This window comes from Notechis scutatus, chromosome 7 (assembly GCF_049901735.1).
Source record: "Notechis scutatus isolate UNSWTSFEM ecotype Mainland chromosome 7, rNotScu1.2, whole genome shotgun sequence".
Taxonomy (NCBI): domain Eukaryota; kingdom Metazoa; phylum Chordata; class Lepidosauria; order Squamata; family Elapidae; genus Notechis; species Notechis scutatus.
In genome coordinates this window covers 6,891,110-7,029,731 of record NC_142015.1, presented here as the reverse complement: position 1 = coordinate 7,029,731, position 138,622 = coordinate 6,891,110, and the positions used below count along the sequence as shown (strand labels likewise).

Here is a 138,622-nt window from a genome sequence, read left to right as displayed (position 1 = left end):
GGGAGTTGAAACCCACAAGTCTTAAAGCTGTCAAGTTTGAAGACCCCTGAAACACAGCATCATGGAGAATTTCCCCTTCTCAGGGTGTCACCAATAACGCATTTGATGGGAACCATATTCCTAAAGTGAGGCTCTGCTAGCTATCCTCACACCACCTGGTTCTGTTTCAGTTCTTTCTTCCTTTTCGTTGCTGCCTCTCAGTTGTTCTCTCTGGGCAGGCGAAGAGTTATCTGAGAGACAGAAAGAGAGAGACAGAGACAGACAGAGACAGAGAATTTGTCATGCAAGAGATGTAGTCACAAAATATATTTTGACAGGTCATGCCATGGGCACCAGACTGGGTGTTTAGCCTCATAAAGAGGTGATTAAAGGAAGACAAGATAATGTTCTCCAAACATTTTAAGACTTGTAGAGAGTAGAATCATAGAGTCCTAGGGCTGCAAAGAACAGTCCAATTCCCTGCATGACAAATGGCTGTTCAACCTTGTCTTGAAAACTGCTAGCAATGAAGCACCTGCAAGAGGCCAGCTGTTCCATTGGTTAATGGTCACTGTCAAGGAAATTTTTCCTTAAATCTAGGCTGGATCTCTCTTCAATAATCTTTCACCTGTTATTTCTTGTCCCGACCTCTGGTGCTTTGGAGAATAAATTAACTCCCTCTGTGACAAATATCTTCAAATATTGGAAGATGCTATCACACCTCTCCTAAGACTTCTTTGCTGGCCTGTCAGAATCCTCAAATTGCAAATATAAAATGGTCCTTTATGACTTCAGAGAGCAGGATTGAAGGAACCAGTGGGTGGAAATTTCAGAAAGCAGACGTGAACCAAACCTGGGCAGGAAAATCTCTAATGCTCAGAACTGATTGGCCATATATTTCACAAGAAGAGTATTTCACTCCTCTGCTCGCAACAGAATACCCTATATCACCAGGCTTGAGATTTTGGGCTTGGACAACCTTGAACTATGCCATTTACGGTTGGACTTAAGTGTAGTACACAAAATTATCTGCTACAATGTCCTACCAGTCAATGACTACTTCAGCTTCAACCACAACACTACAAGAGCACACAACAGATACAAACTCAATGTAAATCACTTCAAACTTGATTGCAGAAAGTATGACTTCAGTAACAGAGTGGTCAATGCCTGGTATGCACTATCTGACTCTGTTGTTATATCCTCTAACCCCCACTCCTTTAACCTCAAACTATCCACTATTGACCTCACCCCATTCCTAAGAGATCTGTAAGGGGCGTACATAAGTGCACAATCATGCCTACTGCCCCTGTCCTTTTGTCCCCATTTATTCATACCTATTTCCTGTATTCTTACTCATGCTTATACTTATACCTATTATCTTGTAAGCGATTGACAAATCAAATAAATCAAATAAAATAAATAAAAATAAATAAAATAAACATAAATACAATTGAATGAGTCCAAAAGTGTTTCACGAGAAGAGTATTTCACTCCTCTGCTCGCAACAGAATACCCTATATCACCAGGCTTGAAATTTTGGGCTTGGACAACCTAGAACTATGCTGTCTATGGTTGGACTTAAGCGTAGTACACAAAATTATCTGCTACAATGTCCTACCAGTCAATGACTACTTCAGCTTCAACCACAATACTACAAGAGCACACAACAGATACAAACTCAATGTAAACTGGTCCAAACTTGATTGCAGAAAATACAACTTCACCTACAGAGTGGTCAATGCCTGGAATGCACTACCTGACTCTGTTGTTACATGCTCAAACCCCCACTCCTTTAACCTCAAACTATCCACTATTGACCTCACCCCATTCCTAAGAGATCTGTAAGGGGCGTGCATAAGTGCACAATCATGCCTACTGTCCCTGTCCTTTTGTCCCCATTTATTCATACCTATTTCCTGTATTCTTACTCATGTTTATACTTATACCTATTATCTTGTAAGCGATTGACAAATCAAATAAATCAAATAAATAAATAAATAAATAAATGTAACAGTACTGCTGTAGGAGGTGGCAATATTTAAGCAAAGGCTAAAGAGATAATCTGTCGGGATGTTGTAGATTCCTGAAGTGAGCTAGTGGTTGCATTAAACAATCCCTTCCATTTTTAATGCTGTGTTATATCTTGGCCACAAAACTGAAGATCAATCAATAAATGAATTCATTCATAAAGGGAAGCAGATAAGTGGGAAAACAGAAGGACTGGGGAAGATCACACGTGAAAGCAGAGAGAAACCTTCTAGGACCACAATGGCATGGCGAGTTCTATATCCAATTAGCTCCTATTTTAACATCCAGGTTATGAAACTTATATGATTCTGATTTCCTCATTTCTCGCTTTCTTCTCCAACCAATCAAAAGTACTACCCGCTTCAAGAAATGTTAAAACTTCTATTACAGGTTCAAGACATGGTTTGACTTTCCATTAGATGATAAAAAAAATTAGGTGATCCAGGACAATCCAGGTGATCCAGGACAAAAATGTCCGAAGGCATCTTCCACTTTCCTATCCATTGGGAAGGGATGCTAGTACCTATCCAAATGAATGCCCTCTCCATTTCTATGCTTTGCTTGTTCTTCAGCATCTTTTCTGTACAATGAGCTGGACCACATCACAACTCACATTTCGGCCTTGTCTACACAAGCACAGTTGTTAGTACAGGAGAGCTGCCCATACCACTGAACTAGGTAGGTCCACCTGGGTCTTTCTAGCTACAGCAGATTGGAAAAGATCAAAAGTCAACATGTGTGAGATTCACCTTAAGAAGAAATGGTAAGGCATTTCATGTTGCCAAATCAAGATGTTTGGGAGCTGGTTTATGCTCAAAGGAGAAGTTCTGAATATTCTCCTAAGCATATGCACTTAATTCTAACATGTTTGGCTCTCGTGTTTTTATTAAATTGTGAAGATCTGGCCAATAATATTAGTAATTTCATTTGGGGGGATGCCCATGAAATCAAGAATAGCACTAAGATCACAGATGCTTTAGACAGGGAAATTTTTGCTGCTCAGAGTTTGCCTCCTTTGGAGCAGTCCATAAGCATTACAAAAGATACAAATAAAGAATCAGTCACAGTGCCTGGTTTCTTCCTGACCAATACTGGAGTGAAAGTCTCACAGGTAGAGTAATTCAAGGACACAATAGAATAGAATATTCTTTATTGGCCAGGTGTGATTGAACAAACAAGATATTTGTATCTGGTGCATCAACTCTCAGTCTACATACAAGGAACAAAATGATAAATTATAAGATCAGATGCAATCATAACTCATAAGATACAACCAACAGACAGGTGATAATCATAAGATCATATGAGCAGGTAATAGGAATGAACAGAAAGATAATAATAACAACTACATTGTTAGAGATCCTTAGGCATATGACAGTGCTCAGGGAATTATGTATTTAGCAGAGTGATGGCATGGGGGCAGTGGTGGGATTAAAAAATTTTTTGCTACCAGTTCTGTTGGCGTGGCTTGGTGGGTGTGGCAGGGGAAGGATACTGTAAAATCCTCATTCCCTCCCTACTCCTGGGGGAAGGTTACTGCAAAATCCCCATTCTCTCCCCACCCCACTAACCTGCTTTCCAGCTCGGTTCTCCTGTGCAGGGCAACCAAAGAAGACCTAGCCAATCAGCTGGGACTCCATGGGAGGCAGAGAATAGATGGGGGCGGGGCCAGTCAGAGGTGGTATTTGCCGGTTCTCTGAACTACTCAACATTTCCGCTACCTGTTCTCCAGAACTGGTCAGAACCTGCTGAAAGCTGGAAAGCAGGTTAGTAGCTGGGGAGGGAATGGAGATTTTGCAGTATCCTTCCCCTTCCATGCCCACCAAGCCATGCCACACCCACAGAGCTGGTAGTAAAAAAATTTGAATCCCACTACTGACCCAAAGGTGCTTTTTCAAGAAGCAGCTGGACTTTCTGCTTTTTGTTTGAAGACATTTCACTTCTCATCCAAGAAGCTTCTTCAGCTCTGGAGAAGCTTTTTGGATGAGAAGCAAAATGTCTTCAAAGAAAAAAATAAGGAAGTCTAGTTGCCTCTTGAAAAAAGCACCTTTGGGACAACCATGACCTGGATGACCGAGAATCTCCAGAGACATTCATATTATGTCAATATACTCATCATCTTCTGCTTCCCTCCAGCGAAGGGAAGAATGAGATTTATATTGCAGGAATGCTGAAAATCGGCGAGAAGAAAGAAATTAAGTAAACGAACATCCCTGAAATTTCCAAAAAAACACCTTAACTTTTGGTCCACTGACCCCTCTCTGCATTTTTGGGTCTCCAGGCAGGCTGGGCTGTAACTCCCAATAGCTTCACCAGCCTGGTTGATAGGAGTTATAGTCCAAGAAATGCACAGCGTTTCTTAATTTTATTTTCCCCTCAGGAAGCCTTCCCACTTTTAAAAATTACGGCGGACCCCAAAGGCCCTGTTCTATGGGTGGTATTAATCGACATTTATCCTATTTAAAAATTAAAATTGCCACCACCGCTCCTCACAATTCTGTGATGGGATTTTAACCTTGTACGATGCTTTCAACACAGGCTGGCAAACAAGTTTTGATTTCATGGAGCCTGAAAGGATCTGGGAGGATGGAGCCCCAGGAATCTTCAGATCACACTTTGAGAAAAAAAAAACTGAATTTCAATAAAGGAGGGTTTTGTAGTAGTAGTAGTAGTAGTAGTAGTAGTAGTAGTAGTAGTAGTAGTATTTTATTTATTTATTTATTTGATTTGCCAATTGTTTACAAGATAATAAGTATAAGTGTATACATAGTTGTGAATACATGAAATGGGTACATATAAGAAAAATAAAAGAAGAATAAGAGAAACAATAGGACAGGGACGGTAGGCACGTTGGTGCGCTTTATGCACGCCCCTACAGACCTCTTAGGAAAGGGGTGAGGTCAATAGTAGACAGTCTAAGGTTAAAGTTTTTGGGGTTTGGGGAAGAAACTACAGAGTTGGGTAGAGTATTCCAGACATTGACCACTCTGTTGCTGAAGTCGTATTTCCTGCAATCAAGTTTGGTGCGGTTAACATTGAGTTTGTATCTATTGTGTGCTCTTGTGTTGTTATGGTTGAAGCTGAAGTATTCATTGACAGGTAGGACATTGCAATGTATGATTTTATATACCATGCTTAAGTCAGACCGAAGACGGCGTAATTCAAGGTTTTCTAGTTCTAGAATTTCAAGTCTGGTGGCATAAGGTATTCTACAACGAATAGAGGAGTACTACTACTACTACTACTAGTAGTAGTAGTAGTAGAAGTAGTAGTAGTAGTAGTAGTAGTTGTTGTTGTTGTTGTTGTTCGGGGTTGAAATGAAGGATCCTTGGTGTTCTCTGGGCTTGAGGATCTTACCTTGTTTGGGTAATGAAACGTCTGCAAGAAAACAACCAAGCTGAGGGGGCACCAAGGACCCCTCAAAAACTGATTTAGACGGATCCCAGCTGAGAAGGACTGAGCTGGCTTTCTCCTGCGCAGAAAACTGCAAATATTGCCCACCCAAGCAAGAAAAAAGAAGAAGAACTTCTGTTTTATAACTCAAGCTCCACGGAAAGTTGTTTGCGACCCCCAAGCTCCCTCTTGGCTGACTGCCTCCTCTCCATGCTTGCGAGAATCCTGGTATCCACAAAATAGTATCAGATTACAAAACGGGGGGGGGGGGAAAAAGGGTAATACCTCGCCCATTTCAGCTCCCGCGGGTGGGTGGGCCCTGGGAGGGGTTTGGGGAGGAGAAATCCTGTGAAATATGCTAAACCGGGCTCTCTTCCCAGACTCAGTCCAGGGGAAGCGCTCTCGGCCAGCGAATTGCTTTCCTCAAAGCTCAAAACCACGATAGGTAAGGCAGCAACGGTTGCAACTCAAAGAGACCGAACAATTCGGGCAAAAAGAAAAGAGAGTGGAGGAATATGTCTGTGTAGCGTTGGGTTGATGTTTACAGTTGATGCCATTCTTTTCGTTTCTTCCTTCTCCTGGTTCTTTCTTTCTTTCTTTCTTTCTTTCTTTCTTTCTTTCTTTCTTTCTTTCTTTCTTTCTTTCTTTCTTTCTTTCTTTCTTTCTTTCTTTCTTTCTGCACCCGTCTGAGTTGCCCCCAAACTGAGAGAGATGGGACGAGCAGGGTTGCTCTACAGCAGGGCTCTCCAACCTTGTCAACTCTAAGGAATTCTAGGAGTTGAAGTCCTCCAGGCTTAAAGTTGCCAAGGTTGGAGAGCCCTGCTCTACACGGGACTCATAGCTCAGCAGTGGGTTTGCCCAAACTTCTGGAGATCTCAAGTCCTGGGTTGAACTCCCGAGGCAATCTCATGTGGGGCTGGAAAGAAAAAGAAAAAAAGTTTTGCTTGAAACTTTGGACAGTTATTTCACAGGGACGATAGGCTTGGAGGATGACAGACAAAAAGTTCCCGTGTTGGGGAAGGGTGGGATGGATAATACTGAAAGAGAAGATTCTTGTCTGGTTTAATTTCAAGTGGTTTGTGGGGTTCTTGGTCACTTGGAAGTTTTTAAGGATTTAGACGAAGGAGGTTAGAAAGGATCGTCTTTGATCTTCCCTTCTCCTTCTCACTTCCATCATTAATCCATGTTCAGCTGTGAATCAACAGCCCTTCTGAATTTAACTACTTTAACTACTTTAAAATTTCCCGGAGTCATCATGTATTGTTCCATGTGCATCAATATATTTCAGAGGTTTTGGAAGAGGTGGAGAAAGTTATCCTTCCTTAAGAGCCATTAAATAATCTGTCCAATTTAATAGTACAGCTCCAGGAATAGATAGGTGTGGGATTTAAAGAAAGATAATACCACAATTCCATATATGCTTATGCTGGACCATTCTGATGGTGGAGTATTCCTAATTCTTGGACAAGATTAAATAAAATTAGATGGTAGGCTAGATGAAGTACTACTTTTGGGCACATGAGATTTATTTTCAATACCTAGCATATGATAACATTCTTTCATTTTCACCTTAACATACCTTCCAAGGTAGTTGTGATGCTACAGGAAAATCTATCTGTCTGTCTATCTATCTATATCTATCTATCTATCTATCTATCTATCTATCTATCTATTGGATTTTTTTGAGGGTAAATGAAATATTAATGGGAAAAGCAAATGTAATTCCATGGCCATAAGAAAAATGAAAAAAACAGGCAATATATTAATTTATCAAAGGGCCTGGGGCTAAAAGATTAGGGGTAAGGATGAAATGAAGAGCTTATCTCCTGGTGTTGTGGATGCTCCATTATTGGAGGTTTTCAAGAAAAGATTGGACAACCATTTGCCCTGGGTGGTATAAGGTTCCTGATGTGGGCAGGGGGTTGGACTAGAAGACCTCCAAGGTCCTTTTCAGCCCTATGATTCTATAAGCCCAATCTGTGTTTGCTACCAAAAAAAAAGGGTGGGGTCAGTATATTGTGTGCATTGAGAGAGAAGGAAACAGTTGCTCTTGCAGACAACTTGTGGCAGGATATAGTTGGCATCCGTCTCCCTTACCATCAGCTTCAATTCTGAAAGCCAAACTTCAGAATCTGTCTGGCACACTGGAGCCCAGATGTTCCAATCCACATTGCAGTAATGCTGTAATATTAGATGCCATGTAATCATTGCTTTGATCCTTGACATCAAACAACAGTAGTGGTACAGCAATGATCTATCTTGCAAGGTTCTAAGATCTAACGGAGAAAAGGCGTTTGGCAGGATGTAAATGCTAACTGTTTTAGCTGAAATCTGAGCTACATTTACCCAGGATTTAGTAACCCTCGATGAACTAGCTAAATAGACATGCATAAAAATTGCTTGGAATGGAGGAAACTCAATCTGTTGAATTTGTACAAAATTAGCCTAAAACTGGGATAGGTAGTTTGTGGTTTAGTGTATTGTGAGAGTCACAGGACATTGCATGAAGCAATATGATTTATAGTATGTTGCGTGAATTCTGGAGTTCTGCTTATTAAACAGGAGTTACGCTTGGTTTAGTTGCGAGAAGCTAGCCACTGTTTCGGGAGGCTTAGGGCTATTATTATTTTTTTGTCTGAAATTTTGCTATCCACGTTTCCAGATGGTGAACACGGGTTTTCAGTGAACTGCAATTTAGAAATATATATATAATGGAATGGACTAAAAACTTGATTTAAAATAAAAAGGATCGGCCGAGTATCTTCTTTTAATAATTTATTTTGGGGAATGGCACTCTGGTGGAGAATGTATACCGTCTTGGTGATTTCTGAGCTTTGCTATTCTATTTGCAGGTAGCTCATTGCCAGGTTAGATAACCTAATTGGTTCAATTCCCCCATACAGTTGCCAGAGCAATAATATCTGCAAAACCACTAACTTAACGATGAGTAAAAGGCAGCCGCTGTGCAACCTCTCACTGTAATTATAAGTAGTCCTCAACTTACTATTATTTGTTCCGTGACTGAAGTGCAACACCCCCCATTCCAAAAAATAGTGACGGGACCACTCCTTGCATTACGGCTGTCACAGCATCCTTGTGGTCACATGGTTGCAATTTGGGCGCTTGGCATATATGTAGGATGGGTTGCAGCACCTCCGGGTCACGGAATTGCCATTTGCAACTTTCCCAGCTGGTTTCCAACAAGCAAAATTGATGGGGCGGGGGGGGGGATGGGTTTGCTTAGCGGCTATGTGATCTGCTTAACAACCACCACGGGCAAAGGTTGTGAAATTGGACAAGCCTCAACAACTGCATTGCTTGGCAATGGAAGTTCCATCCCAATTGTGGTCATAAGTCAAGAGCTACCTATATATTGGAGCAGGCTGAGGTTGGAAATAGTAAATTGGATTAACAGAGTTGGAAGGGACCTTGTAGGTCATCAAATCCAACCCTCTTGGCCAAGCAGGAGACCCTACACCATTTCTGACAGATGGCAGTCCAGTCTCTTTTTGAAAGCTTCCAGTGATGAAGATCCTACAACAGGGGTGTCCAACCTTGGCAACTTTAAGACTTGTGGACTTCAACTCCCAGAATTCCTCAGCCAGAAAAGCTGGCTGAGGAATTCTGGGAATTGAAGTATACAAGTCTTAAAGTTGCCAAGGTTGGACACCCCTGTCCTACAACATCTGAAGGCAACTTCTGTTCCACTGGTTGATTGTTCTTAGTGTCAAAAAAGTAGATTTTACTGAAAGAGAGGAGGAACTTGGCACCTGTCAGTTTGATTGCTGGTTGGCTGGAATTCTGAGAGGTCGCCAAACCCTGCAAGATGCTAGTTTTCCATTCTGCCTTGAAATCTTGCAAGAATCCCAACAACTAACGAAACGAAGGAGAAGGAAACATCTTGTGGACATTTGCAATCTACAGTGTGACACTTTAACACATGTACTACTGTATTGGAATGGGAAAATGACATTGGGAGACAGGAAGGGGAGCTGTAGACTGAACAACTTAGAAGGAGGGAAGGTATGGAAAGCACTTCAGAAGGAATTCTCCTTAGTTTTTCAGAGAGTAAGAGAAGAGGATATACTTTCAATCTTGCAAGTTGCAATTGATATAAGCTTAAATAAAGTGAGAGCTAGGTTGTGCTTCTTAACTGGACTACTTTACAGAACCAACCTAGAACTAAGGCAAAAATTCCTGACAGTGAGAACAATTAATCAGTGGAACGGCTTGCCTCTGGAAGTTGTGGGTACTGCAACACTGGAGGTTTCCAAGAAGAGACTGACAAGCATTTGTCTGAAATGATATAGGGTTTCTTCCTTGAGCAGTGGGTTGGACTGGAAGACCTCCAAGATCCCTTCCAATCCTGTTATTCTATCTTATTCTAGTGCTTTCAACACACTAGATACTCAATACGCTCAGCCAGGAGGGCTCAGTAACCTGAATGGTACTACCGTGTTTCTCATATAATAAGGCCGGGTCTTACTTTTTTTTGAGCCCCGAAAAAATGGCTAGGCTGTCTTTTCAGGGGGTGACTTAATTCCCCCCCCCCATTGCATCTTCGGGCGGGCAGGCGGCGACGGCTTGGATATTGACCTCAGCATTGGTGGGGCACTTCATATCAGGGTCAACGCAGGCAGCACCATATCCGGGTGTGCAACAAAAGTACTTCCTAACGGCAAGCCCCCCCACCATTCCCCCCCATTTTGCATTTTTTAATATAGGCCTTAATTTGGGGGGAGGGGCTTAATTTCATTTCATGCCTATAAAACATGCTGGGACTTCCTATTGGGGGAGGCCATATTGTTGGAGAAACAGGGTAAAAGTTGGGCTTATTGTTAGATCCAGGGCCTTTCCTGTCATTCTGTAAACTGGTGGCGCCATTTTTTGCAATTAAAACCATGGTCTCCTTCAAATCGAGCCTTACCCTTGGCCAATTTTATGGACACGTCCATTGTTAGCCATTGATTTCTTTCTGACATTTTCTCTTCCCAGCATTGATGATCTCCCATCTATTCTCCTTTATTGGGAAGCATTTACCACTTTGACCCTGGTTACTTCTCTAAATCATTCAAGATTGCCCACAAGCTGCTATAGAAGCTAGCTATAGGATGATAATCAGCAATGCCATCCAGAGAGGAGACTTCACTCAACTGAAGAAACAGTCGAAGTTCTCGGCAGAGCTAGGCTAACTTAGCACTATTTGATGTAAGGGAAATAATACACATTGGCATCTAAAATGTTTTGGCATCTAAAAGATTGTTGTCTTCACTAGATTCCAAGAATAATCACTCTTCCCTGTGGGTATGTCAGACAGCTAACCATTTGTTGAGTTTGGACTCCAAGACATCTCCAAGAATAGCTTAGATTCCATTCCAACATATGCCAACAAACCAAGCCAAATGGTTTAAACCTCCTCTCCTGCTGTATATCATAAGGTAACAATAGTAACCAAGATGTCCATCTTAAGCTAAATAGAGCTCTTCCCCCAAATTCCATATGGGTTTTCCATATGGCAGCTATAAGAAGGATGTTCAAATAATTCCTTGCAAGCCGGTGGAGGAGTCACATCCAGTGGCTAGAAATAACCACCTTGCTCCTTACTCTTTGTTAGGCAATTTTCCCACCATGGCAAAGAGGTCATCTTCGCTTTCCCATTGAGATGAGAGGGAGGATTTGCTCCACCCCTCAATGGATTGGGCACCATCTGTATTAATGTTATATTCTGCCGATGTTTCAATCCAACTTCCTATGTTCCGGGTTTTTTAACCAGGCCTTTCAGGATCCTCATGTTTTATTTGCCTTAATATGTTTTTAAAGCATGTGTGTTTTCCTTGCGTTTGCATGACATGTTGCTATGATGTCTTTCCATCCCAAAGAAAGACATGATGAGGATTTTATTAAAAAAAGCTTTTTCAAATTATTTAAACAAAAAGAGAGGAGATGGCTGTTTATATGTGCAGATGGTACCTAGGTTTAAAATCGCCATGTTGGTCTATTGATTAGGAAAAGACATCTTGCAACACGATCCAATACTATTTATGAAAAGTCCTGGTTGCTGCAGCCAGGATTAAAATCTGGTGTCTGATGTTATGACATATTCTTTGCTTAAATTACATTTCCACACTCAGCTTTTGCATTACGGATAAAATGTTGGCTCAGAAGAGGGGACTGGATTTATTGGGTTGATTTTTCCCAGGACAATAAACATGAAGACCTAAACTTTTTTCCCTGCCACCTTGAAAAGATATTATGCCGGATTAATCCTCTCCAGAAGCAGAGAGAGAAGATCTACTCTAATGGATTCCCAGCATGTACTTCTGTTTCTATGATAACAAAAGAATAACAACAGTGAATTTGTTAAATGCAGTTATGGAAACATCTTTGCCCTGTGTCTATTATGGCAAATGTTCCTCTACTTTTCTGAGAAATGAGATACCCAGGGCTAAAATGCTTGCTCAGGTTTAGTTTTCTTTGGATGGACATTCCTAGTGGCTTTGTTTTGCCTTTTTTAAAATATAAGTATACATAATAGCAGAGTTGGAAGGGACCTGGGAGATCTTCTAGTCCAGTCCCCTGATGAAGCAGGATTAAACCAATTCCAGACAAATGGCTATCCAGTCTCTTCTTGAAATCCTTCAGACTGGCTCCAGTGATGGAGCATTTACAACTTCTGGTGGCAAGTTGTTCCACTGATTAATTGTTCTCACTGTCAGGAAATTTCTCCTTAGTTCTAGGTTGGATGTCTAATTAATAATCTTCCATCCATTACTTCTTGTCTTGGCCTCAGATGTCCAGGAGAATAGGCTGACCTCCAATATAGGTCTTCCAACCCATATCGGAAGACTGCTATCATGTCTCCCCTAGTCCTTCTCTTTGTTAGACTAGATATACCCAGTTCCTGCAACCATTCATTGTATCTTTTAGCCTCCAGCAGCCCCAATTAAATAATAATAATGTTGTGCCTTCAAGTCAGTCTTCACTCCAAGCAAGAGCCTGGACAAGTCCCTCAAGTTTTCTTGGAAACTCTTTTGGCAATATTTTGCTTTGTTGCCTTCTTTTTCTTCTTTCTTGAGCTGGGAGAGATGATGATCCCAAGTCACACAGGTGACTTAATGCCTAAGGCAGGACTAGAATTCACAGCCTCCCCGTTTCTAACCCACTGTCATTAACCACTACACAGATTTTGCTTATTCTATATTGTACCTTTATAAGTAGTGCTTAAATAACCAGTGTCTGCCAACTACTAATAATTTGTAGCTTTCTGTGTCGTCTTAAAATGAATTCACACATTCTGCTAAATGTATAGTTGGTTCAGTTTGTGTTTCAGTGTTAGGGTTATCCCCAAACTGTTATGGCATAATAGTGGCATAATGGCATAAGCTGTACTTAAGAAGCAATTAGTTTTCCTGTATATCTACTTAATTTCCTCCCTAATTAAACATGGATCAGGAAGAAAGAATGGAACGGGGATAAGGATAACCACTGAATTGTCCTTTACATCTGGCATCTAATATAGTTTCTTAACAAAAGAAGCACTAATGATTTAGCCCTACTTGCCTTTAACCAATACTCGTCATAATTTTGTCTCCATTCAATTTCATCTCTTCAAACCCTAATTGTTTGGGAGAAAAAATAAATATCTGTTTTATTGTTGTTGGCCCTGAAGAGTTTGACTAGTTCTGATTTGTTGACTAGCTTAGCTTCTTGAGCAGCCTCTTAATTTGAAGTTGGAAAGGAGCTGTTCTCTGCAACCTATGTGCTCTGAACATGCTGAGGTTCTAAAAAGAGTGCAGAGAAGACCTACAAAGATGATAAGGAATCTGGAGGCCAAAACATACAATGAATAGTTAAAGGAACCAGGTATGTTTAGCCTAACGAAGAGGAATGGCTTAGGAATGATCTGATAGCTATCTTCCAATACTTGAAGGCAATGGTGCTATTCTACCGGTTCGGCCCGGTTCTCCCAAGCCAGTAGCGCCGAAGATCAGCAGAGACCGAACCAGTTTGCTCCGACAATCTGCTGTTGGGCCCACCCGTCCGCCCGGGCTCCCATATTGACCTTGATTCCTTGCTTCCAAAGCACAGCAGATTGCCGCGCATCAGCTGTTGAAGTGACAGGGAGAGTGCAGGCTTGCAGGAGGTACGCAGGAAAGCCTCTGTGTGTGCGTGAAGTGTGTGCATGTGCGCGAAGTGTGCCCACCAACCGGTGGTAAACTACTTGGAAAGTCACCACTGCTTGAAGGGCTGTCACAGTAGGAAAAGAAGGTGACACTTTATTCTCCAAAGTACCTGAGGGTAGGACAAGAAACAATGGATGGAAGCTCATCAGAGGAAGAGACAACCTGGAACTAAGGAGACATTTCCCAACAGTGGGAACAGCCTGCCTCCCAGAGTTGCAGATGCTCCATCACTGGAGTTTTCAAGAAAAGATTGGGCAACCATTTGTCCAGGATGGTCTAAGGATTCCTGCCTTGGATAAGGGATTGGATTAGAAGACTTCCAAGGCACTTCCCAGCTCTGTGTTTCTATGGTTTTAATCTGGGTCCTATAAGCTTGTCTAATGTTGTTGTTTCATTTGTAGTTGGGGAAATACAACAAGAGAAGGCTATTGTTTAAGGTTGGCCATTCTCGATCTTACGGTTGTTGATTAATTTCAAAGAAATTTATCATGACTATAAAATCTAAATAAAGTCATGCTTAGCCAAAATATTTAGTCTTTCTTCCTTTCCCTGTGTGACCCTGTTTCCCCCCCACCAACCAACCTCCGTCCACGTCACAACTGATGTGCAGTTTGGGATACGTCTCTTTCCTGGAAGTGTGTTGTTGTTTTTTTTTAGCAGAACACATCCGTTGCTATGTTTTGCATGCTGACGAGGCCAGGAAAAATGACGCTGCTCTAGGAAATTAGAAGTGGTGGGCTTCCTGCGCTGCCTTTTGGCTTCCCTTCAGATGGAAGCCGTTCCACACATGTGGCTTTCCAGACTGTTGCATGTGCAACTTGCACGGAGAACTGACAACAAGGAGCAACCCTGTGGGGATTGGCATTTAGCTCACGTTTTTGATTCTCTCGCCTTAAATGCTTCCCCGCTGAATTGGGAATGGAGCAATGCGGTTTGACAGCCAGTCTCAAACATCCATCAACTTGTTGGCTGAGCTATAGAGGGTCGTCGACAACAACGACAATCTGGTCTGCTAAATTGCTTTCTGTGCAAGTGGAAGCAGAGAGCAGATTCTGCTGGGTTTTTTGTTTGCATTAAGTATGGTTAAAAAACCAGACATGCGGTAATGGAAATATGCATTGTGACATAATAGCGAAGGGGGCGATATTTGGGAAAGAGGAAATCTTTACCATAAACAGAGCCTGTGTTACTCTCTCAGCACAAGATCTGGCCTTTCGCTTTTCTTCTATAGAACAGGGGTCTCCAACCTTGGCACCTTTAAGCCTGGAGGACTTCAACTCCCAGAATTCCTCAGCTTTGCTGGCTTGAGGAACTCTGGGAGTTGAAGTCCTCCAGGCTGAACGGTGCCAAGGTTGGAGACTCCTGCTATAGAAAGCACGACTCACAGGAAAACAGACAAGAATGAACAAAGAGTTCCAGCCACCGGTTAAAGAAGTTTGCAGAGAGACCAGGGGTTAAAAAGGGCAGCATCCAGTTTGCCCTTCTCAAAGCTATCTCACCTATCAGCCAGGTGCAAAAACAGCTTTTGGCTTATTGTATGTTGAATGGGCCCAAAGGAAAACACGTTGCATCATTTTTTTGATTAGCAGGAATGGATAAATGACACGTCTCCAGAAGGTAATCCTTCATGTCCAGAATAGGAATACTCTTCCAATTTCTCAAAATAATTCTCTTACCAATCTGCCACATCTGGTACAGCCAAAGCTCATGCCAGATTTAGCATAAAAGTAAACATCGCAGAGGTTACGTTTTTTTGTGTTTCTTTCTTGGATGAGGTGGAAGAAATCATTCTTCCTTTCATTCAGCGGATGAAAAGGAAGTATTTCTTTCTAAGAGGAATTGCATTTGAGCTGTGGTGGTGCAGTGGTTAGAATGCAGTATTGCAGGCTAGTTCACTTCTCACTGCCAGCAGTTCAATCCTGACCGCCTCATGGTTGACTCAGCCTTCCGTCCTTCCGTGGCCAGTAAAACAAGGACCCAGATTGTTGGGGACAATATGCTGACTCTGTAAACTGCTTAGAGAGGGTTGTAAAGCACTGTGAAGTGGTATATAAGTCTAAGTGCTATTGCTATCAGCCTTCCCTCCCTTCCTCCCTCCCTTCCCAGTGATTAGAATGCAATATTGCAGGCAAACTCTGCCCACAGTCAGGGTTTGATCCTTCCGAAGGGGCAGGGGGTAAAATGAAGACCCAGATTGTTGGGGACAATATGCTGACTCTGTAAACTGCTTAGAGAGGGCTGTAAAAGCACTGTGAAGGGGTATATAAGTCTACGTGCGATTCCAGAAGGAAGGAAGGAAGGAAGGAAGGAAGGAATAGTAGTGGCACAGTGGTTATAATGCAGTATTGTAGGCTAACTCTGCCCACAGCCAGGAAGTTTGATCCTCACTGGCTCAAGGTTGACTCAGCCTTCCATCCTTCTGAGGTGGGTAAAATGAGGACCCTGATTGTTGGGGACAAGAGGTTGACTCTGTAAACTGCTTAGAGAGGGCTGTGAAGCACCGTGAAGCGGTATATAAGTGCTATTGCTATTTGTAAGAGAAATCTAGCAGTTCAGAGTGTTTCTTGAGCCATGAAACCAATGCTGTATAATACCCGCAGTTTCTGGGCCATACCTGTTGATTTGTCATTCCTTCAATGGTGGTATTCTACTGGTTTGGCCTGGTTCTGCCCTGGTTCTGACCGACCTGGTTCTCTCCACTGCTCTGCTGTTGGGCCCACCCGCCCGCCTGAGTTCCCAGACTCACCTTTATCCTCTGAATTGGAAGCGCAGCTGTTTTTGCGCGGCACAGAAGAGTGCCGTGCGGCAGCTGCTGAAGCGACCGGGATCATGCAGGCTTGCAGGAGGCGAGTTAGAACGCCTCTGCGCCTGCACAAAGTGCGCATTTGGTGCGTGCGTGCACAGAAAGTGTGCGCACATGCTCAAAGTGCGCCCACCAAGCCACACCCACCGAACCGGTGGTAAAAATATTTGAATCCCACCACTGCATTACTTGTTACAAAAGTTGGTAATGGCCAATGATCGTGATATGAGTCCTCCTCGGCTTACCACCACAATTGAGCCCAGAAGTTCTGTTGCTAAGTGAGACAGTTGCTAAGTGAGTTTTGCCCCTTTTATGACCTTTCATGCCACAATTGTTAAGTGAATCACTGCCGTTCTTAAGTTAGTACCCCAACTGTTAAGCAAATCTAGCTTCCCCCATTGGCTTTGCTTGTCAGAAGGTCACAAAAGGGGATCGTGTGATCCTGGGACACTGCAAACCGTCATAAATATGAGTCAGTTGCCAAGCGTCTGAATTTTGATCCCGTGAGCATGGGGTTACTACTATGGCCGTAAGTGTGAAAAACAGTCATAAGTCATTTTTTCCAGTGCTGTTGTAACTTCAAACCATCACTAAATATTGTAAGTCGAAGATAGTTGAGGTTTCCACCCCGTCCCTATTTGGATTCCTGATTCTATTTAGCAAATCCATCAGATTTGAAGGCGATTATTTATTTGTTCTTTTGTTCCTTTATTATATTATCTCAGGAGTTATGATTAAGAGCCTCGGTGGCGCAGTGGTTAGAATGCAGTACTGCAAACTACTTCTACTGCAATTTGGCAGTTCGAATCCCACCAGGCTCAAGCTTGACTCAGCCTTCCGTCCTTCCGAGATGGGTGTTTGGTGGCAAGATGCTGACTCTGTAAACCCGCTTAGCAAGGGCTGTAAAGCACTGTAAGTGCTGTTGCTGTTCCTTTTCTCCCTCCCTTCCTTCCCAGTGCTAAGAATACATTATTGCAGGCTAACTCTGCCCACTGCCAGCAGTTTGATTCCTCCAGCTCAAGCTTGACTCAGCCTTCCATCCTTCCGAGGTGGGTAAAATGAGGACCCAGATTGTGGGGATAAGAGGTTGACTCTGTAAACCGCTTTGAGAGGGCTGTAAAGCCCTATAAACCGATATATAAGTCTAAGTGCTATTGCTATATAGCTGCCTGACCCACATCTGGGTGACTCTGGGTAGCTTCCAGCATTTAAGGATTAAATTCTATGATTGAAAAGGAATCATGTTGCTACACTTCTCCAAATCAGTTTGGAAGCCTCCAATTGGATCTGGGCAATCAAATCCACCTCATCTGCCATTTGGTTTGGACTCCCTTTGGGTTTCTATCAAATCCGCTTTGAATTGGATCTCCAAAGTGAATGTTTCTATGCCCCCCCCCCCAGGGGTGGGCTGCTACGCCTTTGCATTGGTTCGGGTGATCTTCTAGCTAAGATTCTGTGCGGTTCGGTGTACCCACAAATCCCACCCTTGGCTGGCCGCACCCCGCTGACCCCTCTCCTCCCACCAGTCCCCACATGGCCCATTTTGGATGCCAGGTAAGTACAGGGCCGCGTGGAGGCTCGGGGAGGGCGAAAAATGGGCCTCCTGGCAGTGGTGGGATTCAAATTATTTTACTACCGGTTCTGTGGGCGTGGCTTGGTGGGCGTGGCAGGGGAAGGTTACTGCAAAATCTCCAGTCAGAGGTGGGATTTGCTGGTTTTCTGAACTACTCAAAATTTCCACTACTGGTTCTCCAGAACTGGTCAGAACCTGCTGAATACCCACCTCTGCCTCCCAGTTCTGGAACCATGATTCACTTAAGTGTTATGGCAAAAAAAAAGAGGGTTGTAAAATGGAGCAAAATCCAGTTAATGGTTGTTGCTTGACAGACATATTGGGCTGTTGTGGTTTTAAGTCAAGGACTATCTGTAAAAACTAGGAACCAACAAGTTCCCAACTCCAGAATCTCAGCCTTCACATCTCAGACACAGATCATTCTCTACTTGGGTTTGGAAAAGTTGAAAACTCAGAAAACTGCCAGGAGGCTAATTTTATAAACCCAGAAAGCAGTGGTGGCATTCAAATTTTTTTAGTACTGGTCCTGTGGGTGTGGCAGGGGAAGGTTACTGCAAAATCCCATTCCCTCCCCACCCCACTAACCTGCTTTCCAGCTCCGTTCTCCTGGGCAGGGCAACAAAAGGAGACCCAGCCAATCAGCTGGGACTCAATGGGAGGCAGAGAATAGATGGGGGTGGAGCCAGTCAGAGGTGGGATTTGCTGGTTCTCTGAACGACTCGAAATTTCCACTACCGATTCTCCAGAACTGGTCAGAACCTGCTGAATACCAGTTCTGGAACCATTCCTGGCCTCCAGAGGACCTCCAGAGCCCGGGGGAGGCTGTTTTCGCCCTACTGGAGGCTCGAGAAAAGCCTCTGGAGTCAGGGGAGTGCGAAAACGGCCCGCCATCATTGTGTAGGTGGCCGAGTAGGCCACGCCCACCCAGCAATCGAGCAGAGAACTGGTTGCTAAAATTTTTGAAGCCCACCCCTGTATACTCCTAAGCATCTACTCTTTTCTCAAATATCTCCTCCATTTATTTCTTCCCAGCAAAACGGCCAGCCTGCCTTCGGATCTTTGATTGAACTTAAAGACTCGTCTCCAAAGAGAACTTCACATCCTCAATGGCAAAGTTCCCAAACTGCCATTGGACCCTTTTCTTCTTCTTCTTCTTCTTCTTCGTGTGCCTGGACCACCTGATCCTTGCCCAGTATCAACAAGATTCCCAACCCCAACCCAGCACTGAGCATTCTATTCAGGTCCGGTTGTCAGGAGACAAGAGGAAGCACAACGAAGGGCGGGCAGAGGTCTACTACAACAACCAATGGGGCACCATTTGTGATGACGATTTCTCCATCCACTCGGCCAATGTGTTCTGCAGGCAATTGGGCTACGTGGAAGCTGTCTCCTGGTTCCCTGGCTCCAAATATGGCAAAGGAGAAGGTGAGACGCTGAAGAATGATTTTTGTTTGTTTGTTTGTTTTCTGATCCCTTCTAGCAAGCATCAGCCAGAGAAAAGGGGCTGTTACTATATAGTGGCATGTTTATTCCCTTATCCCAGGGAGTGTCAAACTCGATTTCATTGAGGGCCACATCAATGACCTTGGAGGGTCTGGGTGGGCGTGGCAAGGGTGAGTGTGGCCAACTTGATGTCATTTGTGTTGGGGGCACCTGTGGTGGCCAAGTGGTAAGGCAGGACTTCCCTGAGACCCTCCTTCCCTCATTATAATCTTCTTTCTTTCTTTCTTTCTTTCTTTCTTTCTTTCTTTCTTTCTTTCTTTCTTTCTTTCTTTCTTTCTTTCTTTCTTTCTTTCTTTCCTTCCTTCCTTCCTTCCTTCCTTCCTTCCTTCCTTCCTTCCTTCCTTCCTTCCTTTTCCCTTCCTTCCTTCCTTCCTTCCTTCCTTCCTACCTACCTACCTACCTACCTATTCTTCTTTTTCCTTCCCTCTTCATTATCCTCCTTCCTTCCTTCCTTCCTCTTCTTTTTCCTTCTTCCGTCTCCTTTCTTCTTCCCTTCCCTCTTTCCTTCTTTTTCCTCCCTTGCTCTCTTCCCATCTTTTTTGTTGTCTTCCTTCTTTCCCTTTTTCCTTTCCTGTCCCTTCTTGCATGCTCCAATGCAAAAGGGGAAACATCTCTCCTTTTGTTTTGCTTTTAGTTTGATTTACTAGCCAATGAAAAACTCGGGGGAGGGGTGTGTGTGGCCCTCCTGAGCTCCGTTTTCTCTAGCAAAGGCACTGTGGACTAGCCCTTTGCTGTTTCCAGGGTGGCCCTATGGGTCAGATCTAAGCACCCCATGGGGTGGATTTGGCCCTTGGGCCTTAGAGTTTGACCCCCCTGCCTTATCCTTTTTGCAAAGACTCACAATATTTTGGTAAGATATGGTAGATCAGGGTTGACCTCTGACTTCTAGGCTTAGAGTCCACATGATGTCCCATTCCTGACCTGTCTAGAACAGCCATGCTTTGCTTCCCTTTTCACATTTCATGTCATTTATTACAGTGATCCCCAACCTTTTTGACGCCGCAGCCCGGTACCGGCATCAGCTGGGCTCCGCGGCCCAGCATCAGCTGGTACAGCATCAGCTGGGCGCCGCCATCTTTTTGATGAAAAGTGCTTCCGGTGACCTCACGGAAGCACGTTTTCATCAAAAAGATGGCGGCGCCAGCGCTTCTGGTGAGCTTTTCTGGGTTTCTACCTGGAAAAGCTCACGAAACGCTGGCGCCGCCATTTTTTTGATGAAAGCGTGCTTCCGGTGAGCTTTCTACCCAGAAAAGCTCACCGGAAGCACTTTTTCATGAAAAAGATGGCGGCGCCCAGCAAGCCAGTGGCACGGTAGGAGTTGTTCCACGGACCAGTACCGGTCCACGGACCGGTGGTTGGGGACCCCTGATTTATTACATCCACTTGAAGATCTTGAAGCAGATTTCACTCTACTACATAGTGGAGCCAGCCCTAGAGGAATTATCAACTAGTTGCCCCTGGCTCCTTGCTCTAAAGCTCCATATTCTTCTCCAAAATCAGATAAGACAGTCCCCCAGACTAAGTCTATATTTATGGTGGTCTTTGACCAGCTTGAGAAAATTTCAAGAAAGAAATCAACTATATTACCTATCCAGTTACTGATTTAGTCCTTCTATCGACCTACCTTCCACATTACTCCAAGCCAACTGTTAAAATACACGTATTAAAAAAACAAATTGTCATTGATGTAATGGTATGGGGGAATGGCCTTGAGAGACAGGAGGAAGAGCTGCAGACGAGACAATTAGATAAGAAGCAGTCTGACTCCCAGAGAGAGTGCTAATGACCAGATGACTGCAAGGAATATAAATCCTTCCACCCTCCACCATTCAGTCAGAACCGAAGAAGCTTCTTGGATGAAAAGCGAAATGTCCAAGGAAAAGCAAAGTCCAGTTGCCTTTTGAAAGAGCACCTTTGCTTTTGGGGCAACCATGAATTGGATGATTGAGAAGCTCCACAGACATTTAGATGAGAGGTAGCTGTTTGCAGAAATAATGGAGGAATCAAAGGAGGGACCCTTCCCAGATTTTTGGACTGTAAAGGGGTGATGGGAAAATGTATGTTGAGACTTGCAAGTTTCTGTTAATGTATCCTTACAATAAAAACAGAGTTAGTACTCTTAGTACTCAAGTATTAATACGACTTTATAATGTCTTGGTAAGGCCACACTTGGAATACTGCATCCAGTTTCGGTCGCCACGATGTAAAAAAAAAAAAAATGTGGAGACTCTTGAAAGAGTGCAGAGTAGAGCAACAAACGTGATGAGGGGACTGGAGGCTAGAACATATAAAGAATGGTTGCAGGAATTGGGTATGTCTAGTCTAATGAAAAGGAGGACTAGGGGAGACATGCTTGCAGTGTTCCTATATCTCAGGGGCTGCCACAAAGAAGAGGCAGTCAAGTTATTCTCCAAAGCCCCTGAAGGCAGGACAAGAAGCAATGGATGGAAATTAACCAAGGAGAGAAGCAACCTAGAACTAAGGAGAATTTTCTCTGACAGTTAGAACAATTAATCAGTGGAACAATTTGTCTCCAGAAGTTGTAAATGCTCCAACTCTGGAAGTTTTAAAGAAGAGATTGGATAACCATTTGTCTGAAGTGGTGTAGAGTTTCCTGCCTAAGCAGGGGGTTGGACTAGAAGACCTCCAAGGTCCCTTCCAACTTCGTTATTCTGTTCTGTTCCTGGGTGCGCTTCTTGTCTGGCTGACATCAGGAAGAGGGGCATTTAAAAAGAAGACAAAAGACAGGAGTTCAACAATATTTTTCAAATGTTACATAAAGGTATAATCTCTAATGTGTCATGCCCCTGGTGGAGACTGACTCTGAGGGGGAGGAGGAACAGCCAACAAGGAGTGGAAGTGTGGCTCTGGAGGAGGAGGAGGAGGCTGGAAAAGGACAGAGGCCGGCTGAGCAGTTAGAGCAGGAGCAGGCCCATCCCTATCCACCCTAGGGCATGCTGGGAGGAGAGGATAAGGGAGAGACGTGGTCTACTCGGGAGGAGAGGGCTTTGATCCTCTTCATGGGCTGCAGCTGTGACAACTGCATAAGAGGATGAACATGCATACAGACGAATGCTGGAAACAAAGCATGGAAATATCTCTAGTTTATGGTTCCTGTCTGAGTTTGGCGTCCTTCCCAGTGTGCGTTCTGTTATCTGTGGACATCCTCCAGCCCTTATCTTGCCTGGTTTGTGCTGCTTTTTCCCTTCTTCTTGTAACTGTTTGTGTGGGAGTTTTTTGTCTTCTATCAGGGATATTCGGAGCTTGGAAGCAATGTGAAGGAATAAGAGGGGCTTCACCTGTTTTCTGTGACTGTGTTTGTTTTGTATCCCACCCTGGGTCATCACAAATGCTTAACTGTGTGGCCTCATGGTTCCTTTCCATTGGTTAGCCTTTTCTATTCCTCTTCCTAAAGGAGTCAGCTTCAAAGAGGTTGTACATTGCTATAGGGTGGAGAGCTCAATCTTATGAAATTCTTTCTGCTGTACAAAGTGGAGACTGGACCTCCTAAAAGAGAACTTTCGCCCCTCTTTCTCTGTAGGCCCCATCTGGTTGGACAACCTCTACTGCACTGGCAGAGAGTCGTCAATAGCTCAATGTACCTCCAACGGATGGGGTGTGTCAGACTGCAAGCACACCGAGGATGTGAGCGTGCTCTGCAGTGAAAAGAGGATCCCCGGCTTCAGGTTTGAGGACCCTCTGCTCAATCAAATAGAGGTAAGCAAAGTTGGGAGTTAAAAGAGTTTGCCATTGGATCGTTGGTACCTTTGCTGAAACTGGCAACTTCTCCATTCAGTGCAATTGGCCAGTTTCGGCAGCTGCGTTGTGGTAAAAAGCTTTTCAATGGGACTGCTTACCTTTTGCACACAAAAACTTGAATCTCACTCCAAGGAAGCTGGATCCCTGGAAAGTATCTAGATACATCCATGGAGTTTTGTTGGGTTAGAGAAGGGGTGTGATGACTCGGGGCGTGGCACAAAGGCAACACAGTCAGATAATCAGTAGGAGTCCCTTTATTAGCACCAACTTTGCCCCCAATGTCCTGGTTACCTTCTGGGCTGGAGAAAAACTCTCCCAGGAACAGCCTTTGGCTGCAGCGAATCAAATCCAAAACTTGGTCAACAAGAAGCACAAAGATGCATCAATTGTATGTTCTGCTTTTATTGTATTTTACTGTATTCCAAATTTGATCACCTGAAAGTCCGACCAAGAAAAATAGCAGGTAACAAAATAGAAGAGCTAAAGAGACAAAAAGAAGAAGAGCAGCCGACATAACAAAGACCTTCAATCTGAATTAACAATTAAGAGCTAAAGCCTAACTTTGGATGTCTTCCAAGTCTATCCACATAACTATAATTCATAAATGGCGTCCTGGTTAAATTAACTTCAGTATCGGACTTGTGTTTTAGAGAATTTGATTGTTAAAGAATTAATTTTTGATGCTTGCTCCCGTCATTTAATCCACATCTTTTGTGATCTGAGGTTTGATGGATGTAATGCAATGTCAAAGATATTGACTGGTGTGGAATCTCTGCCTTCCACTTTCCACAGAGGGATCCCTACCTTTCCAGTCTCTCCATACAGGAATTCTTGAAATCATTGCCATTTTCTAAAGCAGATAAGTAGGATTAGCTCTTTCGATCAGACAACAGAAAAAAATCCAGCTTCTTTTTATGGCAGCCCTGAAGTAATCATGGAAGAATGCAGAATATGTCGAGGTTGAATAGAGATTGCACTGTACCCCTTCTATGGAAGTTTGCCAAGTGTTCAAAAAGGACCTTACTTTTCTTGGAGATGCTAGCATTGCAATGTCGAACCTTATATGTGATATACAGGTGGTTCTCGATTTATAAACCCAATTGGGACAAATAAATTTCCACCCCTAAGCCAGGTGGTTGTTCACCTGAGTTGCATCTGAGTTTAGAACCTTTTTTGCAAGGGTTGTTACGCAGATCCAGCTTCCCCCATTTACTTGGTTTGCGTGAAGGTCCATAAATTGTGATCCCCTACACCCGGATGTTGCAACAGTCATACATACCAATTGCCAAGGGCCCAAATGTTGATCACATGGCCGTGGGGATGCTGCAAGGATTGTAGCAGTAGCAATAGCACTTAGACTTACATACCATTTTATAGTGCTTTACAGCCCTCACTAAGTGGTTTACAGAATCAGCCTATTGCCTCTAACAGTCTGGGTCTTCATTTTATTGACCTCGGAAGGATGGAAGGCTGAGTCAACCTTGAACCTGGTCAGATTCGAACTGCCAAATTGCAGTCAGCTGGCAGTCAGCAGAAGTAGCCTGCAGTACTGCACTCTCACCACTGCGCCACCGCAGCTAATAAGTAAGTGTGAGAATGGTCATAAGTCACTTTTTTCAGTGCTGTTGTAATTTCTAGCAATTGTTAGATGAATGGTTGTAAGTTGAGGGCTATCTGTAATTAATTATTTTAATTAATGCATTAATTAAGGCATTCATCACATTAATTAAGGCTTCCTTTGGGGAGAAGTAAACACATTTGGAACACTGTGTACCCTTGTACTATGCCTTCTTTTCTGGAAAGGTAGGGATGTTTTTAGGAAAACATGAGATTGGAGACATCCCTTTAATTTAATTAATTTCTAGAAATGCCTATTGGGTACAGAAACTTTCTTGTAAATATAAAGGATAGTAGGGGCTAGCACTCTGCAATAAACTCATTAGTTATTTTTTCAAATTAACTTTAAATAACAATAATAATCAAATCAGGTGGTGCCTAGAATCTAGTGAAAGCCAAAAATTATCTCGTTTCCCTTCCCATAATCAGAGGTGGTATTCAGCAGATTCTGACCGGTTGTGGAGAACCAGAAGTCGAAATTTTAAGTAGTTCAGAGAACCAGCAAATCCCACCTCTGACTGGCCCCGCCCCCATCTATTCTCTGCCTCCTGAGTCCCAGCTGATTGGCTGGGTCTTCTTTTGTTGCCCTGCACAGGAAAACGGAGCTGGAAAGCAGGTTAGTGGGGTGGGGAGGGAACGGGGATTTTGCAGTAAGCTTCCCTTGCCATGCCCACCAAGACACGCCTACGAAGACATGACCTTATTTCAAGGTCACTTTTATTTCAAGGTCACAAACTAACCTAACTAACTCTTCCTAACTTGACCTTATTTCAAGGTCACAAACTAACCTAACTAACTCTTCCAAGGAATTTGTCCCATCACCAAATCTGAGGGGTTGTTAAAAAAAAACCAAGACACGCCCACAGAACCGGTAGTAAAAAAAAATTGAATTCCACCACTGACTAGAAGACCTCCAAGATGCCTTCCAGCCCTGTCATTCAATTTGATTGAGTTCAATAACAGAATACCAAGAGTTGTAAGGGACCTTGGAGGTCATCTAGCCAACTCAAGCAATACATCTAGCCAACTCAAGATAAATGGTTGTCCGGTCCCTCCTTAAAAACCTCCAGTGATGGAGCATCCATAACTCCAGAAGGCAAGCTGTTGAACCGGTTAATTGTCCTCACCGTTAGGAAGTTCCTCCTTAATTCCAGATTCCTTTTCTCCTGGATAGGTTTCCATCTGTTCCACTTTGTGTAGCAGTTTTCTTTCTGCTTAAAAAAAGGACTATGCGTGGGTTCACAGAAAAATTACCACTCAAGATTTGTGCTAATGTCTCATGTTTCCAACATGCATCTTTTGAAATCCAGTATTTAAAAAAAACACACACCAGCAAGTAGAGATGGAATGCTGTGTAGCTTCTCTTGAATGAGTGTGAAGCCTTTTCTTTCTTTTTAATTCCAGTAGTTGTCTTAACAAGGATAGCTCAGCGCCTGGAGGAGGAGGTGACACGGAATATTTGGGATAGTTTTTGCAGTCATCAGTTTTTCCAGGGTCAGATTTTAATTCTCAGAGCAACATCTGAAAGAAACTTGGAACAGTCTAGACAGAGGGTAGCTCACACAAGGATGTTTCAGCCATGAATCACTCTCCGCCAGTCGTTCTGCCTCTGCTATCCCTTTATAAAAGGTTCAGAGTTATTTCAAGGTCACCCTTTCCCTGACGGATGTTTAAATTAGTTGAAACTAACCTAACTAACTCTTCCAAGGAATTTGTCCCATCCATCAAATCGGGGGTGTTTGTTAAAAATTTGCAGTCCACCATTGGCAAGAAGTACAGTGCTTTGTGTAGGAAAAACATGTAAAAGCAAAGAAGTTGGCTAAATTATCAAGGATGGCTCACACTGTTGCACCCATGTTTAGTTACTTTTGTACCTCATATGGAAGTAGCTTAGAAACCAGCAAAAATATATATCAGATATATATGATTTTATTAGGTGCTTCACTGACTTTGGCTAGCTTAACAAACATATCTTCTAAACTCTGCTTTCAGAGTAAGAATAATATAATATTGACATTTACAAAGAGGACTTTGTGGCTCAAAGGAGAATGTCTTAATTTTTTCTTGCCTCCTGTTTATTTCTCCCATTGGGCTTATTTCTGGCTTTAGCATTCTGCCGATACAAGAGGATAAAAATGTATGGAAGGAATAGGATGCATTTCTTTAAGAGTTTCCCCAACATATTCTAGATTCTCCAGAACACTTTCAAATGGTGTGCAATTATTTACAAAACAAAATGAAACATACTCCACCCAAAACCTGCTGCACACGAACACACAAAACCAGAAACCTAGTTTGAAAATGTTAATTCTTTAGATGAGCTTAAAACAGACTGTCAAAATACCATCAAATAATTGAACACCTTTGAGAGTGAGTTTGGTCTTGTAGCTAAGGTGCCAGGATAGAAACTAGGAGGCTGTGAGTTCTAGTTCCCCGCTTAGCCAGGAAAGCAGTTGGGTGAGTTTGGTCCAGTCATTCTCTTTAAGTTTACCACATTAAGCTCTGGACTTGTAACTCCGAACAAATGCAAATTTGTATTTGTTCAGAGCACTATTCCATGTTTAAAATTGTGATTCTCAGCCCAATAATTAGTCAATACAAAATAAAATCTCCTTTGAGTTCAGCGTGACTCCATGCTATTTTCCTGGCAATACTACAAAAATCTTCCAAGATTATACTTTTGTGTACACAGTGTGTGTGTGTGTGTGTGTGTGTGTGTGTGTGTGTGTGTGTGTAACTGTTGGAAGTGTCGAATTCCCTGTCCAACCTGATGTCCTGAACTTTGTTGGTGGCCTCTCATCCGAATCCTAAAGAGATCAACCCAGCTTAGACTTTTTGAGATCAGCCAAAGTCAACTAAGCAACCTGGACATTTCCAATATCTCTTTTCTATGGAGGCAACTATTTTGTGTTAGAATATTGAATCAGGATAGAGCTGGAAGGGACCATGGAGGTCTTCTAGTCCATCCCCCTGCTCGATCCTATACCATTTCAGACAAGTGTCTGTCCAGGCTCTTCTTAAAAGCCTCCAGTGATGAAGCATCCACAATTTCTGAAGCCAAGTTGTTCTACTGGTTAATTGTCCTCACAGTTAGGAAGTTTCTCCTTAATTCCAGATTGCTTCTCTCCTTGATTAGTTTTCCATCCATTGTTTCTTCTCTTACTTTCTGGTGATTTGAAAAATAAGTTGACCCCCTCCTCTTTGTGGCAGCCTCTCAAATGCTAGAATCCTGCTATCATGTCCCCTCAGTCCTTCCTTTCTCTAGACTAGCCAAACCCAAATCCTCCAACCATTCTTCATGTTTTAATCTCCAGGCCTTTAATCATTTTAGTTGCTTTTTTTTTTTTTTTTTTTTTTTGGTACTTCTTCCAAAATCTCAAGTTTTCAAATTTCAGGAATGATGCTGAATTTTCATGGAAAAGGAAGCAAAAATAATAATTATTTTTTTTTTTTGCAACTGTGCAGCTGCAAAACAAATCCCCCCCCCCCCCCGGTCTGGCCAGTCACAGTGGTTCTTCTCCCTTGTTTTTGTCCTTTTCTAAAATGGCCTCATTTCTTCCACACTTTGGGAGTGATTCCCTAAAAGGAGTTTTTTTTTTCCTCACCAGATAGTGTTAAACTGTCCAATATCCTGCAGATGCTTCATGTTTATCAGCATGTGGATTAAAAACAACTCTTCCCTGGATGCTGCAGTGATTCTTCCCTGTAATGGAAAAAACTGACCCTCTGCAGTTAAAACCTGAAGACTCTGCAGTTGTGTTAGCTGTTGCTCTTCATTATTTTGTGACTATAATATCAGTTCACAGGGGTGGGATTCAAATTGTTTTACAATCGGTTCTGTGGGCGTGGCTTAGGTGGTGGGTGTGGCCAATTCAATATCACTCACACCGAGGCACGCATCTCCTCTCCTGGCCTCTCATGACTGTGGGGATGCTGCAACAGTCATAAGTGGGGAAAATGGTCATAAGTCATTTTTTTTCAGTGCCATTGTAATTTTGAGTGGTCACTCCACACAAGCAAAGCACCAGCAAAGGAAGGGGGGAAAAAACTCTAGAGATTTCCTGAGACAGGAAGTCTAGTCCTGCCAAGAATGTAATAAGGGTTAACGGAGAGGCAGTTTCTGTAAGCAACACCAGAATGTTTCCTTCCTGCCTTCCTTACAGGATCAGGCCAATAATTTCTTCTAACAACCAGTTCTCCAAAGTGCTTAGAATGTTAACAACCGGTGCAAACTGGTAGAATCCCACCCCTGTCAGTTCATCACAGTCATACTTCAGTGGAAGTTTATTTGGCTTTTTTATTTCTGGAAGAAAGAGATGTAAATTCAGTTCTTTTGGAATACTGTTGGCCAGTGGTGGGATTCAAAAAATGTTAATACTGGTTCTGTGGGTGTGGCTTGGTGGGTGTGTTGTGGCTTGGTGGGCGTGGTAGGGGAAGGATACTGCAAAATCCCCATTCCCTCCCCAACCCACTAACCTGCTTTCCAGCTCCATTCTCCTGTGCAGGGCAACAAAAGAAGACCAGCCAATCAGCTGGGACTCAGGAGGCGGAGAATAGATGGGGGAAGGCAGTCAGAGGTGGTATTTGCTGGTTCTCCGAACTACTCAAGATTTCCGCTACCGGTTCTCCAGAACTGGTCAGAACTAGCTGTATACCACCTCTGCCATTGGCTTCACTTACAAATGGATTTTTAAATAGAACCACATAATTTCCCAAGAAATCTAATTTGTAGATATTTACTAAGGGAAGCAAAAGTGTTTTTATTTCAGTTACACAATTGTGGCACCCCCAATCTACAGACTAACAGAGTTGGAAGGGACCTTGTAGGTCATCGAGTCCAACTCCTTGCCCAAAAGTCATGTGATCAAAATTCAGATGCTTGGCAACTGGTTCATACTTATGACCGTTGCTGTTTCCCAAGGTCATGTGATCCCCTTTTGCGACCTTCTGACAAGCAAAGTCAATGGGGAAGCCAGATTCATTTAACAACAGTGTTACTGACTTAAGAACTGCAGCGATTCACTTCACAACTGTGGCACACAAAATCTGTGGCAAAATTCAGTGAACAAATGTTTCACTTAGCAACAAAAATTTGGGGCTCAATTGTGGTCGTAAGTCAAGGACTACTGATAATGTAAACCCAACACAAAATAAAGTATGTGATTCCAAAGAAGTGCCATTTGAGAATTGGACGTTGTGCTTCTTCCTGTGAGCTAAAGGAGGCTACAAGGGGGAAGATCTTTTTTATAAGTTTAAACAAATTTTGAACCAAGCAAAGATCAACTGGCAGCTGAAATGCTTAATTCCTTAATGTTGGCACCTTCTGGATATGTTAGACTACAACCTCTGCAATTCCAGTTAATCAACTCAACCACTGATAGTACTGGTTAAGAATAATGAAGCTTCCAGCACAACACATTTGAATAGAATAGAGTAGAGTAGAGTAGAGTAGAGTAGAGTAGAGTAGAGTAGAATACAATATAGAATAGTAGAGTAGAGTAGAGTAGGGGAGGGGAGGGCGAGGAGAAGAGAAGAGAAGAGAAGAGAAGAGAAGAGAAGAGAAGAGAAGAGAGAGAAAGAGAGAAGAGAGAGAAGAGAGAGAGAGGAAGAGAAGAGAAGGGAGTGGAGTGGTAGGGGAGGGAGGGGAGAGGACAGGACTGGAGTGGAGTGGAGTGGTAGGGAAGGGAAGGGAAGGGAAGTGGAGTGGGTGGACTGGAGTGGTAGGGAAGGGAAGTGGAGTGGAGGGGAGTGGACTAGACTGGAGTCGTAGGGAAGGGAAGAGGAAGAGGAAGAGGAAGAAGAAGAGAAGAGAAGAGAAGAGAAGAGAAGAGAAGAGAAGAGAAGAGAAGAGAAGAGAAGAGAAGAGAAGAGAAGAGAAGGGAGTGGAGTGGTAGGGGAGGGGACAGGACAGGACAGGACTGGAGTGGACTGGAGTGGTAGGGAAAGGAAGAGAAGAGGAAGAGAAGAGAAGAGAAGAGAAGAGAGTGGAGTGGTAGGGGAGGGGAGGGGAGAGGACAGGACTGGAGTGGAGTGGAGTGGTAGGGAAGGGAAGGGAAGTGGAGTGGAGTGGACTGGAGTGGTAGAGAAGGGAAGTGGAGTGGAGTGGAGTGGAGTGGACTAGACTGGAATCGTAGGGAAGGGAAGAGGAAGAGGAAGAGAAGAGAAGAGAAGGGAGTGGAGTGGTAGGGGAGGGGACAGGACAGGACTGGAGTGGACTGGTGTGGTAGGGAAGGAAAGTGGAGTGGAGTGGACTAGACTGGAGTGGTAGGGAAGAGAAGAGGAGAGGAGAGAGAAGAGAAGAGAAGAGAAGAGAGAGAGAAGAGAAGAGAAGAGAAGAGAAGAGAAGAGAAGAGATGGAAGGGACCTTGGAGGTCTTCAAATCTTCTAATCTCAGCCCCCTGCTCAGCTGAAGCAGGAGACCCTGTACCATTTCAGACAAATGACTTTCCAGTTTCTTCTTAAAAACCTCCAGTGATGAAGCACCCATAACTTCAGGAGGCAAGCCGTTCCACTGCTTAATTGTTCTAACTGTCAGCAAATTGCTCCTTAGTTCCAGGTTGCTTCTCTCCTTATTAGCTTCCATCCATGGCTTCTTGTCCTGCCTTCAGGCGCTTTGGAGAATGGCTCGACTCCCTCTTCTTTGTGGCAGCCCCTGAAATACTGGAACACTAGTCCTTCTTTTCATTAAACTAGTCCTTCTTTTCATTAAACTAGTCCTTCTTTTCATTAAACTAGACCTATCCAATTCCAGCATCTGTTCCTAATGTCTTAGCCTCCTGTCCAGGGGTGGGATTCAAATTTTTAACAACCGGTTCTGTGGGCGTGGCTTAGGTGGTGGGCATGGCTTGGTGGTCATGTTATTGGCTGGGCGTGGCCAACTCAATATCACTCACATCGAGGCACGCATCTCCTCGCCTGACCTCTCATGACTGTGGGGATGCTGCAACAGTCATAAGTGTGAAAAATGGTCATAAGTCACTTTTTTCAGTGCCATTGTCACTTTGAATGGTCACTCCACACAAGCAAAGCACCAGCAAAGGAGGAGAAAAAAACTCCAGAGACATTCCTGAGACAGGAAGTCTAGTCCTGCCAAGAATGTAATAAGGGTTAACGGAGAGGCAGTTTCTGTAAGCAACACCAGAATGTTTCCTTCCTGCCTTCCTTACAGGATTAGGCCAGTAATTTCTTCTAACAACCAGTTCTCCGAACTGCTTAGAATGTTAACAACGGGTTCTAGCGAATAGGTGCGAACTGGTAGAATCCCACCCCTTCTCCTGTCCCCTAAACATCTTTGTTTCTCTTCTCTGCCCTCTTAAATGAGCTATCAGAGTTTGCATCCGAGACAAAATTTGAATGCAAGCTCTTTCATAGTACTTAGCTCACCACTCAACATGGTCCAGCAAGTTTAGTTTCATATAGTATATAACTATAATTTTGCCATGATATCCAGCAATGTAATGGCAGTAGGAAATAGGAGCCTGTGGTTTTTTTTTTTTTTCTCAAAAAGACATACAGCTGCTCACAGAAGATTTATTGAAAAGGATCACCTCAAACATTCCTTTAAAAATATGTCATGTTGACTTTAGCCCTATTTGAAATAGCTCATGGTACTAGCTGTAGCAAGCCACTGTGCAAACAGAAAGTTTTTGTGGCTTTGAATTTTAGTGCCGCTTCAGCTATGAGTGGAGAAATTGTGTGTGGGCAGGTGGCATGCGTTGAAGGTCTTCTCATATGCTAAAGCCAGGTTGATATAAATACTTCCATTGTCTACATTTTGCCATAGAGAATGTGCCATCCAAACAACAAGAGCCACAAATTTAATTATGCCCCATGTTTCTGATCTAGCTTCAATTTAATTAACTCCAGAGGTGGTATTCAGCAGGTTCTGACCAGTTCTGGAGAACTGGTAGCGGAAATTTTGAGTAGTTCAGAGAACCAGCAAATACCACCTCTGACTGGACTCGCCCCCATCTATTCTCCGCCTCCCAGCTGATCAGCTGGGTCTTCTTTGGTTGCCCTGCCCAGGAGAACAGAGCTGGAAAGCAGGTTAGTGGGGTGAGGAGGGGATTTTGCAGTATCCTTCCCTTGCCACGCCCACCAAGCCATGCCATGCCCACCAAGCCACGCCCACAGAACCGGTAGTAAAAAAAAAATTGAATCCTACCACTGCTACACGGATATTACTGTTTGAGTTTTTCATTCTTACCTCCTAATTAAGCTGAAGATGCTGAAACAGAGCCACAATGCTTCTGTGCACAAAACCACAACAGTGTGATCGATCTGATCTTAGTCCACTGAGTCCACCCATGAAACATCATTTGCGGGGTTGCAGAACTATCTGAATGGACTTATTAAAGCCCAGCAGATGGTCTAAAGAGGAGAATCTTAATGATCCGATTAATTATGTACAACTACTTAATTACATCAGTGGAAAAACATCCAGGCCTGGCAAGATATTTTCACTGCAGATAAACATTTGTTCCAAGAATCACATGAAATCCAGCTAGAAAAACTCTATACATCCTATTACACACAGGTTTTTCCCTAATCCCAACAGAGTCAACAATGCCTGGGGTTGCAGAGAAGGGAGACAGAGAAGAGATGGGGTTGGCAGGGCCAGTCAGAGGCGGTATTTGCTGATTCTATGAACTATTCAAAATGTCCGCTACCAGTTCTCCAGAACTGGCCAGAACCTGCTGAATACCACCTTTTCTGAGGAGGTTCTCAGTCATCCAGGTCATGGTTGACCCAAAAGTGCTTTTTCAAGAGGACACTGGCTTTCTGGTTTTTCTTTGAAGACATTTCGCTTCTCATCCAAGGAGCTTCTTCCGCTCTTCCCCACCATCCAGTCAGAGCGGAAGAAGCTCCTTGGATGAGAAGTGAAACGCCTTCAAAGGTAAACCAGAAAGTCCAGTGGGCTCTTGAAAAATTACCTTTGGGCCGAGCAGTGATAGTGTGTGACCAATTAGGATACAGAGTTTAAACATGTTAAATGGCCATCCTACAGGAGTGGGATTAGATCACAGTGTGCAATAGGAGAGATTGTTGCCTTCTTCCTTAAAATGGTCTCCTTAATTTCCTTGCATTGCAAAATTGTCCTGGCTTCCGAGAAAACGGGTCCCACAGGGAAAAGACCACAGGTGGGATTCAAAAATCCCAGCAACCGGTTCGCTGCCCAGTTGCTGAGTGGGTGTGGGCGTGGTGGGCGTGGCCTACCAGAACTGTAGGGCTGTTTTTCGCCTTCCCAAGGGTCCGGAGGCTTCCCTCGGGCCTCCGGCAGGGCGAAAATGGCATCCTCCGGGTTCTGGAGACCCTCCGGAAGCTGGAAACAGGCCTGTTCCTGGACTCCCGGAAGGCCCATTTCCCCCCCTCCCAGAGCCTCTGCGCGGACCCTGCACTTACCTGCATCTAAAATGGACCTTGTGGAGACTCCTGGGAGGGGAGGGGTAGTCGGGGCCAGCCGGTCAGTTCAAATATCGGTTCGGCGAGCCAGATGCAAATTTAACATCCGGTTCGCCCAAACCAGTCCAAATCGGTAGAATCCCACCCTTTGAGGAGATGGTGGTCGTAGACTATTTTTGTGCAGAGGGAAGATGTAGCCTGGTGCTAGTGAACTCACTTTGCACACCGAGGCCTCCAAACCCAATTCCTGTCCAATCTTCTAAGGCCTTTTGCTTTGGATCCATCTCAGTCCCTGTCAATCTGAACTGGCCACTTCTTTGATTCTGTAGAAGACAAATCTGTATGTTGATCTGGCAAGATTTAAACCACCCCATAAGTCAGGGGTGTCAAACTCAATTTCACTGAGGTCCGCATTAGGGTTGGGGTTGACCTCAGGGACCTGGTGGGTGTGGCCAACTGGGCAGACGTGCGGCTGACTGGGTGGGCATGGCCAACTGGGTGGGTGTGGCCAGCTTGACACCATTCCCCAAACTGTTGGCATGTTTTGTCTTTGCACTGGGTAGACTGGGCCAAAGCCATGCTCGCGTCATGTTTCTTCTTCCCATTGGGTAGACCAGGCCAAAGCAACACGGGCTGACTCCTTACATTTTCCAGGATGGCCCCGCAAGCCACATCCAACCACATCATGAGCCAGATCCAGCCCGTGGGCCTTGAGTTTGACACCCCTGCCATAGGTGCTGTCTTATCTTAATGAACGTGTCCATGATGAATCCTGTAGGCCCGGCAACCTTTTGGAATTTGAAGGAGGAACTCCAAACAATCCAAATTGCAGATTGTTTTTAATGATTTGTTGGGTAATATAAGCAGAACGGAATGTTTCCCCAATGGGGACCAGACTTTCCCTAATCTATATACCGTGTCTATATACGTCTCTCTGTCGTGCACAGATACCTTATTCATAATCTTTCGTTTTAACAGCTGACTGCTACTGGCATTTCCCTTCTTTTCTCAGCTTAGCTTCCTGCCCTGTTTGCATTTGTCTGGGGCCTCACATGCCAAGAATGTTTCATTTTACACTACTGGGCTGTTGGAATGTGCATGAGACATTCCATAACTCCTCACCAGCTGAACTGAGGAGCTATGGACCTTGGATTGCCTCCAGAAGGTGTGGATGCTCCATCACTGGAGGTTTTTAAGAAGAGATTGGAGAGTCATTTGTCTGGAATGGTGTAGTGTCTCGTGACTGAGCAGGGGATGGACTAGAACAGTGGTCGCCAACCAGTGGGCCGGGGACCACTTGTGGTCCATGATAAAATTTTGGCAGTCCGCAGAGAAATGTCACCCCCAAAGCGATTAATCCTGGCTGTGTGGGGACACAAGGCTTGTGTCACGTGGCCCACAGGAACACAAGGCTTGTGTCGCTTGCATTGCAAATAACACGAGGTAGGGAGGGGAGGAGGGGAAAGGGCAAAGGGAGGAAACTTGCCCCACTTGCCCCACATGGCTGGCCTGGCCACCAGGCTGCTTCTTTCAAATTTCTTCTGCTCTTGATTGCACACAAGGAAAGCAGCAAAAGTCTTCCTTTATCTCCCCCAAACTCAGCCAGAAATGAGTCTTTGGGGCCTGCAAGGCATCCTGCTCCAAGAGGCTGCATCGGCGCGGCATGTCTGTGAAACTCATTTCTGGCGGAGTTTGGAGAGAGAAAGAAAAACTGCTAGTGCTTTCCTTGCATGAAGCCAAAAGTCTCTCTCTTTCTCTCTTCCCCTCTCTCTCCCCCCCTGGGAACGGAGCTGGAGACAGTATCCTGCAATCCCAAATAAAGAATGATTGATCGGTAGGAAAAGTGGGGTGGGGAATTTTCCTGCAGACTTTTTTGGGGATTTTCCCAGGGTCTCTGGTCCATGGGATTTAAAATTATGAGTTTGGTGGTCCCTGAGGTCCAAAAGGTTGGCGACTCCTGGACTAGAAGTTCTCCAAGGTCTTTTCCATCTCTCTTATTCTGCATTGCAATTAACTAAGACTAGACTTTAAAGACATAACCAATGTCCTGATGGATCAGACCCTGATTGGTCAATCTAATCCATGATCTCTTTTCACGGTAGCCAACAAATTGCACAAGGCAGCCCATTACAACTAGCGTTGTTTAGCAATCACAATTGGGACGGGCAACTCAATCATTAAGCAAAGTAGTCACTAAGCGAAACCACAACGGTGCTTAAGATCTTCTTTCACCTTGCCTTTTCTTTACAGACCTTCAAAAGTTGTAAATGTGAGGACTGGTCCAAAGTTACTTTGTTATCACTGTTGTAACTGTGAACAGTCACTCAATAAGTCAGTCACTAAACAAGGACTACCTGTAGTCTCCTAGCAGGTGGGCCACAAAGGTAACCATATAGCCATCAAACCTAGATCCCATGATCATTGGTCAGTATTTATTTATTTATTTAATTTATTTATTTATTTATTTATTTATTTGATTTGCCAATTGTTTACAAGATAATAAGTATAAGTGTATACATGGTTGTGAATACATGAAATGGGTACATATAAGAAAAAAATAAAAGAATAAGAGAAACAATAGGACAGGGACGGTAGGCACGTTGGTGCGCTTATGCACGCCCCTACAGACCTCTTAGGAAAGGGGTGAGGTCAATACTAGACAGTCTAAGGTTAAAGTTTTTGGGGTTTGTGATAGCAAATGCCAACATTTAATTACGTCTCATGTAAAAAATATTTTCTTTTGTTTGTCCTGATTCCTCCAGCATTGTATGACATTGTGTGACCTCAGGTTCTAGCATTTTGAGAAGGACAGAATACTTTCCCCTTATCCATGTTATCCACAGTTTGCATCATTTTCCTTTCATCTGCAATCAAGGACTGAGTTTATCAGGAAGCCCAGTTTTTCTAGCCATGGTTTGTTGAGTGAATTACCAAAAGGCTGGGCTGACACATTGAGTTAGACTGTGAACCAGGGTTTAGAAACCTGCAGTGGCTGCTTACACATAATCTGCTAATGAACAAATCATGTTATATCTATGCTCACATAACCCTTGACTAATGAACTAATTGCCATTATTCTTATGATTACACATTATTATTATTATAATTATCACATTTATATAGCTACTCATCTCACATACATGACTGGGTAGTGTACAATAAAAACAGATCATAAAAAAATAAATATTAAAATGTACACCTTAATTAAAACATTAATATTATTAAAAAGATTACAGTAGAAGAGAGCATCTTTAACTGAGGAGCCACCTCGCCAGTTCTCTCTCCCTACCATGCAGAGTTTGGACTGAAATTGGCGGTTTATTGTGCATGTGGCCTCAGAGCATCCAATATTTTGGATATCTAGCTTCAGTGGGGCAAAATACTTGGTCTTCTGATGAGGAAGCCCTGTTGTCAGGATTCCGGCAGTTACCCCAATGAAATCATGAGTCTCGAGCCAATTTTCCAAAACTAAACAGGATTTATTGGGAGTTAACATGTCGGCACTACCTGGGTGTAGCCAATTCTGAGACACATAATTCACTGTCACCCTTGACCCTGGTTTCCCCCGCACCCTTCTTGGTATATCATAATTCATATTCTCCAATGGGACACATCCATAGCCAAGAGTCATCAATCATATTCTCCAGTTAAATTTTTGCACTGCAGAAACTTCAGTCACCTAGTTACAATCTCTGAAAAACTATGTATGGAATGCACTTTCGATTCCAAGCAGCCACACTGTTCTTTCAAACCCCTTTCCCCCCTACCTTTCTGTTGGCAACCATAAAACGGCCATAGAAATGTTTTATGAGTTGACACCTGCTCTTTCATAGTCCTTGTGCTTGGGTCAGTTCTGAAGATTGGAAGTTGGGTTGGCTATACAAGCTGGACCACAAGAGAGTGCAGCCTCACAGCAGAGCTTTTTTACAACAATAGTTATGAATTAAAAGTCTGTAGTGATTCTCAGTCCTCCAGGTCATAGTTGTCCCAAAGGTGCTTTTTCAAGAGGCAACTGGACTGTCTTGTTACCCTTTGAAGACGTTTTACTTCTCATCCAAGAAGCTTCTTGGTGGGAATTCCCCACCATCCAGTCAGAGCTGAAGAAACTTCTTGGATGAGAAGCGAAACGTCTTCAAAGAAAAAAAAGAAAAGAAATTCCAGTTGGAACAGCTTGCCCTTGGAAGCTGTGGGATTTCCATCACTGGAGGCTTTCAAGAAGAGACTGGACTGCCACTTGTCAGAAATGGTGTAGGGTCTCCCGCTTGAACGGAGAGTTGGACTACATGACCTATATAAGGTCCCTTCCAACTCTGATTATCTGTTAATCTGCCTCCTGGAAAAGCACCTTTGAGACAATAGTTATGAGTTGGATTAGCAAATGTAGTGTCAGTGTAAACCGCTTGAGGAATTCTCAGGATCTCCCTGCCTTCCTGCCGAAATCAAAAGTTTAGCATTCCTGGTGCCAAAGGTGCTGCCAAAAAAAAAAAAAAAAAAAAGCCATGCGTTCAGGGAATGCATCAAAAGGAAGAAAGGAACTCTGTGTCCAAAGATGATGATGTCTCCTCAGACCAATGTGGGAGCTTTCAAGCAGATGCGCTTCTAAGGGGACATGTCTGTCTCGTCTGAGACTGCACATATTGAGAGTCCATGCTAATGCATTCTCTGGATTCTTCAGCTTCTTGAAGGAAAACTAGAGTGTGGCTTATGGGAGACCTTGAACAGAAGGATGGGCTATCCATCCCAGAGAGAAAAACCAGAAGTGTGAGGAAATTGGCACCAAGCAGAGTCAAAAAGGATGCTGAAGGAGAGAGAGAGAGAGAGAGAGAGTATTTATTTATTTGATTTGTTTGTCAAACATGTACAAGAGAACAAGTATAGATATGAACATAAACACCAACAAAGGAAGTAAATATGTTTTAGTTCAGTGCTGAGAATATGTTTTATTTCGAAGGACGTCTGATCTCAGCATCTCTATATACCACTTCCTGACCATGAATGAGTTCTTCTTGATGAACAGTTGGCTAAGAACTACAATTTGAGGAAAAGGGCCAAGCAAAGTTTAAGCAGTTATTCTGTTGGATCAAAGTCTGTGCTTACTACATCCTTAACCTTTTGAAGAGGGCCAGTCACTCAAGAGTGTTATTTCTGCTACAAGTCTGAAAGTTTGGACATGGGTATCAGTGGTGGGATTCAATTTTTTTTACTATTGGTTCTGTGGGCGTGGCTTCGTGGGCGTGGCAGGGGAAGGATACTGTAAAATCCCCATTCCCTCCCCACCCCGCTAACCTGCTTTCCAGCTCTGTTCTCCTGTGCAGGGCAACAAAAGAAGACCCAGCCAATCAGCTGGGACTTGGGAGGCATGGGATTGGCGGGGCCAGACAGAGGTGGGATTTGCCAATTCTCTGAACTACTCAAAATTTCCGCTACCGGTTCTTTAGAACCAGTCAGAACCTGCTGAATACCACCTCTGATTGGTATGTGTTTAATAGTAAAATAATGGTACAATACAGATAGCCCTCAACTTACAACAGTTCATTTAGTGACCGTTCGAAGTTATAACGGCATTGAAAAAGTAACTTATGACCGGTTTTCACACTTACGACCGTTGCAGCATCCCTCCAGTCATGTGATCAAAATCCAGTTGCTTGGCAATGGACTCATATTGATGACATCCTGGGGTCAAAGGTTACCTTTTGCCAAAAGCTATAGTCTGATTTTAACTAACTCTGGTTCAAATCCATACAATTTAACTAATAATAAGCTTTTTTTTAGCTGCCTGTGATCTTTTCCAGACCTAAACCATTTCTGAAAGTTAAAATAATGAGTATTGACTTTATGTCATTTTAGTGATGGGCAGTTCTGAAAGTCATCAATGAAGAAATAGTCGTAGCATGTTTTGTATTATATTCTACTTGTCAAATGAATTTTAAAGGAGGCTCTTAATTTTTGACAGATTACAGCAAGCGACAGACCCTTGCCAAGTGTTTCTGATCACTGAAATCTAAACAGGTTGATTAGTAACTGGCTAGAAGACCATGAAATCCTAAAACTGAAAGTTATACTGGGGGATGTAAAACAAAACTTAGAAGAAGGCAGTAGATTGTTGCCAAGAAAACTCCAAAGATGTGACCATGTGGAACTAAATTGAGAGAAGTGGGGTTTTTTCCCCTTATATTTGAGATCATTGGGTTGTTTTTTTAAAAAGTTGGGGAATTGACCACAACATTCTCTGATTGCCATGAGCTCATAACATGTCTAAAACAGTGTCTGATTATCTTTTATTTCCTTTGGCTTTGTACCCAACTCACTTTTCTACTTGCCCACTGTCGGGGGGAGGGGGGGGGCTACTTTTTCTTTATATATTGTGAGTTTTTCCATTCAAATCCCCATTAATGATGCTTTTTTATTATCATTATTACTCAAATTTCCTAAAGACTTGGCAGTGCCCCAAAATGCAATGATTGGTTTAACTCGCAGCTGGTAGGAAATCCAAAAAGCCCCCTCCTGAAACATTCCTTCTAGTTCTATTAAAAGGAATGGGGAGATCCCAGGATTTCAGAAGAAGAAAATCTACTGGGAAAAATAGACAAGCAAACAGTGAATGTTTGTGGCCAGGCTTGGGAGGAGACCCAAGTATCTATCAAACTTTTCTATTTTAAGTCCCACCGATTATTCCATCAAAAATTTGGATCCAACCACCATTTTCTGAGAGGGATATTTATATGTTCAGAGGCGTCTTTCTGATCAGTTGAATTTTGCAGACATAAATATCATGTAATTCTGTTAATAATAATTGTCACTTCTGTAAGCATAAAACAGGGGTCCCCAAACTTGCAACTTAAGACTTGTGGACTTCAACACCCAGAACTCTGCCAAGTTTGGAGACCTCTGGCATAAAATAACTGACAGCTAACTGGGGTTAAAGTACTGTTGACTGTGGTAGGAACAAAGAAACAAACTTTCCATAATCAATAATAAATCAAGAGGTAAATGAGTCTTCTCCCATTTTAATGTAAATAATGCAGACTAGTGCAAAACAATATTTAGCCACCACAGGCCAAAGAGATTGTTCCAATCTTGGACAGAAGAAAATGCTTTGTTGACATGATCTGTTTATTTGTCTTAGCATACTTGACCAAAGAATGACTTAATCTTTGTTCTCCTCTCATGTATGGGGAAGGTTTCTCAGTTTAGGGAGGATTTCTCCACACAACTGGCTGAGAAACTCTGCATTAAGGATGAAGTTAGATATCTGTGTGTGTGTGTGTGTGTGTGTGTGTCTGTGTCTGTGTCTGTGTGTCTGTGTCTGTGTGTGTGTGTGTGTGTGTGTGTTTGTCTCTCTCTATCTCTCTCTCCCTATCTCTCTCTCTCTCTCTGTGTCTGTCTATCTATCTATCTATCTATCTATCTATCTATCTATCTATCTATCTATCTATCTATCTATCTATCTTCAGCTTTGTTCGGGCTTTGTTCGGGTATTTTCCCACCCGAACAAAGCTGAATACCATACATGTAAGTACCTGCGAAAACTTAAGAAAACAAATATATAAATCCCTGTCTCTCTCTCTCTGTTTCTCTCTCTCCCTCTCCGTCTCTGTATCTCTCTGTCTGTCTGTCTCTGTCTGTCTTTCTCTCTCTCTGCCTCTGTATATATATATATCTCTCTCCCTGTCTCTCTCTCTCTCTCTCTCTCAAACAGAAAGACACTGGTAAAATGAACACAGAAGGAAAAAGGGTTAGATAAGAAAAAGAAAAAAACTACTGTACTCAATTCCTGATTATCCAGATTTGCCCAAAGAAAATCTTATACTTCCAAGGGAAAAAGTATATTTGCTTTGCTTTTAATTTTTGCATGTTCTGTGCATTGTAATCAATATCTGAATAGGTCACCCATGTTTCTTTGTCACAGTTGGAAAGGAAAGTCCTTTCCAATGAGAACTGTTGACCCACAATTTTAATGGAATCTTGCACTGAAAGAGGAACAGTTCACTGCTAACTGAGTCAGTCATCGCTTTTTATTCAATCCAAGAGTTTTTATTCAGTCATCCCAGGTCAGTAGCTAGCAGGAGTCACATCTTGCAGTAAACAGCATTTGGTTTAATTATGGTTTGTGGAATAAACCAGCTTTGGCTTCTTTTGCAAAATATGCTAAGCCATAAACCTTGTTTGACCAATGGCTGGTTCATTCTATATTGTAAACTGGAACTAACAAACCAAAGATTATTACTTAATGCAAGCTGTAAATTCAGAATAATTCATGAAAATTATTGTTAATAAATGTTACACTTCCAACTGTAAAACTCAATTCCTGGTGACATCAGAGGGGGAAATGGTTTTTCCATTGCTTTCTTTCAAGTTCTTTCATGTTGTGCCCCAGAATTTGGCTACATGTTGTTTGACTGTTCTTTTGATGTTTTTGTTCACGCTTTAATCTATGTAACACTACACAAAGAGATATAGGCTATTATTCCAAGGGGTACAAATTTCAGGTTATGAGGCAGCAAAAGAGAAAATGGGATGTAGTGTTAAATGGGCTTTTCTGCTAAAATGCATGGCTCTGATAAAATTCATTAGAAGATTGAAGTAACTTCCTTTTAAAATGTTTTTATTGAAAACTGTAATTACAATAGTAAAAGCAAATACAAAATAAACTCAGAGAAAACTGAGCAGTAGAAAGAAGAATAAAAGGTGCAAAGAAAAGAAAAGAAATATTTTAAAAAGTGACTTTCTCTCCTTATCACAAGTATTAATAAACTTAATAACTCTTCATTCCCTATAAGATTACAGCAAATATCTTTTTCCTATAACCCATGCCTTAGTCATTTAGAAATCTATAAATCATCAACTTTTCAGGCATGGTGTCAGTAAAAATACCATAAAGAGTTATCAGTTGCCAAATGCGTTAGTGAACATGTAAGCAACTCGTATCCCAAGTCAATGGGATAAGCTTGCTATCGTGAGAAGTTATCTTTTCCTCCTAAATTTCATTTTTGTTCTCTTCAATTCCCCCATTCCTCAATTTCATGTGCAATTATTAGCAAATCTATCTGTCAATTATACAATATGATGGAAACCTTAAACAATGGGGTTATTGCATGGCCGCTGGAAATACCCCATGAGAAAAAAAATATATGAGTCACTTAAAAAAAATCTTGAGACTTGGAAAAAAGCAGAAAGGATGTTATGTGAAATCTCATGTTCCACACTGCAGTTAACATAGTAATTGTCCAAATATCTGTACATTATAGCTTCAAGCAGAGAATCAGGGAAGTATTGTGGCTGAGCTGTTGAACCATGAATTATGAGATCTGGAGTCAACTATAAAAGCTCAGTAGATATAAGTCCGGTGGGGGCTTATGCTCAGTGGTTAAAGACGCTGAGCTTGTCTGTTGACAGCCTGGATTCAAGGATGGTAACAGGATGGGCTCAGGTCCTTGCCCAGCTCCTGCCAACCTAAAGCATGCAAATGCGAGTAGATAAACAGGTACCACTTAGATGGGAAGGTAACAGGGTTCCGTGTGCTTTGGCATATAGTCATGCTGGTCACATGACTACAGAAGGATCTTCAGACAATGCTGGCTCCCTCAGCTAGAAAATGGAGATGACACTGCCCTTTAGAGTTGGACATGACTGGACAGTGGAAACCTTTACCTTTAGATATATAACTCCAGCAGAGTTTGCAGCCGCTTACCTTCTTCTGCCCTGGTAGAAGGGTTGTCTGCCAGTGGTGGGATTCAAAAGTTCTCACCACCAGTTCTGTGGGCATGGCTTGGTGGGTGTGGCTGCAGGGGTGGGATCGCGTGCGCGCATGCCAAATGTGCACTTTGCACCTGTGTTAAAACAGTAAAAAACTAAGTTACTGTGCCTCTCAGCTGTTTAGCACACTAATCTGCTCTGCCGCGCCAAACAGCTAAGAGGATAAAAAGGACCTAGGAGCAGGGGTGGGCGAATGGGCCCAACTGCAGAGCATCGGAGCTGATCTTTGGCACTACTGGTACACCAGAACCAGGCCGAACCGGTAGAATACCGCCACTGTTGTCTGCTCAGTTTTCTTCCACCCTCTTCAATCAGGGATTCCATACTACAGTGTTTCCCCGAAAATAAGACCCAACCGGAAAATAAGACCTAGCATGATTTTTCAGGATGCTTGCAATATAAGCCCTACCCTGAAAATAAGTCCCAGTTAAGATAAATAGCCAGACTGACACATTTAGTACCGTATTTTCCCCAAAGTAAAACCTAAATGGAAAATAAGCACTAATGCGTCTTTTGGAGCAAAAAGGAATATAAGACCTGGTCTTATTTTCGGGGAAACACGGTAATGGTTGATTCTCTCCATCCTCTCCAGGGTCTTGGTTGGAGCTTGTCCATCTGGGTCTTCCCTTCTACTATGGAAGCCTCCCCTGGACTGTTCTCCTCTCCTCAAGCAGGAACAGACACTTACAATGCACAATTCACTCTCCTACTTTCCAACTTCTCTCCAGCTTGTCCGTTCACTCCAGCCACAAGAATGTACGCTAGTCTCCTTCTTCTGCTCCTTCTTGCTTTCTCTCTCTCCAATTTTTGGAGCATGTCCCCACCTGGCCCTGCTCCCCAATACATAATACCTCACTGCAGTAATGGGACTACTGACTCAAAATCTCCCCACACTGGTTAGCAGCCAAGTCACCTCTTCAAGCCTCATGATACAAAGAGCAGCTGCTCTTCAACACCCAAATTGAGTTGTGTTTTTGCTTGGCTTTTTCTCACTCCATATGTTGGCTTGTCCAAGCAGAACAGCAGCCCTTCCAGGCCACAAAATCCATATGCTACCCAGAGAGGAAGATTATAATGGATGGCTGAAGTTGCAGATCTTTTTGAGCTTTGCGCACTAATTTCTTTTCTAGCATCTGTTCTGGTAAGCCACACATGAAGCGTGAGTGCCAGCAATATGGTGCAGCTGCCAACAGAGCCAAGGCATTTTTGGATGGCACCGATATTGTAATGCTAAAATTACAGGAAGTAACAGCTCTGCTTTATGCTTTATGCTACGTTGATCCTTGTTTGTCCAGTTTTGGCCAAACACCAGAAAGATGCTGGTGAATTGGAAGGATAGCAGAGAAGAGCAAATAACAGGGAGGGTGGGTAAAGTATGTGAAGGACTAAGTCTGTTAAGCCCAGTACTTGCCAAACCTGGGTAAATTATCCCAAATTAAGTAAAAGTATTTCTTCTTTGGGTAATGATACGCAAACCCATTATCCAATCACAAAAGGGACATTTAAATTGTCTTAAAGTATTTTACCTACATTGGATAAAAAGAAATAAGCAGTTTTGAGTAATGAAAGAAAAAGTTTGGGAAGCACAGGGAATAGAGTATATTAACCTGGTAAGATTTATAGATTGTTGATTGATTGATTGATTTTAACTTTTATGCCACCCGTCACAGAGTGATTCTGGATGCTAAGTTGTTTGACAATTAAAAACAACAGCATTATTTGAATGCAAATCATAGTGGTGATGACCAAGATTAGCATTCATTTTCACTTATGGGTGGACCAAGATTAGCATTCATTTTCAGTTCTGGGTGGGACAAACAGAGGCCCCAAAATGGGCAACCTGAGAAGATAGGTCATGCAACAGTCATAAATGTGAAAAACCATCATAAGTCACTTTGTTCAGTGCCATTGTAACTTTGAATGGTCACTAAATGAGTTGTTGTAAGTCAAGGAGGACCTGTACATGAGCCATCCAAACTATATTGATCCCAAACCGAAAGGAACGGGCTATTTCTTATTTTATTCATTCATTCCTCTCCACATTCTTAATATCTTTTTAATGTCAGCTTTATGACTATAGTCATGGCAAGCCAGTGTCACTCTGAAATGGCAGATGTGTTGTATTTCATCTACACCCGTGATGGCGAACCTATGGTATGCATGCCACACAGAGCCATTTGTGCCGGCACACGAACTGCAGGAAAACTTACCTCACTGCGCATGCCCCACAACCGATTTTTCAGCTGGTTTGAGGCCTTTTTCGGCCTCCCAGAGGTTTGAAAAAAGCCTCTGCAGGCTTTTCAGGATGAATAGACCAGTTTCGTCACTTCCTGTAATACTGGAAATGACGAAACAGGCCTATTATTCATCCTGCAAAGCCTGCAGAGGGTTTTTCAAGCCTCTGGGAGGCTGAAAAAGGCCTCAAACCAACCAAAAAATTAGCTGTGAGGCACAGCACAGGTAAAGGGGTGGCGGGGGGGGGTGTTGCATGTACAAGCAATGTGCATGGGGGGGTGTGCATTGTCTTCTGGGTGCTGGCACACGAGCACGCGAGTGCAATCATGCGCACAATTTTTGGCGCAGGAGCCCAAAAAGATTAGCCACCACTGATCTACACAATGGCTGTTGTCTTGTTTAAATGATTATCTTTGGCTCCCAAAATCAGCACTCTGACAGCTTAGCACAAGCTTCATCTTTTCTGTTGATTGCACGCGGGCACGGAGAAATGGTGGATTGGGTGAAATTCAGCTTCCGTTGAAAATTTTGATTTCCAGTTGTCTACAATAAGCATTTTAAACCCTTTTGCCTTTGGAAGTATTGCATTTATAAATGGGAAGAGAAGGATTCCACAGTCCTGAGGTCATAAAATAGAAATGCAGCCTTGCTGGGTGGTAGAGACATAGAAGAAAAAAAATGTACATAAACCTTCTCTGGAATTAGTTCTTTTTTTAGCTACTTATTGGTACAGCAAAGAGCATTTTTTCCTGAGTCTGCTAAGTCCTCCCTGAAAGAAAACCCTGTGGGATTGGCTCTGCTGGAAGTCTCACGTAGGCAGGAATATGGCAATACCTCACTTCTGTGACTCATCCCTCCTAGTTTCAGCTCTCCACACTGTTTTCCCAAGCAAGACACATGATGAGCACAGAAGGCTTGGAAAATCATGGATTAATTTTCTCTGCTGATGGCTTTTAGCAAGAGGAAGCAACAAGTATAGAGGGTGAGGAGCTGGGGCCCTCAAAAATTGCTAAACAACATCTCCCAAATAGTTATGGCAACTGAAATCATGATTCAACAAGTGTGATGGTTGAATGACACTGAATCCAGCGATCTGAGTTTTCATCCCTGAAAGCTGTCAGCCTTCAAGATTTTTCTCCCTTTGCTTTGCTTCTTTAGGCTGTCATAAGTAATGCGGGGAGGAGGGGGGAATGATTATGGGAAGTGAGCTGGAGGTGTTACAAACCAGAACTGTATAAGCTGTGGGGGGGTTACATTCTTGCTTAGGTTTCTATCCTGTGCTATGCGCAGCTGCCACCCTTTATCAAACTATGTCAGGGTCAACGGACAGAAGCCTCATCACCACCTGGAGATGCCCACATGATGATATACACAACTTTTAATTGGATGAGCCAATTGAACTATTGGGGGTGGGAACATTGCCATTACTTTGTATATGTGATTTACGCGCCCATTTTCTCAGATTCAGAATTCTTTTGTTGCTACCACTTGATTTCCAGTAAAAGATATCTTTTCTCTGATTAAAAGAGTCTAAGTATTTCTTTCTTGGATTTTGAATGGAACACCAGCTGACAAAAGCTTTCAAGAAGAGGCTGGACTGTCAGAAATGGTGTAGGGTCTCCTGCTTGGGCAGGGGGTTGGACTAGATAACTCACAAGGTCCCTTCCAACTCTGTTAATCTGTTAAACCTTTGGAGGTTTTCTGTCCAGCATTACCAGAAAGAAATTGACTGATTTTGATGAATCCATTTCTGATATTTGGTCCTTCTAGCCTGATTTATTTATGTCACCTGAATCTCAATGACTCACAATCAGCAAAGGCATTGCAATAAATTATAAAGGAAAAAAATGGCGAAGTGAAAGTTGGGTTGAGAGGAAGTGATTTGTTCAAAGTCATCTAGTGACTTCTATGAAGCACTATGCCACAATACTGTGCTGCTTTTCACAATTCTATTTTAAAAGGGTTGGTGGCTTGGTGGGTGGGTTGGCTGCTAGCTGGCTGGTTGGTTGGTTGGTTGGCTGATTGGCTGATTGGTTGGTTGGCTGGTTGGTTGGTTGGTTGGCTGGGTGGTTGGTTGGCTGATTGGTTGGCTGGCTGGCTGGCTGGCTGGTTGATTGGTTGCCTGATTGACTGATTGGTTGGCTGGCTGGTTGGCTGGCTGGCTGACTGGCTGGCTGGCTGGCTAGCTGATTGGTTGGTTGGTTGGTTTAAAGGATTTTCCCCCTCTGGCCTTTATATATTCCAGTGGTCTGTGCCTAAAAAAATAAAATCTTATCTTCCTTACATTCCTTAGAACACAAACATCAAAGTAGAAGATGTCCGAATACGGGCCGTTTTTTCAGCCTCTCGCAAACGCATCCCTGTAACGGAGGGTTACGTGGAGATCAAAGAAGGGGGCACTTGGAAGCAGATATGCGACAAAAACTGGACCACCAAAAATTCCCGTGTTGTCTGTGGCATGTTCGGGTTTCCAGCAGAGAAGAAATACAATGTCAGAGCCTACAAGTAAGAGGAACTTTTCTAAGGGATGGTTACATTTTTGAACTTCAAGAATACAATGCATATGCAGATCTCTTTGGAACCAGCCCTTTGCAAATGGGAGTTGGAAAAATTCTGGTAGTTTCTGAGTGATTTGTTGTCAGTGTCTGAAGAGCTTCAGTTCTTAATTTCCTCCATCGTTTTTGACAAAAAGAGGCCTTCAGACAGCTGTGAAGCATATTCTCTTGAGCAATATAATTTGAACAGTTTGTCCCGTCCAAAGATGGAGGGAGGTCTGAAGGTACCAAGTCTCTGCCTTTCCATGCTTGCTCTTCAAGTTTCCACGAAGGCTTTTTTTTTCCTAGTGTCCCCTCTTTGCAGGATTTCATCGGCCAAGTTTCAAATACTTCATTAGTGAAAAATGATGAAATTAAAATGAAGTGGGGGAAAGAAAGAAGGAGATTTATGGAATGGAATTCTTCAAAACCGCATCACAGTGGATTTGTTAAGGCCATCCTGGGTTTTTATGTATAATATATTTACAAATCATTGGCGTGGAAGTGATTCCAGATGGCCTGGTGTGTTTTGTTTTACATGTGGGATAGAAACAGTCACATGTCTACGCCAATGTTCTGGCTTTCTTGGGATCTCTAGTTTCCACCCTGCTTATATCTCTGCCTTTGTGGGAAATGGTTGCTGCTTTTTGTGGGGGTGGAATGGCCTGCTTAACTGCTCACTCAGAATAAATCTGGTTATCTGCTCTGTAAGTTGAATCTCAGCTGCCTGTCTTGAGGGAAAGGGCTTCAGGCTTGATGACTAAGTCTTTCCTCTCTTCAGTGGGGTCATAGCAGTCAGTTGAAAGTAGGAAAATGACTACATCCTGTCAGCGTGATTCATTGATCTCCTTTTCTTCAACCCAACAAATTCCCAGAGAAGCTTACAAGGAAAAGCAATTGCTTAAATGTAGATGGTCATCGCCAATAATACAGTTAGTGCTTCCTCCTCCTCCTCCTCCTCCTCCTCCTCCTCCTCCTCCTCCTCCTCCTCCTCCTCCTCCTCCTCCTCCTCCTCCTCCTCCTCCTCCCTCTTCTTCTTCTTCTTCTTCTTCTTCTTCTTCTTCTTCTTCTTCTTCTTCTTCTTCTTCTTCTTCTTCTTCTTCTTCTTCTTCTCTCTTCTTCTCTTGCCTTTTTTGTGTATGAATTCCAGCAGCTTTAATGCTGGACCAGCCTTCCATCTCATAAAATGTAAGCAATGTTCATTTAATGATAAGTTTGCATTTTCTCCTAAATAAGACCTTGATCTTCTTCTTCTTCCAAGTTCCAACCATCCCCACATTCCCATGGTCACCTAATTGCAATCCAAGTCCTTGCACTTCTGATAGTTGCAGCATCTCGTAGAGGCTTGACCGCCATTTGCAAACACCTCTCTTGGCTTCACAAAAGCAAAGTCAATGGGGAAGCTGTCAGGGAAGGTTGAGACTCACTCCAGTAATCACTTAGACTTGTTCTCCAGAGGAGCTTGGCCACAGAGGATCAGATCCTAGAAATTTCACACTCAATACCAAGTGTGCACACATGCCTGCAGCACTGGTCCCACCCATGGTACCCACCCCTGCGTCCTCCTCCATCTGGCAGCAGCCATCTCTGGCCCCTCTGGGTTTGTGTGGGGCTATGGCGGCTATGTGCACATCCTCCTTCACCTAACAGCAGCCAGCCCACCATACTTACACATTGCCAGGGTGCACACACTCCCCCATGGGTCATGCCAAGAAAGTCCAATTTAGACAAATGATATTTTCATCTGGCCACCCGAAACAAGAAATCTCTTAGATATTTCCAAAATGGGGCATTGCGTCTCAGCAACTGTTGCTAAGGGCAGAGTACACAACATTGTTTGTGGTAAAAGCCAAACTTGTCCTTCGAGGAATGGTTCCAAAGAGATGATGGGGCCAGGATAATACTTAATCTGAAATAATTTAAATTTCATTCAACCCTTATTCTGTACATTAGCCAGTTTTGGCTGCATTTAGTCATTTCCCTCTTTTGTCACATTTACAGTTCTAATCTAGTACCGATAAGATCAAGCAGTTTTAAAATATGCTTCATCCAAACTAGTAAAAATATTGTTTTACAAACTGTTTGGAAAGAGGAAGATCTTCAATAAACGTTGAACTGCAGTTGTTAAGTTAGTAACACAGTTGTTAAGTGAATGTGGAATCCCCACTGACTTTGCTTGTCAGAAGGTCGCCAAAGGGTTTGGGTGTCAGCAATTCGGCAGTTTGATTCTGACTGGCTCAAGGTTGACTTAGCCTTCCATCCTTCTGAAGTGGGTAGATTGAGCAATGTCAACTCCAAAATATTTCTCTGGTCTTTTAGAGTTGCCAGCAGAAAGGGAGTGAGGGAAGTAGTGCATTCCTTAAATGCTTCATAGATAATTGCTAGGCAGCCGAAGCTTCTGGCACACAAGATTATTACTGGAGAGCATGATTGATGACTCTTGGCTATGGATGTGTCCCATTGGAGAATATACATCCGGGGGTGGGGGGGAAAGACTAGGGTCAAAGGTGAAATGAGTGATGTGTCTCAGAGTCGGCTGCACCCAGATAACGCTGGCTTGTTCACTCCTAATAAATCTTTTTTTTTTTTAATTCAGAGATGCGGCTAGAGACTCATTATTTGAATGGGTGTAGATGCTGGAGCCCTGACACCCAAATTGTTGAGGGAAATAGGCTGACTATAAACCGCTTAAAGAGGTTTGCACTGTGAAGCGGTGTATAAGTCTAAGTGCTATTGCTATTGTATAATCCCAGGGGTATGCACCAAACTTTTCATTCACTCCCAGGAAAAAGGCCAAAATTTCCATAAAATAAGTTGACTTCGGGTGACTTCATGAACATGCTGTGAAGTTTTCTTCCCTGCATGATGACGTGGTTTGCCATATCCATTTCCCAACCTATTTTATTTTGCAAGGCTATTCTACAGCTGTCAGATTTCCAGTCCTGACAATGTTTAGACTTTTGAGATTAGCCAAGTTTGCTTAGTTATTTACAGCTCCTGTAAACATACATGCCTTGTTTTTTCTATTTTATGTATCACTTGCAGAGTAATGTGGACTAAATCTTCTGTGGTTTTCCAGTTGCTTGCTGCAGAAGGTAGAGAAAAGGGGCTCCTTGAAAGCAAAAAAAAGGACAACCAACCCTTTCCCCCTGACCTTCCCTAGCAGCTGTCCCAAAGGCACTCAGTTTCAAAACCCAGCAAAAAAAATTATAAGCTTCTTTCTGTTGCAAGTCAAACAGTAACATCTCCTTTTTTTTCTTTAAAAAATGTGCTGTTCTAGATTCACATACAGGTAGTCCTCGACTTCGTTCATTTAGTGCCTGTTGAAAGTTACAACGCCACTGAAAAAAAGTGACGGTATGGTCGTTTTTCACACTTAACAACCATTGCAGCATCACCATGGCCAAATGTTCAAAATTCGGATGATTGGCAACTGGCTCGTATTTATGATGGTTGCAGTGCCCTGGGACCCTGGGATCCCCTTTGGCAGCCTTCTGACAAGCGAAGACGATCGGGAGGCCAGATTCTCTTAACAACCGGGTTACTAACTTAGCTATTCTGAGATCCACTTAACAACTCTGGCAAGAAAGGTTATGAAAAGGGGCAAAACTCAAAATAACAGAGTTGGAAGGGACCTTGGAGGTCTTCTAGTCCAACCCCCTGCTCAAGCAGGAAACCCTATCCCATTTCAGACAAATGGTTGTCCAATCTCTTCTTAAAAACTTAATTAAGCCAATTAAGCTGATTAAGTACTTAATTCTACTTTCCTTAATGTTGGCACCTTCTGGATAAGTTGGACTACAACCTCTGTAATTCCAGGTAATCAACTCAACTACTGATAGTACCAGCTAAGAATAATAAAGCTACCAGCACAACACATTTGTGGAGTGGAGTGGAGTGGAGTGGAGTAGAGTACAGTACAGTACAGTACAGTACAGTACAGTACAGTACAGTACAGTACAGTACAGTACAGTACAGTACAATAGAGCAGAGTAACAGAACAGAACAGAACAGAACAGTTGGAAGGGACCTTGGAGGTCTTCTAGTACAACCCACTGCTTAGTCAGGAAACCCTATAACATTTCAGACAAATGGTTGCCCAATCTCTTCTTAAAAACTTAATTAAGCCAATTAAGCTAATTAAGTACTTAATTCTACTTTTCTTAATGTTGGCACCTTCTGGATAAGTTGGATTACAAAGCAACTGGTTCGCTGCCCAGTTGCTAGGTGGGTGTGACCATGGTGGGCATAGCCTCTCGGAACTTCCGGGAGGGCCGTTTTTCACCTTCCCAAGGGTCCAGATGCTTCCCTCGCGCCTCTAGGAGGGCGAAAATGGCCTCCCCCGGGGTCTGGAGGCTCTCTGGAAGCTGGAAACAGGGCCGGTTCTGGACTTCCGGAAGGCCTGTTTTCCCCCCTCCCAGAGCCTCGCGCAGATGTTGCACTTACCTGCATTGAAAATGGGCCACGTGGAGACTCCTGGAAGGGGAAGGGGGGGGCATCTGGTTGGTTCAAATACCGCTTCGGCAAACCAGATGCAAATTTAACATCCGGTTTGCTCGAACCGGTCCAAACCGGTAGAATCCCACCTTTGGTCTTCTTCTACACCAGAGGTCTCCAAACTTGGCAACTGAAAGACATGTGGACTTCAACTCCCAGAAACCTGGGAGTTTGAAGTCCACACGTCTTAAAGTTGCCATGTTTGGGGGCCCGTGTTCTACTCCGTACCGTCATAAATTGCTCTACCCACAAATGGGATCTTCCACTCACATTGTGGTTGTGCATCTGGGAAGTCCGTCTGCAGCTAAGGCTCTCTTCCAATAAGCTAGCTTCATGCTTCTGTAGGCAGTCTATTAAAAAAAAAAAGGCAGATTCATCTGCCAAGCTGAAAAATGGTTTTCATTTTTTTTAACCTAACCACAGCATTTAGGTGCTGAGGTAACCCATGAGAAGTTGTAGAGCCCCTTGTTGGGAGGGGAGGCAGAAATGATTCACTGATGCGATGTTTTACTGAAGCAAACAGCTTCGTTCATCCCAATCCTGGCTGCCAAACTTGCTTTTTAGGATGCCATTTAATTTCTGCTTGAAGCACAATTTATATTAAAGAAGAGGTTAAAAAAAATCAAGATGGAAAATCTGGTTGTTTGCTTTTCTGCTGTTTTCTTGAGCTCAGTCAACGATGCTGTTCTAGCAGCAGAAAAGGGCAAGAAAGCTCCATTAAATACCACCAGCTCTGAATGGCTGGTAGTCAAGTACAGCTAATCCTTGACTTACAAGTTTGTTTAGTGACTGTCTGGAGTTATAAAAGCATTGGAAAATGTGACTTATGGGCATTTTTCACACTTATGACCGTTGCAGCATTCCCCGTGGTCACGTGATCAAAATCTAACCGCTTGGCAACTGCCATGTATTTATGACAGTTGTAGTATCCCGTGGTCATGTGATCAACTTTTGCAACCTTTTGGGGGAACCAGATTTACTTAAAAGCCATGTTATTTTTTTTAATAACATTTGTTATTGAACAAACATTAAAAACAATTGAACACAGTGCGACTTTCTTGGCCATCATTTTGGCCATACAAACTATAGTGTAGATACACATAACAGTTAATTTCCTTTTTCCCTTATGTTATCAGTATAGTGCTAGCTGCATATTATTTCTATTTACATTTATATACATTTATATACATATTTACAAGTGTCTTTTATACTCATGCATTTGTATCATCTCGTATTTGTCCATTATATTCCATTCTCTTTGGTTTACCAAACTTTAACTTTCATTCCTATAAAGCATCAACCCTTTCTTTCTTTTTCCTTGACTTTAGCCATTGATACATTTTACTCCAGACTTCATAATACTCTGTCCCACCCTTATCTTTGATTTCTAAAATTAGTCTGTCCATCTCTGCACAGACTAATATTTTCCTTATTATTTCACTTTCTGTAGGGGTATCTTCATTCTTCCAGTTTTGGGCATACACCAATCTCACAGCTGTTATTATATGTACAGTATCATTAAATATATTGTTCCTTTACTGTATTTCTCATTAATAATTCCTAGTAAGAACGTTTCTGGTCTGAACTCTACTTTCTGGTTAAACATCTCTTCTATCCAAAGCTTTATTTTCTACAAGTATTTTTTTGCTTTATACATGTCCACCACATATGATAATAAGTCCCTATCTTTATGTTACATTTCCCATGTTACTAATTTAACTGCTGCAGTGATTCACTTAACATTGGGGGTAAGAAAGATTGTAAAATGGAGGCAAAACTCCCTTAACAACTGTCTCTCTTAGCAACAGAAATTTGGGGCTCAGTTGTGGTGGTAAGTCAAGGACTACCAACTGATAAAAGAGAAATTCAACCTAGAAATAAAGAGAAATATTCTTACAGTGAGAGCAATCAACCCATGGAACAGAAGTTGCCTTTGGAAGTTGTGGGAGCTTCATCACTGGAAGCTTTGAAGAAGAAACTGGACTGCCATCTGTCAGAAATGGTGTAGGGTCTCCTGCTTGGGTGGGTGGGTGGACTAGAAGATGACCTACAACTGTTAATCTGTTAAAAATGTGTAAGACCATGGCTTCTGTCATCCCAGGAAGTAAAAAAGGGATCTGGTTGATTGAGAATGTAGTATTTTGTTGAGCATTTTTCCTCTTTTAGCTTTCTGATATCTGGGGATTGCGTTTCTTCAAATTTCCAGTTGGAATGGCCATTTTGGGAGAAAATACCCCCATGTTGACTGACTCCATACATTATGCTTAATCAGAGCTTGGTTTAAAACACAGTCATGTTTGCACAGCATGCTAAGTGAAAGCCAAGCAAATCATGCAATTTCTTAGCCCATTAGGAGAAAGCATTTTTCTCTCTCTCTGATATTCAGAAGCATTCTATTTCTGATTTAAAATTTTTGGATCTGTTATAGCTACTTGACTACCCCTGAGCCAAGGTTAAATATTTAAAGTAGAAGGGGTGTGTGTATGTTTCACTCATAGCTATAGTTGAATGCCAGCATTACTTATAAGCTTGGACCAGAGAAAAGGAGATTGACTCACTGACTACTTACAACTTGAAATTAGATAGGGATTTTTTTTAGCAGGACACAACTGGACTAATTTAGAAGTTTCCCTTAACTTTCATAGCCTTTCAATTGCATCCTGTATTGCTTTTCTATCATTTTTTAAAAAATAAATCATTTCTAAATTTTATAAATGGTTTAATATGGGCAAAGATTGTATAGAAGTTTTAGAGTTCAGCATGCTCTTGAAAAAAAGCCAAAAATTATTTCTTCTCCTTTTCTTATTTGCTGACTCTCATCCCTACAAGTCAAAAATGGTCTACTTGTTGATGGTCTGTGAGAATGACCTTGGGAGAATGGAGGAGGAAAGGGACTAGAAATCTAGGCAATGGACAGATAAGAGGGGTCTAGCAAATGTCTCAGAAGGACCCTCCCAAGCTTCTTGGACTATAAAGTTGAGGGAAGAGAGAAGTATTTTTTTTAGATTTGCAAGAGTCTGTTAACGTAACCTTACAATAAAGGTAGCCTTAGTAATCATTGTTGATGCTTGCACTACCTCTAAGTCTGCCGACATATAATATTGATGCCATATTTAATTCTTGGGGTGATTTCAAAGTCATCAAAGTGGATTTGATGTACCGGTTCTAAATTAAGACCATCTTATTTCCTCCCATAACAAAATAATTGTTGATTTTGACAAATAGTAATCCATCGTGATTTATTCCCCTCTCTCGTGTCCAGGGATTGTACGAAAGATTGCCAGAGATATTACGGGCAGAGCGAATGTGCTCCTTTCGAATGGTTCCTATTATTTCCGTTGAGCCTCCCAAAGTTGTTGTCGGTCTTTTACGGAATGTCTTTTCCAGATGTACTTGGAGATCTGGCTTGTGTTCCCAGACTGGTGAAAGGGCAAAGTTAACTTCTCTTTTTTCTTCCAATCTTATCTGAAGGACTTGGAAGCTGTGGAAGGAAAGGATTGTCTAAATTATCCATAACGTGGCACAAAGGATTTCCTTTACCTCTTGAGCGTAATCCTTCAGGGTTTTAGCAGTGAGGCCATAAAAGGTTCTGCTCTGAACTAGTAGATAAACCAAAGGGATTGTTCCTCAGTTGATTATTCCTCTCCCCCCATTGAAACAAACAGTGTGATTCATTGGTTAATCTTAGAGGAGGAGTAAGAGAGGCCCAGTACAGGGAAGCCTCAACTTACATCAGTCCATTGAAAAAAGTGAATTAGGACTGTTTTTCATACTTACAACTGTTGCAACATCCCCATGATCACCTGATCAAAATTTAGACACTTTGTGATGACTCATGTGGCAGTATTCTGGCAGTTACCCCCATTTAAGTCTCAAGCCAAACTTCCAAAACTCAAAAAGGATTTATTGGGAGTTAACATGTCCGGCACTGCCTGGGTGTAGCCGACTCTGAGACACATCATTCATTGTCACCCTTGACCCTGGTTCGTAATTCATATTCACCAATGGGACACATCCATAGCCCAGAGTCATCAATCATGTTCTCCAGTTAGAATTTTGCATGGCAGAAAGTTCAGTCACCTAGTTACTATCTTTGAAAACATTTATGGAATGCAGTTTCGGTTTTGCAAGCTATTACATTGCTCCCCACCCTTTCTGTTGGCAACTCTAAAAAGACCATAGAAATATTTTATGAGTTGACATCATGTTTATGACGGTTGCAGCGTCCCAGGATCACATGATCCCCTTTTTGTGACCTTCTGACAAGCAAAGTCGAAGGGGAAGCCAGATTCACTTAACAACCGTGTTTCTAACTTAAGCACTGCATTGATTCCCTTAATAATAAATAAATTTTAACATAAATGTTGGGCTCAATTGTGGTTGTAAGTCAAGGACTACCTGTATCTCAAAACTGATGGGAGTTCAAGGTAACCATTTCTGCCCCTAAAATGCACCCCCCAAACCAGATTCTGGGTCTCTCGTATCTGCTGGTGGGGGGGGGGGGGGAGAGCTAGTAATATTACAGCTATTATTCTGAAATGGATGCAAATTACATAATTTGTGCCATTGACAACATTGTGTGCACGATGCCATCCTGCCAGGTGCTTTTCCCAACCTTTTGTAGCTCTTGACCTGTTACTCACAATCAAATTACTTTCAAATTGATATAAATCACATATTCCTTCCTTAAGATTATACAATTCTTCCCTTAAGGAGTACTGGAAAGTAGAATTTGACTCTCTTAATTTTTTTATTTCGTTTATTTATTTCCTTCCTTTATTGTTTTATATATAACCCCAGTCACGACCATACTTAATGCCACTTCCTCCTCAACAACGACTCTGTGGAGTGAGTTGGGCTGAGACGGAGGGACTGGCCCAAAGTCTCCCAGCTGGCTTTCATGTGTAAGGTGGGATTAGAACTCACCATCCCCTGGTTTCTAGTCTGGTACTTTAACTAGACCAAACTGGCTTTCTTTGGCACCAAACTCTGACTCAATGCAGAGAAGGTGGGATTTTGATTAAATGGTAGAGTAGATCATTACTCTTTGCTTTTCCAGCCTAAGGGTAGAAAGTAAATATATTGATTTATATTTATATTGAGTGGGACTGGTTGCTTTCTTGGTGTGGAGACAATAACTTGGTCCTCAATACCAATAAGACCAAGGAGCTTAAAGTGGACTATAGAAGGAACAGATCAGACATCCAGCCCTTGCTAATCAAGGGACACCGAGTGGAACAAGTGGCCAGTTTTAAGTTTCTGGGTGTTACCCTAAAAGAGGACCTGACCTGGGATGCTCACATTGCAGCCCTGGTCAAAAGGGCCCAGCAGAGATTATACTACCTGAGACTTCTCATTAAACAGCAACTGAATGAAAAACTGCTGGTGACCTTCTACCACTGCACCACAGAGAGTATCTTAACTTATTGCACCTATGTACGGTTTGCCAACTGCACAGTGGCAGATAGGACAGCACTCCAGAGGGTTAATGTCATTGCCCAGAAGATCACTAGTTGCCCTCTCCCCTCTTTGGAAGAGCTTTATAGCTCCCACTGCCTTAAGAAAGTTCTCATTTGGGGCACCCTCTTTTTTTTTTTAACTATTACCATCTGGCAGACAGGACAATAAAAACAAGGACAAATAGGCTGAAAAACAGCATCTATCCCAGAGCAGTAGCTCTGTTGAATTTTACTGTAAAGTGCAGTGTTAGTGCAGTGTCAGGAATTTTCAATTCAATGTGTGGAGTGTGAAGGATGTGTGTTTGTGTTTATTTTCATGGTCATGATGTGCACTGGAGATGGTATTTAGCTTCGTTGTACGAGGTGCAATGACAATAAAGTAAAATAAAGTAAACTATTGATTAGTTTGCTGACTTCATTTGTACTGTTTAGTGTTTCCTTTATTTCATGAACTTTTGTAAACCAATTGGATATGAATATACCATCCAAATAGCATGATCGGCCCTGATAACAAACACATGCCATTCAAGGTCATTCAAGAAGTCATCCCTTCTCTTCTTTTGACATACACTGCAATCTAAGAAAAGGCTACCCATGTTTTCAGATTATTATGCTCAGAATGGGACAACTCACCAGAGCCAACCTGCCATGAGACAACTCATTGTGGGGCAATTCAACCATTCAATTTAATTATTTAAAATAATTTTAAAATTATTTTAATTTTTGTCATTTGTTATCATTTTGTCCCTCCTTGGGCATCCTTTCTTTAATTATTCCATTCCATTATTTCTTCAATATTAGTGTTAACTCTTGCCCCCATGGTGAGCTGGCCATGGCGAGTTGTCGTAGAGCCTATTATGCTTGCCTGCTTGGTTGTGTGAACTTGTCTGGCCTGGATGTGAGGATGTCCTGGGCTCCAGGCAAATGAACAACTGCTTCTGGGCAGGGGTGGATCTTCTCCGTTGTTTCCTTGGTGGTGGAATCTTAACAATTGTGGCATTCTTCCCTTTCTTCCAGAACCTCAGCAAGCAGAAGAAAGCATAAATACTGGGCTTATTCTGTGATTTGCAAAGGTACCGAATCACATCTCTTTAGCTGCAAAATGGGCGATCGGATCATGACACTTGGTGGGAACATTACCTGTGAGAATGGGATGCCTGCAGTGGTCAGCTGCAGCCCTGGACTAGCATTTTCCCCGGGCAGTCATAGTGGCTTCGGCAAAGCTTTCCGTGCTCAGGTAAGTGGAAGAAATTCTCCTTGGTCTGATAGGGAACTTGAATTTGCTATGGAGCAAACAAACTTTAGGATCACCTCCAAGGTTGAGCATCTTGATATTAAGGAAACTGTAGCCTTGAATCCCTTCCACCATTTTATTGCATCAACCTGGGTCCAATGCTTGACAATGTGTGAAGTATTCCTTATTTATCATATTCATTTCCCATCTTTTCTCCAAGAAGAGCAGCTATGTTCATGGTTCTTCCTAGTTTAGCTTCTTAAAGACCTGCGAAATAAAGTTGATTGGAAGATATAAAATTGCACCCAGTGAGCTTCATGGCTTAACAGGGATTTGAATATAAAGTTTTGTTGGAATACATATTAGAATGTATTTTGTATTGCAACAACTACAGAATTATTTTACCCACTAGATGGCAGTGTTTAGTGTGCATCTATGGTTATAACCTATGGTTTCTTTATGTTCTGAGGACAGTTTCCTGTTTCCTGTTACAGTAATATAATTGAGCAGTAAAGCACATGGTAACTGTACTGTTTGCTCTGTGGTGCTTTATATAAAACAAAATTTCTAATATGTTTGATCCTAGCAAACCTACTTTTCCACAACTTAAATACCCTCCATTTGCAAGGATTTCATTTCACAAAATTTTCAGCCATGGATATGATCATTTTAATTAGGGAAAACTGTTATCATTGAATTAACTATGGTGCTTTATTTGTCTTTAGAAGATTGCTTTCAGTATTATTCTATTTGTGATCAAGAGTTGAGGTAGAGTGAAGGTCTCTCTTTGGTCAATCTGTTGAGATAGAGCAATGCAAGATGATATAACAACCAGGATTGCTCAAGCTTCCAAGTTGCTTCCAACAAATTCTTGTGTTGATGGCTTGCCATAGTGCCTTCCTTCAATGCAAATATTGGCAGGATAGCAAATTTTAAAATTAAAATATTGGTAAACATTTACCAATGCAAAAAGGTTAATATTTCTTGAGATTTCATATGTCTCACATGAGATCTCAAAAGATTTTAGACTAGGACACAAAAGTATTCTGTAGTTTGCTGATCTTATTCAATTTTAGCCACCTGAATTTTGAAAAATAGTGGCATCATCATAAAAGTAACTTTTATCATCATAAAAGTAACTGATTCCTCTGGTTAGTCTAGAATTAGTTCTCATTTGCTAACTTTGAGAATTGTAAGTAGCTAGAGGTCTATGTGGCTGTGGCTGCCTTAGTATTGAAATCACAAACCTTTGCATTTCAAGTACTCTAAGGAAAAGATGTCAAATATGTTGGACACTGTATAGTGTCATTATAGCCTGAGTAAGTTTACTAAGCTACTCCTTAGCACCAAAAGGGAGCAAAAATCTACTCAGCCAGAGGCCAAATTCTAAAATCTCCTAGCTAATCATGAATTCTTTGTCCATATATGGTCATTATTTACAGAACTGTGAACATAACTGGCTGGAATCCAGTGGTAGGATAAGGCACACATTAAGTTTGCACAAGATAGTATTCTTAACAATACTTTGTTATATATCATATATCAATAGTAGGAACCCTGCTTCTTAACTTGCCTTTTTTGTGTATGAATTCCAGCAGCTTTAATGCTGGACCAGCCTTCCATCTCATAAAATGTAAGCAATGTTCATTTAACGATAAGTTTGCATTTTTTCCTAAATAAGATGATCTTCTTCTTCTTCTTCTTCTTCTTCTTCTTCTTCTTCTTCTTCTTCTTCTTCTTCTTCTTCTTCTTCTTCTTCTTCTTCTTCTTCTTCTTCTTCTTCTTCTTCTTCTTCTTCTTCTTCTTCTTCTTCTTCTTCTTCTTCTTCTTCTTCTTCTTCTTCTTCTTCTTCTTCTTCTTCTTCTTCTTCTTCTTCTTCTTCTTCTTCTTCTTCCTCCTCCTCCTTCCTCCTTCCTCCTTCCTCCTTCCTCCTCCTTCTCTTGGCAGCTCAACCATTCTCAACATGTCTTTAATGTTGTGTCTCCATTTTCTTCTGACTCTGCCCCATGTTCTCTTCTTTTTGCCTATCCCACATCCAGTATGGAATTCCGAAATAAGATGACAACATTAAAAAAAACCATTGTGAAAATGTTTTGGGACTTAAAAAGATAGGAGACATTTAAGAGCCAGTCATAAACAGCTTTTCTCCCAATTCCAAAGAATTCATAGTTCCCAAAACATTCTCTCCACTGCAGATTCTAATTTTCCAAAATTTAGCATTCCAAGGGGTTTATTTATATTTCCTGCTCCTCCTCAAGGAACACTAACAATATTTTGGAGGCACTGCCATCACTCTTAAAATGTTGCATTTATTTTTCAAGCACAGTTGCTTGGTTGCTCATATTTACCTGGAAAATGCTAAAAATTATATTCTGCAGAGCCTCATTTATAACGTTCCCCTGCTTTAACTCAGGATATTTGGGAGTTCCTGAACTGCACAAGCTTCATTTATCTCTGGAAGGGGTGAAGCTCTTGGCAAAACGTTGCCTAATTCTCATTCCAAATTCTTTTGTTCACGCCAACTGACTGTTGCTTTGTGTTCTTCCAAACAAGCAACTTTCCTATTATGTAAATGATAATGTGGACAGTTGTGCCTTAGAATTCCTGGGTTTTATGTAAGGGTGGATTTGCAGCTTATTAGCACGCCATGACAGCAACAGAAAGACGAATTTGTTTTTAATGTAGACAGAGAGTTGATGCTGCCAACTATTTCTGAATTAGCACCATTTTTGGATGCTGTGGACCTACACACTTATTTTAAAAGCTGAAAATTGCCACATATGACTTCTTAAGTTGGTAACAAAAATAGTGACCACAACATAGACATCGGGGTACCATTTAGGTTGGCTGGATCTAGAATTGTGAACCAACTGAAAGACTCCAGATTGAGACACAATATTAGATCCTGATTCTTATTATATAATAACTCCGTTATGCAATACAATTCTTTATCTGGAGACTCTTAACTCTTCCTATGAATAAGAATATTGATATTAATTAATTATTAAAAGATTATTAATAAAAGATAAAGGTTCCCCTTGCACATATGTGCTACTTGTTTCCGGCTCTAGGGGGCAGTGCTCATCTCCATTACAAAGCCGAAGAGCCAGCGCTGTCTAAAGACGTCTCCGTGGTCATGTGGCTGGCATGACTAAATGCCGAAGGTGCACAAAACACTGTTACCTTCCCACCAAAGGGGTCCCTGTTTTTCTACTTGCATTTTTTATGTGCTTTTGAACTGCTAGGTTGGCAGAAGCTGGGACAAGTAACGGAAGCTCACTCTGTTATGTGGCGCTAGGGATTCGAACCACCGAACCGCCGACCTTTCTGATCGACAAGCTCAGCGTCTTAGCCACTGAGCCACCACGTTCCTATTAATAAGATTAAGATTATTAATAAGATCTTGAGAGTCCAGCTGTGATGTTGGTGGCTCTAACAAGGTATTCAGGTTTGTCAATAGATAGCACAGGTACAACTTACGACCACAACTGAGCCTAATTTTTTTTGTTGTCAACTGAAACAAACATTTGTTAAGTGAATTTTGCCCCACGTTACAACCTTTCGTGCCACATTGTTAAGTGAATCACTGCAGTTGTTGTTAGTAACACGGTTGTTAAATGAATCTGGCTTCCCCATTGACGGCTTCTCAGAAGGTTGCAAAAAGTGTTCACATGATCCTGGGACACTGTAACCATCGTAAATATGAGTCAGTTGCTAAACATTTGATTTTTCACCATGTGACTATGTGGATACCGCAATGGTCGTAAGTGTGAAAAATGGTCACAAGTCACTTTTCTCAGTCCTGTTGCAACTTTGAATGATCACTAAATAAACTTCTGTGAGAACTACCTGTAATGGGTCTTTTACAGGAGGTTGTACAATAAATTGTTCCATGTTGGTTATGCATGTTTCATAATTATGTAGTTCATCATCCAAGTAGGTTTGTGTTAAGGAGCAAGGAAAAGTGGAACTTGACTCACTTAAATTCTTTGTTTCATTTATTTATATCTCCTTTATTGTTTTATAAACAACTCTAGTGATGACCATTCTTTATGCTACTTCCTCCTCTTATTTCCCAACAACAACAACCCTGTGGAGTGAATTGGGCTGAGAGGGAGGGACTAGCCCAAAGTCACTGAGCTGGCTTTCATGCATAAGGTGGGACTAGAACTCACCAACCCCTGGTTTCGAATCTGGTGCCTTAAACTAGACCAAACTGGCTTTCTTTGGCACTAGACCAAACTTTGACTCGTTGCAGAGAAGGTGAGATTTTTGATTAAATTATTCAAGACCTTTTTAATAAGGCTTTGTGATTCCAACTGTGATGCTTGTGTTGGTGGATCTGAAAAGGTATTCAAGACTGGGAGTAGATTGTAACGGGTTTTTCACAGGTGGTTGTACAATAAATTGTTCCGTGTTGGTTATGCTTGTTTACGGAACAGCTCATAATCCAGAAAAGTTATGTGATAGCAAGGAAGCAATATGAATTTTGCCTTAGATTATCTGTTGACGTTAGCAGAGCAATCGGTTATGAATGAAGGCGAATATTTATTTTATTTATTTATTTGATTTGCCAATTGTTTACAAGATAATAAGTATAAGTGTATACATAGTTGTGAATACATGAAATGGGTACATATAAGAAAAATAAAAGAAGAATAAGAGAAACAATAGGACAGGGACGGTAGGCACGTTGGTGCGCTTATGCACGCATATATGTGTCCTAGGATAATGTTGTAGGATCCAATCTGGTCAGTCACCGGGGAGCAGGGGTTTAGTCTTCTGAACTTTTGGTTTCATTCTGGAGCTCATCTTTAGGGAACTTCTCTGCAGCAGAAGACACATTCCACTAAACAGACATTCCCTGAAGATGGGCTCCAGAATGAATCCAAAAGCTCAGAAAACTAAACCTCTGGTCCAGTGGTGGGATTCAACATTTTTTACTACTGGTTCTGTGGGCATGGCTTGGAGGACGTGGCAGGGGAAGGTTACTGCAAAATCTCCATTCCCTCCTCACCCTACTAACCTGCTTTCCAGCTCTGTTCTCCTGTGCAGGGCAACAAAAGAAGACCAAGACAATCCGCTGGGACTTGGGAGGCAGAGAATAGATGGGGTTGGCGGGGCCAGTCAAAGGTGGGATTGGCTGGTTCTCCGAACTACTCAAAATTTCTACGACCGGTTCTCCAGAATTGGTCAGAACCTACTGAATACCACCTCTGCTCTGGTCCCAGTGACTGACCCAGATTGGATCCTGCAATCAGTTATCAACCGGTAGCCTATAAAAAGGCACAACATTTATCCTTTCCTTATTAGGGAAAAAACTTATCTTCATGATAGGGATTGAGTTTTTAATGCACATTTGATAGGAGGATTTCTATGTGTTTTAAATGTCCCATATATCCTATATCGCCTGAAGCCTTGGCTTACCTGGTTAGTTTTTTGTTGTTGACAATGATAGGAAATTATGCAGCTGGGTTTTTTTCCTTCCAGAAACATGTTGATAAATTCCAAAGATACGATCTTGGAGGCCACCAGGAACTAGAATAAAAGAGGTTTACAAGCCATCAGTAGCTTTTGGACGATGAATTGACTCAGCAAGTAGGACCATATCAGGATGCACTTCTGTAGTGCAACCGATAGCACTGGAGCTACCAATGGGACACTGTTGGGTGGGCTTGAATCTGTCTCCATCCATGGAAGGACCGAGTGAGAATAGAATGCAGGGGGAATTTTATGGCCCAGATCTGAATTCCAGTTCATGCTGACCATCTGTGAAATTCAGCAAATAAAAATATAAAACAACAGGGGACTTTCACCATTCATGTGCATACGTGATCACAGCAGAATTGACCTAGTTTTCCACAAAACTCCTGAATTGTAAGAACAATCTTTTCTGAATTAAACTGCAGACTAAGTTATCTGGGATAGAGTTGTTAGGATAGCCTGTTTATCATGCAAAATCATCAAGAGATTGCTTTTAATCCAGGGCCAAGAGTTGATAGGTTTGTAATATTTTTCTTAGAACACTTTCCTCCCTTTTAGCTCTACAGAAGGTATCCCTCTAAAGTTCTTGGATGATGAAGCATTTTCCCTTTATTGAAAATATTTCCTATGGACTGTTGATATTCTTGTTGGGGCTCAGAGGCCTCTAAAACCACCAGGATGAGTGTTTTGTAATCTCCCCATTTTAAAACTGCAATCTCCAGATTGTGTGTGTGTGTGTGTGTGTGTGTGTGTGTGTGTGTGTGTGTGTGTGTGTGTGTGTGTGTAGAAGAAACAGACATCTTGCGATCTCCGGAACTTAAAATTACATTTATTGTACTTACTAAGCTTTCGTCAGCCTCTGCTGACATCATCAGAATATTAAGCTGCCATTAGAGATCTTTGCCTTTATATATCATTAATCAATTTAGCCCTTGAACGCATAATAGGCCCTCTCAACTGCCTCCCATCCATAATTAGCTCTGTTGTTTTTGCTTCCGTCATGTTGGTTATATATACAGGATAGGTGAGACATGAATATAGAAAACAAAATTCTATATGAACTTGAATTTGTTGTCAATTGAGACTAAATGATGCAGTGCTTCCCTCTAGCTCTCCCAGTTTTAGAAAATTTGCATAAATGTGCTTATATCAAGTAATCTAGCCTACTTTTTTCCCAATCTGTCACCTTGAGAACTACATTTCCCATAATTCCAAATGCCTTGACTTAGCCATCCTGACTGAGAATCTGTATATCAATAGCTGCAAGAAATTTGAAAGGAACCAAGATGGGAAAGAAGATCTAATATGCTTTCTATCAGACACAAAAGATCAGATCCACATTTGATGGTTGAATTAAACAGATTTATTTATTTACTCATGCCAATGCTTAGGAATATTATCAATTAATAGTTGATAACACCTGCTAAGAGTTAGATAAGGGACAATAGAATTCAAGGGGGAGGCCCTCAACATTGTCAAACTATTTACTAAGTCTGCATTACTATTACTATTATTACTATTAATCCTCCCATCCTTTCTTTCACCCATCTCCTCCCACTTATGACTTTATGACTGTAACCTTGTTGCTTGTATCCTAACAATTTTTATTGACTGTTTCCTAGTGTTGCAGGAAATTATGAGGCTCAGACCTTGGAATCCAAAAATAAGTTGGTTTTATTTGCACAAACAGGTTCAGAATATTTTAGTGAGAGTCACTTCTGAACAAATTTCGTACAGAACAGCACATGCCTATATACTTCTTCAGAAGGGGCAAAACACAGAAATATAACTTGTCAGTCATTCATTGGTTACTTGAAACACAGCTCCCCTGTTGCTAGGCTAGGATGGCTGGATGTCACAAACCCATCTTACTAAACTCCCTAGCTTGTGGTTTTGTTACAAGCGAGACAAGGTATCTTGGCAAATGTGACTTTGTGACCGATAGATGATCATTGTGGTTTGGCTTTTCACACTTCCTTGTTCTTTCTCTTGCCAATACCACATATTTCACTATCTATAAAACTTGTATCATTATTTCTCTAAAATTAATATATTTTTATATCCTGCCTTACTAGTGTGATTTGATCACTTATTGTACCCTATGACTATTATTAAGTATTGTTGCCTTATGATTCTTGACAAATCTATCTTTTCTTTTTATGTACACAGAGCATTTGCACCAAGACAAATTCCTTGTGTGTCGAATCACACTTGGCCAATAAAAAATTCTATCTATTCTGCCTGCCTGCCTGCCTGCCTGCCTGCCTGCCTGCCTGCCTGCCTGCCTGCCTGCCTGCCTACCTACCTACCTACCTACCTACCTATCTATCTATCTATCTATCTATCTATCTATCTATCTATCTATCTATCTATCTATCTATCTATCTATCTATCTATCTATCTATCTATCTCTACACTTTCACTAAACATAATGAGTAGCACCAAAGCTCAATTTAGACTGTGGAAAAACATTCAAAGTTACAATGGCACAGAAAAATGTGACTTATGACCATTGTAGCATTACTGCAGCCATGTTATCGAATTCACAACCAGCATGTATTTGCGATGTTGACAGTCTCCTAGGTTCACATGTGTCTTTCCCAGGGGGTTTCCAAAAGCAATGTCGAGGGGGAAACTGGGTTTGCTTAATGACTCCGTGATTCACTTACTAATTCATGGCAAAAAAAAAAGTGAAAAGTCAGATATGAAATCACTTAACGTCTGCTTGCTTAGTGAGGGAAGTTCTGGGCTCATTTCTGGTCTTAACTCGAGTTTTATTTTTATGCTATCTGTGATTTGTGCCAGAAGGTGCATTTATGTGGATGAGTTTACTTCAAAAAACAAACAACAAAAATTGCTTCTGACAATTACATCCCTAAGTAATAAAAGATTTTCCCCATTCCTTTTTAGCACCTCCTGGTGAGGCTAAAGGGTGGAGCCCAGGTTGGAGAAGGCCGGCTTGAAGTGTTGATGAATGGGGAATGGGGGACCATTTGTGATGACAGGTGGGGCCTACATTCAGCCAGTGTGGCCTGCCGAGAATTGGGCTTTGGAACCGCGAAGGAGGCCATCTTGGGTGCAAGACTTGGACAAGGTAAGCATATTTAAAATTAGGGAGTTATTAGAAAGGATGAAGGAATAACAGACATGGAAAGACCAAGAGCTGAGCTCATGTTTTATATGCAGAAAATCCCATAATCTGGTCATTAACATCTTCAGGCTTAAGAAGGGATTGCTTGATAGGTAAAATGATCTGTCGAACTCAGGCATGTCAAACTCAAGGTCTGTGGGCCGGATCTGGTCCATGGGGTGCTTAGATCTTGCCCTGGAAACAGATAATAATAACATATAATCAGAGTTGGAAGGGACCTTGTAGATCATCTATTCCAACCACCTGCTCAAGCAGGACACCCTACACCATTTCTCACAGATGGCAGTCCAGTCTCTTCTTGAAACCCTCCAGTGATGAAGCTCCCACAACTTCCAAAGGCAACTTCTGATCCATTGGTTGATTGTTCTCACTGTCAGAAAGTTTCTCCTTATTTCCAGGTTGAATCTCTCCTTGATCAGTTTCCATCCATTATTCCTTGTCTGGCCTTCAGGTGCCTTGGAAAACAGGTTGACCCCTTTCTCCTCTCTGGGGCAGCCCCTCAAATATTGGAAGACTGCTATCATGTCGCCCCTGGTCCTTCTCTTCACTAGACTAGCCTTGCCCAGTTCCTGTAACACAGTGGCCCCCAACCTTTTTTGTGCCACGGCCTGGTACTGGCATCACAAAATGATCCGCGGCCCAGTACCGGCATCAGCATGCATGGCAAGGCGAGCCGAGCGACCGGACAGCCAGCCGTCCCCTGCTTCTCCCCGCCACCTTCAACTCCTCCTTTGTACCTTTGTCGATGGGCTTCGGGACGGCTTTGAGACGGCCACTCGGCTCGCCTTGCCTTGGGTGCTGAAAGAATCCTCGCGCCTTAGTTTTGTTCAAAGTCGCCCCCCCTTCGATGAAACTAAGGCGCGAGGATTCCTTCAGGACCCAAACGCTGCTTTCCAACCGGAAAAGGTCACCGGAAGCACTTTCTCATCAAAACAAGATGGCGGCGCCCAGCAAACCGGCGGCCCGGTAGAAAATGTTCCACAGACCGGTACCGGTCCAGGGCCCGGTGGTTGGGGACCCCTGCTGTAACAGTTCTTCATGTTTTAGTCTCCAGTCCCCTAGGACTGGCCCGTGGTGCCTCTGCCAGTGAACATGGAGCTTGGGAAGGCCATGCACGGCCCTCCCAGCCTCCATTTTCGGCCACCACAGCCTCCTGCAGTCCTCGGTGTGTAGAAAATCTGTAAAGAAAAAGCTGTTTTTCTAGTCTTCCAATGGTTAAATGATTTGATGTAGGAGGAGAGGCAGAACCTGGGGTGGAGTCAAGAGAGGAATCTGCCAGGAATCATTCCGTTGCCACAAGCAATCCAATTCCAGCTCCTCTTGAATTCCATCAATTTAGTGTTGACCATTAGTTGACCAGATTCTTGTGTATAGGCATGAGCAATAAATCAAATGAACTGGAAATTAACATGCAGTCCTGATTCTTCATGCCTTTTATAACCTACTGAATTAGTTTTTAATCTACTATTTTAGTTTTTAGACTTTGTACTTTATTTTGCTTTGCTTTGGTTTCTTCTGCCTTGAATATACGCTGGCATAGAAAAGTAAGGTACTGTCTGTTGGCTAGCACCCTAAGAGTCCAGTTCTATTTGCATCTTTTGAATTTAGTGGGAGTATTTAATAAACATGCATAATATCAGACACTAATAGATTTACTAGAGAATATTCATGAATATTTATCTGTGTATTTATTTAGGTAGTTGTAAGCTGTCTAGTTTCATCCCAACTTTGGACAGTGTTCAACATGAAACAACTTAAAAGAATATAATGCAAACCGATGCAAAACAGATGTGTGGAAAACCAATACCAGCTCTTAAGTCTATGGAGATTCTCGGTCATCCAGGTCATAGTTGTCCCAAAGGTGCTTTTTCAAGAGGCAACTGGACTTTCTGGGTTTTGTTCGTTTTTTTGAAGATTTTGCTTCTCATCCAAGAAGCTTCTTCAGCTTTTGCTTCTCATCCAAGAACTGAAGAAGCTTCTTGGATGAGAAGCGAAATGTCTTCAAAGAAAAAGCAGAAAGTCCAGTTACCTCTTGAAAGAACACCTTTGGCAACACCAGCTCTACTAGACTGACACGTCATCAATGGTCCATTATTTACTTTAACCCAAGACTTGGGAGCAGAGCTAGATTTTAAGATCTTGTTTCACTGAGGCTGCATTACAAAAGGGAACCATAAGCCATTCTACAGGACTATTTTTCCTAATTTTGTAGTGCCATGATGTCCATATAAGTTCAAAGATTTTATAACCCTCTGTTTTCTTGCAAAAGTAAAAAAATAATGTTAGAAATCTTCCAATAATCCATGTTTATTTGCCATCTTTCTGTAATCCTACAAAAGAATGATCCTTATCCCTGTTGAAATGTCAGGCTTGTGGGCAAAAATAGCCAAAAATGCCTGTTGCATATTTTGCTTCCATTTCTCCAAATGAAATTTTTTAAAAAAATGATGGAGAAATGGAAAATTGGCCTTTGTTCTGTTTCTAACAATTGAAAGAAAGAAAGAAAAATATTGGAAACAGCACCTCAAGAATAAAAACAAAATTAACTGCAGAAAAATGTCATTAAAGCCCTGGATATTTTTAACGCAAAAGTTTCCTGGGCCTCTATTTGGATTTGAGGGCATCTGGACAATAGAGATGTCCTGTCTATGAATTGTGCTTTTTTTTTCAAAAGGCAAATGCACTTTCTTGGTTTTTTTTCCTTTGAAAACATTTAGCTTTTCATCTAAGCTTCTTTGGTTGAACTGAGCATCTCTGTAGACAGTCTATGAATTCTTAACACACTTTCCTTATATCTGATTTTCTCCAGATGCAGTGATGTTCTTAGGACAGGTCTCTAGGGGAAAAGGTTCTGTTAAGCAGAATAAAAAGGCAAAAGGAAACACAACAACATTGGCTCACCAAATTAATGAAGTCATGTTTTACTCTCTGAAAGGGGGATTGTCTGATCTGCACATTTCCTAATTGAAGAACTATGCAGATACGTTAACTTTAACTGCTACGGTCACCAAATTGGGGTACTTTCCATCAGAACATATAAAATATATATCTTCTGGTTTATTGTGGGAAAATGAGCTTATGAGTGTTCCTCTTTTTTTAAAGGCATTGGCCCTATCCATCTCAATGAAATGGACTGCACAGGGTTTGAAAAGTCTATTACGGACTGTAAATTCAGCAAGGAGATCAGGAGCTGCACCCATGAAGAAGATGCTGGTGTGAGATGCAACATCCCAGCGATGGGCTTCCAAACCCAGGTGAGATAATTGGCACCTTGAATAACGGGAGAATCTTAACTATCTTCTTAGAGAATCTTCTTCTTCTTCTTCTTCTTCTTCTTCTTCTTCTTCTTCTTCTTCTTCTTCTTCTTCTTCTTCTTCATCTTCATCTTCATCTTCATCTTCATCTTCTTCCTTCTTCTTCTTCCCCCCCTCTTCCCCCTCCTTCTTCTCCTTCTCCTCCCCCACCCCTCCTATAGAATGCATTGTGCACTTCATCATAAGAGCTGGAACATGGAAATATCATTCTTACATTTCCCCCCTTGACCTCCAGATCAAGAGGCCATCCACAGAGATACAATCTGTTCTATTTTGGAGATTATTGGTTTACTTTGGGCCAGCCACAATCTGTAAGACCAATTTACCCCACCTTGTTGTTACTGCAAAAACATAATGAGGAGAGTCAACCCAAAGGTGCTTTTTTTCCTAAAGGCAACTGAACTTTCTTGATTTTTCCTTTGAAAATATTTTGCTTCACATCCAAAAAGCTCTTCAGATCTGAAGAAGAACTTCTTCAGTTCAGAACTGAAGAAGCTTCTTGGATGAGAAGCAGAATGTTTTCAAAGAAAAAAAACTAAGAAAATCCGGTTGCCATTTGGAAAAATCATCTTTGGGACAACCATGACCTAGATGATTGAGTATGAGGAGAGTTAATCGCTATGGTAGCAGTGAAAGCAGAAGTTGCGGTCTTCTTCGGGACCAGTCTTACCATTAGACAGAGCAAAGGAGCTTGGGTCTTTTGAGGGCACTTGTTCTTATGCTTCGGTAGCATGATCACTGCTTGTGATGTCAGCTACTAACCCATGGGGTCAAATTCAACTTTGAGCACATTGTAATATTTTTAAACCCATGTGCAAATAGAGCTAAAACTATATAAAGTGCAGCACACAAACAGATGTAAGAAGACCAAAAACACAAGCAAGCTCCTCAAATAGCTGCGGTGACCTGAAAAGGGTCATATGAATCAGACTTTTGGATACTTCTTAAAATGTTTACTAGATTTGGGTTTTAAATAGGAGGAGCTTTTCCTCAACCCTCTGTATTGAGGTCATCTTCAGACTGCTGGCTGAGAGTCCATGCTGGCAGGCAGTTCAGTGAATTTGTAAGATTTACATCCCAGGATTTGGCCAAATTCCACATGTTCCATTCAATTTAACATCTGTGTCCTCTTAAAATCCATGAGCGCAACATAATTTGACAAAACATCCTAGCCTTTCTCCAAATAATTTGCTTCATAGTTTTTACCAAGCTTCTTCCTAATACTTTCATTAAAACACTCCGTCTTAAATATCAGTTTGGGTTTATGCTCAAACATTACTTAATGTCACGGTTATGAGGCCATGTAACTTCAGTTTTGAGACCCTCAACCCCAAAAGAGGCTTTTGCCAACCTGATGTCTTCTTGAGGGACTACAGTTCACATCATATCCTGGTAGCTTAGAGCAGCGGTCACCAACTGGTGGGCCGCGAGAAAATTTTGGTGGGCCACAGAGAAATGTCATCCTCAGAGCACCCCACAAAGCAATTAATTCATGCTGCCCGGAAACACAAGGCTCCCCTGCCCACTCACTCCTTACCTGGCAAACTTGCCTGCTAAATTGCTATTTTTCCTTTTTCAGCTGTTCTGCTGTGCTGGGAGATTTAGATTAGCTAGAAAGCAGGAAATTGTTGCATTTTTTGCTTTCTAGCTCATCTTTAGACCTTAGGCTCTGCTTTTAAGCAGAGCCGAACCTTCCTTAGGACTGAAGCTTCGATTATTCAGTGCAGACTCAGGTAGCCGATGGCAGATAGATAGATCTCTAAATGATTCTGTGAGTAATTCAATCTGCCTGCCTTCTTTGCCTGATTTTGGGTAAGAGTTGCTCTTTTTTATAAAAAAAAAATCAATATTTACATACATGGTGTGTTGTGAGTTAATTTTGTGAGTTTGCTTGCAAGCAAATTTTATGTGACAGGTTCAGAAAGCCGATCTCACAGATCTCTGAACGCATCTGTGATTCTGTGAACAACTCAATCTGCCTGCCTGCTTTGCCTGATTTTGGGTAAAAGTTGCTCTTTTTTATTAAAAAAAATCAATATTTACATCAATATTTATAATATTTACATACAAGCCATGCCCAGCCAGTCACATGACCACCAAGCCACACCCACAAATTAGGCCATGCCCACAGAACCGGTTGTTAAGAAATTTGAATCCCACCCCTGCCTCTGTGTGTGTGTGTGTGTGTGTGTGTGTGTGTGTGTGTGACCCACGTCAGCAAGCCACCGTCAGTCAAAATTCATATTAGTGGTTCCCGGGATTTAAAATTATGAGTTTGGTGGTCCCTGAGGTCCAAAAGGTTGGTGACCCCTGGCTTCGAGACACTGTGAATTATAATTCAGTATATCTGAAAAGTATTAGGTTAGAGTAGAACCAGGGGTGGGCTGCTGAGGGTTCGCAGGGATTCAGGAGAGCCCCTAGCTAAGATTCTCTGCAGTTCAGAGAACCCCCGAATCCCACTCCTGGCTGGCCCCGCCCATCTCGCCCCTCCCAGGAGTCCCCACGTGGCCCGTTTTGGATGCAGGTAAGTGCAGGGCATGTGCGGAGACTCAGGGAGGGTGAAAACGGGCTTCCCAGAAGTTCAGGAAGGCCAGAAACCGGCCCGTGTCTGGCTTCCAGAGAGCCTCCGGAGCCCAGGGAGGCCATTTTCATCCTTTCAGAGGTTTGAGGAAAGCCTCCAGAGCCCGGGAGGGGGGAAACGCCCCTCCCCCACCATGGGTGGGTGATTTCGAGTCTCTCTCTCTCTCTCTCCCCCTCTCCCCTCGCCAAAACTGATCTCACAGGGTGGTATTGTGAAGAAAATAGAAGGCAGGAATGTTCTGTATGTTTGCTGCCTTGAGTTACTTATAAAGTAATAAAAGTGGAATAAAAACAAAAACATAAATTATGCATAATTTTTTGTCTTGGACATGAAACATAGTTCGTGATATCATCTTGATCATGCTGATGGGATGATATTATTGGACAGCAACTCAAAATGTGGAGGTAGCCTGAGCTATGCCAATATGATTCTTTATTCTGCAATTCAGTTCTTAAAATGAGTAGAGTTTTCCCAACTCATCCGGAGGCAATCCACATAAAAAAGCCAGCCAGATAATTCTTGTAAACCAATTTGCCAAGCATGTTGTCAAGCCCGAAATTGACATATGAGTCAATTTTAGTTAGGGTTAGTATATATTCTTTTTCTTACTTTCTCTGTAGCAGTCATGGGGGAAAGGTTTTCAGGTTTGCCACATTCCTAAGGGGGGGAGGAGTGGAGATAGGGAGAGTTGTTAAGGCTAGGTGATTCTTCTTCCCGTGGGAAAATGAGCTGTCCGTGCTCAGGCCCCTGAAGATTTGAGGTGAAGATTTATGACATCAAGTAACGTTGAATTACTTCTACTGGAGAATGTGACTTTTGGGGGTTGTTTCTAACTTTTAATTATTGTGGGGTAATTCCGGGTTGTGTCAGATCCAGAATTACCACAGATTTTGCCAATTTGATGCTTTCCTAAATAAAGGAAATTGTGTTGGAAGATGGACTTTGTTCTTTTCTTTTTAAATGGATTTCATCACTTGGAAACCTGACATTGTTCCAGACAACTCATTTCCCTACCCTATGTCCTCTCTGAGCAGAAAATGCAACTTTCTGTCTCTTTTATGGAATGAAATTGGAGTGGGGCAATCACCATAACTTTCATCGCTGTCAATTATTCTCTACAGATACGCTTGAATGGTGGCCGCACACCCTATGAAGGCCAAGTGCAAATTCTCCACGAACACAATGGCACATTGATATGGGGGTCCATCTGCGGTGAAGGATGGGATATAATGGATGCCATGGTGGTTTGTCGCCAGCTGAATCTCGGCTACGCTAGCCATGCATTCCAGGTACAAGATAGTTTTAATTCCACGGGTGCAAACAAATTCCCGTTGTTATTCATTGCTCTTAGAATTCAGTAGTTCTTATCTAAAGACAAATTCTTTGAGTTTTCAGGCCAAGACTTACTGAATCCCAATTTGCAACATACACATTCCTTGTGTTCTTGGCATCATACACAACTTTCTTCTGTGTCTGTCCTTCCGCTTCCCTCTGCTTTCGCCTTCCTTCTCCATCTCCCCATATTTCTGTGTAATCTACTTCCTTTCTTCCCTTCCTGTCTCCTTTGAAAAGATATGAAGCTGAAACAGACATTGGTGTCCCTCTTCTGAGTCCCATGAAATTGGACTATAATTTGGGCCGATCAAAGAAATATGTTTTTACAGCCCAGAATAACCAGGAGCTACACTTACCTGTTATGTCCCTGTCGGAGTCTGAATCCAAGGAGGAAGATGAACAGCTGACAGGGAGTGGGAGTGTGGCTCCATTGGTTGTAGAGGAAACTGGGGAAGGGCAAAGTCCAGCTGGGCAGAGCAGGGGAGAGGGAGTTCAGAGGAAGACCCAGGCCTACCCCCTCTTCAAGCGGGGAGGAACGGAGAAGAGAGCAACGTGGGTTGCGTGGCTTATGGGGGAGGAAAGGGCCCTGATTCTCTTCATTAGCCACAGCGGGGAAAAGAGTTTAAAAGAAATGCATGCTGAGAGGCAGCTGCTGGGAGCAAATGTGAGTTTATCTTGTGTTGACTTTGCTTATCTGTGTTCCTGGCGTCTTCCCAACCTGTTGAGTTATTGCCGTGCCTTCACATCTGGAATTCCTTCTCCTGCCCTACCAGACTAATTATCTCATTTTGCCTTGATTGGACTTATAATTACAGTTTTTGTTGACCATGTTTTGGACTTGATTCTCTGCAGCCAAAGGCTGTTCCTGGGAGAGTTCTTCTCCAGCCAGAAGGTAACCAGGACATTGGGGGCAAAGTTGGAGCTACTAAAGGAATTCCTACTGATTATCTGACTGTGTTGCCTTTGGGGCATGCCCCGGGACATCACACTTACCAGTCAAAGATCAGTAACTTGAAGAAGAATTATAATAGAATTGTGATAAATCAGATACTAGTTGACACTATTTCTTTTGTAGAAGCTGAGTATAATTTGAGGCTTCCATTTAATGTTCCACGGAGCATCAATATTTATTTTTGGAGCATTGTGGCACATAAGCACAAGGGTTGCTTCGAGATACCAGATCAAAAATCCACCAGGTCTCATGTTTTTATTAGTGGTCACTGACTTATTTCAAACAAAGAATGACAATGACTATCTACTTTGATCGTTAGTCCCCTGGTATATGAAGGCTCCAATTCACCATCTTTTTATAGATACATTTTTAAAAATTATACTGCGTCAGGTCAAAGGGTTCCTTCCTGACATTTCTCATCTCTTGGGCTAATGGTAGCTCAAAAACTCCTCCTTTCAGCTATAGAAACTTACTGAGTGGGGTGAATACCCAAGTAAGCCACACTGAGTTCCTGAGGAAAAGGTGGAATATAACTCTAATAATAAAATGGCATATTTATGTCTTGTCTTTTCTCTGGAATGCTCAAGCTAGGAATGGAACACCTCCCTTAATTTTAAGTTAGCCTTGAATTGTACTCTTCGATTGACAGAAAGGAGAAACATTAAGGTGAACACTTTTCAACTACACTACTGAATTCCATTTGATTTGAATTACTTTTCCATTCAATTGATTTAGTCTTAGTTCTGGACACTCAACATTTTGGAGGCCCATTTTCAGCCACAAATGCCTGTTGAGCCAAAAATAACACATTCATCGCTCTTGTTAATCCAAGCAGTTGTGGCTGAAACCACGCAGCACAATAGCTAGGCAGCAAGAAGGAAAGTGACAAATTGAAGGCCCTGGAAAAGATAATTAAGATGACATCATTTGCAACCATTGAGAATTGGCCCACTCATATTTCAGAAAGGTACAGCTGGAGAGGCTATCTTCTCTACACAGTATCTTCTACCGCAGTAACCCTGCTGAACTAGCAATTATATCTGGTCTTATTCCTGCTGGCTTACTGTGATCAATTTTGATGCATTACATCAATGGTTCTCATTCTTTCCTTCACAAAAGATTCCTTTAAATATATTTTGTGGCCACGGGCCATGGGCACAGACTCCCAAGATTTAATTCAAGGTTTAAATCGTAACATGTTTTCAAGCTTTCATGGACCCCCTGTGACTACAGGCTGGCAATTATATGGATCCTGCAGCTACATCACAGTCCCAGTCCCCTCTTTTTCCAAAGCTAAATTTTTATAAGTTAAAGATTAAAGAAAGGAAAGAGACACCTGGAAAAATCTTAAGAGGACAAGCCATGTGAGAGGGAGTAAGCTAGGAGGAGAGAAGTAGGAAAGGAAAGAGGTGGGGGTTAATTTCACAAAAATGCAGGGGAACCTCCACACCCCAAAAACTTTACCCAAAGTTTCTGTGTCTCTGTGAAATAACTCCTTGGAGAATCCCATCCGCAAAGGCAAACAGCAAGCCACAGTAGCTATTTAGTAGTAAGTAGATCTCATTATAATAAAACTCCATTTACAGCCCTTTTTGTGTATTTACCTCCTCACTTGTAAATTCGCCATCCAATCACTTCATTCATAAGTAGGTAGATAGGTGGGTAGATTGGTAGGTTGATAGGTAGTTGGGTAGGTAGGGTGAGTGAGTGTGAGTGATGAACATAGATAGGTAGGTAAATTGGTAGGTAGCTAGCTGAGATAGTACCTACCTACCAACTTAGATATATGGATGGATGGGTGCAGCGGTGGTATTCAGCAGGTTCTGACCAGTTCTGGAGAACCGGTAGCTGAGTTTCTCCAGCCATTTCTCTGCTCGTGCCAGTGTTATGGATGGCTTTATAATGGGCAAACAGGTCATAGAACCAACTCTGTGTATACAGATAGCATCTCTTGTTACTGCTCCCTGCTCACTTGGTAAGTGTCTCAAAAGTTTGAGCCTTGAATGTATTTCAAAAGCAGGCATCATACCTAGAAGTGAATACTTGAGGAGAAACGTACTTTCACTGAGTTTTATATCCCGTGATGAGGCATGCACCAAAATTGTCAATTTTTGGAAGCTGACTTGCCTGTTTTGTGCAAAAGACAAACAATAATACATCCCAGAGATGGTATTCAGCAGGTTCTGATCAGTTCTGGAGAACCAATAGCGGAAATTTTGAGTCGTTCAGAGAACCGGCAAATACCCCCTCTGACTGGCCACGCCCCCATCTATTCTCCGCCTCCCAAGTCCCAGCTGATAGGCTGGGTCTCCTTTGGTTGCCCTGCACAGGAGAACGGAGCTGGAAAGCAGGTTAGTGGGGTGGGGGGTGAGGAATGGGGATTTTGCAGTAACCTTCCCCTGCCACGCCCATGCTGCCATGCCACACTGGGACAGATGGATGGATAAATAGATGGATAGAGAGATAGATAAATAGATAGGTAAGTAGGTAGTTAGGTAGGAGATGGGTGGATGTTAGGTAGGTAGATAGGGTGAGTGAGTGAGTGATAAATAAATTGGTGGCAGGAAAGAGAGAGTGCATCAGTTTCATAGAAGAATGGCTCTCTCCAGAAAATGGTTGGGAAATGTATTTTTTTAATGAGGATCTCAGTGTTTTGACCTGTGACTTGTTGCAACTCTCTTCATCTCCTCCTTCAGCCTTTCCCCAGGAAATAGGTTGGGCCAGCACACAAGTCAAAAGGGACGAGCAGTGAAGGAAACTCTTGCCTCTTGCAAGTTCAGCTCCATTGAAAAGTGCCCCCCCCCCCCAAGAGGTCTGGTTTATTTTTTCGTACAGCAGCCAATTTTTGGTTCAGGAGGTGAGGAGGACTACTATGTCCACCGAATGCCCCCGTTTCCAATCTCTCTGTGATGTTGACATTAGCGGCCCTTATGCCTGATGGAAGAAGGCATTTCCTTGCGCTGGATCTGCTTATTTTGGAAACAGAGGTCCTTGTGTTTGCTCCAGCCTTCCCCCCTCCTCAAGGAGCATTCAGCCCCTCTGTATATGTGGAACAGACTTACTCTGTGGAGGTTTGCATGCCAAGAAGCCATTTTAACGAGGTGCTGCCTGATGCAAGGAACGTCCTGTTTATTAGTAGGATCTTGGCGGCCTGTTTCTTAGGTGGAATATAAAGAAGAGATTCTGAACGTTGGACAGTCATTACTAATCTGCTGTTTTTTCTTGCCTGGTTTTTATACATCTGATTATAGTGAAGTGTTAACATATTCAGGATGTTAGGAGATGCAGTGGCTCGGTGGCTTCATGACGCTGGAGATGGCCTTTGCTCCAGTAGTTCAAGACCTAGCACAGCGTGGCAGGGTGAGCTCCCATCACTGGCCTCAGCTTCTTTCCACCTAGCAGTTTGAAAGCACACTACATGCAAGTAGTTGCCAATAGGTACCATTTTGATGGGGGAATGAGCCGGCACTTCATGCAGACAGTTAGAATCTTGCTGGCCCTGGAACTTTCCAGATGCCACACCAATTTGCTAGGTGGCTTTAGTAGAGGGAGAGGACCCGACATGCTGCTGCAGGAAAGCTGCTCATCTTTCACCAAGCCACGCCCACATGACCAAGTCACGCCCACAGCAAAAAAAAAAATTTAAAAAAATTGAATCCCACCACTGGCCACAATCATATGCAAAATAAATAAATTAATTAATAATAACATTCAGGATTCCATCACCACCACTGAACTGTTTCCAAGATGACCTGTGTTAGTAGGTTCTTGATCTTCACCCCATCTTCCAAAGCGGGTATATTCATTCTCTATTCAGGGTCCCACCGTCTCGCAGCGAACAACCCTTACCGGCCGCTGGTTGCTGGGGCCGCCATCTGTTACGAAAAGCTCACCAGGCGCCAGCCTGTGACGCACCGAAGCGCTTTCGTCATAAAGATGGCGGCGCCCAGTGACGCGGTCCGGCCGCGCCCAGCTGATGTCGGAACCGGGCGCGCCAAAGGTTGGGATTCTGTTTCAAGATGTAAACTTACTAACTATGGTGTTAAAAGTGCAGCGTTTGTTATGGAGCTGGGGTTCGAACATTCTTCCAGATGCAGAAATCTAGCAAGGGATCTTTTTTAGTGGGTAACAACACAATCTCGCAAGAATTCTGCCTCAAAACAGATTAAGCAGACAGATTAATCATGGAGCTCTGTTGCACTGAGAATTGGAGCTTGGACATGCTACACGCCAGCCAATCTCAAATTAGTGCACTTTGCAATAAATTAATTTGCCAAGAGACTGGCGAGAGAAATGAAGATGCTAAGAGTGATTCTCTGCACTGACTTTCAAGAATTGTATGATTTTCCAGTTTCCAGAGTTTGTGATGGAGCCAATCAAGTCCCCAATAGGTCCTTGCCCATAGCTAGTCCAGAGTAATGATGCTTCTCCAAATTTAAGGTGAACTTGACAGATTTGATGCTGGAATAATTCTCTAGCATGAAAGATCCTATCGCGGAGATGCCAAACTGGTCAGTCCTATTTATTTATTTGCTTGTTTGTTTATTTATTTATTTATTTATTTTAGTTTGTCAAGCATGTATGAGAAAACAAGTATAAGTATGAACATAACATATAAACATATGGGTATAAAGATGTATATATAATACATAAGTACGAATAAATGGGAACAGTAGGACAGGGACGGTAGGCACACTAATGCGCTTTTGCACACCCCTTTACAGACCCCTTAGGAATGGAGTGAGGTCCACGATAGACAGTTTAAGGTTGAAGTTTTGGGGGTTTGTGGATGTAACAACAGTCAGGTAGTGAGTTCCAGGCATTGGCCGCTCTGTCGCTGAAGTCGTATTTTCCGCAATTGAGTTTGGAACGGTTTACTTTGAGTTTGTATCTATTGGAGGCTCGTGTGTTATTGCAGTTGAAGCTGAGGTAGTCATTGACAGGTAGGGCATTGCAGCAGATAATTTTGTGCACTAAGGTTAGTTCAGACCACTGGTGGAGTAGTCCTGAGTTGTCTAGGTCCAAAATTTCAAGCCTGGTGGCATAAGGCATTCTATTGCGGGCTGAGGAGTGGCGTACTCTTCTCATGAAGTCTTATGGTCAGGACAGGGCAACTGCTGACGGAAAAGGCATTCATTCACTCACAGTAGACAAGATCCTTGGCTCCTTCATGACTCAGGAGGAAGGGGTGTTGTGGGGAAACTGCCAAGCAGTTTGATTTGCTAATTATTGAGCAGTTATGTATTTTCCAGGGAAAAGGCCAGGCCTCAGTTGCTCTGTGAGCTCAGGAAAATGCCATTCTAATTGGCTCATAATCCAGGTAATTCATTCTCATTACAGGCCAGTGTGGATGGATTTGAGCAGCAGTGGGGGTTGGGGAGAGGTTGGCAGGAAAACAGCTGATCCAAGTTCTAAAGAGTTGCTTCCAGTTAGGTCAAAAGTATGCAACCTATAGGATTGTGTGTATTGCTTGAAGGTGTCTCCAAAGGTGCCTTTGAATTTTGACTATATATATTTCGTGGGCCACCAACACCAAGCAAGAAGTAAAGGTGGACCAGACCTGCAAATAGTATCTGTCTCTCTCTCCCCCCAGATGCAAAGCCAGGATCATGTAGAAGTAGGATATAGATTGCATCTGTCTCAGGGGTGGGTTTCAAAAAGTTCTCCTACTGGTTTGGTGGGAGTGCACGCTTTGTGCGCGTGCCCCAAACCACACTTTGCACCCCTGATGCGTTTGCAACTCACCTTCTGCTGCAAGCCCTGGGTGTAAAACAGCTGATGCGTGGCAATCGGCTGTGCCGCGCGAAGCAGCTGAGGTTGAAAAGCAGGAAATAAAGATCAGTATAGAGCCAAAAGCAGGTGGAAGAGCTCAGCAGCTGATCGTTGGAGCAAACCAGTTACTCGCAGATGATCGTCATAGCTACCACTTTGGCCGAACTGGGCCAAACTGGTAGAATACCATCACTGATCTGTCTCCCCCTGATTCAAAGCCAGGATCATGTAGAAGTAGGATGAGGACTGCAGTATATCTCATCTCATTTTCCCATGCATCACCATCTGGAATCCCTAGTAATTTCTACTAGCAAAGCTGGTTTAGAGTAAGCAATCACTCCCAATCATTAACTGTTCTTTTTTTTTAAAAAAACACATTTTATTGATTTTGAAGACAAACAAACCATCGTTAACCTTTAAATACATAAAACCTCCATTATTAACTTTACAAGTCAAATGAAATATTATTTTATACAACATGATTCTGTTTTTCACCATTTCAATATCATCTTCATTCCTCTCTATCTTGTTTAACATTATTCTCATCCAACATTCCTCCGAGGTTTTATTAATTCTCAAAGAAAACATAGACACACAAAACACAAAAACATAAAAACTTCTTTTAAGAAAGTAGTTTGGCCCCAGATTACCTCTCTTTGTATGGACTTCAATTAAATTCGTGCTCATCTTATATACCATTACCTATCTTATTTACCATTCTATATCTTCTATATAACTTCTCCCCGCTTTTCACTCTCCTTATTTCTATTTTATTTAATTCATTTTAATTTAAATCATTATATTTATATTTTTTGTCCATTCTCCAAATTATCCATTTATCTCATTCCCTAGAGCAAATTTAAAAAAAAAAGAATTTCTCCTGAAATCACTGATCAAGGTATGATGCCTTTCTATCCTCCCCCTAAAAATATTTAAAATTCCCAATCTGATTCTGCTTAGTACATTCAACCTACTAACCTCTAAAGAGAGAAAATAATAAATCCATAATAATTAATATAATTAAATAATAAATCTAAATTTTAAATCTTATAACATTCCAATTGTCTATTTCAAGAAGCAAGTGCTACAATAATGAGTTTATAATAATATCAAAACAACAGTAAATTAAACTTTTTAATTAAACTCAATATTTTAAACATTCCTTTTAATCTTTTATTAAATTTTAAAATCTATCATTACTAAACATTGCAATATTTTAATCTTTTGTTAATTCTTATAACATTCTAGTTTTCTATTTCTAATACGAATACTACAATACCATCTTATGTACCTTGCAGAATCTTCTTTTTTAAAGAAATTATACATTACCCTTTATCCCTAAACAAAATTCCTTTTTTCCCATCTTGTTTTATACCTTTGTGGCTTTTCCCTCCCTTTTCCCTTCCTTTCTTATCCCACCTAACCTTTTCCCCTCCCCCTTTAACTTCCCCTCTCTGTTGTATTCCTTTCTCCTTTTGCTCAATAACATTAAAATTGAATTGGTTTTGCATCTTATTTTTTCCTTTCTTAAGTATTTTTTTAAGTCTTAAATCCTTCATTTTCCTTCCTTTCTTTCTCCTTTCTCTCTTAACTAAATTTTTAGATTCATTGAAGATGGCGTCTTCTTCTTCTTCTTCTCCTTCCATTTCCTTCATCTGTTGTTGTATTTGATAATTAACAAAGCGCCATTTCTAAAAAGAGAAAGGCTTCTTTCACAGCGTCCTTTCTTTCTTCATATTCTCTAAGTTCATCAACAGATAAAGCCATTCTTTATTCTTCTTCTTAAAGCAACCAAAATGTTTCAAACATTAGAGCAATTCCCCAAAGTTCCAGAGAGAGTCAATCAGTCCAAACAATACACAAAGTTCTCACTTTCTCTTCCTGGGGAGGTATCAAAGGGAGAGGAAAAAACCTCCAATTTATACTTTAAAGCCTTATTGCAATTAATTTCTGGTCTCAAAATCTTCAAGGCATCCCTCCAACAAAATCTTAATATTATATATATATATATATATATTTGTCCTCTTCCTTCCCACTTAAAACAAGAAGCCAAGTTTTACCTTTTATAAAAAAACAACAGGTTTCTCAATGGCCATTTGTTGATTCCATAAGGAAGGAGAGTGAACTTTCCCTTTCAGCACTCAATTTTGCCGCTTGTAATCCTCCTCTGGAAACGAAGTGTTGTTCAAAAAACCATAGTTCTCAGGATTAAACGCCTCTTAAAATCCTGGGTCAGCCAAAAAAAACTTTCTCTTGACAACTTTCTCCTCTCTTCCTCCTGCTCAATCTTGCCCAGCTGCTGGCTTCTTTGAGGCGGCCATTACAGACCGCCGCTCGACCATCTTGGGAAAAGGGAGTTTTGCCGGCTGGGAAGGGGGTCTGCAACACCCCCAAACCCCTTACCAGCTCCCCCTTATCTTTGGCTGCCTCTTCATGGCAGCCCCAGCCTCCAGATCCGCGGATCGGAGACACCAAAGCGGCTAGCGCGGCAGGGATCGCGCAGGATCGCAAATCCCTGCCGCTAGCGAAGCCGACAAACCGGAAGTTCCAGTCCATTAACTGTTCTATTGGTTAGATCTAAAGGTGGGGAGCTTGATCACTTATTAAGTTATCTGGGGTGGGACCACCAGTTGAAAGGGAGAGAGCTCCATCAGGGGGAGCAAAGAGATGCTCCAGCTGAGTTCATTCAGAGGAGGAAACACCTGAGATCAAACCCTCTAGGTCTGTGATGGTGAACCTATGGTATGTGTGGCACGCAGAGCCATTTGTGCGGGCACATGAGTCCCAGCCAAACTTTCCTGCACTGCACATGCGTGCTCCTCCCAGGTGATTTTCGGCCAGTTTGAGGCAGTTTTTCAGCCTCCTGAGACTGCAGAGGCTTCCCTCGAGTCTCCAGGAGGGCAAAAAAAGGTCTCAAAAGGGCCGAAAATCACTTGGGAAGCACGCGCATGCGCAGTTCAGGCAAGGGGGGTGTTCTGCGTGCATGTGCAGGGGGTCTGGGTGCATTGCATTGTGGGTGCCGGCACATGCATTTTCAACACACCACAAACAAAATGGTTCGCCATCACTGCTCTAGGTCTACACCTGCCATTTCCCAAGGGAAGGCAGAATGTCCGACAAGATTCTTGTAATATAGGCGATCATCAATAAAATATCTGTTTGGGCGCATTCACAAATGATTCTGGATGTCTGTGTCTGGACTATTGGACTGGCAACAGGTTCCCCCTTTTTTCTTGGCCACGTGAAGTCTAACATGTATGTGTTACGTGGCCCATCCTTAAGCTGGGTTCAAATCAAATCAAACATTGATTGTCAATGCACAACATGTCTACAATGAAATTGAAAAGTTCCCACAATAGATGCAAACAGCAGAGTGTGACGGGTGTCTGCCATTGCCTTGCCTTGAAGTGAGATAGCAAGAGTCAAGCTTGGGTCTTTTTGTTAGATTGATTGACTGATCGATTGAATGAACGAGGAATTTATTTCATTTAAGATGGCCAATCTAAAACACCCCATGTTTTTCAGTAGCTTCCATTTCTGGAAAAGCCGATTGGTCCTTCTTTTAGGTCCTGGAAGTCTTTTAAATTGGGTTGAATCTTGCATAAAGTGTGTGTTGTAAATACATCAGCAAGACAGGGAAGGAATTTATAAGCTATTCTAGGAACAATTTTCAGTTCTGTTGAACCCAATTTTATGGTTCTTTAGCCGATCAGAAAAACTTCCTGGCTGCCAAATGTTATTGCAATGATGAATCAAGTCATCTTGGCTTCCTATCCTATCCAGCTGATGATATGATTGATAATTTGAAGTAAAACAATAGTCTAGAACCTGGCTAAGTAGTCATTTTCAATAGATCAAATTATTGGCATAAGAATCATATTACTTATGCCAAGCCTCAAAAACCAAGCGCATCCCTCCATCAAATTTTTCGTACCCTGATTCAAATATTGCACTAACCAGCTGGAATCTTGGGGAGCATAGTATAACTTTCTAAACAGCTAAACCATGGTTTGGATTCTGAGCATCACTTTTCTCATAAGATATTCCCAAAGAACCAGAGTCTACCTTGGTCAAAAGACATTCTGCTTTGCTTCTCCGTTGTTGTTCAGCCAATCCTTTTAGGTCGTATATTCACCGAGACTTCTTTAACAAGATTTATTGAGATGAAAGGGACAAAGTTGCAAGAATGTCAGCAGCCGCACTATTCCCAATTTAGAACCAATTTATTCCCCAATGCATCAGGGTTGTGTTTGACCTTGGAGGGGTGGTGGGCATGGCCATGGTGGGCGTGGCCATGGTGGCCAGCTCGATGTCACTCATGTTGAGGGCACCTGTGGTGGTTAAGTGCTAAGGCAGGACTTCCCTGACACCCTCACTCACTCATTATAATCTCTTTCCTTCCTACCTACTTACCTCTTCTTTTCCTTCTCTCCTTCTCCTTTCTTCTTCCTTCCCCTCGTTCCTTCCTTTTCCTTCCTTGCTCTCTTCCCTTCTTTTTCTTTGCCTTTCCTCTTTCCCTTTCTTGCATGCTCAAATGCAAAAGGGGAAACATTTCTGCTTTTGTTTTGTTTTTAGTTTGTTTTGCTAGCCCTCTGCCAGCGAAAAGGGAGCCTTTTGAGCTCCATCTTCTCCAGCAGAGGCACCGCAGGCCGGGCCTTTGCTGTTTCCAGAGCGGCTCTACTGGCCAGATCTAAGCACCCCGTGGGCCAAATCCACAGGCCTTGAGTTTGACACTCCTGCATTAGGGCACTTTCTGTGTTTCCATCTAAGATACTTCTTTCCAACTGACAAGGAAACATTTCTTTCCTTTGATAATAGCAATAGCACTTAGACTTATGTACCACTTTATAGTGTTTTATGGCCCTCTCTAAGCGGTTTACACAGAGTTGGCCCTTTGTCCCCAACAATCTGGGTCCTCATTTTACCCACCTCAGAAGGCTGGAAGGCTGAGTCAACCTTGAGCCTGGTGGGATTTGACCTGCCAAATTATAGGCATCTGGCTGCAGAAGCAGCTTGCATTCTAACCACTGCGCCACAGAGACTCATGTAATGGAGCAGCTTGCAGGTGACTGTTCACAGAATTATCTCCTGAACTTTTTATCAGTATGTCAGGGGACCATTACAATTGCTGGGATAACTTACTGATAAAAAGAAACCCTGCCAGCTGGAGGGAAGGTTTTGACAATATTCCACGTTGTGAGTTCTGTTACCCTTGTCCAGAATGTGCTACCGAGTCAGTTGCTCACATTTTTACTCTGCTGCCTCTTTATGATTCTTGGCTTGCAGCCTTCATATATCCACTTCTTACTGGCTGTGTTGTTTGGCCAGAACCTAGAAATTGCTCACGTTATACATTCAGACCTTTTATTGAAGATTTCCAGGAACACTGCCAAGTTCTGCTCCATCATTATGGCTAAGCATTACAAGGTTTGAGGTTTAGGTTTTACTTTAGAGGTTTGCATGGCAAACTGAACTGTGCTGGAACATTTGCTTCAATTTCCTTTGTTTTATTACGTCTTGTACGGTGCTTTACATTGCTTGCATTTGTTTTACTGATGATTACTTCACGTTTTTTGGTCTTACACATCAGTAAAGACTATACATCAGTAAAGGAAGGAAGGGATTGCCTGCTACAAAGTAGACAGCAAACCTGAATTTGAATTAAATTTGAATTTGAATTTGAATCCCGGCCTTTAAATCAAGAATTCCCCTAAGCGATCTGATAGCTTATCTAAAATTCAGAGGTTACTGAAGTGGGAAAGGAGGTTTAAAACATACTACAAAACATCTATACTTAATCACCTGCCCTTTTTTGTGTGTGTGTATTTCTTTCTAGGAGACCTGGTATTGGTATAGAGACACTGATGCAGACAACGTGGTCATGAGTGGGATGAAATGCTCTGGGACAGAAATGGCTTTGTCTCACTGCCCTCATGATGCCAAGGTCTCTTGTCCCAAGGGAGGCGGACGCTATGCAGCTGGTGTTTCCTGCACAGAAAGTAAGCTGGTCAAATCTAGACCACAGTAGCGAGCAAAGAAAATTGGTTTTGAAACCAATCAATAATGTTTGATTAATCAACTAATGAATCTTCAATTAACTGGTCAATAATGAACAATCAATGGAATAGCTTGCCTTTCGGCGTTGTGGGTTGTCCATCACAGGAGTTTTTCAAAATTAGACTGGGCATCTATTTGACCAGGATGATTTAAGGCTCTGTGTCCGTGTGGTTTATTTAATGGAAAAGATCTACCGTTGCCTTCTTTAGAGATTCAATTTTCCAGATGAGATCACACCTTTGGGAGTTCTTGAGACCTCCCATTCAAGTTCTAACAAGATCTAACCTCTCAAGCTTTCTCTGATCAGCCAAAGAGAGCCGAGTGCTGCAATTTGCTCAGGCAAAAGTTTTTTTTTACCCACCTGGGGAGGATGGAAGGTTGAGTCAACCTTGAGCCTGGTGAGATTTGAACTGTCAAATTGCAGTCAGCCGGCTGTCAGCAGAAGTAACGTGCAGTACTGCAGTCTTACCACTGCGCCACCATGGCTCAATCCAGATAGATTTCTTGACAATAGTGTGGAACCTCTGGTCACAACTATAATCCGTTCCAGGATTTTGCTTTCAACCTGATTTGGTCATGACCGGAAGCAAGATTGACTGCACATGCGTGTAGGGGGGGGAAATGGCGCAGAAGGGGAAATCGCCACAGCAGGGAAAATCGCTGCATCTGTGTTTGATTACCACCCGAGGATTTGTTTGCAACCAGAGTGAAACATTTAGCAGATTTTTACGGCCGGCACCCGATTTGGTCGCAGTCAGAATCGTTCGTGAGCCGTGAGGTTCTACTGTAGTATAAAAACACTTTGCTGGTATCTTTCTCAGATAATAATGTGCCCATATCATATGTCTCTGCTATAGCACTAAACATCAACTTTCATAAATGAAAGTAACTCTGATAGGAGTCCTAACCCTAACTTAGGATGCATACCAGTCTTGAAAAGCATCTTGGGAAACCTTCCATTTTTCAAGGTGGCCTACAAATCCTTCAGCGGAAATAATCTATATATATAAAAGCGAAATACCACTCGCACATCGCAAAATCTCCAGAATCGTAAAGCCTACAAACTTGAAATTTGGCACATATGTTCCTCTTGGCTTCTAGGTGCTCACTAAGAAAGGACTTTTCAAAATGACCATCAGAGCATTATTATTATTATTATTATTATTATTATTATTATTATTATTATTATTATTATTATTATTATTATTATTATTATTAACAGGCTCTGATGCTAAGGAGTTCTACTTCCCTTCCCCACCTGAAAAGAAATCTCTTCCAAATGCAAAAACACAAGCAGAGGAGAGGAGTTTCAGTTTCAGTTTTAGTTTCACAGCAGCAAGCAGATTTAGTACAGAACAGTTGAGCTAAGCCACACCCAGGCTCCTTGCTGTCTCCTTGCTCACACAGCAAATACTGTTTCAGTTTCCATGTTTCAGTTTCCAAAAGGCCCTCAACTCTCTCACACACTGACAGATGAATACAGATGGATGCGGCTAGGCAGAGGCGCAATTCCCCCCTTATTTTCCTCCCCAAAACTAAGCGCGACCACAGAGTTTTGTAGCGAAGCAAAGGTATCGAGCTAGTCAGAGGATAAAAGCAAAGTCCTAACTTTCCGTTCATGTCTGCAGCTGCGGCTGATCTCGTCCTCAACGCCAAAGAAGTAGAAGAGACATCCTACCTGGAGGATCGGCCCATGCATGTGCTGCAGTGCGCCATGGAAGAGAATTGCCTGGCCTCCTCCGCGGTCAATACCTCGGTGTCAGAGGGTGTCAGGAGACTTTTCCGCTTCTCCTCCAAGATCCATAACAATGGGCAGGCTGACTTCCGTCCCAAAACGGGCCGCCACGCTTGGATCTGGCACGAATGCCACAGGCAAGTCTTGCTTTCTATCTCCATTTTTGTAGACTAGGAATGAAGGGGAAAAAGTGAAAACCACTGAATGTTGACACAACTCACGCAGGGTCACTTGCAAGAAAAAAGCCTGAGTTCAAATACTGGTGGCCTTGGCCATTGGTTCAGAGTCAAACTCAACAAGCTCACGAGCACATTCCTGACCTGCTCAGGGTTTTCAATTCAATGTACAGAATGTGAAGGATGTGTGTGTGTGTGTGTTTATTTTCATAGTCATAATACACACTGAAGATGGTATTTAATTTCATTGTACGAGGTGCAATGACAGTAAAGTAAAGGTAAAGTAAAATAAAGTAAAAAAAAAGTAAAGTAAAAAGTAAAATAAAGTAAAGTGAAGTAAAAAGTAAAGTAAAGTGAAGTAAAAAGTAAAGTAAAGTAAAAGGTAAATAAAGTATAAAGTAAAGTAAAGTAAAAAGTAAAGTAAAGTAAAAAGTAAAGTAAAATAAAGTAAAGTAAAGTAAAAAGTAAAGTAAAAAGTAAAGTAAAGTAAAGTAAAGTTAAAGTAAAGTAAAAAGTAAAGTAAAAAGTAAAGTAAAAAGTAAAGTAAAAAGTAAAGTAAAAGGTAAAGTAAAAAGTAAAGTAAAAGGTAAAGTAAAAAGTAAAGTAAAGTAAAGTAATTCGCTGTGATTTAAACATGGCTGTCTGCGGAATTCTGGGAGCTGAAGTCCACAAGTCTCAAAAGTTGCCAAGTTTGGAGAGCCCTGGTTTAAAAACACCACAGTTGGGTTTCATCATTCCCCAAGAAAATTGTGTTATGACAGCACAGGGAAGAAATCCAGCTAGTTCTGTATGAATCTATGAGGCCCTTTTGGGTGACTCCAGATTTGGGGTCCATCTCATTCCGTTGATTCCCAATTGGCAGATCTTTTCCAAAAACCACTGAATATCTTGTATTTTGAATCACTGAGCCCGAACCCTAAGAGCATCTCAGGCAGGCGAATAGCACCAGTTGATCAAACTTCTCGAACCAACAAGCATGTCTGGTCCACCCTCTTGATGTGGCCTCTTTTTATTTAACCTCACCGTGTCCTTTCCTATCATTTCCTTTCTGGGCTCTCTGAAAAGTTCAAATTAAGTGAAGCAGCTATACAACTCATCATCAGCCGGTTTAAAACCAGTTTGTTTATAGACAGGGATACCTGCTCAATTCCTCTACAATATTTCTGGTCCATAAACAGTGTAAGATAAACACCTTTCTGAGCAGGCAGACATATTTGAGGAACTTGTTTGCATTTATGTTTGACTTTTTTCACACTGGAAATCCCTCAAGCATCCAACTTCAAAGGAAAGAATTTGGACGTTCGAACAGCTCTCTGTATTTTCCATTTGCAAGCTGTGGAATTCTATTCATGATCCAGAATGGGGTGGGTAGCAGGGTTCCAATGAAAGGCAGGCAATAGAGAAACCAAAGAATGCATGGCAAAAGAAAATTATTATAGCAACTCTGACTCAGTTTTAAAAAAAAAATGCTTTCCCCACATGCAAGTAGAATAAACAGATTGATGTATCATCTCCCCAATACTGAATGCCAGGTGTTTAATGTCCTCTGTGGTTTATTTTCTCAGGTGCTAATCAGCTAACTAACTCTACCTTGCAGTTCCTTAGTTTCCCACAACTTATACCAGGATGTGCTTATTTTCAGATTCTACCCTTGGTCTTTGCACAAGCAAATGTGCCAGTCTGTGGGCATTCATCGTGGGTGTTGCACAAATTAAAAACTAAAACCTCTTGCAACCAGAATCTCTTTCAACATTTCACAAGAAAAGCTTATTACAACGTACCTGATACTTATCATCCCACCCTTGTAAGCATAAATTCTGGGTCAGATATTCATACAATATATCTCAAAGGTGTTTTTTCAAAAGGCAACCGGACTTTCTTTTTCCTTGAAGACGTTTCTCTTCTCATCCAAGAAGCTTCTTCAGTTCTGACTGCATGGTGGAGAATGGAAGGATTTATATTCCTTGCAGTCATCTGGTCATTTGCATTCTTTCTGAGAGTTGTTGAGGCCACTTGGAGGTTTATCTGTGCCCTCAGGGTCAAGGAGAAAATGAAGAAAGTCCAGTTGCCTTTTGAGAAAGCATCTCTGGGACAACCAATCCTGGATGACTGACAATCTCCATAGATATTCATACAATACTTTTGTTTTGGGGAAGAAAGCATAGCTCAGTTCCAGAGTGCCACCTTCAGTTGACATTCTGTTTCAAACATTCAAGTATCGGATGAGGATAATTTTTTTCTCCCAGGAAGGTTTCTGGAACATAGTTGTAAGTAGGAGAGGAGGTAGTATGCTGGTTGCACAAATGACAATAAGAGAGAGCTTTCTAATACATGAGACCATTAAATCTGTGAAAGAAATGCAGGTTTGTGCAAATTGGCAGAACTGTAATACTCAAAGATTGGGCCCCAAAGCACCATCATCGTCCTTCTAAGTGCCATCTGTAGGCTTCTCAAGGACAAACTATTTTGATAAACACAAATCAAAAGACTTCCATCTTGCAAGTTTGCCGAATCTTGTAAAATGTCCGGATTCTTTCATAACACCTCATGAGGTTTCAGGAAAGAAAATCTTGTCGGATTTCAGTCTGGCATGTCCTGCCGAAAGAGAATGATATATTGTTTGCTTAGTTGGTGTCTGACTGATTTATTTAAAGAATATGGTAATCCCAATCAATCCAAGGAAGATGATTCAGCCTCCATTATTTTAGCACAAATCGGTAGACAATATTGATTTCTTTACTTAAATGATTCTGCGCCATCCCATAATGAAATGGAGCATAACATTACAGATTTGGTCTTTGACCCCTTGTCATAATATACAATATGCGTAGCAGAAATGGAATAGAAATATGTAAATATATAAACAGAGAACAGATTTCATTGTAATGCTTACCACGCACAGAGGACATATAAACTGCAGCGATGCCCTAAAAACTTTGGAAAACAAAATAAACAAAAAGAGTACAAAACAGGTTGCAGTGAACATCTCTGCAAAGAGATGAGGTATCTTTGTAACCATTTGCTAAAATCTATGTTGATGAAAAGAAGGCCAGGCAGGATAAATAGGAGCAGATGGCTCTTCAAGTCTTCAACCCTCAAGCTATTTAAACTTTTAAAGTTTAAGTAAAACTTTGAATTAGGCCTCCCACTAAGTGAGTACTGTACCTCAGTGGGATTATCTCCCTGCAGGTGAGTTCATTGTTTAGTTTGATCCAAGGTCTTATGGAGCAGCGCTGGATTAAATTTGTCCCAAATTATGAACGCAGCTTCAAGAAAAGCACAACTCATTTCTGAGCAGGACGATTGGAACTTTAAGGGAAAAGGAAAGGTTCCCCTCGAACATACCAGCTAGTCGTTTCCAGCTCTGGGTGGCACTGGTGCTCATCTCCGTTACAAAGCCGAAGAACCAGCGCTGCCCGAAGACGTCTCCGTGGTCATGTGGCCGGCATGACTAAACGCCGAAGGTACAGGGAACGCTGTTCCCTTCCCACCAAACGGGTCCCTATTTTTCTGCTTGCATTTTTACATGCTTTCGAACTGCTTGGTTGCCAGAAGCTGGGACAAGTTAACAGGAGCTCACTCCGTTACGCGGCGCTAGGGATTCGAACCGCTGAACTGCCAACCTTTCTGATCGATAAGCTCAGTGTCTTAGCCACTGAGCCACAACGTCCCTACAATCGGAACTTTCGCAGGCACTAATCTTTGTGGAAACTTAGATTTGATTTATTGGCTTTTATCAATCCCGTTGATCAATTTAAAATGCCTATGTCTTCTGCTTTTAAAGAGCTGTATCTTTTCTGGGAGTTGAAGTCCACAAATCTTAAAGTTCCCAAGGTTGGAGACCCCTGCTCTATATCATCTTGCCCATCCAGCTAAAGACTCAGAATTTCCTAAGGCAGAGTTTCTCAAGGTAGCAACTTCAATATATGTGAACTTCAACTCCCAGAATTTCCCAACCAGCATTCTGGGAGTTGAAGTCCACACATATTAAAATTGCCACAGTTAAGAAACACTGTTCTAAGGCGTAATTCTCTTAACTCTTGAAGACAGCTAAAGGTTGACAGGAATGGACTTTGACACTATGATGCCACATGAATTCAATTGATTATTGCTTAGGACAAAATAAGTTAAAGATAATGGTTCCCCTTATACATACCTGCTAGTTGTTCCTGGCTCTAGGGGGCAGTGCTCATCTCCGTTACAAAGTCAAAGAGCCAGCGCTGTCCGAAGACATCTCCACGGTCATGTGGCCGGCATGACTAAACACCTTCGAAGGCGCACGGAGCACCGTTACCTTCTCACCAAAGGAGTCCCTGTTTTTCTATTTGCATTGTTTACGTGCTTTCGAACTGCTCAGTTGGCAGAATCTGGGACAAGTAACGGGAGCTCACTCCGTTACGTGGCACTAGGGATTCGAACCACCGAACTGCCAACCTTTCTGATCGACAAGCTTAGTATTTATGCCCTTCTTCTAGAATCTAGACTAATGTCACCAAGCTGGAATTCATCCAGGAAATAGTCACATGTGGGAGATATTTTCATCCGAGTGAAAAGCATTTATGCTTAACCAGTAGTAAATTTGGCTGAGTAGTAGCTTGGGCTTCCAGGTAGGTTAATATACTATTTTAGTGAAAAAAGAAATTCCCTGTATACCTATGTGGTAGGAAAGATACCACAATCACAATAAACTGCCATTCTGATGTTTCTCAAACAAACAACAATCGGATACGCTTTGATTATATAAAGATAATGCCTGAATTCACCAGCCTTAACCATGACTTCCTAACTAAACCACAGAGAGCTGAGTTTATCGATAGAAGAGAATGGTTGTAGCTCAGGGTTGGGGTCTTTGGTACTCTCTGAGCTTGGTGGTTTTCTTGCAGACGTTTCATTACCCAACCAGGTAACATAATCGGTGCTGAGTTTATACAAGATGTCAAATCATCATTGACAATCATCAGAAATTTGCTTTCTTTTTGGCTTTCCATAGGCATTACCACAGCATGGAAGTCTTTGCCCACTATGACCTGCTGGATAGCAACTGGACACAAGTTGCTGAAGGCCACAAAGCCAGCTTTTGCCTGGAGGACAGTGACTGCATAGACGGTACATGTGTTCCTAAGGTTATTTCAGTGATTAGCAGTCCTTAATCCCCAGCTGTTTTCCAACTTAACACTAGCACAGAAAACATGTCGAAGGTTGAGTCTCCAGGGAGAGATTGTGACTGTTTTGATACCATTATGAGCTGCAGTGATGCAATGGTTAAGAGTGCAGTACTGCAGGCCACTTCTGCTGGCTGCCAGCTGCCTGCAATTTGGCAGTTCGAATCTCACCAGGCTCAAGGTTGACTCAGCCTTCCATCCTTCCGAGGTGGGTAAAATGAGGACCCAGATTGATGAGGACAATAGGCTGACTCTAAACTGCTTAGAGAGGGCTGTAAAGCACTGTAAAGCAATATATGTCTAAATGCTATTGCTATTGCTATTCACACTATTTTTAGGAAACTCTGAATAGGACTTTGCAATAGGGATTTTGCAATAGGGATTGCCTGTCCTCCTTCCTTCCTTCCTTCCTTCCTTCCTTCCTTCCTTCCTTCCTTCCTTCCTTCCTTCCTTCCTTCCTTCCTTCCTTCCTTCCTTCCTTCTTTCCTCCCTCTCTCCCTCCCTTTCTCCTTCCCAGTGATTAGAATGCAGCATTGTAGGCTAATTCTGCCCACAGCCAGGGGTTCGATTCTGACTGACTCAAGGTTGACTCAGCCTTCCATTCTTCCAAGGTGGGTAAAATGAGGACCCAGATTGATGAGGACAATAGGCTGACTCTAAACTGCTTAGAGAGGGCTGTAAAGGACTGTAAAGCAATATATGTCTAAATGCTATTGCTATTGCTATTCACACTATTTTTAGGAAACTCTGAATAGGACTTTGCAATAGGGATTTTGCAATAGGGATTGCCTGTCCTCCTTCCTTCCTTCCTTCCTTCCTTCCTTCCTTCCTTCCTTCCTTCCTTCCTTCCTTCCTTCCTTCCTTCCTTCCTTCCTTCTTTCCTCCCTCTCTCCCTCCCTTTCTCCTTCCCAGTGATTAGAATGCAGCATTGTAGGCTAATTCTGCCCACAGCCAGGGGTTCGATTCTGACTGACTCAAGGTTGACTCAGCCTTCCATTCTTCCAAGGTGGGTAAAATGAGGACCCAGATTGATGAGGGCAATAGGCTGACTCTAAACTGCTTAGAGAGGGCTGTAAAGCACTGTAAAGCGGTATATAAGTCTAAGTGCTATGGCTATTGCTATTAAAATCAAATGGAGAACCAATCTTCACCATCCATTGTTATTCAGAAATCAGGTTGAAAAATGCTTTGAGGGTCCAGGACATTCCTGGGAATAATTCTTTAAAGATGATACTTTCCCCTTCAGAATGAAGAAAATCACAGCATCTAGCAGCTATTCAGTTCTTAAATCTCAATACTTTAACAGAAGTTGCCTGTCATGTCTTTTTGGTTTTTTGTTTTTGTTTTTTGTTTTCTGAAGGATAACACATATCATATAATTAGCCCAAAGCTGCTTCTTCCAAAAGACAACAGGAATTTCTTGGTTTTTGAAGAAAGAACTGAAGAAGCTTCTTGGATGAGAACACTTTCAAAGGGGGGGAAAAAAACAAGAAAGTCCACTTGCTTTTTGGGAAAAGCAGCTTTGAAACAACCATGACCCAAATGATCGAGAATCTCCATAGACACAGCATATAATTAAACATCCCGTTCAATGGTATCTCCAAAAAGAGATTATATAATGGCAGTTGACTTAGGGGGAGATGTTGGGTACAGTCTTTGGCAGAAGGAAGTAAAGGCTTGTGGGGCCAAGCCTTAAATGTTCCTCATTTCAGTAGAGATATATTAAACAGACTAGCCCTCCATTCTGATTTAACCTAAAGCAGTTTCCTATATTCACAGGAATGAGACCCTAGAACTACTAATCTGATCTAAGTCTGGCTGATGTAACAAGAGTGGGTCAGCATAGTATGGGTATTTCCCTTTAAGACTGGAGAGTAAAGATCCCCTTAAGAGGTGTGTATATAAATGGCAGCCATTAGAGGACGTGGTTCTCTTTCCTTGTGATCAGTATTCAGTCCAGAAGTTTTCCATGTGTTAGGAAGAAGAAAGCTTGCTTGTAAAGGTATTTTGCCTACCACGTGTAGATTATCTGTATATACTTGTTGTATATTAAATCACAATATCTAAATCTGTGTGTGCTGTGTGTCGCTCCTAGATTTTCTCATAAAGGTAGCCATGCTGCCAAATGCTCTGACAACTTCCTGTAACTTTTTAAAATGGGGGTCATTGGTCCATGCACAGAAGTGGGTTTCCAGCTGCATAGCCCATGTTCCTGTGGTGAGATTCTACCAGTTTCCGTACTGGTTCACTGATTGTGCACTTTGCACGTGTGTGTGTGTGTGTGTGCACCTAACGCATGCGCGCATGCAGCTTTCCAAACACCAGCTGAGGCTCTGCCACACCGATCCGCTGAGAGGCTAAAGAACAGAAAAGCACAGGGGCAGGTGGGAGGGACGATCCTGCGCTTTTCTCTTCTTTCTCACTGAACCGGTAGCAATTTTTGCTACCAGAACCGGACCAAACCAGTAGCATTTCACCACTGCCACTTCTCTTATTGCTGTTTAGTTAAAACACAATCATGCCTTCCAATGCCGTAATCAGGGTCTTCTTGTAAAATATTGACACTTATCTTTGTACTGACTTCCTTCTTAGGTGTCCAGAAGCAGTACGAATGTGCAAACTTTGGGGAGCAAGGGGTCTCTGTCGGATGCTATGATGTGTATCGGCATGATATTGATTGCCAGTGGATTGACGTCACCGATCTGAAACAAGGAGATTATATCTTTCGGGTAAGCTGTGTTTCTGCCAGGGAATGGTAACCTGTTATGTCTCACCTTTACAAAGGAGGTGAGAAGTCCAAATTCCAACTGAATACAAACAAGCAAGCAAATCCAGTAATTATAGAGTTAATTCCTTGAGCCGATAAAGTTCTTGGCAGTCTCACACACGCTGTCCGACAAGAAAGCAGGAATATAAATCACGCAAGCTGACACAACACAGAATACTCCGGAGCTCCTCTGAATAAGTCACACGTTGTCCCGTACGAAACTCTCAGAGCGAACACACCCACTTTTATTCCCTGCGGGGCGTGTCAGTCCCTCAGCTCAGTCTCTGATTCATCCCTTCTTTCTGCGTTGCAGCTCACACTTTTGCGACACTGCCTCGCATCAAGCCAGCATTCCTCTGCTGGATTCTCAGTCAGAGACTCTGATACGCCCTCCTCCTTTTCCTGATTAGCCTCAGGTCTTCCCTCCAGGTTATCTGCCGACACCTGAGGCACAATCAGGGAGGAAGGCATTGCCGAAGAGGAAGGTCCTGGGGAGGAAGGCATTTCCAAAACCTCCTCTTCCCCATTGTCCGAGTCTTCGTCCTCTAACAATGCAGGCTCAAACCTCAGAGCCACAACAGTAACCATAGGCCTTGTTTGCAGAATATAAGCAACCCCATCCTGTCTCTTCGCCAGCCAGTTAACTACAGGTAGTCCTCAACTTACAACAGTTCATTTCGTCACTGTTCAAAGTTGCAACGGCCACTGAAAAAAGTGACGTAGGGCCATTTTTTCACAGTTTACAACCTTTGCAGTACTGCCATGATCACACGATCACAATTCAGACGCTTGGCAACCGGTCCATATTTATGATGGTTGTAGCATTCCGGGGCCATGCGATCCTCTTTTGCGACTTTCTGACAAAGTCAATGAGGAAGCCAGATTCAGAGCCGCGGTGGTGCAGTGGTTAGAGTGCAGTACTGCAGGCTCCTTCTTCTGACTTTTAGCTGCCTGCAATTTGGCAGTTCGAGTCTCACCAGGCTCAAGGTTGACTCAGCCTTCCGTCCTTCCGAGGTCGGTAAAATGAGCGCCGATTGTTGGGGGCAAGAGGCTGACTCTATAAACCACTTAAAGAGGGCTGCACAGCACTGTGAAGCGGTATATAAGTGCTATTGCTGTTGTCCTTTCTTCCTTCCTTCCTCCCTCCCTCCCTTCCATGGTGCACAGTGGTTAGAATACAATATTTCAGGCTGACTCTGCTTACAGGCAGGAGTTCGATCCTCACTGGCTCAAGGTTGACTCAGCCTTCCCTCCTTCCAAGGTCAGTAAAATAAGAACCCAGACTGTTGGGGGCAATAGACTGACTGTCTAAACTGGTTAGAGAGGGCTGTAAAGCATTGTGAAGTGGTGTATAAGTCTAAGTGCTATTGCTATTCACTTAACAGGTGGGTTACGAACTAATCAACTGCAGTGATTCATTTAACAACTATAGCAAGAAAGGTCGTAAAATGGGGCAAAACTCACTTAACAAGTAGCTCCAGTAAATGCAGTGGCTGCATCAGTTTGTGCTCGAAATTTGTCTGCTGGCGATGGGTAATCGAAGCCTCCCCTTTTTACGTTATGAGGTGTAAAAAGAGATGGGGCTTCCATTGCACGATCAAACTAACTTTTCTTACACGCACCCAATGAGGATTATATATCCAATTAAATCACACTTAAATTCCTGTTATCTTTTCCCAGATCATTGTTAATCCGAACTTTGAAGTGGCAGAGTCTGATTATTCCAACAATGTTATGCTATGTAACATCAGGTATGGATCACTACGTGTGTGGGTGTACAACTGCCATATAGGTAAGTTGGGCTTTTACTTTTCTTTTTTTTCTTTATTTTAAACAACTACGGTACCTGCAGGGATAAGCTTTGCATCAGTAAAATAGTTCTCAGCTCTTCAAGATCAGGAAACAAACTGTAGTAACATTATCAGAACTCCACAGTTGCAGGATCTTGAAAGCCTGACAAACTTTCTCCTCCCTCTCTGTGTCTCTGTCTTTCTCTCTCAGTGAGTGTGTGTATTTCTGTGTATCTCTGTGTGTGTCTTTCTCTGTCTTTCTCTCTCTCTCTCTCTTGTACTGAAGAGAATCGAGACAGAGCAGTCTTGAGTTTCTTTCTCACCCTACCTCTCTCAAGGCTATTCTGGTGTTTATAAAGTTGCCCTCACATTCCTTTTAAGCCGTCTCTGTAGTTCTCTACAATAATTGAATCGCTTGTATCAAAACAGTGTAAGAAAAATATTCTTTACTTAAGAAATTCTCTCCCCAGTGATGGTTGTAGGTTGCACATAGCTATCTGAGTTGACTGTACTATTTGACTCTTCTTCTCTCTCTTTTTCTCCTTTTGACAGCCAACTCTTACTATGAACCAGACCAGAAAGAATATTTCAGCGGACTTTGGAACAATCAGGTGTTTTAACTTTAGAGTCCCTCTGTTTTAAAGAAAAAAAGAAAAAGAAAAAAAAGGAAGGGCTTTCCCCATGATTTCCCTAACCACTGCTCAGAAAACTGAAGTTATCAAGCAACCAACCACGAATGTTTCACGTTAGCTCTGTAAGTTATTTTTCAAGGGCGTTACTCCAAACCTACTTTGCAATGTTTAGCAGAAGGAGACCGCAGCGGCAGGCTCAAATTTCACACCATTCCAAGAGAAGGAAAGTTTTGCACTTGCTGTATGACTTTGCTTCCCTCCGAGTACTTCAACCCTTGCAAACTCTCACACACTCTCGGTCCACTGCAGCATCCAAAGGGGCACCTGATTGACAGCTCTGCAAGGAGGTTTGATGCTCAGCGTTATCTTTTTTTGAGGACTTCTCTTACAGCCTTGGTAGTTTGTCTCGCACACATTCGAAAATCTGACTCTGTGCCACTGGTGGAAGGTCGCCTTTCTTCATCTTAGCCTGCTCACATCTCCAAGAACACGGGTGATACCAGGGGTGGGAATCCTTACCAGCATAACAACCAGTTCGGTGAGTGTGCGTGCACAGTACTTGTAAATCAACTTCTCCTGCAAGCAGTAATCTTCTCCTGTGCCGCACAAAGCAACTAAGGTTCCTTTAGCAGGGAATAAAGGACAGCCTAGAGCCCAGGTGGGCAGGTGGGCTCAACTGAAGCAAAGAAGATCTTCAGAGCAAACTGGTTTGGTGTCAGGTGTTCTTCAGAGCTACCGGTTCTATAGAACCATGCCAAACCGGTAGAATCCCACCCCTGGGTGATACTTGGTTTTGGGAGGGGGGAAAGGTGAAACTGTCAGTAGGGCAAGGAAAATAGGGCCATCCTAACTTCCATCTTGGTTTTAAAAAACCACTAGAATGCGGATTTTTATTTTTTTTTTGAAACATAATAAGCCCAGGGTGTCAAACTCAGATCTGGACCATGGGTTGCTTAGATCTGGCCCAGGGGACACCCTGGAAACAGCGAAGGACTGGCCCGCAATGCCTCTGCCAGCAAAAATGGAGGTAAGGAGGGTCGTGGGTTCAATTTTCGTTGGCAGAGCACTTGGGTGCCCACAGGCACCTGTGATGACCCGGGGCACAAAGGCAACACAGTCACATAAATAAGAAGAGTCCCGTTCATGCCTCCCCAATGTCCAGGTTACCTTCGGCTGGAGAAAAAAACTCTCCCAAGAACAGTCTTTAAGTGGAGAAAATTCAGTCCAAAAATAAAGTACATACAAACTGTAAATAAAAATCCACACAAACCACGCTGCAGCAATTAACTTGACAGGGCAGGATAAGAAATTGCAGACTTGGAAGGCCAACAAAACACACACAGTTGGGAAGATGCCAGGAACCCAGATAAGCCTCGACAATAACAGATAACTCACAATTTGCTTCCAACAAGTTGCTGTGCGTAGCTTCCCTTTTTAAACACTGCGTTCCCAGCTGCAGCTAATGAAGGGAATCAGGGCCCTTTCCTCCCACGTAAGCCATGCAACTCATGTTGCTCCTTTCTCTGTTCCTCCCTGCGTGCCCTAGGATGAAGAGGGGCTGGGCCTGGGTCTTCCTCCGAATTCCCTCTCCCTTGCTCTACCTCTTCCCTGCTCTGCCAGCCGGACTGTGCCCTCCCCCAGTTTATTCCACAGCCAACTGAACCACACTCCTACTCCCTGTCAACTGCTCGGCCTCCCCCTCAGAATCAGATTCCTACAGGGGCATGACAGCACCCATGACACTAGTGATGTCAAGCTGGCCATGCCCCTCTGCCCACACCTCCCTGCCCCCTGAAGTCAAATACAACCCTGATGTGGCCTCCATGAAATCAAGTTTGACACCTGCCCTGCCTTATCATGTCTTTTCCATCCAAGCTACTCCACTCTAGCCATCTATTTCCTTCCCGTTAATATTAAGAAATACATCAAGTACACCAAGCTTTTCTCACGATAGACCACTTCCCTATTCATTACAGCAAACTATTCTACGATATCTTGTAAGATCTTTTGTTTTTAAATGAATTTCTTAGGACACATTTTTACACGGGAGTCCTTGAAGGGGGTTCCAAAAATCAAGTTGGAAACTCCCAACCACGTGATTGTAGCCATCTTGACTTTTTTCGATGATAACCCTTGCGTTAGTAAATGTATGGTGGTGCTAAGCACATTTGCCTCTGTTTGTTTGAGGCCATGCATTGCTGCCGAAAACCATTCCTACTTGAATTTTTTTTTTGTTCCTTGATTTTAAAGGAAAGGCCTTTTACCCAGGGAGAGACAGTTTGTATACAGTACTTCCAAAGGACATTTAAAAAGCAACAACACAAGTTTCCAATTTTCTTACTTTTACGATACTATACAAGAGGGAACCGCAAAATCGAGCTATATTTGCTGCAGTGCATCAGAGCTCCACCTCCAGCGTTTTGTTTCTAAAATAATCATCATCATCATAATCAGATATGCTTTTGGAGGTTCAAAAAGGTGAATGTGAACTTTAATCTATTGTTTCTTTTACGCATCAGTGACTAAGGGTAGATTGTCTCTGACCATGGACGTTGCTAGCTATTGCTATATCAAGACTTTAAATCCACCGTATTTGGGGACTATAAAAAAGAAGGAATTCAATGTATCCCAAGTGTAAAGACAAAACATAAAATGATTTAAACTAGCCTTCCCTTGAAAACTCATTCTTTGGCTGCTTTACGGGGGGAAAAAAATACATAAATCTGTAACCGGAAAGGTGAATCATGTTATGGAAGAGTGTCTCGTGCTGATTCTTGCTTGTCAAATGAGAAACATGTTGGTTGGGAGGATAAGCTAAGAGGATTTTAAAATGGTATTTTGCACAGGTATAAATGTTGTATGAATAAACTGAGATTATGCTGACCGCCTGTAGACTTTCTTTTAAAAGGTTGCACTAACGAACTTTCAGAGCTTGTTCTCTGCACAACGGATATCTCTACCACACAATGGGCATGACAAGGCTAATCGCCCATTCACAAAACCATGTTTGAACTGTCCTTCCTCCTTTCCTCCCTCTCTTCCTTCCTCCTCCCTCCATTCCTTTCTCCCTTCCTCTGCTTTCCACCCTTTCCTTCTTCCTTCCTTCCTTCCTTCCTTCCTTCCTTCCTTCCTTCCTTCCTTCCTTCCTTCCTTCCTTCCTTCCTTCCTTCCTTCCCCCTCCCTTTTCTTCCTTCTTTCTGGTCCATGAGACTGCCCTGAAAAGAGCAAAAGACTGGACCACAGTGCCTCTGCCAGCGAAAATGGACCTGAGGGCCCCCCCTACCAGCCTCATTTTTGCTAGCAGAGGGCTACAGGAAGCTGTCGTAACTGAAAATGGGGCCTGGGGGCCCACATGCACAACATGCCAAGCTCCGTTTTTTTGCAGGCAGAGAGCTAGCAAAACAAACTAAAAAGAAAATGAAAGGAGAAAGGTTTCCCCTTTTGCATTTGAGTATGCAAGAAGGGACAGGAAAGGAGAAAGGGAAAGAGGAAAGAAAAAGGACGGAAGGATGGGAAGAGAACAAGGAAGGAAAAATAAGGAAAGAGGGGAAGGAAGGAAGGAGAATTCAGAGGGAAGGGAAAAGCAGAAAAGGAAGGAAGGAGGGAAGGAAAGAAGGATATGAGAGTGAGGGTCTGAAGAAAGTTGTGCCTCAGCACTTGGCCACCACAGATGCCCAACACAAGTGGCATGGAGCTGACCACGTCCACCCTGACCACACCGACACGGCCACACCCACCCCAGCCCTCCAAGGTCAAACATAACCCTGATGAGGCCCTCAATGAAATCGAGTCTGATACCCCTGATCTAAGCCATTACATAGTTCCTAGGAGAGTTATGGCAAGAGGGCACCAATTACATTTCAGTCCTCCCTTTTTTTCCCCTATAGCTTTCCCCCAAAGTGGAGAGCTACCACCTCCTGGTGCTGTGTGACACTTTCAATTCCAAGAATGTGCTTTCAGAGGGCACCAAGAGGCTAATGTCACACCCTTCTAGGACGTTAGCCATCCTTCTGAAGTCAAGCAGTAGCTGCAGAAACCCTCCCTGGGGGGTTGGGGGGGGGAACCTATCTCTGCTTGAAGGACCTCTTGGGGGAATCCAAAACTCCACCTGCCAGAATCCCAACGGTGTTATTTCTCAAATGTATTCGGGCGCTGGAACTGGGCAAAGGCATCCACAGAAGTTCTGTGGGTTATGAAACCAGAGCAACCGATTTGACCGATGCTACGGTATGTTCTTCCCGGCCAAGGAATTCTTCTCCTGTCTCCAACTTGTAACCTGAGAGTAACCCGAGCTTTGAAAGGGACAGCAGGTTTGGGGTTTTTTGGGGGGTGTTAAACAGACAAAAGGCACGAGGAGGAACGGAGAACATTTGATACTAGTTGAAAGAATTTTAATTCTGTCTCTTGACAGCAACGAGATGCCAGTTTTCCCAGCCAACTTTTGCAGAACGGTTTCAAAAACAGGTTTTCAAAAACGAATCAGCCCTATCACTTCCCATGCTAACAAAAGGGGTTCAATCAAGTTGTTTCTGGCAATACTTTGAGTTGGCAGACGAAGCTCTTCTCTTTAAGGGCGGCAGTGCCCTCCAGTGGGGTCTTCCCTGGATCAGCCTCTGTCCCGTTCATCAATCCCCACGGATGAACTCAAACCAACGTTGCCAGTTCTAACACATATAAAGTTGTGATTATCGCCACCGGCCTGTCGCTACTCCAAAACAACAACAACAACAACAACACAACCCAAAAGAACAGAGGAGACCCTGCCGTCATCACACGGTTGTATACATTGTTTTAATGCCACCCCAAGTCACTTCAAACCACTCTCTGCTTTTTAATCTGGCAGGTTGGTGGCTGCCGATTCCAATCCTTGGCAGCCTGAGTTCTGCTGATATTTGCGCTGTAATCCTAAGGCTCTGGTTACTAGTCGTCTGGCAACTGCTGTATCTGTCTGGGGTCTTTCTTTAGCCAACTGAAGGAGCTCTGAGGAAGGAAAAAGAGAGAGAGAGTTGGCAGAGAAGGAATAGAAGAATTGGGAAAGAATTGGAGAAGGAGCCTTATGAAGCCTGGCCCAATGGGCTCGAAGCTACAAATCATTTGATTTCATCAAGTAAATCAGATCTAATCTAAATGTACAGAAGATTTTGATGTTAGAATTTCTATCTATCTATCTATCTATCTATCTATCTATCTATCTATCTATCTATCTATCTATCATTCTAAAAAAGTTAAAATACAAAATTCCAAAAAAGGGGTTTATTTACCAAAATAAACAAAGAAAACAAACACATTAAAAATGTGCTTTAACACACACACACACACACACACACACACGTACGTTTAAAAAGATGTTGGATAACCATTTGTCTGAAGTGGTGTAGAGTTTCCTGCCTAAGCAGGGGGTTGGACTAGAAGACCCCCGAGGTCCCTTCCAACTCTTCTACTCTTACTCTTACTCTTACTCTTACTCTAATTCTATTCTATTCCTATTCCTTTCTCTTCTCTTCTAGTTTTGTTCTATTCCTATTCCATCTCTTCTCTTCTCTTATCTTCCTATTCCTATTCCTTTCTCTTCTAATTTTGTTCTCTTCTCTTCTAATTTTGTTCTCTTCCTATTCCTATTCCTATTCTGTCTCTTCCCTTCCCTTCCCTATTCTATTCCCTATTCTATTCCATATTCTATTCTAGTCACATACTGGGAGTCCTCGACTTGGAACAGTTCATTTAATAACTGTTCAAACTTACAGACAAACAGCACTGAAAAAAAGGATCGTTTTTCACACTTAACATCCGATGCAGCTTCCCCGTGGTCACATGACCAAGATCCAGACTCTTGGCTACAGGCATGCAGTTATGACCGTTGCCGCTTCCTGAGGTCACATGATCCCCTTTTGCGACCGCCAGACAAGCCAAGTCGACGGGAAAGTCAGAGTCTCTTAACAGCCATGTTACCAACTTAGCAATTGCTGCAAATTCACTTAATGAGCGTGCCAAGGAAGGTCGTAAAACGGGGCAAAACTCACTTAATGAATGTCTCACTTAGCAACAAGAATTTTGGGCTTGATTGTGGTTGTAAGTTGAGGACTACCTGTACTAGCCTCTCTAGTTCAATATTAATAAATATACTGCCACAGGGTCCATTTCCCACCACTTGCCAAACAGGCCCGAAATTTTTGAACTTCTGACTCTGTTTGCAAATTATGAACCTGTCATCAATCTACTATATTAATAACAGGAAAAGTGCATAGGTAGCACAGCAACAACAACAAATGACAAGATTTAAAATTTCAAGACCCTCTGTTAACAATCTACTATTGTATTCAACTCAGAGAAACCTCACCACGGCGTCTTACCTATCTCAAATCATCCCAACAGTTAACAGACGTTAGAATTTCTGCCCCACTAAAGGTGGGGACAGTTTTAATACTTTCTCCTGTAGTAGAAAGTTTTAGTACTTTCTCCTGTAATAGGCTAAGTCCAGTGAGAAGCAACTAGCCTGGGTGTAGCCAACTCTGAGACACAAAGGGCCCAGCAGAGATTATACTACTTGAGACTTCTCAGGAAACAAACTGAGTGAAAAACTGCCAAGGGTGACAATGAATTGTGTGTCTCAGAGTCGGCTACACCTAAGCAATTCCCAATAAATCCTTTCTGAGTTTTGGAAGTTTGGCTCGAGACTCACGATTTAAATGGGGGTAACTGCTGGAATCCTGACAGCTAACCGAATCTGAGACACATTGCATTCTGGATGCTGGCACACGAGTGCATGTGCGCTAACACGCGAGCAATTTTTGGCACAGTAGCCCAAAAAGGTTAACCACCACTGGTGTAGGGTCTCCTGCTTGGACTAGATGACCTACAAGGTTCCTTCCAACTCTGTTATATCTATTTTATTACAATATCTTCCAATATCTTATCAATAAATATATATACCAAAAAAGCAAGACACAGTTCTTCAAGCCTTGATAGTAAGCTGCAGTCCTTCTTCCAGATGCTACTTTCAAAAGGAAAGGCCAGGAATCCAAAAACTTTAGCACTGTCCATTTATGCAGCAGTAAAGGCTGTTTCCCAGGATGCTAAAGGTCAGTAGCTTTTGTGAAGCAGCTTTACCCTATTATGATCATCGATCATCATCATAATCCCTTGCGGGGTGGAGTCTGGGCAACTGAATGGAGCTGAGTGTTTACTGGCCGGATGCCCTTCTTGTCACCAATGCGGAGTTTTGCTCAGCAGATAAATTCTCGGTGTGCCCAGAGAAAGAAATATCTTCCTCTACCTGGGATTGAACTCACAGCCTCCTGATTGTGAGGCGAGAGCGCCACCTCCAGGCCATCGCACCACTCATTATTATGATCATCGATACTCTCAACCAATCCCAACTTAGCTGTTTTTCTAAACTAAACTAGACCTAGCTACTTTCTAAATATTCTAGATGCGAGACGACCAGAAAAACTGTTAGCCTGTTCAGAAGCTTATTAGCCATCTATGTTTCTGGGCCACCTGTGAAGTGTCAGTGAGGCCAGCATCTCAAATGCAGGAGCACGAATTTATTAGCAAAACAATTTTTAAATCATCACCTTCTAGAAATGACAAGAGATGGAAAATGTGCTTTCCTTCTTTGAACAGCAGCACAGAAGCCAAACAAAGGAAGAAGAAAAAGACTGGTCCTTCCTTTGGCCCACCCACCTATTTGCCCCCAAGGATTTCCCTGGCACTCGCAAGTCATTGCAAGACTAGGCTAGAATTTAGAAGTCAAGTGACATAAATCCACCTCCATTTTGCATAGAAGTCGTCTTCCACAGCTTTTAGGAGGAGGCGTGCCAAATTGGCTTCATATCTTACTTGGACGCTGAAGTGCCTTGATTTTTGACTGTCTCGTTCCATGGATCAGAGGCCGGATTTTGACGGAGGTATAGTTCTGTTCCAGGGCTTGAGATGCTAAAAAATGAGAGAGAATCCTTTGAGACACCGATTCACAGCAGATACTTGTGTCTCAGATTTGGCTAGCTGTCAGGATTCCAGCAGTTACCCCCATTTAAATCGTGAGTCTCGAGCCAAACTTCCAAAACTCAGAAAGGATTTATTGGGAATTAAACTGTCTGGCATTGCCTGGGTGTAGCCGACTCTGAGGCACACAATTCATTGTCACCCTTGGCCTTCCCTCCACCCCCTGGGTATATGGTAATTCATATTCTCCACTGGGACACATCCATAGCCAAGAGTCATCAATCATGTTCTCCAGTTAGAATTTTTCGGTCACCTATTTACTATCTTTGAAAACATTTATGGAATGCACTTTCAGTTTGAAAGCTGCTGCACTGCTCCCCCCTACCTTTCTGTTGGCAACTCTAAAAAGACCATAGAAATATTTTATAAGTTGACACTTTTGAGCTCAATGCTCCATGAGTTGGTCTCATGAGAGTTCTTTATGAGAGGTTGTCTTAGGGTGGGGGGTGATAAAATTGTGTGGCCTTTTCCTGTCCCAGGGACCTGAAGACGTGGTCCATGCATTCATCTACAGTAGCCCAAGGATGCCCAGGATCTGGCCCATGGGCCTTGTGTTTGACAAAGTCTGTTCTAGAGCAGAGGTGTCAAACTCAATTTCATTGAAGGCCGCATCAGGGTTGTATTTGACCTTTGGGGGGGCGTGGCCAGGTGGGCGTGGCCCACTCCATGTCACTCATGTCAGGGGCACCTGTGGGCTGAGGAGATCCACTTTTGCTAGGACTTTGTTTTGCGAGCACCTTGCCAGTGAAAATGGAGTTCAGTGGGGTGCATGCGGCCCTCTGTTTTGACCCAAGCCTTGTTCAAATAAAATAAACACATATATAAAAGCAAACCTTTTTAATGTGTCTCTGTGAATTCTGTTCATTCACAGCAAAGTCATTAAAACTAATTGTCCCAGATAAGAGCAAGACATTTCAAAGTTACGAAAGGCTGGCAAGAATACAAGATTAACCGCAGAGAAATATTCCAAAAACCAAAAATCTCCAAACAGACAGGACTTCCACAAGAACTTGGAGTTGCTTCCTGCAAAGAAGCCAACCCCGAAGGCTGGCTTTTATCTCTTATGGGAGGAGCCATCAACTTACTCCCAAGTCACGTTTGCTGCTTCAGCTACTCTTTCCTTCAAGCAGCCCTGCGCACACGCACACTGAGCACAGGCACCCCAGGTCCTCTTCGTCACTGGTGCCAGACTCTACAAGCTCTGAAGGCAGCACCCCATTCTCCGATAGTCCTGGCCCCATACCTGCGTAACATGCAGGCCCCTCATCCAAGTCCTCATTCTCAGAGACCTCAGCCGTCCGCACCCGCTGCCGGCGAACCACAACACCCTCCCTGGCTCCATTTTCAGCTGTGACAGCCTCCTGCAGCCCTCTGCCAGCGAAAACAGAGTTCGCAGCCTGTGGTCAGAGGCACCACGGGCCAGTCCTTCGCTGTTTCTAGGGTGGCCCCACGGGCCAGACCTAGGCACCCTGCGGGCCGGACCTGGACTGCGGGCTTTGAGTTTGACACCCCTGTTTTAGAGTATCGACATCTTTTTTTATTTCATGGTGACCAGAACGGGGCATAGTATTCCAAATGTGGCCTTACCAATGCAGTGTGATGTGTGTGATGATGGCTTATGAAGTTCTTCCAACCCAATTTGCAGAGGGAGAGGAGAGGATAAGGCATCAACACCAGTGGGTGTGATTCAAGTGATGCAAGAACTAGCTGGGTGATCGGGGACTTCGCGCGGTCCATGCGCGTGCTCCGCGTTTAAAAAAAAGCCCATTTTCAGCTCTAATATTTACCTTCTGCCCCAGTCCCTGTGAATAAAACAGCTGAGGCACAGCGAACCGCTCTGCCCTGCGAATCAGCTGTGCTCTAAACAAAAGGAAATAAAGCACAGGAAAGAGCAGGGGTGGGTGGGCTCACATGCTCGTCCGAGTGAACCGGTTCGGAGCCAGCTGATCATTGGAACAAGGGGTTCACCCAAACCAGTCCAAACTGGGAGAACTTGTACTGGGGAATATGGGAGAGGGCGTCAGCCAGAAAGTTCCTTCCCCCTGGGATGTGCTTTAGCACGAAGATTGAATCGGTTGAAATACTGAGCCCAGCGGCCTTGTTTGGGTGATGGTTTTCACGGGGTCCGAAGGGCCTCCAGATTTTTATGGTCGGTCCAGACTTCGAATGACCTCTGTCCCCGTTCTAGCAAGTGGCACCAGGTTAGGAGTGCCCATCTCACTGTGAAAGCTTCTTTTTTCCCAGGCAGCCCATCGCCTCTCTGTGTCCATGAGCTTTCGGATAACTGCCGGAATCCTGACACCCACCCCTAACCAACACCCATTAAAGAGGAAGCAACAGCAGACTTTATTTTACGCATGAAAAGCAAGACTTGTGCACGCGCGCCCGCACACATACACACACACACACACACACACACACACAGAGAGAGACAAAAATTACCTGCTGCCAAACTGGAAAAGATCCCAAGGGCATGAGTGTCATCAACCCACTGCAACTTAAATCCACCCTCTCTGAAAGAGATAGATCAGAGTTGCAATGCTTTAAATGTCATAGTTTCACCGGAGTAAGTTTTCATGCAAATTCAGATCTCACGCTTTCATCTCCCTCCAAGAGTTTTCTGCATTCCTGCCCAGTAAGCAGAATAGAAGGCCCCCTCCCTGGGTTGGTTGTACGCAGAGAGTAGCACCGAACTCAGGGATATGGGGATTTCAAAATGGGGTGGCATGGGACCAATTTGCAAAGCCGTCGTTGTACAATTTCAGCAGACATGACGCACCTAATGGTGCGGTTAGACTGATATTTCCAGCCTTGTCCACTTCCTGGCCTGTGGACTTCAAATCCCAGAATTCCACAGCCAGTTTGGCCACTGCTGAGAATTTGGGGAGTGGGATGTCCACACACCTCAAAGTTGCCAAGGTTGGAAAACACATGGCTAGGTTATTCTTTATTCGGTCATAGGAACACATGAGAATGCAGAAATCACAGTTAATTTTTAAAAAAAAAGTACAAAAGGAGGGAAACGAATATATATAAATATTCCAGAATATCTAAAATATCTGGAGGGCCCGGTTAGAAGCCAAGCTCTAGACCAGGGGTGTCAAAACTGGATTCCTTCAAGGGCCGGATCAGTATTGTAGTTCTCCTCTGCTGACCGGCCAGAGAAGGCGTGAGGAGAGAGACGGGGCAGATGCCTCCTGCAGCACCCAAAATGGGGCGTAGGAGGGCACGTGCAGCTCCCCCATGCCATCTTTTTGGCCTGGATGGCCCAAAATTTTGGTACTTTGCCAGCCAAAACGAGGCATGGGAGACCGCATGCAGCCACCCCCAGTGCCCCATTTTGGCTGGCAGGATGCTACAGGAGGCTGTCCAGGCCGAAAATGGGGCACGGGGGCTGCACGCAGACACCCCCCCCATTCCCATTTTCACTAGCAGAGGCACCGCAGGCCGATCCTTTGCTAGTTCCAGGCCACTCCCGCAAGCCAGATTTAAGCGCCCTGCGGGTTGGATCTGGCCCATGGGCCTTGAGTTTGACACCCCTGCTCTAGACTGCAGGAGACTGCTGGGCAATACTTGACTGTAGACAGAGATATGGAGTCAGATTGAGACAATAATAGCATTTTAAGAGAAAACAAATCAGAATGACCAAGGTATTCATGAAATAGTGGAAACAATAACATCTGGCTTGCATAACATGGAGCCTCGGTGGCACAGTGCTTAGAGTGCAGAACTGCAAGCTTCTCCTACTTCGATTTGACAGATCAAATCCCACCAGGCTCAAGACTGACTCAGCCTTCCATCCTTCCCAGGTGGGTAAAATGAGGAACCAGATTATTGGGGGCAAGAGGCTGACTCTGTAAACTGTTTCAGGGGGCCGTAAAGCACTATAACACGTCTAAGTGCTATAACAAGTTCCAACAATTCCGTCCATCCACACCACATGGGCAGTCTCTGTTTGAGACGTCTCTGTATCTTCCCTCACTGATTGGTGGTGGAAGGGCACTGAAAAAGGCCCTTCCAAGTCTTGGATGGTAAGATTAGAGCCACGGTGGTGCAATAGTTAGAATGCGGTATTGCAGGCTAACTCTGCCCACTGCCAGCAATTCGATCCTGACCGGCTCCAGGTTGACTCAGCCTTCCATCCTTTCGAGGTTGGTAAAATGAGGAGCCAGATTGTTGGGGGCCAATAGGCTGACTCTTTAAACTGCTTAGTATGGAGCTGTAAAGCACTGTGAAGCGGCATATAAGTCTAAGTGCTGTTGCTATTATTGGACTGGGGGAGAATCAGATTCAAGTCATCATTGGACCATGGAACTCCTTTGCTGACTTTGGACCAAGTCAATCTTTCTTGGACAATCTATCCTACAATGTTTTAGGGAGTAAGACCTCTACAGAAAGTGCCTTCAGCTCTCAGGAAAAAAATGTCTGGAGTGAAATGTATGCATTTATTAATTTTGTGAAACCAATCACCAACAAATTATCTTTCCTAAGGATTAAGTGAAACCAATCACATAATAAATTATCTTTCCTAAGGATCCCAGCAAGGCATGGATGAATGGCCAGGTCACCCTTGTTCAGAGAAAGCTGGGGAAAAATAAAGCTTATTACTTTTCTTTTCTCTGTGCTGCATTTCCCAACAAGATCTCGCCAGCCTCCCTTCATGTGTATTCATTAGGGGAAAATATTATGCCTGCAACATACTCAACTCTTTGATTTGGCCTCCAATTATCTGTCAGCTGAGAGAGGCATTGCTCTAATCAAGGGATGAACAGTAGGTGTCCTGAAGAATGTGTATTCTACTTAATCTCCATTTTTCCGCCAATCGCCATCAAAGAAAAGACTGCATAAGCTGCATAATTAGCTTGGTGAATCCGTCATTGCATAATGCGGTAAGGCCTATTCAAGGGAGGCTGTATGACTGCAACTTTGTCGCTTGTATCCTTACGATTTATATGGACTGTTTCCTAGTATGATTCGATTGCTTATTGTACCCTATGACTATTATTAAGTATTGTACCTGAAGATTTTTGACTCTTGATGAATGTATCTTTTCTTTTATGTACATTGGGAGCATTTGCACCAAGACAAATTCCTTGTGTGTCCAATCACACTTGGCCAATAAAGAATTACATTCTATTTAAATGCTTAGATCCCATTCAGACAGGACTGTTAGGAATGATTGGAAACAAGAACGTCCAACCTTATTAAAAATGGGGTTTTAGTTCTAGCTACAGGAAGCAAATTCAGCTTAGCCGTTATTTTTGTAATTTTCTTCCTAACCTGCTTGGGAAACGTTGGTCAGACTTCCATGCTAATTCAAGAAAGGCAATTGGTGCGCTCTTAAAACACTTAAGGGGTTGAAATGGAAATCCCTGGTTGTGATTTGCAGCTGATTCAGTTGTCCCTTCTGCCATTCAGAGAATTGTAAACCACGTCTCTGAATTACAGAGATCAAGAGGATTTATAGGGTTTCTTGCTTGAGCAGGGAGTTGGACTAAATGACCTCCAATGTCCCTTCTAACTCTGTTATTATTCCGAGATGACTGGATCAGGTATGTACCCATCATCTTTTCAATCTTTCCATCGATCTCCAAGAAAGCTAGCATTTTTTTCTTTCTTTAATGCAAAGGAAAAAGGTAAACAAAAGCTTGTAACATGCCTAATGTTGCGACATTAATGTTCATGTTGCAAAGCTATATAAATTTGTTCCATAAATATTAAACATACCATGCAGCCCTTATTTACTATTAAAATGATACAGTACACTTTTTCCTTTGCTGTTTATTTTCTTTTAAAGCACTGCCTATGTGTGTGTTTTTCTTTGACAATGTCCTTATTTGCACTTTTTTTTTCCATTTCTTTTTTGTCACTATTTTAAAAGCAATGGAAAAATAAATTAAAAATCTTATTTTAAAAAAATTCAAAAAGGGGATGAAGCAAAAAAAAAGGGGACAAAGACGTGCTAGAGAATTCTTATGGGGCTTGTCTAGAATTTCATCTCTATCTTAGAATTCAGAAGAGAGCAGTTTGACTCCCAGGTAAGTTGTTCATCATACAACATACTTGCTCCAAACAGTCCTGGGCTGTTTTAAGGTAAAGCTAACCACTTTAGGGTCAGCAATGGAGATCAATCAACTATATTTAGCTGCACACATGGCTGTGCCTAGCATAGATTTAGCAGTTTTATACATTTAGTATGAAATACTTCTTATGGTTTTCTTAAATTAGGGACCAGTCTTCTAGTTGTATTCTCGTTCTTTGATATAATTGCTTCTTTTTCATACTCCTCTTATTATAAATTGTCCCCAGTTGGGCAGCCTCGAAATTGAAAAAAATAATATTTTTTTTAATTAGCAATAGCACTTGGACTTCACGGTGCTTCACAGCCCTCTCTAAGTGGTTTACAGAATCAGCATAATTGCCCCCAACAATCTGGTCCCTCATTCCGTCGACCTCGGAAGGATGGAAAGCTGAGTCAACCTTGAACTGGTCAGGACTGAACTGCTGGCTGTGGGCAGAGTTTGCCTGCAATACTGCATTCTAATCACTGTGCCATTACGGCTCCTTGTAGTGCCCTTTTCCCCCAGCTGGTAAAGCACATCATGCAAATTGGGCCACCAAATTTTAATAGGTTATAAGAAGTAGAAACATAAAAAGTCATCCTATTAGTTTAATTTAGTTTAGCTTAGTTTATTGTCATTGCAACTCATACAACGAAATCAAACACCATCTTCAGTGCACATCATGACTATGAAAATAGACACAAACGCACATCCTTCACCCTCCACACATTGAATATTAATGAGTTACATAAAGATTGTGCGTACTTTGAAAATGATTCAGAAGGGCTTGGGATCTCATGCAGGTTTAGCTTCCGTGAAACCGACTATTTAAAGTCACTCGGAATCAATCTACAGACAGGATCTCTTCCAAATCAAGTTCAAAACTGCACAGTTCTGCCCCATGTACTGATCAGTGGTCAGGGCTAATATTTAGATTTGTGAAACTAAGAGCTGTCTTAGAATTATACAAATGGGCTGAGGGTTCTCTCCCCACAATAGATGCTTAGAATAAAAGAGTTGGAAGGGACCTTGGAGGTCTTCTAGTCCAGCCCCCTGCCTAGGCAGGAAACTCTACACCACTTCAGACAAATGGTTATCCAACATCTTTTTAAAAACTTCCAGTGTTGGAGAGGCAAGTTGTTCCACTGATTAATTGTTCCCACTGTCAGGAAATTTCTCCTTCGTTCTAAATTGCTCCTCTAGATTGATTAGTTTCCACCCATGGCTTCAGGTGCTTTGGAGGACAGCTTGACTCCCTCTTCTTTGTGGCAGCCCCTCAGATACTGGAATGCTGTTATCATGTCTCCCCTAGTCCTTCTTTTCATTAAACTAGACATACCCAGTTCCGGTAACCGTTCATCATATGTTTTAGCCTCCAATCCCCTAATCCTCTTTGTTGCTCTTCTCTGCACACTTTCGAGAGCCTCAACATCTTTTTTACATCGTGGCAAGCAAAACTTATAGCCTCCAATATTAAAATTAGGCGAGTCAATCAGTGATCAATCTGCACAATCCCAGCTACACTGTACACCATAACATCAGCCTCCCATCCTTCCGAGGTGGGTAAAATGAGGACCCAAATTGTTGGGGGCAATATGCTGACTCTGTAAACCGCTTAGAGAGGACAGGGAAGCCCTATAAAGTGGTATGTAAGTCTAAGTGCTATTGCTATAAGAGGGTCTTGAAGCAGCTACATGAGCCGTGGTGGCACAGTGGCTAGAATGCAGTATTGCAGACTCATTCTGCCGACTGCCAGCGGTTCGATCCTGATTGGCTCGAGGTTGACTCAGCCTTCCATCCTTCTGAGGTCAGTAAAATGAAGATCCAAATTGTCGTGGGCAAGAGGCTGGCTCTGTAACCGCTTTAGAGAGGGCTGTGAAGTATACAAATCTAAGTGCTACTGCTACATCAGCAATTCTGCTATCGGCAATGCCCAGTGTTGCATGTTTTTTACGTCTCTGTAAAGTTATTGCAAAGGTGCTTTTTGAAAAGGCAACTGGACTTTTGTTTTTTCCTTGAAAAACATTTCGCTTCTCATCTAAGAAGCTTCTTCAGTCCTGGCAGAATGGTGAAGGATGGACTTTTCGAACAAGAGGGGTCAAAGAGGCCATCTACATTAAGACTGAACAGCTGTCTCAACAGCCCTCTCCTGCTTACAACATAGTCCCTTTCAGCAGCTCCAAGAAGGCTCCATACCCATTTGCACTATTCAGGTGACCTGAGGGCACAGGTAAGCCTCCAAGCAGTCTCAACAACTCTCAGAAGGAATGCTGATGACCAGATGACTGCAAGGAATATACAGTAAATCCCTCCATCCTCCACCATTGCGTCAGAATTGGATGAGAAGCAAAATGTCTTTGGGCAGTGTTGACTCAATGGCCTTGAGACAGATGAGCATTGCCTCCAACCATTAGCGGAGTAAAATGTGCATGGACTTCTTTACCTTTCTTTTTAACCAATTTGAACATATCATTCCATATAATAATGCACATTAGCAATGAAAATTTAGTCTAGTTGCAATAGGAGTGCTACATATCCTTTACTACGTAGAGGGCAGCTTTCATAAGAATTGGAATAAGGGGCATAGAGAAGAAAATTTAAAAAACCAGAAAATCCAAGTTGCCTTCTGAAAAAGCACCTTTGGGACAACCATGACCTGGATGACAGAGAATCTCCACAGACTCTGTAAAGTTACAGTGCATTTCCCCTCCAGATAAGGCTGTTCTGCTTTGGTCCTAAGTTTTGGGACGCAGTGGCTCAATGGTTAAGACACTGAGCTTGTCGATCAGAAAGGTCGGCAGTTCAGTGGTTCGAATCCCTAGCACTGCGTAATGGAGTGAGCTCCCGTTACTTGTCCCAGCTTCTGTCAACCTAGCAGTTCGAAAACATGTAAAAAAATGAAAGTAGAAAAATAGGGACCCCTTTGGTGGGAAGGTCACAGCATTCCGTGCGCCTTCGGTATTTAGTCCTGCCGGCCACATGACCACGGAGACGTCTTCAGACAGCGCTGGCTCTTCAGCTTTGCAACGGAGATGAGCACCGCCCCCTAGAGCCGGAAACGACTAGCACGTATGTGCGAGGGGAATCTTTATCTTTACTTATTGGGACGACCCAGAACAAGTAACATCACCACTTACTGGAAATCTGCAAAGGTCTCCATAAGATGTTCTGTTTTTAGCAACGGGGAAAAATCATAGATCTCTAGCACATGGCCAAAATCTCCTTCGTTGATCTGTGCCTCCCCATAACTGGAGTAATCAAACTGAATCTTCTCAATGCTTATGTCTTTTATGGTCAAATAATTTGTGATCTGAAAAAAGAGCAAAAGAAATGAAAGCAAACCGCCTTTTTACATCTTCACTTCTCTACAGGAAGGATCAACACAAACCACAATCAGCAAAACTAGGCAACGGTCATTCTGGATGTGCTTTTTAACATTTTAAGCAACAGCTGAAGTGCCCTGTTGGAATTCAATGTCTATAATTGTAATTCACATGGCCATCTACTAAATAATAAATTCCTGCTAATTAACGTTCACGGAGCAATTCTTTGATCCCACAAAAAGGGTAAAAGCCCAGAAATAGCTTTGCAGGCATACAATTCTACTGATGAGGTTGACTGGCAATTTCCATAAAACCTCTATAACATAGCTGAAAATATAAAAACTATATAACAATCAAATACATAGAATGTATAACTTTGTTGTTTGTATCTCATGATTTATATGATTGCTTTTATTTAGTACTGTATCCTATTATGATTTATCTTGACTGCTTATTTAGTATCCTATGACTATCACTGTCTTATTTAGTATCCTTTGACTATCATTTTATGTTTTATGATGATTGTATTTAAATGATTATGATCATGATTTATCACTTTCTTCTTTGTATGTACAACTGAGAGCTTATGCACCAGAAACAGATTCCTTATGTGTCCAATCACACTTGGCCAATAAAGAATTCTATTCTATTTAAAATATTTAAAAGAGCAACAATGCTCCTTAAGATAGTTCTGCTTTCCCTGTCCTTAAAGACTTTAAATATCTGATTTTTTTTGTTGTTGTTACATTGCCTTGAACCTCTTAAGATTCATTATTCATTAACAATCAAAAGCTGTTCAACTGCAGTGGATTAAAAAAAAACCTGGATCTTTTGAATCAAGAAAGACAGAATCATGTTTGCGTATTAAGTATTTTTGCGTTACTTTTCACTTCCCAAAGAAAGGATCAGAGTGGGGAAAATCTCTGCCAAGTGTCGGACAGCACAGTGAGAAACAGCAAGTTGGCTGCTCAAGCTAAGCCAAAACCTGATATATAATTTTTTTTCACCAGGAAATAACATAGCTGCAAACGATGCTTATTGTGGAACAAAACTCCCATTGAAGAAGGACAGAAAATAACAAGTGTGCTAAACCTCAAACACTTTAACCTCAGACTGTCTACTGTTGACCTCACCCCATTCCTAAGAGGTTTGTAAGGGGCATGCATAAGTGCACCAATGTATCTACTGTCCCTGTCCTAATGTTCCTTTTTATTCATATCCATTTCATGTATTAATAACCATGTTTACACTTATATTTGTTATCTAATACATGCTCGACAAACAAATAAAATAATAAAATAAAATAAAATAAAATAAAAAAATCAGAAAGGTACTTTACAAATTACCATGGATTTCACTTCCCGTGTGTGAAACCAAGCTGGTGTGTTCAATGGACCAGGGGTATCAGACTTGATTTCTTCAAGGGAGGGATCAGCATTGTAGTTCTCAGGGGCGAGAAAAAAGGGAGACGAGACAGACACCTCCTGCAGCACCCTGCTGGTCGAAAAGGAGCCACACGGGGGGCCTTGCGCCCACCTCCCCACGGCCCGTTTTTGGCCTCCACGGTCTCCTGCACCACTCTGCCGGCTGCCGGCTGAAAATGGGCCAAGGGAGACCTCGCAGGATTCCCCCCATGGCCCGTTTTGGCCAACAGAGGCACTGCGGGCTGGTCCTTTGATAATTCTAGGTTGGCCGCGAGGGACAGATCTAAGCGCCCTGCAGGCCGGATTGAGCCTGCGGGCCTTGAGTTTGACACCCCTGCAATAGATGATGGTTTACTGGTTTACTGCCGTGTGTCAAGTCAGTCAGTAAATAGTTGACACGTACACAAAAAAAAAAATGCAAAAAAACCAAAAACAAAGCACAGGTAGTCTTACGACTTACGACCATCGTGAAGCCCAAAATTTCTGTTGCTAAGTGAGACATTTGTTAAGTGAATTTTGCCCTATTTTACAGCCTTTCCTGCCACAGTTGTTAAGTGAATCTGTCATGCCCTCTCTCCATTGGAGTCTGAATCCGAGGAGGAAGATGAACAGCTGGACAGGGAGCGGGAGTGTGACTCCCTTGGCTGTGGAGGAAACTGGGGAAGGGCAAAGTCCAGCTAGGCAGAGCAGGGGAGAGGTAGAACAAGGGAGAGGGAGTTCAGAGGAAGACCCAGGCCCACCCCTTCTTCACCCTAGGGCATGCAGGAATGGAGAAGGGAACAACGTGGCTTGGGTGGCTTACGGGAGAGGAAAGGGCCCCTATTCCCTTCACAAGGCACACCTGGGGATGGAGTTCAAAGGAGAGCCAGTTGGGAGGGGCATGTGTCGGGAACAAACGCTGAATTCATCGAGTGTTGTGAGTGTTAGCCTGCATTCCTGACATTCCTTCTGCTTCTGTGAATTATTGCCGTGCTTCTGTGTGATTAACTGCCTTGCTGGAATTTTTGGACTCGTTATCTTGCCCTGCTGGCGTGATTGATTGCAGTCATTCTGCTTACATTCTGCTTGGACTGGAGTATCTGCAGCCAGAGGCTGTTGTAGGTTCATGGGAGAGTTTTACTCTAGGCCAGAGAGTAACCGGGACGTTGGGGGGCAAATAAAGGGAATCCTACTGATTATCTGGGTGTGTTGCCTTCGTGCCACGCCCCGGGTCATCACAGAATCGTTGCAGTTGTTAAGTTAGTAATAGGGGTTGTAAAATGAATCTGGCTTCCCCATTGACTTGGCTTGCCTGAAGGTCGCCAAAGGTGATTGAGTTACTAACTTAACCAACGCAACGATTCCCTTAACAGCTAAGGCGAGAAAAGCCGTAATATGGGGCCAAGCTCAAAATGTTTCACTTAGCAGCATGAACTTGGGTCTCAATTGTGGCCATAACTCGAGGCCTCCCTCTAAACGAAATAAAGTCATTACATGAAATGAAGCCGGCCTCGCGGAAACAAGTAATGGCACCGTGCACTTACTTCCTGCAAGAGTTCCGTCCCGCAATCATCCTCGAATACGCTACTCTTCCCTTCCGCTGAAGAAACTCCCATGCTCCTATCCCCAGCAGACAGCTCGACCCCCGGCCACTGATGCCCCTCCAGGCTTACGGACTCCTCCTTCTGGCTTTCGAATGATAGCTTGGCTTTGTTGGCGTTGGGGGTGGAGGTGTGCAAGTAGGGTACAGCTTGAGGATTTAGCCGAGATGGGGTTTTGCAACCGTCCCACCTCAATAGGTCCTCCTTCACGAGTCCAGATGGCTGGGTTTGGCCACACTCCAGCGGAAGTGCAACCGTGCAATCTTGAGGTTGGGTTTCCGCCGGCAGCTCCAGTGAGTCCTTGGAGGACTCGACAGTTCTCGTTCCCAGTCCTGGGAGAAGCTTGCACTCCTCTCCTCCATCGGCACATGGACATGTCCGGTGGTCATTTTCCAAGAGGGGTGAGTCCTGACTAGATTCCAACAGAAGATCATCGGAAGCATCTGTCCCACTGTTCCCAGGAAGCGACAAGAATGTATCGCTTTCTAACCCAATGGAATCCTGGCCGCTTTTATCCGAACCTTCTAGGAACAGCGGCATTGTGCTCAATGTTTGGACATCTAGAGCTTCGATTTTCTGGCCCTCAGGCGAAGTTGAATGTCCACTCACTTTTGAAAGAGCGTCAACAAAAGTCTCCATCAGTTCTTCTGGAAAACCTGAGTTTCCACAGCTTTGTGGGACAAAAACGTTCCTGCCATCTTTGTGTTGGGGACCTATTTCAGATAGGTTTGGACTACTTTTGGATACCGATGTGGCCACCGTCACATTCTCCTGCTTTTCCAGGTAAGATACCCTTGGTGCCTCCTTCCAAAGAGAGACATCTGGGCAGCCCAGAACACCTCGGTCACTTTGATTAGTAGCAGACTCCATATCTGCATGTCTTTGCTTGGGTGGGGGTTGAGACTTGGTGTTTTCATATTCCGTCTTGCTGGACAATCTGTGTCCATCTGGAATCCGTTCACTGCCACAAACGGTCCTGGATGTGTGACATCCCTCCTTGTTGCTGCTCATACCATGCGATCCACTCTCAAAGGCTTCCGTGGAGCTACCTTGTCCCGTGTCCTCCAGCTTCTTCCGCATCGCCCTGGGCACGTAGAGAGCTCTGTCTGGCTTCTTGGGCGGCTGCCTTCTAGCCCGGCCATTCCCTCTTCGGGCTTGGGGGCCGTTGGCCAAGGCTTCCGTCTGCCGTGGGCCTCCTCTGGATCGGCTCCCTCTGCTTCTGGCATGGGGAGGGTGGTTGAAGTGAGAAGCTTCAACAGCACCATTGGGGCAATCCGCCTCATCCGGCAACCTACATCCAAGAGAAGAATCCGAAACGCCAAGAAATGAGGCAAGTCCAGGTTTAGAACTCCGAGGCCAAATGCATCCGATTTTGACACCCCATGCAAAGGCGAAATCCAGAGTCTATCTTTATTAAAGAACCCAGTGGTATCTGCTAGCTGTATAGTGGCGACGTGAGTCACAACCCAGGGTGGTCTGTTGGAGCACCGCAGGGGTTCAGGAGTGCCCCTAGATCAGGGGTGGGCAAACTTTTTGGCTCGGGTGCCTCGTTGACTTTTAAAATTTGACAGACGGGCCGCCACCTGGTGTCGAAATGCCTGTCATTACAAGTCAAAATCAAATGAATGCAATCATTCAATCGTTCACATCAAACCTTAATTCTGTACCAATCTTCGGCGGGCCGGATTAAAAAGACCAACGGGCCGGATGTGGCCCGCGGGCCGTAGTTTGCCCACCCCTGCCCTAGATAAAGAATCTGTGCAGTTCAGAGAACACCAGAATCCCACTCCCGGCTGGCCCTGCCCACCCCACCCTGCTCTCCCAGGAGTCCCCCCCAGGAGACCTGTTTTAGATGCAGGCAAATGCAGGGTGTGCGTGGAGGCTCGGGAAGGGCCCAAAATGGGCCTCCCGGAAGTTCGAGAAGGCCGGAAACAACCCTCTTTCCAGCTTCCAGAGAGCCTCCGGAGCCCAGGGAGCAGTTGTGGGATTCAAAAAATTTTTACTACCGGTTCTGTGGGCATAACTTGGTGGGCGTGTCTTTGTGGTCATGGCAGGGGAAGGATACTGTAAAATCCCCATTCCCTCCCTGCCCCACTAGCCTGCTTTCCAGCTCCGTTCTCCTGTGCAGGGCAACCAAAGAAGACCCAGCCAATCAGCTGGGACTTGGGAGGTGGAGAATAGATGGGGTTGGCGGGGCCAGTTAGAGGTGGGATTTGCCGGTTCTCTGAACTACTCAAAATTTCCGCTACCGGTTCTCCAGAACTGGTCAGAATACCTGCTGAATACCCACCTCTGCCAGGGAGGGTTGTTTTTGCCCTCCTGGAGGCTCGAGGAAAGCCGCTGGAGGCCGGGGAGGGCAAAAACGCCCCTTCCCTGCCATGGGCCACGCCCACCATGGCCACGCCCACCCAGCAACCGGTCAGAGAACCCTTTGCTAAAATTTTTAAGCTCACCCCTGGTCACCATCTTTCCAGAGTCTCATAGAAAAATGGACATTCAGTTACTGCAGATTACTGCTTTTTTTCTCAATATAATATATATACTGGGTATGTGAAAGCAGAACAGATCATGCTCGTCCCTATTCTTCAGCAAGTGGAAGGGAAAAAAGAGTGATCTGTTATGAAATGAACCCAGGTCTCCTCCCTTGGGCAGGGGGTTGGGTGAGAAGACCTCCGAGGTCCCTTCTAGCCCTATCAATTCTATGATTCTACACGTCTACAAGTCTAACCCAAAATGGCTTCTGTGCTGCCTCATTTTGGGGAAATTTAAGAATCCCTCACTTGCCAAAAATCTGAGACGCCTTTTAACATTTGGAGGGCAGGTTGCTTTGGAACATTAAAGCTCAGGGGAATAAAATGTTTCAGGTCCTCTTCTTGAAATAAAGCTCATGCTGCAGGTTATCGGCTCTTGAGCAAAATCTTAAATCTCTTATTCGTTTAGTCTAATACACTTCATTTATTTTCATTTGCTTTTAAAATTAAATCTTAACCTCCTGTTCATTTAATTTAATATTTATTTTAATTTAATTTTAAAAAACAGTAAGTTAAATTTTACTTCTTTAACATAAACCTCTTATTCAGTCCCGAGCACCGAAAGTCAACCATTATTATACTAACTGAGACTTCTCAGGAAACAAACAACTGAATGAAAAACTGCTGGTGACCTTCTACCGCTGCACCATAGAGAGAATATTAACTTACTGCACCTGTGTGTGGTTTGCCAATTGCACAGTGCCAGATAGGAAAGCACTCCAGAGGGTTAGCGTCATTGCCCAGAAGATCATTGGTTGCCCTCTCTCCTCTTTGGAAGAGCTTTATAGCTCCTACTGCCTTAAGAAAGTTCAAAACATTCTCAAAGATCCATCTCATCCTGGGAACCGCCCTATTTTTGAACGATTACCATCTGGCAGAAGGTACAAGATAATAAAAACAAGGACAAAAAGGCTGAAAAACAGCTTTTATCCCAGGGCAGTATCTCTTTTGAATTCTGCTGTGTAATGCAGTGTTGGGTGTGGTGTCGGGGGTTTCCGGTTCAATGTGTGGAGGGTGAAGGATGGGTGTTTGTGTTTATTTTCATGGTCATGATGTATACTGAAGATGGTGTTTGATTTCATTGTACGAGGTGCAATGACAATATAGTAAACTAAGAACTAAATAACCAGCACAAAATAATTCATTGGAGTCCTTCGATATAGAATTATTATTTTTGTCTGAATCAGCAAATTCCATGACTTTCCCTGACATGTTGTTTCTCTCTCTGCGAAGGATGTGTGTTTGTGTTTATTTTCATGGTCATGATGCACACTGAAGATGGTATTTAATTTCATTGTACAATGTGCAATGACAATAAAGTAAACTACGCTAAATTAAAACACGGGAGCCTCCCACCTGACTGCCGCATGACAGACCACCGTCCTCCTCCTCCATCCTTCTCCGACAGAAAAACTGCTCAGGAGCTCAACGTCGTCAACGGTTCGGTGGATCAAGTATCTCAGGCGACTAGACAGAGGAGGAAACAAGAGGACTCTGCAAGGAAGGAAGACACAGAATAAAATCAGCTGCCCTCAAGAAAACGCAGCGCGGTGGCTCAGCGGTTTAGACGCTGGGCTTGTCAGCTAGAAAGCCAGCAGCCCGTGTTCGAGACCCCGAACGACACAAGACAAGGTGGTTCCTGTCCTCGCTCCAGCTCCTGCCAACCTAGCAGTTCGAAAAGCATGCAAATCATCATTTTTTTTTTCTTTTAACGACCCCCTAATCCCTTGCGGGGTGGAGTCATGACAACTGGATGGAGCTGAGTGTTTACTGGCCGGATGCCTTTCCTGTCACCAATGCGGAGTTATATTCATTCTCATCGTGCCCAGAGAAATATCTGCCTCTATCTAGGAACCAGTTCACAGCCTTCTGATTGTGAGGCGAGAGCGCCACCTCTAGGCCACCGCACCACTTTCAAAAAGTATGCAAATGCGAGTAGATAAATAGGTACCACTTTGGGTAGGAAGCTAACAGAGGGTCACTTGGACGCAGAAATGTCTTCAGACAACTCAATGGCCTTGAAACAGACATGAGCACCACGTCCCTCCCCCCCTACAGTTGGCAACAATTAGCAAAGTAAAATCCGCAAGAACTCCTTTATTTTTTATTTAAGAAAGGGACAATTTAGCAGCCACAAGAAGAGAGAAAGAAACCCAGTTTGGTCTAGTGGTTAATGCACCAGGCTAGAAAGCAGGAGATCACGAGTTCAAGTCCCGCCTTCACTGTGAAAGCCAGCTGGGTGACTTTGGGCCAGTCACTCACTCTCTCAGCCCAACCCACCTCACAGGGTTGTTGTTGTTGTGTGGAACAGACGAGAAAGATGAGTTGGGTATGTCTGCTGCCTTGTGTAAAAACAATAAAGGTGGGATACAAATAAATAAAAATAAGATTTTTTAAAAAAGTATACAAGCCATGCAAATCATAAGCAAAACCCAAGTTTGGTAGGAGAAGAACATTTCATGCATAGCCTCACTTTAAAAAAAAATCTCTTAAGGAAAAGCAGAGCTAAATTTCATGAATCTTACAATTTAATCCCTTTTAAAATGAACTCATGGCTTTTCTACCAGAAGAGGCTCTGCAGCCAGACAGGCAGACCGACCAAGACTCCCATTGGGTTGGGGCAACGAGAGAGAAGCGTCTTACTTTTCCAGCTGGTTCTGTATCAGGAAGTGGTCCAGTTCCTCCAGGATTTTGTCGACGAAGTCATTCTCCATAGGAGAAAGGAACACGCCGTCCAAACAACGCAGCGCCAGGGTGACAGTGGGGTGGTAGCCTGTTAAGAGGGCAACAAAATGGGGCAGATAATTAGACCAGGCCAAAAAGGTCTGCTCCACTCATCAAGAATAATCTTATGCTACTGCTTATCGTTTTTAACATGCCTATAAAACAGGGTCTCCCATCTTGGCAACTTTAAGACTGGAATTAAAGTCCTCCAGTCTTAAAGTTGCCAAGGGGGAGACCCTTGTTCTATAGGCATATATATATAAAAAAAAAAAAAAAGCTTTGCTGTCTGGGGAATTCTGGTAGTTGAAGTCCTCCAGGCTTAAAGTTGCCAAGGTGGGAGACCCCTGCTATAGAACAGGGGTCACCAACCTTTTGGACCTCGGGGACCACCAAACTCATAATTTTAAATCCCGCGGACTACTAATGTGAATTTTGACAGACCGTGGCTTGCTGATGTTTTCCCAGTGTCTCTGCAGAAAGCACAAACTCATAATTTTAAATCCCGCGGACCAGAGACCCTGGGAAAATCCCCCAAAAAGTCTGCAGGAAAATTCCCCACCTCATTTCCTCCCGATTGATCATTCTTTATTTGGGATCGCAGGATACTGTCTCCAGCTCCGTTCTCAGGGGGAGAGAGAGAGAGAGAGAGAGAAAGAGAGAGAGAGAGACTTTTGGCTTCATGCAAGGAAAGCAGCAGAAGCAGCAGATGTCTTCTTTCTCTCCCCCAAATGAGTCTTTGTGAGACTTGTTGCGCTGGTGCAGCCTCTTGGTGCAGGAGGCCTTGCAGGGTTCCAAAGACTCATTTCTGGCGGAGTTTGGGGGAGAGAAAGAAAGACACCCTTTCCCCCCTCCCCTCACTACCTCATGTTGTTCACAATGCAAGCGACACAAGCCTTGTGTTCCCACGGGCCATGTGGGCGGCGCAGCCTTGTGTTCCCGCGCAGCCTGGATTAATTGCTTTGGGAGTGACATTTCTCTGCGGACCACCAAAATTTTCTCACGGACCACCAGTGGTCCCCGGCTCACTGGTTGGCGACCACTGCTATAGAATACATAAGTCTTTGACTTATGGCCGCAATTGGGACAAGAATTTTCACTGCTAAGCAAGGCAATCGTTATGTGAGTCCTGCCTCATTTTGCAACGTTTTTTTGACATGGATGTTCAGCAAACCATTGCAGTTATTAAGTGAGTCACATGTTCTTTCAGCGACTTGTTTTTCCGCCCAATCGACTTTGCTGGTTAGAAGCCAGCTGGGAAGGTGGCAATGTGATTCCGGGACATTGCAATCATTTAAATTCGTGATGGTTGCCAACCACATGGATTTAGAATAGAAGAATAGAATATAACTGTATTACTGTCTTAGACTAGCAACAGACATCACTATTTACAATATATAAAAAAAATAGTACTGACACATTATAGTACATTAATAGTGGATAATAACATCCCTGTTAAGAAAATAGCTGTTCTCAAACAGTTAGGGTCACTCCCTGGTTTATATGAGTGGAAGGCCAATAAGTATGCATGTAAATATCATTTTCCAGAGATTGTTCTATCTCCAGAAATTGTCACAAATTGACAGCCATAATTCTGTAACCAGTTTTTTTCTTGTAGACATTGCAGCAAGACCGACCACATGGATTTGGATCCTGTGATCCTGGGGATATTGCAACAGTTATAAGTACAAGGACTGGTTGTAAGTGCAAGGACCAGGCGTTAAGTCACTTTCTGCAGTGCCGTTGTAACTTCGAACGGTTGCCATTTGAAGGGTGGCGGATTGGGGAGTACCTATATAGAGGCATATACAGAGAGGGACTGCTTCATGCATTCTAAAGGTTGGCATAGCTAAGAAAATGAACGCACAGGTGACACACGCTATCTGCTGAACAGAAATGCCAAATATTGCAAATTGTCAAGGGGAAGTTTCGGGAAAGGTTTCTATATATCTCCCAGTATTTGTTTGTTTGTTTATTTATTTATTTATGAGAATTTAAAGGTTTCTATGTATTTATGTATTTATTTAATTTATGAGAATTTAAAGGTTTCTATATATCTCCCAATATTTATTTATTTGAATTCATATGGCCGCCCACTCACTCTCAGTGATTCTGGGCAGTTTCAACCACAACACACACACACACACAATTACAAATTAAGGGGCTTACATAAGCGCACAATCGTGCCTACGGTCCCTGTCCTATTGTCCCCAATTATTAATTCCTATTTCTTCTATTTAAACTTATGTTTATTCTTATTTCTATTGTATTGTAAGCTTTTAACAAAATAAATAAATAAATACATTTTCTTTGCCCTTGTTTCTTTTTTCTTGTTCTTTTTTTTTAAAAACCGGCAGGATATAAACAGGGTGGGGGGGGGTTATGGAGGTTGTTTTAAAGGCAGTTAGGTGGGATGGATGGATTTATTTGTTTGTTTGTTTGTCCAAATGGACCCTTGGCTACCCTTCAGCCAATACTCTCCTGACCCCAATGATTTTATGGCCTTTGGTGCCAACCTAAGACAAAGAGGCAGCTTTGGGGGTGCGTGTGGGGTGGGGGGAGAGAGAGAGAGAGGCGGGGTGGGGAAACACACACACACACACACACACAAAGCCACCGCGCATCTGGATCCAGCTTGTACCACTTCTCTCCAGAAGACCGCGAGAGGTTCCCATAAGGCGAACCAGCCTCTAAGGTGCCAGTTGAGCAATACCCTTGTCACAAAGCAGAACGGGCACTGGGGTGGGTGGGTGGGGGTGGCTTGAATCTCCCCCCCCCCAATTCCCGCCACAGGGTGGCCTCGCTGGAGACGCCCCCTCCCCACCTACCTGCCGGCCTCTCCTGCCCACCGGCGCTCCCCCCGCGCCCCGCGCGCAGCGTCTCCAAAGCCCGTGCGCTCTCCGCGGGGAGCGCACCGTTGGGAGCGCGCAAGCCAAGGGCGGCCCCGCGCGAAGCAACGGGGCCCCGAAGCCACTGCGGGGCTGCTTCTGCTTCTTCTTGTCCGCCCGTCCGTCCCCCGCCCTGCCAAGCCAAGCCAAGCCAAGCCAGGCCGCCGGGGGCTTGGAGAAGCGATCCGGGACCCCGTCCCCCTTCCACCCCCAGTCCACCCGGAGGGGACCCTCCCTGCACGTACCGCCAAGCCCGGCTAGAGAGTCCGTCCTCTTTCCCGGCAAGCCGATGGCCTTGGCCGAGCTCGGGCTCGGCTCCTCCCCGCCTCCCCCGCGCGTATCCGGGGTCCACGTGAGCGCCGGCGGCTCGGATTGGGCGGTGCGCCGGGTGACAGCCGCGCCTTCGCTCCGGTTTAGAAGGCGGGGTGTGTGTGTGTGTGTGTGTGAGAGAGAGAGAGAGAGAGAGAGAAATGCCACTTTTCCCTCCGGTGCTGGGGATAGAACAGCATGGCACGGCAATCCAGGGCTGGAAGGCACCTCAGAGGTCATCTAGCCCAACCCCCTGCCTCCAGCAGGAGACCTTATGTCATCTGGGTTATACTGGTACCTCCAACAGAGAGGAACGTTCCCAGAAAACACACCCAGATACGGCGAGTCCTCGGCATAACGGGTGCAACGGAGCCCCCAGATTTCAGTTCTTAAGCAAGGCAGCGGGGATTTTTTTGGCCTTGACCTCATTCTATAATCTTTTGGCCGCGGTGGTTTAATTGAATCCCTGCCGTTGTTAAGTGAACCCTGCAGTCCTTAAGCGGATCCAGCTTCCCCTACTGACTTTGGTTTGAGAAGGTTACAAAGAGCAATAGCACTTAAGACTTATATATTGTATAAGTCTTCTTAAGTGCTATTGTAAGTCATATGGCCCCCAACAATCTGGGTCCCCATTTTACCCACCTTGGAATGAGGATGGAAGGCTGAGTCAATTTCAATAGCACTTAAGACTTATATTATCATTATTATTATTATTTGAATTTATATATTGCTTAATAATGCTTTACAGCCCTCTCTAAGCGGTTTACAAGGTCAGCCTATTGCCCCCAACAATCTGGGTCTTGTTTTACCAACCTCGGAAGGATGGAAGGCTTCCGGTCGGAATCGAACTTCTGGCAGTGAGCTGAATTAGCCTACAATACTGAATTCTAATAGATAGATTTAAATAGAATTAAGATAGGTGATATGGATGGATGGATGGATGGATGGATGGATGGATGGATGGATGGATAGATAGATAGATAGATAGATAGATAGATAGATAGATAGATAGATAGATAGATAGATAGATAGATAGATAGATAGATAGATAGATAGATAGATAGATAGATAGATGATAAACAGACAGAAAGAGATAACAGATGATAGATAGAGGTAGGTAGGTAGATAGATAGATAGAGATGTTAATAGATGATAAGACAGAGAGACAAATAGTGAGAGACAGAGAGATAGAATAGAATAGAATACTTTTATTGGCCAAGTGTGATTGGACACACAAGGAATTTGTCTTGGTGTAAATACTCTCCGTATACATAAAAGAAAAGATACATTCATCAGGAGTCGAGAATCATCAGGTACGACACTTAATGATAGTCATAGGGTACAATAAGCAATCAATCATACTAGGAAACAGTCAATATAAATTGTAAGTATACAAGATAAGATATTGATAGCACTAGCACAGACTTATATACCGCTTCACAGTGCTTTCCAGCCCTCTTTAAGCAGTTTACAGAGTCAGCATATTCCCCCAATAATCTGGGTCCTCATTTTACCCAACTTGGAAGGACGGAAGGCTGAGTCAACCTTGAGCCTGGTGAGATTCGAACTGCCAAATTGCAGTCAGCCGGCAGTCAGCAGAAGGAGCCTGTAGTACTGCACTCTCACCACTGCACCAGCATCTCACCATTGCAAAGCCGAGCATCTCTACAAACGGGGATGACACGACTGGCATAAATAGCTGCCGGTTGCCAAAGTGTCCAAATTTTGATCACGTGACCTTGGGGGTGCTGCCCCCGGCCATAGGTGTAATAAATTGGTCATCGGTTACTTTTTTTCAGGGTTCCTGTCGCTTTGAACGGTCACTAAACGAATGGTTTGTAAGTCAAGAACTGTCTGTAGAAGAATAGATCTATTTCTCCTATCTTCCATACGTTGGGGTTGAGAAGCTGTTTGGGGACTTGTTTTAAGGCAGAGGTGGGGCACTATTCCTGGGAATTGGTGATCAACATCGAGTTTTAGCATGCCGAGCTAGCAGTACAGGTAGTCCTCGACTTACAACAGTTCATTTAGTGACCGTTCAAAGTCACAACAGTCCTGAAAAGTGTGGCTTACGACTGTTTTTCATGGTTACGACCAGGGGTGGGATGCTACCGGTTATGCCCGGTTCTATAGAACTGCTAGCTCTGAAGAGCAGCAGACACCAAAACGGTTCTGTGCTTGCTGCGGTTTCGCTGACCTGCCCGCCCGGGCTCTTACCTGTCCTTTATTTCCTGCTTTTTCAACCCCAGCTGCTTTGCGCGACACAGCTGAGGTTGAAAAAGCAGGGGAAAAAAGTGGCTTTTCAAATGCTGTGCACCTGTGCGCTGCGCTTTTCAGCTGTCCCAGTGGCTCAGCTAACGGTGTAGTAGATGCGCGTACCTCAAAACGCAAATACAGAACCGGTAGTAATGCCAGTTGAATCCCACCCCTGGTTACGACCTTGGCAACACTCCCATGTTCCCATGATCAAAATTCAGACGCTTGGCCACTGGTTCATATTTATGACTTGCTGTATCCCAAGATCACATGATCATCTTTTGCGACCTTCTTACGGGCAAAGTCAACAAGGAAGCCAGAGTCGCTTAGCAACCGGATCACTAACTGATCACCTACAGGGATTCACTTAACAACCGTGGCAAAAAAAAAAAAAGCTCATAAAATGGGGCAAAACTCCCTTTTGCAAACGTCTCACTTTAACAACAGGCATTTTGGGCTCAGTGGTGGTCAGGGGTGGGGATTCAGGGGTGGGATTCAAACCGTTTTCCCAGCGGTTTGGTGGGCATGGCTTGGTGGGCGCGCGGAGGCGTTCCAACTCACCTCCTGCAAGCCTGCACTCTCCCAGTCGCTCCAGCTGCTGCTGCGCAGCACTCTGCGGTGCTGTGCAAAGCAGCTGCGCGTCAAGAGCAGAGGATAAAGGTGAGTCTGGGAGCCCAAGCGGGCAGGTAGGCCCAACAGCAGAGCAGCGGAGAGAGCCGGTTGGGCCTCCGCCACTCGTCACCGCTACCGGCTTGGCAGAACCGGGACGAACCGGTAGAATACCACCACTGGTGGGATTCTATCGGTTCGGGCGAACCCCGAGCTCTGAAGATCAGCTGGTGATCATGTCTGCTTGCTGCTCGCCCACCCTTATGCTGCACTGAGCTTTACCGCCCCAGCTCATAAGCGTGGAAGAGTGGATTGCCGCTCCTCAGCTGTGTAACCCCGAAGTAACATAGCAGGGAAGGGTTTTTGCATTGCTGTTCGTGTGTGCAAACATGCAAAGCGCATGCGCGCGAAAAGCACACGATTACCAAACCTGTTGTTATACTGGCAGCATCCCACCCCTGGTTATAAATCAAGGACTGCCTACCGTCCCTGTCCTATTGTTTCTCTTATTCTTCTTTTATTTTTCTTATATGTACCCATTTCATGTATTCACAACTATGTATAACACTTATACTTGTTATCTTGTAAACAATTGGCAAATCAAATAAATAAATAAATAAATAAATAAATAAATTATTTCTTTGTCTGCGGGCGCACAGGCACATAGGAAGGCCCCTTCTCTCTTGAGTGTTTGATTTCCCAAGAAAAGGAAGGCGTGTTGTAGGAGGAAGTGGAAATTTGCAAGAAGAATAAAAACTGTATCCCTAGATCTCATACGGGGCAGGGATCCAAAGGGATCACCCCTACTAGCTCTTACAACTGAATAAACCGTAGTTCGTTGTGAACAAACCCCGCTTTTTTTCTAGCCATAGGAACTGGGGAAGGGAGGGGAGAGTGCTCACCAGAGACCTGTCCTCCTGCAGAGAGACTCTGAAGAGTGAGAAAATATACTACCAGTTGTAGGTACTCTTAGGGCCACAGGTCACCCACCCTTGCATCAACAAGGAAGGGATAGGGTGGTCTGTGGTACCCAGCTCATTCTCAAGTTGGAGCCCTCAACACTGAGTAGCAATCACTTCGTTAAGAGAAAACTTACTCGATCTTCAGTTGGTAAAGGGTCATCCCTTAAGCTGTTCTGATCTTTCTAGCCTACTGATCTCAGAATTGTCTCCTGGTTCTAGAATTCCCCATTGTCTCTCTTAAAGGGCCCTCGCTGCATTCTCACAAAGCCAACTTCCCAGCAGGTCAGGGGTGCCCAACCTTGGCAGCGTTAAGGCTTGCGGACCTCAACTCCCACGATTTCTCCAGCCAGCTACGGTTGGACGCCCCCCCCCCCGCTGGAGATTATTCTATCCGGTTTTCTGAATCACATGCTAACTATATCACGGGATTTTCTTGACCCGTTAGATCAGGGGTGTCAAAACTGGCGACGACACGTCGTCACGTGATATATCACAACTTTTTTCCGTCTGCTGGTGGCCAAGTGCTAAGGCAGGACTTTCCTTCCTTCCTTCCTTCCTTCCTTCCTTCCTTCCTTCCTTCCTTCCTTCCTTCCTTCCTTCCTTCCTTCCTTCCTTCCTTCCTTCCTTCTTTTTCTTTCCCTCTTCATTCTCCTTTCTTCTTCCTTCCCCTCTTTCCTTCTTTTTTCCTTCCTTACTCTCTTCTCATCTTCTCTTCTTTCTTCTTTCTCTTTCTCCTTTCCTGTCCCTTCTTGGAGGCTCAAATGCAACAGGGGAAACATTTCTCCATTTCTTTTGCTTTTTCGTTCGTTTTGCTAGCCCTCTGACAGTGAGAACAGAGCCTGGGGGGGCAGCCCCCTGGGCCCCATTTTCGGCCTGGATGGTCTCCTGAAGCCCTCTCCATTTTCACTGACAGAGGCACCATGGGCTAGTCCTTCGCTATTTCCATGGCTGCCAGTGGTGGGATTCATTTTTTTTTACTAGCGGTTCTGTGGGCGTGGCTTGGTGGGCGTGGCAGTGCAAGGATACTGTAAAATCTCCATTCCCTCCCCATCCCACTAACCTGCTTTCCAGCTCCGTTCTCCTCTGCAGGGCAACCAAATAAGACCCAGCCAATCAGCTGGGACTCGGGAGGCAGAGAATAGATGGGGGCGGGGCCAGTCAGAGGTGGGATTTGCCAGTTCTCCGAACTACTCAAAATTTCCATTACCGGTTCTCCAGAACGGGTCGGAACCTGCTGAATACCACCTCTGATGGCTGCTGCCCCGCCGGACAGAGTTAAGCACCTTGCAGTCTGAATCTGGCCCACGGGCCTTATATTGGACACCTCTGCTCTATATATTGAGCCCCGAAGCACCTGTGGAAAAATCAGGGCCTCAGTCTAATGGGTCCATTATTCATTCATAGACATATTTCCCTCAGGTTTCCCGTGGCCTTTTCAGAGCTTATCAAGCATACAGGTGGCATAGCTGAGCCTTTTTGATGCCACCCTGTTGCTGCCATACCTCCCTCTCTGAGGTTCGTCGCAGGAGACGCCTTGCCCTCCGCAGGTTAAGTGCTCTGACTCTTTTCCTCTCCCTGGACTGATGCTGATTGCCCAAAATTAACATACAAATTGAGAAAGCCAATCTTACGATTGCACAAGAGTCTTTTCTTCAGGCGGTCAAGACCTTCGTGCATCTTCTAGATTGACTTGGCTTGGCTTCTCTAGTTAACAGATTCTCTGCATAAGCATCGTTCCTTTCTTTCCTGATGAGAATAATCTCAAATGTTGGAAAACAACAGAAAATTAGTGAGAGAAACTCCTGGGCTTGTGGAGAGCTACTTGACTCCCAGTGCCAGACAGTATGGTGCGTGTTTTTCCAGTCCTCTGTCTCATGAAATCATGCTGCGTTGGGGCTTATGGGCAGTATTATCCCATATGCCGATAAGTTACGAAGTGGGAAAGTGACTTCCAAATGTCCAAACGACTTTATAAACATTGGTTGGGATCAGTCATGGTACTAAGCTACGCATGGTTGCAATAATCAGGATTCCACAGAATAGAACATAGAATAATTAGATTGGAAAGGACCTTGGAGGTCCTAGTTCAATCCCTTGCTCAAACAGAAAACCCTATCCTGTACCATTCCAGGCAATGGCTGTCCAGTGTCATGCCCCTGTCGGAGTCTGAATCCGAGGAGGAAGACGAACAGCTGACAGGGAATGGGACTGTGGCTCCGTTGGCTGTGGAGGAAACTGGGGAAGGGAAAAGTCCGGCTGGGCAGAGCAGGGGAGAGGAAGAACAAGGGAGAGGGAGTTCAGAGGAAGACCCAGGCCCACCCCCTCTTCATCCTAGGGCACGCAGGGAAGAACAGAGAAAAGAGCAACGTGGCTTGGGTGGCTTACGGGGGAGGAAAGGGCCCTGATTCCCTTAATTAGCCACAACTGGGAAGAGAGTTTAAAAGAGATGTAACGGAGAGCGCCATCTGCTGGGAACAAACGTGAGTTTATCTTGTGTTGACTGTGGTTATTGGCATTCCTGGCATCCTCCCAACCGGGTTGAATTACTGCCGTTCCTTCACATCTGGAATTCCTTCTCTTGCCCTGCAGGATTAATTACCTCATCTTGCCTCGATTGGACTTATAGTTAAAGTTTCTGTTGACAAAGTTTTGGACTTGATTGTCTGCAGCCAAAGGTTGTTCCTGGGAGAGTTTTTCTCCAGCCAGAAGGTAACCAGGACATTGAGGGCAAAGTTGGAGCAAATAAAGGGACTCCTACTGATTATCTGACTGTGTTGCCTTTGTGCCATGCCCCTTTGGGTCATCACATCCAGCTTCTTCTTGAAAACCTCCAGTGATACAGACCCACAAGTTTTGGAAGCAAGCCTTTCCATTGATTAATTGTTCTCACTGACTGTCAGGAAATTTTTTCTCACTTCTAGATTGGATTTCTCTTTAATGATTTACCACCAATTACTTCTTGTCCTGCTTTCAGGTGCTTCAAAGAATGTCAATCCTTCCCTTCTTTATGGAAGCCCCTCAAGAAGTGGAAGGCCACTATCATATCACCCCTAGTCCTTCACTGCATGCTACACCATAATAATGCATAGGTTGCTAGTCCCAACAGGTAGGTTTACCAATTACTCGAAGTCAGAATTATAGTACATCAGCCTCAGTATCTTGTTGGGTGAATGTAGACATCGGTATGAAGATCTTGAGAACCTGGCTCTCAACCCAGACTAAGAGAATCTTTTTTTAGAAAAAGGTTAAATCGTGGCAACTGGACCAAAGTTTATTGAGAAGTTTCGTGACTCATCCAAGTAACTTCGTCAAAATGTTAACAAATAAGGCAGAGTGTCATTGGAATATACCAACTCTTGACACACCAACTGCAGGGGTTTCTCCACAAAATGCATTGCAATATGTCAATTAAGGCCAAAGGTATCTTTAAAAAAAGCAGAGGTGATATTCAGGTTCTGACCAGTTCTGGAGAACTGGTAGCAGAAATTTTGAGTAGTTTGGAAAACCAGCAAATACCACCTCTAACTGGCCCTGCCCCCATCTATTCTCTGTCTCCCATTGAGTCCCCATCTTTCAGGTTACTTCATATGTGGCTGCTGCTGAGGTACCAAAGCATACCAAATACTCTTTGAGTAAAACTTTTGAAACACCTATCATTTATTCCAAAAACAGCCGTGTCAGGTTAGTGGGGTGGGAAGGGAATGGGATTTTGCAGGAAGTTGTAGGATAGATAGGCTGGCCCAATCTTTCTGGGCCAGGTGGGGGCTGCTTTCCAAGAGCGTGTTTCTCCTTTAGGGAAATATAACATCCTGCCTTTTAAAATATTTCTCAAAATACTTCATTCTTCTAGGAGGGGTGGGTGCTAACTTTCTACAGGTGGTAAGTCTAGGACTAGCTGTATTACAAGACTACACGAACAGACTCTTGCAAATTTGAATGTACAAACTTACCCCCATCTAGTTTTATCTACTTCCATTCAGACAAATCTTTCCTAAGCTGCTGCTTCCTCTAAGGTTAAATCACGGCAACTGAGAGAGATGACAAAGCTGGCTAAAGAACGTTTGGGAAGGATGTTCTTTGAACTGGGAATTTCAGTGGCTGTGTGATGGCACAACAAAGCCACAAAAGTAGGTAAAGTCCCTTTAATACCTCCAACTTGGTCCCCAATGTCCAGTTATCATCAATGGCTGTAGAAAAAACTCTCCCAAGAACAGTCTTTAAAGGGAAGAAATTCAGTCCAAATCCAAAGTACATATAAATTAATCCAAAGTACAAATAAATGAACACCAATACAAACCAGGCTGCAGCAATTAACGAGACAGGGCAGGATAAGGAATTGAAGACTTCAAAAGATAATGAAACACACACAGTTGGGAGGATGCCAGAACCCAGATAGGACTTGACAAACCAAAATAAGTCATGCTTTGCTTCCAGCAAACACCCTCTTTATCCTGTTTTCCCAGCTGCAGCTAATTAAGGGAATCTCTCCTCTGTAACCCACATTGTTCCCTTATTTGTTCCTCCCTGTGTGCCCTAGGATGCAGAAGGGGTGGGCCTGGGTCTTCCTCTGAATGCCCAGCCAGACTGTGCCCTTCCCCAGTTTCCTTCACATCTACCGGAGCCACACTCCCACTCCCTGTCAGCTGTTCCACCTCTCCCTCGGAATCAGATTCCAACAGGGGAATGACAGGTTTCTTCAGACACATCAGATCTTGGATCAAATCAAACCTTATCGCTGCAAAATGAGAATGAATGAATGAATGCAAATTTTCACCAGCTAATCGTGGTGATGCTTGATACGTTTATGAGAATCCTTGGTTTAGGTTCCCATGTTAGTTTTATCCTGAACAGCAAAGTTGCAACGTCTCTTCTCGCTTCCCCAAATGATGGGCCCCACACGCTACTCTCTGGGCAGTGAGAAGGGGGCTATTTACAATCACCTTTACAATTCATCTCTGGTCAAGAGGCATGAGTCATATAGTCCGACCTTTGTGTCTCTCATAGCATCTGGTTCAGCTTCTTCAGTAGCAGCAGCCTAAGACCTTCCAGTCCGTTTCCTGGTAACTGGGGATGTTGGGAAAATGTCA

General features: G+C 43.2%; 2 protein-coding genes across 3 annotated transcripts; one reads left to right on the top strand and one right to left on the bottom strand.

Moving 5' to 3' along the window:
* Positions 1-18,992: 18,992 nt before the first annotated feature.
* Positions 18,993-103,750, top strand: LOXL2 (lysyl oxidase like 2). Its single transcript, XM_087969926.1, has 13 exons — positions 18,993-19,387; positions 23,007-23,182; positions 48,528-48,739; positions 59,742-59,961; positions 68,353-68,536; positions 71,696-71,847; positions 75,610-75,777; positions 88,384-88,546; positions 90,233-90,476; positions 95,506-95,621; positions 98,270-98,406; positions 100,125-100,236; positions 100,787-103,750. The coding sequence occupies exons 1-13, from the start codon at positions 19,069-19,071 to the stop codon at positions 100,852-100,854; spliced, it is 2,271 nt and encodes a 756-aa protein (XP_087826052.1). The 5' UTR covers positions 18,993-19,068; the 3' UTR covers positions 100,855-103,750.
* Positions 103,751-105,638: 1,888 nt separating this feature from the next.
* R3HCC1 (R3H domain and coiled-coil containing 1) lies at positions 105,639-129,771 on the bottom strand. 2 transcript variants are annotated; one of them, XM_026681155.2, is made up of 8 exons: positions 129,645-129,771; positions 126,434-126,563; positions 125,147-125,284; positions 121,203-122,550; positions 118,070-118,242; positions 111,313-111,383; positions 108,706-108,801; positions 105,639-105,846 (listed from the first exon to the last, which is right to left on the bottom strand). In XM_026681155.2, exons 2-8 carry the CDS (start codon positions 126,502-126,504, stop codon positions 105,698-105,700), a joined length of 2,046 nt encoding a protein of 681 aa, XP_026536940.2. In that variant the 5' UTR covers positions 126,505-126,563; positions 129,645-129,771; the 3' UTR covers positions 105,639-105,697. The 2 variants fall into 2 exon arrangements, with proteins under 2 accessions (XP_026536940.2, XP_087826054.1); XM_087969928.1 differs by lacking the exon at positions 108,706-108,801.
* Positions 129,772-138,622: the final 8,851 nt, after the last annotated feature.

Bases quoted from the DNA above. Each gene is read 5' to 3' on its own strand.
- R3HCC1 (XM_026681155.2), bottom strand. From the start codon at position 126,504: ATGGAGAATGACTTCGTCGACAAAATCCTGGAGGAACTGGACCACTTC. The intron at 111,384-118,069 runs GTAAGTGGTGAT...TATCTCTTTCAG, and splicing joins GAGACCTTTGCAGATTTCCA to AGAGGGTGGATTTAAGTTGC. The intron at 108,802-111,312 runs GTAATTTTTGTC...CTCATTTTTTAG, and splicing joins CTTTTCCAGTTTGGCAGCAG to CATCTCAAGCCCTGGAACAG.
- LOXL2 (XM_087969926.1), top strand. From the start codon at position 19,069: ATGGCAAAGTTCCCAAACTGCCATTGGACCCTTTTCTTCTTCTTCTTC. The intron at 19,388-23,006 runs GTGAGACGCTGA...CTTTCTCTGTAG, and splicing joins CAAATATGGCAAAGGAGAAG to GCCCCATCTGGTTGGACAAC. The intron at 23,183-48,527 runs GTAAGCAAAGTT...TACATTCCTTAG, and splicing joins CTCTGCTCAATCAAATAGAG to AACACAAACATCAAAGTAGA.